This window comes from Glycine soja, chromosome 15 (genome assembly GCF_004193775.1).
Source record: "Glycine soja cultivar W05 chromosome 15, ASM419377v2, whole genome shotgun sequence".
Classification (NCBI taxonomy): Eukaryota; Viridiplantae; Streptophyta; class Magnoliopsida; order Fabales; family Fabaceae; genus Glycine; species Glycine soja.
In genome coordinates this window covers 43121079-43265257 of record NC_041016.1, presented here as the reverse complement: position 1 = coordinate 43265257, position 144179 = coordinate 43121079, and the positions used below count along the sequence as shown (strand labels likewise).

Below are 144179 nucleotides of genomic sequence, written 5' to 3'. Positions count from 1 at the left end.
TCATTATCTAAATTTGATGGATTCCTTCTTGATTAATCATTAATTTTACAAGTATTTAATCATATTCAATATTCATTCAAATAGTACTCTAAGACATTAGGTGTTCAAAATTAAAATATAATAAATAACTTGTTAATTAATTTGATAATCTCATATCAAAGAAAACTATTATATTTCTTCTTGAAAACTTCCTATTGACACATCAATGTAATATTAACTATTAAAAATTCTCAATTGAGTTAGTTCAATGATGACATCCACATATACATCATCTATATATGCAATTTAATCGACAAGATCTATTAATCTTTATCCAATAAAGACTAATACATATATATTGGATTATTGATGTTTTATTCAAAATAATCTTACGATAAAGAATAATTTAGATTAAAATTATAAAGGACTTGTTTCTTATTATCATAATCTCTATTATGATAACAAGTCTCTAATTTTAATCAAGGACTTGTCAAATTAATAATTTAATAAAACAATAAATATGATAATAAAATAAATTAAGAACAATTCTTTGATAACATGATGGATTAGATCTTGTACATACATATTTATCTCCAACACTCCCTACCAAAGATCACATGGAATTGGGATATTCTCCAATTATCAATGGCTCCATAAACCTATAATATAATATATAGAATTAACAAATATATTGAATTCTACATAAAAAAAACAAATATATTGAATTGTTTATTTGTAGATTAGTATATATACACATTTTATTACATTCCCTAGCTAGTTAAACTATTATGTCAAAAACATATTATGGCATTCACCATTGTCTAACAAGATTTTGAATCTTCTAGAATTAAGCAAAATATCATTGTACTGATGACAAAAAATGAAAAAAAAAAATAGGTACACTAGTTAATAATTAGGTCTCTTTTAATAAGGCTTGATGACTATGATACTATAGTTGAGTTCTACATAAGATTTTAGGTTCATAAAGTAGTTACCATCCAAATATAAAATCAAGGGCTCTTTCTGTAACATCCCATTTTTTCATAAATAAATTTTTTTTTAGTAAAAATAATAAAAATAAATAAATAGAGTAAATAATAGGTCGTAAATGCCCCTAGCTATAAATAGCAATATGCTAGGTTTTTCAGACTGATTCCTCAGCCTCCTCTGCATCTCATTTTCGTTTTTCCCCTTCTCCTCTCAAAACCCTTTCTTTTTCCCGCAGCTCACTAAACCTGTCTCAGAAAAACGACAATCTCGGACTCATTCACCGTTGGATTGTCGTGAAATTTAAACACAAGGTTCACAACCCAATTTAGAGCATTCTCACCATTGGAAATTTCAAAATCTTGTCTGAGCTTATAGGAAAACCCTTCGCATTGTAGCCTTTTAATTTTCCGCAGAAACCCAAAACTGTCTTGGTAAAACTATGATCCCGGTTTCGTTAACCGTTGGATTTTCATGAAATTGGATATGTTGTTCGAAATTCAATTGTACACACTTCCACCGTTGGGATTTGCGAGATAATATTCATGGAGGGAGAAAAAGGAATCGCATGAAAATAGTACAAGTGGAGGTTTCAATCTCTTCTCCGTCTCTCTGACGTTTGGGAATTCTATCGGAGCAGTCGGAGGAATAACTGAAGGAATCTCAGTGAACCGCTAGAGATGCTGCTATCGCTGGCTGAAGACACGTGAGTCCGCTCAGGGATGAGTTATTCACAATTGGAAATTAGTGAGAACATGTGTAGGGATCCTTAGAGATATCAATTGGAATGAGTTTTGGGGTGTTTTTGCAATTTTCATTTTATCCTTATCATTATTACAATGAATTATATATGTTTGATAGGCCAATTGTTGTGAAATTGATATGCTATTGTGTTGAATGTGAACCCTATAAATCGAGTACTTTTTCTAATTAATATGAATTGATGAAATAAAGGAGAAATTTAGAGAGAAATATTGATTTTGTATTTTCTCTTTTTCTTGCTGTTTAGGTTTTTATATATAATTAAAAAAAATTAATATCATAATTGAAATTGACCAAAGTGTTCATATAATTATTTAGAATTTGTGCATTGAAAGCTTACCTTGTAATTTGTGATTCAATATGATGTATGTTAGTTTATATATATATAGAGGTAGTTATTTATATTAATAATTTATGTAAATAATATTGTAGAGTGTTATAGTATGATTCCAAAAATTATTAAGTGTTGGAGTTTGAGAATATTATGGTTAAATTTGATGAACATGTGTATGTTATACCTTATGAATATCATTAGGAATGTTATGAGATGGTTGATATGATGTTATGAGATGTTAAAGTGTGGACATGATATTTGATTGTAAATAAGCGGATGTTATGAATTATACAATAACCCGACCAGTATTTATGCACAGTGTTAAAGAGAAAGTGTAGGTTCCTAGTTAGGAACCAGTGTTAAATTGTAGCGCTATTGTGTTAAACATGTTTGAAACATGAGTGCGAGGTCATGGTATTGTATAATTCATGAGCAGTGCTTATAAATGAAATATGTGATGAATTGTGGAGTAATATGTTGCCTTGAGATTATGATATTGTTATTGAGATTGAGTAAAAGTGTAAAGTAGAACAAATGTTGAATTGTGAGATACGTGAAAACATGTGATGGTGGATTGTGACATTATGAGATGTGAAATGGTGAATGAGTTTTGGTTGTGAATAAGTGTGTGATTAACTCTTGATGTGACATTATTTGTGTTGTAAGCTGTGAATTAATAGAGTGAATAGGTTGTACTCCTTCTGTTTTAATGAATATAAGCAATGTTTCCTGTGTTAATTCACCTCTTGTTCATGCTACTACATTTACTAATTCTCAATCTCCATAACACTCTATTGTTCCTAATATTATACCTACCAGCAAATATGCTTTGTGGCATACAAGGTTAGGCCATCCTCATTACCAAGCTCATGCAGAAGTGCTGAAAACTTGCAATATTCCTATACCCCCCAAGTCTCTAGTTGAATCTTGTACTGCCTACTGTTTAGGCAAATATCACAGACTGCCTACCTCTTTATCCATTACTGTGTATGCTCAACCTTTTGAGTTAGTAGTTTGTGACTTATGGGGACCAGCTCCTATCCAGTCTTTAGGAGGTTATACCTACTTCTTGACTTGTATAGATGCCTATTCCAGATTTGTTTGGGTCTTCCCTTTGAGACTTAAATCTGACACACTTACTCAATTTGTCCAATTCAAGACAATGGTTGAACTTCAATTCAACTGTAAAATTAAAGTTGTTCAAAGTGATGGAGGAGGTGAATTTAGGCCTTTCACCAAGTATCTCAATAACCTTGGCATTACTCATAGGTTTACATGTCCCCACACCCACCACCAAAATGGCATAGTTGAACGAAAGCATCGTCATATTGTTTAAACAGGCCTAGCTTTATTAGCTCACTCTAATTTACCTCTCAAAATGTGGGATCATGCTTTTGTCATAGCTGCTTACCTAATTAATAGGATGCCTAGTATGTCTCTTGCCAACCAGTCCCCTTATTTCAAGCTACTTCACAAAATACCTGACTATTCTCATCTTAGAGTCTTTGGCTGCGCTTGTTTTCCCTTCCTTCGTCCCTATAATGCTCATAAATTGGAATTTAGATCCCAAGAGTGCATATTCCTTGGTTATTCTACCATTCATAAGGGTTATAAATGCCTTGCAGCTATTGGCCGTATTTACATCTCTAGGGATGTTCTTTTTAATGAAACCAGATTTCCCTACTCCATCTTATTTCCCTCTTCTTCTTCTGCTACATCTACATCATCTCCTCATACTTCTTCTGCCTGGTCTATACCAGCAGTTCCTGTATCTGCTATTCCTCTTACTCAAGTCAGTTCTGTTCCTACTACACCCACTACCTCTGTTTCTCTTAGCAGCCCTATGTCTGCCCCTATTAACACTAATGAGGTTCCTACTACACCCATTGCCAATTATCCTATTATAACACCTTCCAATGATGCTTCCCCTGCTTCTGAAAATTCCTCTTTACACTCTCCCATCACTCCCTCTTCTCTCACCCCTATCACATCTGATATTGCAGAGGCCAGCACCATTTCTCCATCCTCTATTCCCGCCACCAGTTCTCTTCTCAACCCTGTACCAACCCCCCAACAACCCTCTATCCATCCTCATAACACTCATCCCATGCAAACTCGAGCCAAGAGTGGCATTACCAAGCCTAAAATTCATCCCATTCTTTTACTCACTCATATGGAGCCTACTTCAGTTGGTCAGGCCTTGTCTTCTCCCCATTGGTTTCAGGCCATGAAAGATGAGTATCATGCATTGTTAAAGAATCAGACTTGGACCTTGGTGTCGCCATCTGTTTCTAGGAAGCCAATTGGCTGCAAGTGGGTTTTTAGGGTGAAGGAGAACCTCGATGGCTCCATTAACAAATATAAAGCCAGGCTGGTAGCTAAAGGCTTCCATCAGCAAGCTGGCACTGATTTTACAGAGACATTTTCTCCTGCCGTGAAGCCTGTTACTGTCAGAACTGTCCTTACTCTTGCTGTTACTCACAAGTGGCCTATACAGCAGATTGATGTGAACAATGCCTTCTTAAATGGCACCCTTGAGGAGGAAGTTTTTATGCTGCAGCCTCCTGGGTTTGAAGCTGCTGACAAGACACTTGTATGTAAGTTGAACAAAGCAATTTATGGACTAAAGCAGGCCCCTAGAGCCTGGTTTGATAAACTTAAAGGATCCCTTATGAATCATGGTTTTCTTGCTAGCAAATGTGACCCTAGTCTATTTCTCCTTCACACTGCAAGCTTAACTATAATGGTGCCCGTATATGTTGATGATATCATCATAACTGGCAATTCTGCATCTTTTATTACTGCTTTAATCAAGAATCTGAATACTGATTTTTCCCTCAAACAGTTGGGTAAGTTGGATTCTTTTCTTGGCATAGAGGTAACACACTTGCCTAATGGCTCCCTCCTTCTCTCTCAAGCCAAATATCTGACAGATTTACTTGCTAAAATTAACATGCTCAATGCTAATGGCATGCCTACTCCTATGGTGTCCACAAGCAAATTGTCTAAAATTGGTTCGCCAGCTATTTCAAATCCCACTCAGTTCAGATCTGTTGTGGGGGCTCTTCAATATGCCACTTTCACCAGACCTAAAATCTCATTTTCTGTCAATAAGGTTTTCCAATTTTTATCTAATCCCTTGGAAGAGCATTGGAAGGCAGTTAAAAGGATATTGAGGTACCTTAGTGGCACTCTGCATCATGGCTTGCTAATTCAGCCTGCCTCACCTCACCAGCCTTTGTCTTTGCTTGGGTTCTGTGATGCTGACTGGGCATCAGACCCTGATGACAGAAGGTCCACCTCAGGAGCATGTGTGTTTCTTGGTCCAAACTTGATATCTTGGTGGTCTAAGAAACAACAGTTGGTTGCTAGGTCAAGTGCTGAGGCTGAGTACAGAAGTGTGGCTCAACTTGCTGCAGAAATTCTATGGGTGCAGTCTCTCCTTCAAGAACTTAAATGCAGACTTCTCACTCCCACAATTCTCTGTGACAACCTCAGTACCGTTACCCTTGCTCATAACCCTGTGCTGCACAATAGGACCAAGCACATGGAATTGGATATATTCTTTGTGAGGGACAAAGTGCTCTCCAAGAATCTCATAGTGAAGCATGTTCTAGCCCAAGATCAATGGGAAAACTTACTAACTAGGCCTCTCTCAGCAGTGAAATTTCTCCCTCTGCGTGACAAACTGCGTGTGATCAACAAACTCAGTCTGCTTGATGCACCCTCAGTTTCTAAGGGGGGATAATAGAGTGAATAGGGTAAATAGTTTGTTATGCTATTATGCAATATTAGTTTGTTATGCTGCTATGCTGTTATGCAATAGTTTGTTGCTGCTCTATATAAGAGCATTGTATTCATTATTTCAGATGTGATCAATATATGAGAAATAGACTTTACTCTCTCTCTTTCTCTTTTATGATATTCTATCATGAATTGTACAATAACCCGACTAGTGTTATCTTGAGAAAAGTGTAAATACGCAGTGTTAAAGAGAAAGTGTAGGTTTCCTATTTAGGAACCAGTGTTAAAGAGAAAGTGTAGGTTCCTATTTAGGAACCAGTGTTAAATTGTAGCGCAATATGTTGTACGTGTTTAAAACATGAGTGTGAGGTCGTGGGTATTGTATAATTCACTAGCAGTGTCTGTGTGCTAAAATGATTTTAGGGGTTGGACCTGAATCAAGAGGGACAGGCCCTGACGGACTCTTCGGAGTGTAGGCCTTGGAGGTCACCGGGTTTGAGTGCTCCTTTAAGCCTATGCTGATCCCATATGGTTGGAGCATTCTCGCAAAACATCGTGACCCTGACTGGTTTCCCTATGATCTTACTTAGTGAGAGTGACCTGACAAACCCATTGTGTGGTGTGTCTTGTTATGTACTCCTAAGCGCCCTAGGGTGATTTTTCACTGACATGGTACCACATTGCATATAGGCTTGAGTCTTAGCATAACTGTCTCATGCGCTTGCTAATTGTTTATTATGAAATTGATGTGTTATTATGTCTTGATCATAGCGTGTGATTCTTGTGTAATGTGATTGATGATTGAAAAGTGAACTTTGAATGACAAAGTGGTGGAATTACGTGAATTACGTGTAACTAAGTTTTATTTGGTTTATATGATATGTATATCTATTTGTCTTGTTTCTCTATTAGTTAGGAATGTGATAACTCACTCCCCGTGTGTTATTTGTGTTTGGATCCTGTGATGATCTTGAACTTTGTGTTTGGGGGAGCAGATAACTAGGTGAATTGCTTTAAGGAACCATGTGCTGAAGGACGTCGGGAGACAACGCTCTGATAAGACGTGGCATTGGGGTATAGGGTTTTATAGACGGCCTGGTTTGAGCCGAAGTGAATTTATTATTTATTTAGAAAAGTTTTATGATGATGTTAGAAAGGTGAATGTGAGCTTGCTACCCTCTTGAAAGGCTTGTATTTAAATATGTTTTAAAAACTTGAATTAAGTTTAATTTTTTTAAAATTATTTCTTTTATTATTAGTACATATATGTGTGGGGTAGAGGGTGTCACACTTTCTGCAACATCATGATCCAACTCTGTATCATAGGGTGGCACTATCTAATGACATGCTAGCGATATCCCTATGATACCCTTTTGAGATGCCTAAATGTACGTGAAGAAAAAAAGTTAAGTTTAATTAAATAAGAAAATCCATACACTTGGTACTTAGTCTTATAGATGTTGACAGCAACTCCATGAGCAAGTAACTAATTATGAGTTACTATATAGGGCTCAAAGGCTGAAAAACCTCCAATATAATCTTTGTTTTGCCAAGTTGAACATCTTCCCATGTGCTGAAATGCCATCAGCATAGCCATATTTGCTAAATGTCCATGAAAATGTGGAATTAATTAAAGAAATTTTATTCAATAAACACAAAAGAGTTCATGTAGGCACGTTAATCATCAAAATTAAAAACTTATCAAATAAGGGTATGAAAGCATTTCTAGTTCAAAATAAGGTTGTTCAAGTTTACAAAAGAAGTCAAGTTAAGTAGCAAAATAAAATAACCTAAAGTGACATGTTTGGAACATCATGCAATTAAAACACAAACCCATGTCCTAATGTCATATCCTATCAGAGCATTACATCCTGACGTCCTCTAGCACGAGGTTCTTTAAAGTAATTCATCTAGTCAACGCTCACACGAACACAAGGTTCGAGTTCATCATAGGATCCCAACACAAATAACACAAGGGAAGTGAGTTATCACATTCTTAAACAGACAGAGATAAAGAAAGACACACATATATATGGTATAAGTATAACAAGGTCAACTTAGCACAATTCACATCATTTTACCACTCATTTTGTAACATCACTTGTCCCAAGGATTTAATCACCGAATTAAATTTTACACCTTCACATTAATCACATATTTAGAACAACAAATCTCAAGTACAACACAACGTCTCACACTGAAAAAATTCATTACCCACCATCACGTAGTAAGTCACAATGATCATTACACAAGCGTTATGCAATAAATATACTAAAACTCAATCCTATATGAAATGTGGTACCATGTCAGTGAAAAATAACACTAGGACACCTAGGAGTACATAACAAGATACACCACACAATGAGTATGTCAGGTCACTCTTACTAAGTGAAATCATAAGGTGACCAGACATGATCACTCTGCTTTGCGAAAATGCTCTAACCTTATGAGATCAACGTAAGCTTAAAGGAGCAATCAAACTGAGTGTATTTACCTCCAAGGCCTAGACTCTGAAGAATCCATTAGGGTCTCACCTTTCTAATTCAGGTCCAACCCCTAAAACAACTTTTGCATGCTAACACTACTCATGAATTATACAATACACACGACCTCACACTTATTTTTCAATTACATTTAACACAATACACTACAATTTAACACCTCAGGTTCCTAACTTAGAACTCTGAACTTTCCTTTTAACACATCACACATTGCGGTACAATTTAACACCTCAGGTCCCTAACTTGGAATCCTACACTTTCCTTTTAACACCTCATTCATAAATATTTTTCTCAAGGTAAAGACCAGTTGTGTTATTATATAATCACAACTCACAACACAAGTAATATCACCTCAAGTATTAGCCACACACTTGTTCACAACCAAATTTCATGTCTATAATTTTAACATCTCATAATTTAACACATTCAATTTATCCCTTACACACAATTTCATGATCCCAATATAACAATTTTTCATGCTAATATAGTAAATTTTGTCCAAAATACAAACAAATTATACAAAAATGTTTCTCACAACATGCGAAGTAAAATCCCTTAAATAATTTCAAATAATCATATTAAAATCAAAGGAATCAAAATCATTTGTCAAAAACACGAAAACACTCAATTTTATCAACCAATTCGCATCAAGGCATCAATTGGTCCATCAAACACAACAATTTCGTAATTATAATTGTAAAGGAAGAATTACAATATAATAAACATTTTAAAATAAACCCAAATTTGATCATCTAAGGATCTCTACATATATCTATTCTAACCCCAATTGCGAAAAATTCATTCATTACCTCTAAGAGGCTCACGTGTGTAGTCTGATAACGATAGTGACGTCTCTAGTAGTTCTCTAAGATTCCTCAGGTTTTTCTTCAGGTTGCTTTGTTAGGGTTTTCAAGCGTTAGAGAAAAGGAGAAGAGATTGAAGCCTCACTTTCATTGATCTGCCTTGATGTCCGAACCTGGTGTATGCGGGATCATAGTTTTAATGAACAAGTTTGGGTGTATGCGTGAAAAAGAGAGAATTTTGGAAAAAGAAGAAGGGAAAATAAATTTGAGAGGAAGAGGGAGTCTAGGGATACTCTCAACCTATTATTTACTCTATTTTTCTTTATTTTATTATTTATAAAGAGAAACTTTATTTTACTCCCTATCAAATGAATAAATAAAACATCTTTTTATTTTTTAAGAATATATATTTATTTTATCTACCTTAAAATCATTATTTTAATTAATAATTTTTTTCCTTATTTTATTTATTTTAAAATAAAATTATTTTTAATTTATTTTAAAAAAAATGAGATATTACAATGAACAAAGTAGATCATATTAGTTAATTAAAGTATGTTCACCCAAATATATTTTGATTTTTAGCTATAAGAGATGTGAGCTACACTATATTATGACTTAAATAGCCACCATATTCGTCTTCTATGGCTTGAGGAAGGTCCCAATGATAAAAGGTCTCGAAGGATTTAAGACCTGCATTATTGATGTCAACTAATTAAGGTATGTAATTGTTTCTGTTTTAAAACTAATTGAATTAGTGAAAATTAAAATTAATAAAAAGAAGAAACATTTGCACCAATAGTACTAACTGAGCTGCCTATGTTTAATCTCAAATAAGAATTCATAAAAACAGATACGGTTCAAGATGGTTAGACACGGTTTCAATACGACTCAAGGTGTTTCAAATACAGCACCAATATGGCTTATGTCACTTTTGTTTTTTGTTTTTTTTTTAAATTTGATCGTTTTAACTTTAGGATATTTAAAATAAAAAATTCCAAACATGCACAAAACATAACTCGATTTCTCAAATCAAAACACAAATAAAAACACGATATACTCCGTCTCTCTTATCCAAGCATGGCAACTCGTTTTCGGTAGTCTTGAATGTTTGCTAAAACAAAATTTTCATATTTGCAGTGTTTTAACACCAACACTTTTATATTTTATTTTACATTCATATATAATTTTTTATTAACCTATCCAAGTATTGTATCCTTAATTTCAAAAAAACTTATCATATCCTCATGTCCGTGTCATATCGTACCGTGCAATCTGCCCAAATATACAATATCGGATTCTTATCACGTTTCATGCATATGATGCCTTGGGCAGTCTAAACTTGTACATATCTGTAAATATGTCAATTGTATTTTAAATCTATAATGAACAATTAAATTCGGATATAGGATTATTTTCAATTGTTGACAATTTCTTTAAAATAATTAATGAAATTGAACAGGAAATTTGCTTTTGACCGTTGTGATTTTCAACCGGGTGTGGAATATTGTATTGCAATACTCCCAAGAAATTTGTTATGTTGACAAGGTTGTCTCTCCCATTTATTTTTGTTTTTTTTTTTTTGTGGAAAATTCTCGATACTGTCATAAGTGGAAAATGATGATTTTCAAAACTGCTCAAGCTATCCCGTGCTCAGAATCAACCTATATGAATTTACCTTTTTTTGTATGGACACAATGTTGTGAAGTGTATTCCTCCCACTGCTTGTGGCCTCTCTAAACTCAGAATTACCGGTCTTATTGCTTTAGTGGCCACTACTCTATTCTTTCCGACTTGGATAACCTGTTTTGGCCATGTTTCCTTCTTCTCCTCAATCAATTGATTACAATTTTTTCAATTGATCGAACTTTGTTTCTGCGCCATCACTTTCAACATCTGCCATTTCTTCCTCAATTGTTGACCACAGTGTGGTTGTGTTTACCTTTTCAATCTCTAATGACTTTGAATTGTTCTACATTTTGTGACTTATATGTACCAATCCTTGTCTCTGATTTTCAGACTTGGTGAAAATTTGTTATCTCTCCCTGATGCATCATCCTAGCGAGCAAAAGCTGCAGCTATTGAATCTTATGTGACTTTGATTATTGCAAGATCATACATGGTCATAATCTGAAATTTCGCATTGATCTCCTTGTGGATCCAGTACTTTGGACTAATTGCTAGTGTATGAGTGTTATTTATTTCAAAATAATTGAGTGGTAGTTCTTACAAGAAGAAAATAGAAACAACCAGCGTAGAAACACCTTGACTCACTCTGCCAGAGATAACACTCCTCAAAGAAAAATCCCTGCCCAAAATATAGAAATATGTCGCACAAACACTGAATTCCCCTTGCTTGCCTCTCTTGCAATCTGTTTCGTTAAGCATCCAATCCTCTTGATTGCCTCTCTGCATTCTTTCCTATATAAAAATCAGTGATAGATAGGTTCCTAATATTGACTCCATTACTTGGTCCATGCCTTTGTTTTCTTTTTTTTGTTAATGATTAATATTTGAAGAAGGATTTAGGACCATCTTGGTCCCTAAACAGTTGTTACCATCTAGCAATGCCTTTTTTAAGGCATATTATGCTGTTTATAAAAAGAAAATGAATACTGACACTTTTGCCGAAACAAAATCTAGATATATATTTTTTTCTCTCCAAAATTCAGTGATGCATGCCATCTGTCTCTAAAATATTGTTCCACATGCATTACGAATTATTTTATGTTTTCTTATTTTCACATCACAATAGGCTGTTATTATGTAAAACACCACCTTTGCACTATGAAACAGAATGGATGAGGGGTGGAATCAAATCCCATTTAACCTGACTGATTTCACCAAGATAACTCATGAGAAGATATACTTCTCTGATTGACTCTACGTTGAAGAACTACCGCCGGCCAAAGTTCAAATTGCACCTTCCAATGCAAGTTACAAATCCTTTCATTTAAACTACTAGTTCTTATATGTTTATATTTTGGCTAAAATATATTTTTTTATTCCTGTAAAATAATCAAAGTTTGGATTTAGTATGCAAAAAAATTTGTTCATTTTTAGTTCTATACAAATTTAATGTGTTACTTTTTGATCCGAGCAAAGGATTGTGAGATTTCTCATCTATTGCTTATCCACTAAAAACCCAACACATGTAGTTCTATTATGACTTTCTCTTTCCCCGATTCTTTCTCCTTTCTTAATCTCCTCCTATCTTGCTTTCAGATTTGAGGGAGCAAAATGTGTCGCTTTTCCTCATAGCATGATGACATTCCTTCGAGAGAGAAAACACGACGTAGTAGTACGTGTGTGAGACCACTAGTTAATCTAATGCGTCCCTAACTACTGCTAAGATAAATCTATGAGTATCTGGAAAAGCTTCTCAATGATTTTATTCATTCATATGGCGGATACATATATAGTGGAATTACAGGGAACCAAATACTATTCTATTATAACGAATATAGCTTGTCTCGCTACCCCCAACACGCCTAACTAACTTAACACGTAATCACGAAGATGTGTGGGCCTCTAGTGGATTCGAGAAGTTCCACGTGCTTCCTTGGTTCCTGTGGCATTAATGGGCTGCATGGGTGTCTCATTGGGCTGCATGGTGGCCTCGTTGGTGCTTATCTCGCTATCATAATCCTCCATGTGACACCCTCTACCCCTCACATATATACTAATAAAGGAATAAAAATTCAAATATTAATTAAAAGTATTTTTAAAAAAATTTTAAATATTAGCCTTTCAAAGGGGTTAAAGGCTCAAATTTACTTTCTTCTGCATCATATTCAAATTTGTCCAAATAAATAATAAAGTCATCTCGGCTTAAACAATGTCGTCTAAGCTTCATACATTTAACATAGAACCTATATCCTAATGTCACATCCTATCAAAGTGTTGTGTTCCCGTGTCCTCTAGCATGAGATTTTTCATAGTCATCCACCTATTCATCTGCTCTCCCAAACACAAAGTTCAAAATCATCACAGGATCCAAACACAAACTACATACAAGGAGTGAGTTATCACATTCCTAACTAATAGAGAGAAACAAGATAACATGTAGGTATAAATATCATATAAACAAAATACAACTTACTTAAGCATCACTCACGTTATTTCACCACTTTGTCGCACAACATTACATCGCAACACCACACATTTCGTTCATTTTCAACACATTCATGTACTCAAGGATCAAAACACAATATCATCAAATCAATCAATATCGATCAATACACAAGCGTTATGCAACATATACACTAAGACTCAATCCTATATGCAATGTGGTACCATATTAGTAAAAAATCACGGCAGGCACCTAGGAGTACATGACAAGACAAACCACACACTAGTAGGTCAGGTCACTCTCACTAGGTAAGATCATAGGGAGACCAGTTAGGGTCACAATGTTTTGCAAGAATGCTCCAACCATATGGGATCAACATAGGCTTAAAGGAGTACTCAAATCGGGTGACCCCCAAGGCCTACACTCCGAAGAGTCCGTTAGGGTCTTTCCCTCTTGATTCAGGTCCAACCCAAAAAACATTTTAGCACACAGACTCTATCTATGAACTGTACAAAACACATGACTCCTCAATTGTTCTCAAATATTTTTAACTCGTCGCCTTAAAAGGGACTTAACATCAACTCGTCGCCCTTAAAGGGACTTAACATTAACTCATTGCCCAAAAAGGGACTTAACGTTAACTCGTCACCCTTAAAGAGACTTAGCATTAACTCATCGCCCTTAAAGGGACATATAGTCGTGTGATTGTACAATTCATAGTTCATACTCAATGCACACAACATCTCACTTGTGACACCCTCTACCCCGACATATATATAAATAAACAAAATATATAAAAATATCGGTAACCAAATTCACACGGTTAAAAGGTTTACATTCACTTCACTATTATCAATTAAAACATATTCGGCTCAAAATAAGGCCGTCAAAATTTACATAGATATTTTGTTAAATCAGTGAAATAAAATAAAATAGACTAACATCATGCAATTAATATAAAAACTTATATCCCACTATCACATCCTATCAGAGCGTTGTGTCTCGACGTCCTTCAGCACAATGTTCCTTAAAGCAATTCACCTAGTCATCTGTTCCCCCGAACACAAAGTTCAAGATCATCACAGGATCCAAACACAAACAACACACGGGGAGAGAGTTATCACATTCCTAACTAATAGAGAAACAAGACAACTAGATATACATATCATATAAACCAAATAAAACTTACTTACACGTAATTCACGTAATTTCACCACTTTGTCATTCACAATTCACTTTTCATCCATCAATCACACTTTTCAATCATCAATCACATTACACAAGAATCACACGCTCTGATCAAGACATAATAACACATCAATTTTATAATAAACAATTAGCAAGCACATGAGACAGTTATGCTAAGACTCAAGCCTATATGCAATGTGGTACCATGTCAGTGAAAAACCACCCTGGGACGCTTAGGAGTACATAACAAGACACACCACACAATGGGTTTGTCAGGTCATTCTCACTAAGTAAGATCATAGGGAGACCAGTCAGGGTCACGATGTTTTGCGAGAATGCTTCAACCATATGGGATCAGCATAGGCTTAAAGGAACACTCAAAGCCGGTGACCCCCAAGGCCTATACTCCGAAGAGTCCGTCAGGACCTCTCCCTCCTGATTCAGGTCCAATCCCTAAAATCTTTTTAGCACACAGACACTGCTCGTGAATTATACAATACACACGACCTCACACTCGTGTGTTAAACACGTACAACATATTGTGCTACAATTTGACATTGGTTCCTAAATAGGAAACCTACACTTTCTCTTTAACACTGATTCCTAAATAGGAAACCTACACTTTCTCTTTAACACCGATTCCTAAATAGGAAACCTACATTTTCTCTTTAACACTACGCATTTACACTTTTCTCAAGATAACACTAGTCGGGTTATTGTACAATTCACAACTTACAACACCAATAATGTCACATCAAGAGTTAATCACACACTTATTCACGACCAAAACTCATTCACAATTTCACATCTCATAATGTCACAATCCACCATCACATGTTTTCACGTATCTCACAATTCAACACTTGTTCTACTTTACACTTTTACTCAATCTCAATAACAATATTATAATCTCAAGGCAACATATTATTCCACAATTCATCACATATTTCATTTATAAGCACTGCTCATGAATTATACAATACCACGACCTCACACTCATGTTTCAAACATATTTAACACAATTGCGCTACAATTTAACACTGGTTCCTAACTAGCAACCTACACTTTCTCTTTAACATTGCGCATAAACACTGGTCGGGTTATTGTATAATTCATAGCTCACAATATAATTAATGTAACATCAAGTATTAAACACGTCCACTTATTCACAATCGAATATCATGTCCACACTTTAACATCTCATAACATCACATCAACCATCTCATAACATTCCTAATGATATTCATAAGGTACAACATACACATGCTCATCAAATTTAACCATAATATTCTCAAACTCCAACACTTAATAATTTTTGGAATCATACTATAACACTCTACAATATTATTTACATAAATTATTAATATAAATAACTACCTCTATATATATAAACTAGCATACATCATATTGAATCACAAATTTAAGTGAATAGGCAATTTCGTCCCTGAGATTGTTCCCATTTTGCATAGTAGTCCCTAACTTAATATTAAATTCAAAATAGTCCATATCTTTGCATAAGTGTTGCAAAATAGTCATTTTGTTAAATTTTAAAGTAACGTCGTTAGTGAGGTCAATTTTAGTGCCACATGGACTATTCAACATGGCACTAAAGGATGACGTGGCATGACACGTGGACGTGCCTCTTAAAAGATGCCACGTCATTCGATGATAACAAAACGAGTAAATAGGCAATTTAGTCCCTGACTTTGTACCCCTGTTGTATATTAGTCCCTAACTTAATGAAAAATTCAAAATAGTCCCTATCTTTTGCATAAGTATTGCAAAATAGTCTAATAATGGAGAAAGGAAGAGAGAGAGGAGACGCCACTTCAAGGAGAAGATGAGTCTAGAAGAAGCTCACCACCATAGGAGACCATGGATAAGAGCTTGGAGGAAGAAGGAGATGAATGAAGGGAGAGGGAGAGAAGAGCACGAAATTTTGTGCTCCAAATGAGCTTTGAAATCTGAAATTTAATATTCAAATGATCAAAGTTGAAAAAAATGCACACACATGACCTCTATTTATAGCCTAAGTGTCACACAAAATTGGAGGGAAATTCAAATTTCACTTGAATTTGAAATTTAATTTGTGGAGCCAAACTTTGGAGCCAAAATTTCACTAACTATGATTAGTGAATTTTAGTTATGGTTCAGCCCACTAATCCAAGATCAATTCCAAGATTCTCCACTAAGTGTGCTTAGGTGTCATGAGGCATGAAAAGCATGAAGGACATGCACAAAGTGTGACTATATGATGTGGCAATGGGGTGTAGTAAGCAAATGCTCACCTCCCCCTCTAAAATTTAATTGGATTGGGTTTCTACCAATTCAATTAAATTTATTTCCAACCACACACATCAAAAATCCAATTAGTGCATGTGAAATTACAAAACTACCCCTAATACAAAAACTAGTCTAGGTGCCCTAAAATACAAGGGCTAAAAAATCCTATATTTCTAGGGTACCCTAGCTACATTATGGAGCCCTAAATACAAGGCCCAAAAATAATGAAACCTTAATCTAATATTTACAAAGATAAATGGGCTCGTACTTAGCCCATGGGCCCGAAATCTACCCTAAGGCTCATAAGAACGCTAGAGCCTTCTCTTGCATCTCTGGCCCAATCTACTTAGAGTTTTCTATCCAATGCCCTTGCGGGGTAGGATTGTATCATAGTCCTTCCATTAAATTTTAAAGTAACGCTGTTAGTGAGGTCAATTTTAGTGCCACGTCATTTGATGATGATAGAATGAGTGGCTTTTTCAAATTTGATGGTTCTGAACCAATTGAGGCATATATATGAAAAAGAACCCACACACACTTGCACAAATAAAAAGAACCAAAACTCCACAACAACAACCATATCTCTATAGTCGTCAACACCAATGGGTGAGGCCTGCATAACCATTCTCTTTTCCTCTTTTTTTTTTCTCTTCAATTACCATCAATGTATCATTCCGGGTTTTGATTTTTTTTTGTGTGTGTTTTAAATAGGAAGAGAAAAAATCAGAGGAAAACAAAGTGGAGGAGAAAAAAGCAAATGAAGAAGAAAAGAAAGAAGAAGAGAAAAAATTAGAGGAATCAAAAGATAATAAGGAATCCAAGGAGGAATCTGCGCCGCCAGAAATCGTGCAAGGCACAACCTTTGCAATGCATGGATACTTTAAGCACGATTTCTAGCATCTTTTAAGTAAAAGACTATTTTGCAACACTTATGCAAAAGATATGGACTATTTTGAATTTTTCATTAAGTTAGGGACTAATATGCAACAGAGGTACAAAGTCAGGGACTAAATTGCCTATTTACTCATTTTGTTATCATCAAATGACGTGACATCTTTTAGGAGGCACGTCCACGTGTCATGCCACGTCATCCTTTAGTGCCACGTTGGATAGTCCATGTGACACCCTCTACCCTTACAATTTTAACTAACTAATTAAATAAATCATACAAAATTTATTTAAAAGATTATAAACACATAATAATAAAAGAAGGAAAAAAACATGCAAAATTAATTAATATTTTTTCTTTTTAAACACATTTAATTTAAATCAATTCAAAAGGATAAAGGTCCACATCCGCTTAGTGAAAACATAATAGAATTTTTTTATATATATAAATAAAAGGTAAGATTATTCCGGCTCAAAACAAGGTCGTCCACTCTAAATAAATAATAAAAGAAACAAAAGTAGAAAAGTATAACGTGATTGTATCATTCAGTAAATCATAACATATGAAAATCATAATATGCAAAGTAAAATCCTATGTCCCAATGTCACACTTATCAGAGCATATCCCTGTCACAGACTAATTCTCTCCATCTCTACCATGTGATTCATCATATGAAGGCTCACCTGAAACAAAGTGGCAATCAGCCCAAACACAAACACACACCGGGAGTGAGTTATCGCATTCGTATATAATAAAACATTAGAGCATGTGAAACATATAATACTTAAAGCTGAATTTATATAAATAACATTACTGCACAAAATCGCACACATTATTCACGTCCATTCAAGTTTACACACTCCATAAAATAACATCAACCACAATTGTTAACTCAATGAAATTCAAACACAAGCGTTATGCAACAATTATACTAAAACTCAAGCCTATATGCAATGTGGTACTCATGTCAGTGAAAAACAACACTGGGGCGCTTAGGAGTACATGACAAAGCACACCACACAATGGGTATACTCGGTCACTCTCACTAAGTAACATCATAAGGTGACCAGTCAAGGTTACTCTGTTTTGCGAGAATGCCCCAACCACATGGGATCAACATGGGCTTAAAGGAGCACTCAAACCGAGTATCTTTACCCCCAAGGCCTAGACTCCGAAGAATCTGTTTGGGCCTCACCTTCCTGATTCAGGTCCAACCCCTAAAATATATATTTTTTTCACACAGACACTGTTTATGAGTTACATAATACCCATGACCTCACTCTTATATTTCAAACATATTTAACAAATTGCGCTATAGTTTAACCCTTCAGGATCCTAACTAGGAATCCTACAATTTCCTTTAACACTGCGCATAAAAGTTCTCTCAAGGTAAACACTGGTCGGGTTACTGTATAACTCATAACTCACATGACAAGTAATATCACTACAAATATCAATTACACGCTTATTCACAACCATATTTCATGTCTAGAGTTTAATATTTCACACTTTAACTAATTACAAAATATACTCAACAATTAAATAACAATGTATCATAATAATAATAACATACAATATTTAACTTCAAGGCTTATAAACAAATAACTATAAAATACACGTAAAATATATATATAAGAATATTATATTCAATATATATGTATATATATATATATATAACATATAAAAAGTATTAAATATATATTAATATAAAATAATCACAATAATATCAAATATATCAGTAAGTATATACAAATTATATATAACAATAAAATATATACTCATATTGATTTCTATGAACAACATGTATACTTATATTCTACATATATTTCAACTAAGTTACCAACATCGAGAAAATGCCTAATTACAATGTGAATACAACTTAAGTTAATTTCTTTAAATGATTTTAGCCAATTCAATTATCCAATAATCCCTACACATACGAATTTCATGACGAGAAATCACCCACGTGAAATAAAATATAAAGTTTGTAAAAAAAATAGTATCAATATATATGTACACGTATACATTGCGGTGTGATAAAAAAAAAAAGAACAAGATTGAAAGGCCAACATATACGGTATAAACAAAATCACCACCACACAATTTTTATGCTAATTATAAAGAATTCTAATTCCTAAGGTACACACCTAACACAGGAACACATCAATTCTACAACAAACTCGCAACAGAACACCAATTGGTTCATCAAACACACTCAATCCGCGATTAAACATGAAAACATAATTAAATTCATAAACACCCCAAAATAACCCAAAAATTGATCCTCTAGGGATCTCTACACATGTTCATTCTAATCCCCAAGCGTGAGTAACTCATCCCTTACCTCGATGTAGTCGCTTAAATGTTCTCTGCTAGCAATGGTGGCGTCTCTGGTGCTCTCTAGAGCTCCTCCTCTGGTTGCTCTATTAGGGTTCTTGTGCGTCAGAAAAGAAGTAAGGAACAGAATGTGTTTTCTAAAAAGCTGCTCTAGGTTAACATTAGGCTTATATAGTGGGAATTTATGACCTAATAATTATTTTTTTTTTACTTATTTATTTATTTATTAATTTATTAATTTCTTAATTACTTATTGAAATTTACGGCTGTTACAGTCCACGTGGCACTAAAATTAACCTCACTAACGATGTTACTTTAAAATTTAACGGAAGGACTATTTTGCAACACTTATGTAAAGATAGGGACTATTTTGAATTTAATATTAAGTCAGGGACTAATATGCAAAATGGATACAATCTCAGGGACTAAATTGCCTATTCACTCTACAAATTTCAAAGTAAGCTTTCAATGCACAAATTCTAAAATAATTATATGAACACTTTGGTCAATTTCAATTATGATATTAATTTTTTAAAATTATATATAAAAACCTAAAAAGCAAGAAAAAGAGAAAATACAAAATCAATATCTCTCTCTAAATTTTTCCTTACTTTATTTCATCAATTCATATTAATTAGAAAATTGCTCGATTTATAGGGTTCACACTCAACACAATAGCATATCAATTTCACAACAATTGGTCTGTCAAACATATATAATTCACTGTAATAATTATAAGGATAAAATGAAAATTGCAAAAACACCCCAAAACTCATTCCAATTGATATTTCTAAGGATCCCTACACATGTTCTCACTAATCCTCAATTGTGAATAACTCATCCCTTACCTCTGAGCGGGCTAATGTGTCTTCAGCCAGCAATAGCAGCATCTCTAGCGGTTCCCTGAGATTCCTCCAGTTATTTTTCCGACTGTCCCGATAGAATTCCCAAACGTTAGAGAGACGGAGAAGAGATTGAAGCCTCCACTTATACGATCTTCATGCGATTCCTTTTTCTCCCTCCACGAATATTATCACGCAAATCCCAACGGTGAAAGTGTGCGCAATTGAATTTCGAACAACATATCCAAATTTTATGAAAATCTAATATTGAAACTGGGGTCGTAGTTTTACTGAGACTGTTTTGGGTTTCTGTGGGAAAAGAGAAAGCTACGGTGCGAAGGGTATTGCTCTTAGATATGACATGTTTTTACAATTCCCAATGGTGAGAATTCTCGGAATTGGGTTGCGAACGTGCTGCTAAAATTTCACGACGATCCAACGGTAAATGAGTCCGAGATTGTCATTTTTCTGAGACAAGTTTGGTGGACTACGGGAAAAAGAAAGGGTTTTGAGAAGAGAAAGGGAAAAACGAAAATGAGGCCAAGAGGAGGCACCTGACTTAACATAGCTATTTATACCTAGGGTACTCAGCCTATTATTTGCTCTATATTTATTTATTTATTTACTAAAAAGCTTTTTAAATTTATTTATAAAAAATTGGAATGTTACATCACATACATACACAATTTATCACATACATTTGATCTCAACCATAATGGTATAATATCAAAATAGCATGTTATCACATCTCATAAATCATATTCACTTTACCTATGAACTATGCAATACACTTAACTACTCAATTGTTTTCAAAATCATTTTAACTCGTCGGGTTTCCACAGTGGATCTCATCACAATACTCGTTGCCCTTAAAGGATCTTACAATTGTATGATTGTACAGTTCATAGTTCATAACTTAATACACACATATCATCTCAATACACATGTATTTTAGCATCCGTCACATGTTCAATTTATCACATACTCACAGTTTAAATCATCATTTCATAACCTCAACATAACAATTTCTACAAAAGATTTTATCACAACATGGGGTGTAAAACCCTTGAAATAGTTTCTCACAATTATATCAAAATCATGGGTTAAACACAAAGACATCAAGAGCATTCAAGTTTATCGATCAATTCTCATCAGGGCATCAATTGGTACATAGAACACAATAATATTGTATTTATAATCATAAAGGGAAAATTATAATTCAATAAATATCTCAAAATAAACACAAATTTAGTTCTCTAAGGATCTCAACACATGTTCATTCTAACTCTCAATTGCGATAAATTCATCCCTTACCTCTAAGCGGACTCACGTGTCTTTCGACAGTGATAGACACATCTCTAACAAGTTCCTGAGATTCCTCTGGTTACTCTCTGATAGGGTTCCCGAACGTTAGAGAGAATGAGAAGGGATTGAAGCCTCCATTTGTACTATCTTCATGCAATTCATTTTTCTCCCTCCACGAATATTATCTCGCAAATCCCAATGGTGAAAATGTGCACAATTGAATTTCAAACAGCATATACAAATTTTAATACAATCCAACGGTTAACGAATCCAGGATTGTAGTTTCACCGAGACAATTCTGGGTTTCTATGGAAAAATAAAAGGCTACAATGCGAAAGGTATTCCTCTAAGCCCAGACATGATTTTGAAATTTCCAATGGTGAGAATGCTCGGAATTGGGTTGCGAACCTATTGCTTAAATTTCAAGACGATCCAACGGTGAATGAGTCCGAGATCATCATTTTTCTGAGACATGTTTGGCGGTCTTTGGAAAAGAGAGGTTGAGAAGGGAAAACGAAATTGAGAGGCGGAGGAAGCGGCTGAGGAGTCAGTCTGAAAACTAACTTAACATTTTTCTATTTGTAGCTAAGGGTATTCACGACCTATTATTTACTCTATTTATTTATTTTTATTATTTTATGAAAAAATCTATTTTATTCTCCATCAAATGAATAATAAAATACCTTTTTTATTTTCTCTCAAATCATTATTTTAATTAATAAAGTTAATTTCCCTTATTTATTTAATTATAAAACCTCATCATTTTTTTTCTTAAACTCTATTTATTTACAAATAAAAAATCATTTTTAAATTAGTTTACGAAAATTGGGATATTACACTCCAGCTTGAACCTCAGGGTTCTCATGGTGAGGCCTGATTAGAGGTGGGTGGAAAGATAAACTGCACAAGCCACTACTTCCACACAAAATATCTTTTGGAAGTCTTTTGCTCTTAAGCATACTCCTCGCCATGTCTAAGATTGTCTATTCTTCCTTTCTGCCACTCCATTTTGCTTGCGGGAACCCATTAAGGGTCATCAAATTTCATGATCTTCAAAATACTTTTGAAATTCATTAATTGTAAATTCTCCTCCATGATCGAATCTCATGGCTTTTGTCTCAAGACCACTCTCTAGGAATTTCCCCAAGCTCAAGATATTAATTTTTATATTTGGCACATATATAATACATTTGAGATGAATTGATGGTCACCATTCTTCAAACGGATAAGAATATTACCTTCCTTTCACTTGTATCTTGGATTCTTCTCCAAAGATCATATTTTCGCTCACCAATTCACCTAGCTCCACCAACATGATCTTTTTCCGCACATATGATTGCTTGCACCGGTGTTCAGGTATCATCTATTGTATTTGCTTCTTTCAAAAATCGTGCAAGTCATCAATAAATGGTCACCTTCTTTACTTCTTTCTTCAATTTAGTTTTCCTTTTCTTTGACTCTATTGTTGCTATGAGCTCTACATTAAGAAGCATAATGACCAAATTTCTCACAATTGTAACATTTCACATTTGACTTGTTATACCTTGATCTTGAACTGCCCCTAGCTTTGTCCTTGTCCACGACCTTATCCTTTTCCTTGATCTCCACCACAACCTTGCCCTTGTTGACTTCTAATATTGTGACTACAATCTTTTATGGTTGAATAAAGTTTCATCTTGAGTAGCTGTTCCATGGTTCCCTTCTCCTTCTTTTTATTTTCCTTATAAGTTTGTAATGAGCCCAAAAGTTGCTCAGTGGTTACAACCTACAAGTCTTTTGTTTCTTTGACGATGGCAACAATATGTTTGAACTTTGGATCTCACGATCTAAGAATATTCTTCATAATTTTTACATCATTAATCATTTTGTCATTTCTCTTAAGTTGATTGGTGATTGCTAAAATTCTAGAGAAATAGTCGGAGATGACTTCACCTTATTTCATATGCAAAGTTTCAAACTTGGCTCCTAATGTTTGAAGACATACCTTCTCGACAAGATTTTCACCCGCGTGCAAGGTTTGAAGCTTCTCACATGCTTGTTTTGCCGACTTTGCTTTTGGAACCTTTTCGAAAGGATCATAATCTAATCCTTGATAGATTAGAGAGAGAGCCTTCTTGTCTCTCTTTCTTGAGTCTCTCAAATTATCCCTTTGAGTTTGAGAGAGACTAGCTTCATTCTCTGGCTAAGTGTGTCCTTTTTTTTTATATCTCTCAAACATCTTGTGTGCCAAGGAGAGTCTTCATCTTGATGCTCCTATTGTCATAGTTGCTCTTGTTGAGCATTGGAACTTGGAATGGAACCATGCCGCTACTTACCTTCTCCTTATAAAGGACCTTCTAGCTCTAATGCCTATTTGTTGGAATGAAATTTTAGAAGTGTAGGAAATATTTGAGAATGGGAGGGATTAGAAATTTTAGAGGAAGAGGCTGTTTGTATAAATGATTCTTGATTTTTTGCTTGATTTGATTTGATACAAACTCTAAGACATCACCCCTATTTATAATAGTGGCTTCTCATAAACCAATGGTTAAGAATTCGACAACACACACTTAATCTAATGACTACAAATGGCTTTCTAGAACTTTCTTCATAAATACAATCTTACTCATAAATTATAGATCATTCTATATGCCACTCTAGAATTTTCTTTTAAAATGGATTTCTCTAGAACATTCTTGTAGAATTTGACTTAAGGATGTTTCTAGAAATTGACCTTTTAGACTAATAAGGCTCAAAATCAAGTTTATATTTCAACATCTCATGGGTGAATGCATATACTAAATATTCTCCATCGGGGTTTGTCTAGGATGGAAACTTGAGAAGAAGCATTAGTGAGTTGGTTGGGTAATAGATGGATTTGCATTCTGTTTAAGATCATAGATTGGGTTGTGGAAGAGTTCGTATATATGGCATCGTAGAATATGGTGGGGAAGTCGTTTTTCTCAGAGATGCAAACGAGTTGGATAGGAGAGGAGTGTTTAGGGAGTTGAGTAGTGGTGATGTTATAAAGGAAAAGTGATTGTTGAAATTAATGGAGTGGCAATCGGGGAGTTGAAGTTCTTGATTAGGGGTGGGTGGTTGTTGCTGAATTGGGACTCAATGAAATAAATGTCGAAGGTGGCTCTACCAAGTGTGGTGAAGATTCATACTAAGAGTTATTCTTCATTGTTCAAACTTAAGATCCAATTAGTCCCTATTTTTTCTTTAAAATTCCCAAGCAATTGAAAATCTTTAACGATCTCCAATTTTTGAATTTGGGTTTGGGTTTGTTATAGTGTCTGATGGTGATGATACGATGTTATTAGGGAAAAGGGATTTAATTTTTATTATTTTTTATTTTTTTCTACATTGGGGGGGGGGGGGGGTTATTGTGTTTTGATTCTTATACTTTTTTTGGATTTTATGACAATTTTTAACCCCCATAAATTTATATTGCATTTTAAAATTTAAATTAAAAAATATCACATAGGTTCAGATAGATTCAGATTTATCCAAACTTAATTCCAAGCCAAAAAGTAGCACATTAAAGTTTATAAGGACAAAAAAAAGACAAATTTTTCCAAGGACTAAATCCGAACTATGTTAACTGTTTAGGAACGATAAATGTATTTTAATCATATATTTTCTTATCAAGTAGTACTCATGAAGTGTCATTTTGTTATACTTTCTCCTTTATATAAAATTACACCTTCTGGTTAACACGCTAAAATCATGAAATTGTAGTGGAAAAGATAAAATTGGAGTCATAAAAGAGTTGGATGTTAGTTATTTCATAAGCATACTACATGATGATGATATTTGGTGGATAAATCATGGTGATGATGATTGATTCATTACTCATGATGATGATGATTGAATCTTAATATGATTTTTAACAGAACATTGAAAGGGAAAAAATTTAAGTTTTTAAAGAAAATTAGTAACTAAACTTTTAGGAAAAATTATTGGATGACCCAGAAATTACACGTCAATTGTTAAAACAGGATTAAAAACATTAATATACCATTGGTTGTTATTAAAAAGGAATTAAATTTCATTTGTCTATAAATTTAAAGTTTTTTATTTCTATTGTTAAATATGAAAAATTTATTTAAAAACAAATATTTGTTTATAATTTTGTTATAATTTTTTTAATTAACAAGATATTAACCTCGATAATTCATATTTTTACCCATCCTTGCATAGGTAATCATATTATGACAAATTCATTTGAGTTATTTTTATAATCATTGATTTTTTTAATGTCAAGAGACTCTTAGATATTTATACTTAAATTAATGTATAAATTTTTTTATAAGAATGATGTTTATATTTCTCTTTATATTAAAACATCCTTCATATTTTTAATATGAATCTATAAAAATTTATACTTTTTAAACAATTATATATTATTTTTTTGTTGCATTAATTCATCTTTATATTCTTTATGCACTCGGGTAATCATACTAGAACAAATTCATTTTGATGATTACTTTTTTTAATAATCATTGTGTTTTTTTATATTAAGAAACTATAAAATATTTATATTTAAATTAATTCATACAACTTTTATATGAATGATGTCTAAAAAAAATTTTATATCAAAGCATCATTCTTTTTTTTTTAAATTTGAAATTATAAAAATTATATTTTATAAAATATTATATATTATATTTATGTTATCCTAATTGATATTTATATTTATGGGTATCATACAAAATCATTTGGGCTTTTTATTGCAACAGTCTTAGATATTTATCATATTTTAGTTTATGTTTATTTTTATATTAAAACACTTGTCATTTTCTTTTCAAATTGAAAGTATAAAAAATAATATTTTTAAAATTATTACATAATCTATTTATGTTACGTTAATTCATATTTGTATCAATCTATCACTGGGTAACCATATACTAAGACAAATCCATTGGGATGTTTAAACTTTTTTGTATCAAAACATTTTCTTGATTTGGTTATATAAAAAATTATATTTTTAAATTATTATTTATTTTAATTTTTATCACGTTAATCCATATTTATATTCGTGTATTACATAGGTAACCATATTAGAGTTTATGGATTTGAGTAAAAAAAAATTATAATCAAAGATCTATGGAAGTCAATATAATATTTCACTATATCCATAGATGAAAAAAATATATTTTAAAGAAGGTATTTGTTAAAATTCATAAGTTTAAAAAGTAATATTTTTAATTATAAAAATAGTAGTTATAAATGTAATTATAAGATAAGTATAATTTAATATACTCATTTTATTGACTAAAAATTTAGATAAACTCATTAGTGAATATTTAAAAATTAACAAATATTGAAACTATTTACAAATAAATTCTTATATATAAATTTTTTTTTGGATTTGACTATTAAGATAAATGACGTCATTGGTGAAAAATAATATTTATTGAGTATAGACTTTCCTGTTGTAAGAAATAAATTTCATATTACATAGATAACTATGTAAATATAAGAAAACAATTATTTATTAATTTGCTTGAAGCACAAATGGTGTAGAAGGTTCATGATAATTCAGATCAACTAAAAAAGAAAAAGTTTCATGATAATTCTTACAAATAATCATAAATATCATACGAACAATGCACCGTTGTAATGTGAGCAATCTTTGGCCAGTCTTTGCCTCCTGGGTTCTGGCAACGCTGCTTGAGGTCGGTGCAGCCTTGAATTTCAAGATATGAAATGGATTTGGGAAGACCCTCCTCTGGTAGCTGTTGGAGGTTGGGGCAGTCATCAAGAAACAATTCCTTGAGAGAGGAGAGCTGACAGAGCTGCCCCTTGTAGTCCAGTTTTTTTAGATTTAGACAATGACGGATGCATAGACAAGTAAGAGAGAGAGGCAGCAAACCTTCATCAGGAAAAGATTCCGCATCCAGCTTTCCTATCCCCAAGCTTTCCAGGGAGGGATTGTCTCCCAAAGTCCCTTTCAGTGAGGCCATGAGTCCGGACGAGCATTTATAGAGTTCCATCTCTTTTAGATTTGATGGCAAACCTCCTTCAGGGAACGACTCAACTCTTGGACAATTAGATATCGTTAGCTCCTTGAGAGATGGAAGCTGCATATGCATGCTTCCAGGCAATGGTTCTAACTGAGGGCAGTTACTGAATGCCAGAACTTCAAGATGATTATGGGAGTGATCCTGTGTAATCATCTGTAGATTACGAAAGTCAATGAGACGAAGGGTCCTGAGTGCTGGGAAGAAATCTAGCGGAAAAGTCTTTTGAGAGTCAAAGCCATTATCACTCATTTCACAATTGCAAAATATTCCATATTCCTGGCAACAATAAATATACAGTTCTTTCAAAGTATCAGACTTTTCCAGAGACGATGCTTCCATGCTGTGTCCGCCCATGATGAGATTTTTCGAATAAGCCCAGTCAAGTTGCATCTTTCCAAAGTCTTTCAGGTATAGTTCTAGACAACTTTCACTTTTCTTTATAGACAACTTTAATTAAATTCATATTCGGAAATACTCTTAAAAAATTGAGCAAATTATTAATTTTTTATACAAGATCCAAAGGAAAAAAAACTAAGTTTTTAAACAAAGTTAATAAATAAACTTTTAGAAAAAAATTAATGAATCACTAATAAATTACATGTTAATTGTTTTAACATGATTCAAAACATCAATACACCATTGGTTAATATTAAAAACGAATTAAATTTCATTTGTTTATAAAATTAAATTTTTTTGTTGTTATTACATATGAAAAATTTATTTAGAGACAAATATTTCATTTATAATTTTTTTATTAACAGGGTATTGATTTTGATCATTCATATTTTTATTCATCCGTTGCATGCCTAATCAGATTAGGGTAAATTTATTTGCGTGATGTTTTTAAAATCATCAAAATTTTAATATAAAGAGACTCTTAGATATTTATAATTAAATTAATGAATAATTTTTTTTATAAAAGTGATGTCTTTATTTCTTTTTATATCAAAACATCCTTCATATTTTTAATGAGTTTATAAAAAATTATACTTTTTATTCAATAATATATTCTTTTTTTGTTGCATTAATTCATCTTTATATTTATTTATGTCACCCGACTAATTATATTAGGACAAATTCATTTGGATGGTTAATTTTTTTAATAATCATTGGAGTTTTTATGTTTAGAGACTCTTAAATATTTATATTACCCTAATTCATATATTTATCATTGGATATCCATTCAAAATCAAATTTATTTGGATGATTATATATATATATATATATATATATATATATATATATATATATATATATATAATTGAGTTTTTTATTGCAAGAGTCTTGCATATTTCATATTTTAATTTATGTTTCTTTTTATATTAAAACATCTTTCATTTTTTTCAATTTAAAGTATAAAAAATTATATTTTTTGAATTATTATATAATCTATTTGTGGTACATTAATCCATATTTATATTCATCTATCTAGATAACCGTATACTAAGACAAATTCCTTGGGTCTCTTTTGTATTTCTTAATTTGATGATATAAAAAATTATATTTTTAAACTATTGTATATTTTATTTATGCCACGTTAATCCATATTTATATTCATGTATTACATGGGTGATCATATGAGAATTTATCGATTTGAGTAAATATTTTTTTGTATAATCAAAGATCCCTGGAAGTTAATACAATAATCCATTATATCCATGGATGAAAAAAAGTATCTTAAAGATGTTATTAGTTCAAATTCACAAGCCTAAGAAGTAATATTTTTAATTACAAAAGTAGTAGTTTTAATAGTAATTATAAGATAAGTATATTTAAATATACTTATTTTATTGACCCAATATTTTAGATGGCTCATTGGTGAATATTTCAAAACTAATAAAGATTGAAACTATTTACAACTAAACACATGTATAAATGCTTTTTTGATTTCAATATTAAGCTAAATTGCATCATTGGTGAAAAACAATATTTTTTGAGTATAGAATTTCATGTTGTAAAAAATAAATTCCATATTACACAAGTAAAACTTAAGAGATAACATCACTTTTAACTATAGTAAACTTTTATGATATAAGAAAAATAATTATCTCGTTAGGAGTAAATTCTTCATACTGTTAAACAATATATTTTTTGTGGGGTGGTTGGGAAGCTTATATTTTCTTTAAAGAAAACTTTAATTGAATACATTTTCCTAAAAACTCTTAAAAAATCGAGCAAATTGTTAATTCCTTAATAAAACATTGAAAGGGAAAAAATTTAAGTTTTTAAAGAAAGTTAGTAACTAAACTTTTAGGGAAAATTATTGGATGACTAAGAAATTACACGGCAATTGTCAAAACATGATTCAAAACATTGATATACCATTGGTTGTTATTAAAAAGGAATTAAATTCCATTTGTCTATAAATTTAAAGTTTTTTATTTCTATTGTTAAATATGAAAAAATTATAACAAGATATCGATCTTAATAATTCATATTTTTATTCATCTATTACATAGGTCATCATATTTGGACAACTTCATTTGAGTGATTTTGTTATAATCATTGATTTTTTTTAATATCAAGAGACTATTAGATATTTATACTTAAATTAATGTATAAATTGTTTATAAGAATGATGTTTATATTTCTTTTTTATATTAAAATATCCTTCATATTTTTAATATGAATCTATAAAAAGTTATACTTTTAAACAATTATATATTCTTCTTTTGTTGCATTAATTATTCTTTATATTCTTTATGCACCCGGGTAACCATACTAAAACAAACTCATTTTGATGATTAATTTTTTTAATAATCATTTGAGATTTTTATTACAAGAGTCTTACATATTTATCATATTTTAGTTTATGTTTATTTTTATATTAAAACACCTTTCATTTTCTTTTCAAATTGAAAGTATAAATTATATTTTTAAAATTATTATATAATCTATTTATGTTACCTTAATTCATATTTGTATCCATCTATGGGTAATCATATACTAAGACAAATTCGTTGGGATGTTTAAACTTTTTTGTATCAAAACATTTTCTTAATTTGGTTATATGAAATTATATTTTTAAATTATTATTTATTTTATTTTTATCATGTTAGTCCATATTTGTATTTGTGTATTACATAGGTAACCATGCTAAAGTTGATCGATTTGAGTAAAAAAAAATTATAATCAAAGATCTATGGAAGTCAATATAATATTTCATTATATCGATGGATGAAAAAAAAAATATATATCATAAGAAAGTTATTAGTTAAAATTCATAAGCCTAAAAAGTAATATTTTTAATTATAAAAGTAATAGTTATAAAAGTAATTATAAGATAAGTATATCTAAATATACTCATTTTATTGACCCAAAATTTTAGATGAACTCATTGGTGAATATTTTAAAATTAACAAAGATTGAAACTATTTACAAATAAATACTTATATATAAAAGCTTTTTGGATTTGACTATTAACCTAAATAATGTCATTTAAGAGATAACATCATTTTTAACTATAATACAACTTTATGATATAAGAAACACAATTATCTCTTTAGAAGTAATCTCTTCAGATTATTGCACAATATACCAAAAATTGTTATCAATAACATAATAAATTCTGATAAGAAATTATAAATAAATTTAAATATGAAATATTTTATCCCGTAATAAAAAAACTCGTCTGGCATATGCATATATAACTACGTAAGTGTAAGAAAACAATTATTTAGTAATTTTGCTTGAAGCACAAATCGTGTAGATAGTTCATGATAATTCAGATCAACTAAAAAAGAAAAAGTTTCATTATAATTCTTAAAAATCAGCATCACTGCCATATACAATAAAAAATATGCAAGGTTGGAATGTGAGCAATCAATCTTTGGCCAGTCTTCGCCTCCTGGGTTCTGGCAACGCTGCTCGAGTTTGGGGCAGCCACCAATAAAAAGATATGAAATGGATTTGGAAAGACCCTCCTCTGGTAGCTGTTGGAGGTTGGGGCAGTTTCCAAGAATCAATTTCTTGAGAGAGGAGAGCTGACAGAGCCCCTTGTAGTCCAGTTTTTTTAGATTTCGAAAATCACGGATGCGTAGACAAGTAAGAGAGAGAGGCAGCAAACCTTCATCAGGAAAAGATTCTGCATCCAGCTCTACTATCCCCAAGCTTTCCAGAGAGGGATTGCCTCCCAAAGCCCCTTTCAGTGAGGCCATGAGTCCGGAGGAGCATTTATAGAGTCCCATCTCTTTTAGATTTGATGGCAAACCTCCTTCAGGGAACGACTCAACTCTTGGACAATCATCTATTACTAGCTCCTTCAGAGATGGAAGCAGCATATGCATGCTTCCAGGCAATGATTCTAATTGAGGGCACTCTCTGATTTTCAGAAATTCAAGATGATTATGGGTGTGATCCTGTGTAATCATCTGTAGATTATGAAAGCCTCTGAGATGAAGGGTCCTGAGTGCAGGGAAGAAATCTAGCGGAAAAGTCTTTTGAGAGTCAAAGCCATTATCACTCATTTCACAATTGCATAATATTCCATATTTCGGGCAACAATAAATATACAGTTCTTTCAAAGTATCAGACTTTTCCTGCAACGACGTTTCCGCGCTGTGTCCGCCCATTCTGAGCTTTTTCAAAGAAGCCCGGTCAAGTTGCAGCTTTCCAAAGTCCTTCAGGTCTAGTTCTAGAGCCCTGGGAGCTGAAGCCTCTAGTTGTTTGCACTCACTAATTTGTAGCTTCTTTAAAGGAAGAAGTTGCTCTGGGAGGTCACCTTTCAGCTTGGGACATTTGCTTATAGAAAGATATTGAAGACATGGAAAAGCACCTATCACAGCTTCACATTCCCATTTTTCCCATGCTTTCATAGAGGAGAACTTCAATGTTTCCAACGATGGAAATGAAGAAGTGCCATTCCCATGAAAATCAGCACCAATGCTCACTATCCCATCAAGAGATGACTTGAAATCTCTAGGTTCTTGAGAAATGGAAAAAGTCCAAGGGAAGGCAAATGTTGGCAAGATTGACAGTTGTGCAACTTTAAGAACACCACATTTGATAGAGAATTATTGGATAACCAATTAGGGAATTGTTTACCACCATAGTTCCTGATTGACAACTTCTCCAAGTGTTTGGAAGGTTGTAGATTCTCGATTACGATTGCATCCCTTTCTTTGGCAGAATCATCAGGGTTCCGGTTCCAATTCCATTCTAACTCTAGTTCCACAAGGCGTGTTTTATTTTTCAAATCTGCAGCTAATGCATCTGAGGGGTTCTCAATATTCTGCAGCTCCCAAAATGATAGTCTTCCATGAAGATTGAGCTCTCCTAATTGCTGAATAGTGAACTCGCTAGTTTTACCAACATCAAATGAACTCATGGATACTTGAAGATTCTTCAGCTTTCCCAGATGTGGTGGCACCTTTATAATTTTAGTATTTACAAATTCAAGGCGATGCAAATTGGTGAGTTCATGCAAATTCGAGGGTTGCTCCTTCAAATATCTACAATAGTTCAGCTTCAGTATTTGCAAGTTGGAGAGTGAACATGTTGAATCAGGTAGTTTTTTTATGCTAGTATGTGAAAGGTCTAACGAACGAAGATGTTTAAGATTGCAAACAGAGTTAGGCAGCTCATTAATGTCAGAGCAATGAGAGAGATAAGACACGTAAGAACTTAAACTTGGAGAACAATTCAGGTATCGACATATTGCAATGCCAACTATTGTAATATTCATTCATGATCCTAATTGTTGGCATAAATGTACGTAGCCTTTTAGTATCACATAAAGTTCCAAACTCATCAAAATGTTGTTTGTTATTCATTGCAACTGAAAAATAGCGGGCTGTCTTCTGTGTACATTTTGCTTGATCAACTTCCAACCTGAAATAGATGTCCCCACAAACATATTTTCCCAAATCATTTAGAACGTCATGCATGACAAATACTTCTTTATTTTCGCTTGATTGTTGAAAGAAGGACCTTGATAGTAAATCATTGAAGTACTGCTGGCCAACTTCTTCTGGACTCTTACTGCCTTGATGGCAGTGTAGGAAATTTTCAGCCATCCACAACTGAATTAAACACTCCTTGTCAAACTCATAATCCTTGGGGAATAAAGTGTAGTAAGCAAAGCATGTCTTGAGATGGGGAGGAAGGTGGTGATAGCTCACTGCTAAAGCAGGAACAATATCACTGTCCTCTATTTCCCATATCTCACTTTTCAATATGTTTTCCCAATCTGAAACAAATGATTTGTTCTGTAATAGACTTCCTATTGACTTTAAGGCTAGAGGAAGTCCTCCACATTTTTCAACTATCTTCATACCAATCTCGTTGTACCCTGGATTTGGTTGAGGATTATCATCATGAAATGCATGTTTGGCAAACAGCTTCCAGCAATAATCTTCTTGTAATTGCTGCAGGTGGTGTTGTTCTGACCGCATGGTAGAAGCAACTTTCTGACTGCGTGTTGTGACAAGGATCCTACTTCCCTGAGCTCCACAAACAAGAGCATTCTGCACAACTTCCCATTTAGGCCTGCTTTCGTTCCAAACGTCATCCAAAACGAGAAGAAATCTGTTTCCTCTCAATTTGTCTTTCAGTTTTGTATGAACAATTTCTAGCCAATCACTATTTTCAGTTGATTTAGTAAATGTGTCAAGAATTGCTCTTGATACGTTCAAAACATCAAATTCCTCTGAGACACAGACCCAAGCTTTAACAATAAATTTGCCCTCTATCCTTGGGTCGTTGTATACAAGTTGAGCAAGCATGGTCTTACCCAGCCCACCCATGCCCACAATAGAAAGTATTGATAGCATGTTATCAGTGTCAGAAGTGAGCCAGTTAATGATCATTTTTTTATCAGCATCTCTGCCACAAATATCACTTTCTACCACTGAAGATGTTTGTTGAAATTGCTACAAATTTCTAGAATATTCTTAAATATAATATGTATGAAAATAGTAGAATATCCTAGAACTATAGAATATGGTAGAACAATCTAGAACTATAATGTGTATGTGGTAGAACAATCTAGAACTATAAGTGTATGTATAAGATAGAAGAATCTAGAACTATCATGATACTAATCTATCATGAAAACTTTAGAAAGACCTAAAGTAATGTAGAAACATTCACCACCATTGAGAGGTTGGTGACTTGAGCCTATAAATCGACAATTGGTATGTTGTAATTGATAATCCAAGAAATCAATGACATAGCCTTCTTTCTAAAACAATTCTCTAAAATTATCAACTATCAACTATCATCTAATCAACTACCAACAGTGGCATCAAAGCTACGTTCGGTCATACATTGGGCGTAGTTATATTACCTACCTACCATTCTAAAATCCTCCCAACTACTTCAAAAATTTCCTTTGTACTATTAACCCACTCTAATAATATTTTTTCTAAGCTATAGATAACACTACTCAATCGTCAACTATTTCTGTCCTTATCTTCAATGGTGAAAATTATGATTTCTGGCGTGTTAAAATGGAAACGTATTTTTCATCTCAAGATTTATGGGACATAGTAGAAGAAGGCTTCACCATTCCCGCGGATACTTCAGCTTTTAATGCATCTCAAGAAAAAGAGTTGAAGAAAAATAAACAAAAAAATTTAAAGGCGTTGTTCACCTTGCAACAAGCGGTGACTGATCCAATTTTCCCAAGAATTATGGGAGCTAAGACTGTCAAAGAAGCATGGAACACATTGCAGGAGGAGTTTCAAGGAAGTGTTATGGTACGTGCCGTTAAACTTCAATCTCTAAGAAGAGATTTTGAACTATTGAAGATGAAGGAGTCTGAGACAGTTAAAGATTAATATTCTAAAGTTAAAGAAATAGTTAATCAAATGAGAGCTTTTGGGGAAGATATTCTTAACAAGAAAATTGTTGAGAAAATTCTAATTACTATGTCCCAAAAGTTTGACCCAATCGTGACAACGATTGAGGAAACCAAAGATCTATCCACTCTATCAGAGATAGAACTTGTGGGCTCTCTTGAAGCATATGAGCAAAGACTGTATAGGCATAAAGAAGATATAATTGACAATGCCTTCCAGTCAAAGTTTAAATTTCAGCCCCAAAACAAAGAAAATGGAAGAAAGAAAAATTATGGAGAAACTTCCAGAAGAAGAGAAGGTTCTAGGAATTTCCTTAAGAACAAAATAGATAAAAATCTTCCATGCAATATATGCAAAAGGCAAGGCCACGCAGAGAAAAATTGTTGGTTCCGTAATATGCCACAATGCAACCATTGCAAGAAGTTCGGGCACGTAGAGAAAAATTGTCGCAACAAAAATAGGCATCAAGCCAATATTGCAGAGGAGCATGATCAAGAACAATGTACGTTCTACGCCACTCAAGACTCAATAAAAGAAAAGGGAGGAAGCTGGTACTTGGATAGTGGATGTAGCAATCACATGGCCAAGGATGAGACTATTTTCAAAAGTATTGATGAGTCTGTCAAAGTCAAAGTTCGACTGGGAAATGAAAGTGTGGTTGAATCAAAAGGCAAAGGCATTGTCATGGTGGAGACAGATAAAGGTACGTGACTCATCCATGATGTCTTACTAGTTCCCAGCCTAAAAGAAAATCTTCTAAGCATTGGCCAAATGATGGAGAGAGGCTACACACTTTACTTTGAAGGAGGTGTATGCAAAATCTTAGACAACAAAAATAAAAGGTCTGAGATAGCCTAAGTAAAGATGAATAAGACCAATAGAAGCTTTCCTCTAAATTTAAAATATGCAACAAACATTACCATGAAGGTACAAGTTGATGATTCATGGCTATGGCATCGAAGATTTGGCCACTTTAACACACATGCCTTGAAGTTGTTACATGAGAAGAACATGATGAGAGATCTTCCAAGCATAAAGGAGAACAATGAAGTGTGTGAAGGATGTCTCCTTGGTAAGCAACACCGATTTCCTTTCTCAACAAGCGGAGCATGGAGAGCGAAAGATCTATTGGAGCTGATACATACGGGCGTTTGTGGACCAATGAGGACACCATCACATGGGAACAACAGGTACTTCATACTCTTCATTAATGACTTCTCTAGAATGACATGGGTATATTTTCTAAAAGAAAAATCAGAAGTCTTTGGAGTATTCAAAAAGTTCAAGGCCCTTGCTAAAAATCAAAGTGGAAAACGGATAAAAGTACTAAGAAGTGATCGCGACAAAGAGTACACCTCTCGCGAGTTTGAAAGATTTTGTGAGGATGAAGGCATTGAGCGACAACTTGCAGTCGCATATTCTCCTCAACAAAATGGAGTGTCCGAGAGAAAGAATCACACAGTTATGGAGATTGCTAGATCGATGCTCAAGGAAAAAGGACTACCGAACACATTCTGGGCTGAAGCAGTCTACACTGTTGTTTACATACTCGAAAAATGTCCAACTAAGTCTATAAAAGACAAGACTCCAATTGAAGCTTGGAATGGGAAGAAGCCATCAGCAAAGCACCTAAGGGTCTTTGGATCTATATGCTACATTCATATCCCAGACATAAAGAGGCACAAGCTTGAAGACAAGACTATACGAGGTATCTTCCTTGGGTATAGCAATATCTCTAAGGGCTACCGTGTCTACAACTTGCAAACTAAGAAACTCGTCATCAGTCGAGATGTTGAAGTTGATGAATATGCTTCTTGGAATTGGGATGAAGAAAAAGTGGAGAAGAACGTTCTTATACCTGCTCAACTACCTCAAGAAGAAGCTGAGGAAGAAGACCGAGGTGAACCACCTTCACCTCCACCACAACAACAAGATCAAGAACTATCATCACCAGAGTCTACTCCAAGACGAGTAAGATCTTTGGTGGACATATATGAAACCTGTAACTTGGTCATACTTAAACCTGGAAGCTTTGAAGAAGCATTAAAGCAAGAAGTATGGGTCAAGGCAATGGAAGAAGAGATACAGATGATCGAGGAAAACAACACATGGGAGTTAGTAAATCGTCCCCATGGAAAAGATATCATTGGGGTTAAGTGGGTCTATAAGACAAAGCTCAACCCTGATGGCACCATACAGAAACACAAGGCGAGGCTAGTAGCTAAGGATTACTCACAGCAACCCGGAATTGACTACAATGAGACATTTGCACCAGTAGCTCGTCTTGATACCATGAGAGCTCTAATAGCTCTTGCGTCACGAAAAGGATGGAGTATCCATCAACTAGATGTCAAATCCGCCTTCCTTAACGGCGTACTTGAAGAAGAGATCTATGTGGAGCAGCCATATGGATTCGTGTCTGAAGGCAAAGAAAACAAAGTGTTAAGACTAAGAAAAGCACTCTACGGTTTGAAGCAAGCACCTCGAGCATGGTATAGCAGAATCGATCAGTATTTCATGGATCGAGGATTCAGGAGGAGTAAGAGTGAGCCTACACTTTACATCAAGTATCAAGGGCAGTACACTCTCTTACTCTCTCTATATGTAGATGATCTTATCTACATGGGAAACAATACTAAGATGATGATGGAGTTTAAAGAAGACATGATGAAGACCTTTGAGATGACCGACCTTGGTTTGATGAGTTACTTCCTCAGCATAGAGGTAAGTCAGAGAAATGAAGGGATATTCATCTTGCAAAAGAAATACACTTTGGAAATTCAAGATGTATGGTTGCAAACCTGTTGCTACTCCACTCATAACAAATGAGAAACTACAGAAGAATGATGGAGCACCAAAAGCTGATGCATCCAAATACCGAAGTCTAATTGGAAGCCTCCTATATTTGATAGCTACACGGCCTGACATAATATATGCTACAAGTCTTCTATCAAGATTCATGCAAAGCCCAAGTCAAATACACTTTGGAGCAGGAAAAAGAATTTTGAGGTATCTACAAGGAACAAAAGAGTTCGGTATATGGTATACTACCGAAACCAACTCATAATTACTTGGCTACACCGACAGTGATTGGGCAGGTTCAGCAGATGACATGAAGAGTACCTCTGGCTGTGCTTTCTCACTAGGATCGGGAATGTTCTCTTGGGCATCGAAGAAGCAAGCTACAGTAGCACAATCAACAGCAGAAGCAGAGTACGTGGCAGCTGCGGAAGCAACGAGTCAAGCTATATGGCTCCGTAGGATACTTGAAGACATGGGAGAAAAACAAGATGGGCCTACTAAAATCAACTGCGACAACAAATCAGCAATTGCAATGGCGAAGAATACAGTTCATCACAGCAGAACAAAACACATAGCAATCAAGTATCACTTTATCAGAGAAGTTGAAGCAACTAAAGAGATCAAACTCGACTACTGCAGAACAGAAGATTAAATTGCAGACATATTCACGAAGGCTTTGTCGAGACCAAGATTTGAAGAATTACGAGATATGCTCGGAGTCACAAAAATTTGCATCAAGGAGGAGTGTTGAAATTGCTACAAATTTCTAGAATATTCTTAAATATAATATGTATGAAAATAGTAGAATATCCTAGAACTATAGAATATGGTAGAACAATCTAGAACTATAATATGTATGCGGTAGAACAATCTAGAACTATAAGTGTATGTATAAGATAGAAGAATCTAGAACTATAAGTGTATGTATAAGATAGAAGAATCTAGAACTATCATGATACTAATCTATCATGAAAACTCTAGAAAGACCTAAAGTAATGTAGAAACATTCACCACCATTGAGAGGTTGGTGACTTGAGCCTATAAATAGGCAATTGGTATGTTGTAATTGATAATCCAAGAAATCAATGACATAGCCTTCTTTCTAAAACAATTCTCTAAAATTATTAATTATCAACTATCATCTAATCAACTACCAACAATGTTGATTGTGGCACTTTACCACCTGATCCTGATCCAGCTACAAGATCACTAGCCTTTTTCAAACCTAGATTATCCATCCGGCTTGCAAGATCATCTAGGTCATCAAGGATTTTTTTTCATGCTGGAATTAATTTCCTTGTTAATGGAACTAAAAGAGGAAGATTGGAAGAATTTGGGTACCTTGCAAGTACAGCCTGAACCAGTTTGAGATTCAGATTGAGGTTGAACTTGGAGTTTGGAGTGTTGTATTTCATCCAAGACATCTTCTACATCAAGCATGGCAACTTTGAGCTTAATAAGCCAGTCTCTCACTAGCACATTTCCAAACTGTTTTTGTTCAGCATCATCAAGCACAACTTGGATGGAGAGGAGCTTGCTTTTTAAGTCCTTCCGTAGCTTCTGATCGATCTTTGTTCCACGAAAGAAATCCAGAACTTGAGGAGAAGCCAGCTTCTGAAATAGAGCCCCGAGGAAAGAAGAAAGAACAACACCACCAACGCTTTCTAATGCCATTGTATGGTAGGAAAGGGAGCAGTGGAGTGGATGAATGGAAACCTAGATCTTTTTGTTTCAATGGCAGTCAACCCAACAACTCTTAGGGTTCCCGACAACACAAACTTTAGCAGCTGTATTCTATCAATGAATGATTTTAAGATTTGTGTTTTATGTATGATTTTTAATGAGTTATATATGTGAGGATGGCAAATCATGTTTTAATTATTAAATTTTATTCTGTTTTAATATATTTTTTAACCTTCAAACATCTTAGGCTTTTTTATTAATAAGGGGTAAAAAAATTTTAAATTTATCAATTCGAAGATATATTTTAAAAAATTATCCAAGAGGAGTAAGTCGTAATAGCTGTTACGACTTCTAATTCAGAAGTCGTAACACCTGTTATGACTTTTTTTTTTTAATTTTTTAACTAAAGTCGTAAAAATATTTACGACTTCATAGTATAAATCTAATTTTTTTACGACTTTAAAGTCATATTTTTTTAAATAACGAAAGTCGTAATATTTTACATGACTTTAAAGTCCTAAAGCGTATTTTATTTTATTTTTCTAAATTTTTAAAGGTTTACCACTTACTTCAAAGTAGTAAACTTATTTTTTTTTAAACTGCTGTTTTGTTATTTGCAGCCACATTTTTGTTTTGTTCACCTGTTTTCTTTTTGTAAATCTGTTTTTTTAATTTAATACTATTTACGGTTTTATTTTTATTTTAAATAAAAAATTTAAAAAATATATTTAAATATATAAGATAATATTAAGTTGATTTTATTAGTATATTTTTTGTGATTTTATTTGATATGTTATTATTTTATTTTAATATTTTCATTTTTTAAAACATGTTATATATATTTTTAATATAGTTTACTTTAAATGTTTTTTATTTAAAGTTTAAATAATCTATCAATAAAAATTAAAAACAACATAATTAATACATTAATATAAAAAGCACAATACAAATGAAAGAAAAACATAAAAATTACAAGTTATTTTGTCATGTATTTGTTTGTATGGACAGTTAGTCCGATTATGTCCTTTAGTTTTACATAATGAGCATTTTTTAGGTCTATTTGAAATTGGTTCATCCATCTCATTATGTATTCAAGTAGTAACCGGTCTGCCTGATGATGTCTGTCGCCGTTTTGAAGAATAAGACATAAAATGCAGACCTAAATATTGAGGCCATGTGGCTTCACTTCCAAGGGAATGAAAATGATGTTGATAAACTTTGAAAATGTTTTTCAACTTGTATACAGGTCAACAAAGTCATCATAATTTAAATTGGAAAAAGTACACGATGCAATTGCATGCGAGCAAGGTAGTCGAAGTGCTTGAAATTATCCACAATCACATGACCATTCATTCAATTTGACAGTGCATGTCATTGCTCGTAGACCAAGTCGAACTAGACGATATATATCATGTGAAGGAACAGTATCTACTGAGATTGTAAATCTACTTTACAATTTTAATCATTCTTTATATTATTATTCATAGTTATTTCTAACTTTGTAAATTTGAATCACAGTATTATCTTGCTCATCACCAACATCAATCATATGCAGAACCTAATGTACCTCCAGTGCATGTTCCTGGATTTATGTCCCAACATCATCCATCACAAGCACAATATCAATCAACAAGTTTTTCTGGTCATGCGTCTCAAGAATATCAACAAAGTTTTCAACCACTGGGGTTCTCATCGTATATACCTCAATACTCATTTCAAGTCCCTTGTACCTCAAATGTTTTTGATGGCTCCTCACAAATGTTTGCCACCACTTTCAAGACTCCACCATTTGCATATAATCTTGCACAAGTTTTTGTTATCGTTCATCATTACCTGCTCAAATAGGTGACATCAGTCATGAAGATGAGGATGAGAAGGATAACAACAATAACAACGATGACGATGACGATGATGATGATGATGGTGATGGTGATGGTGATAATGATGATGACAACGGTAGTCATTATGTTCCTCAACAATAACAGACAATTACGCATCCTAGAACAAGAGGAGGTAGAGGTCACAGACGACCAAGAGGACAACAAACACAGACAAATTCAGTCCAACAACATGAGAGACCCACGCATATCTAGAAGAACTCGTTGTGGGACATCGTCTCATTATTAATTTAACAAATATGTAATTTTTATTTAAATAGAATCAATTTTTAATTTAAACTCTTTCAATTTTTTTAATATATTTCTATTAATAGATTATTTAAACTTTAAATAAAAAACATTTAAAGTAAACCATATTAAAAATATATATAACATGTTTTAAATAATAAAAAATTAAAATAAAATAATAAAATATCAAATAAAATCACAAAAAATATACTAATAAAATCAACTTAATATTATTTATCATGTATTTAAATATATATATTTTTACTTTTTTATTTAAAACAAAAATAAAACCGTAAATACTATTATATTAAAAAAACAGATTTATGAAAAGAAAATAGGTGAACAAAACATAAACATGGCTGCAAATAGCAAAACAACAGTTTTTTTTTTTAAAAAAAAATAGGTTTACTGTCCTCAACCTTTAAAAAAATAAATTAAAATAAGCTTTACGACTTTAAAGTCGTGTAAAATATTACGACTTTCGTTGTTTTTTTTTAAAATACGACTTTAAAGTGGTAAAAAAAATTAGATTTACACTGAAGTTGTAAATATTTTTACAACTTTAGTTAAAAAATTTAAAAAAATAATAAGTCGTAACAGGTGTTATGACTTCTGAGTTAGAAGTCGTAACAACTATTACGACTTATCTTCTTTTGGGTAATTTTTTAAAATATACCCTTGATCGGTAAATTGATTTTTTTTTACCCTGGTTGGTAAAAAGGCCAACATCCTAACTATGGCATTTGTTTAAAGTTTAACAATTAAATTAAACCAATAATATAAAATAATCACATTAAATATTAATTACATGAACCAAGTAAAAAAATTTGTACTTTTCTTGAAGTATGTCAACAAACATACAAAATCAAAAGAAACCTTTCTTATATTGTATATTGAAGATATAAAATAAAAGTAAAATTATTATGATATAGTATTTATAATATAGTAGTAAAAGCACAAATATATGAATATATGTGAAAAACTTGTACAATGATTATACAAACATAAGATAAAATAACAATAAAATGACAAACATAAAAAACAAAAAAAATCATATTAAAACTAAGTAATTTATTATTTTCTTTATAATCAAATCAAAAGTGATTGATGTAATATAGTCAATTATCAAACTAGCTAGATGGGTGACATTGTTTTAACTTGGAACATTAACACCAAAAGTTTATATTTATTTTCTTAAAATCATGAAAATATAGTTTGTTGGTGTGATTATTTACTAATTTTCTTTCTCCAACAATAACGATCATCCCGCCTAATAAAAGAAACTAATATTTATTAAACGAAGGTTGTAGAAGAATGCTTGTTTTATATAAAATAGAAATAATATTATATTAGATTGTTTGAAAAAAATGATAAAAAATCTAGATGAAATCAAACCTAATAATTACAATTGAAAGAACACAAATTAATCAGTGAACAAAACAAAAACTAAATCATGAACAAAACACAAACCAAACCCAACAATTACAATTGAAAGAAAAAGAAAACTCACATAATAGTATCAATTATTATAACAAATTTTTGTATACACAGTGATTACAATAATTAATTTTTAATTTCTAAAAAATTAAGCAAAGTATTGAAAAATAGTTTTTATTATTTTATTTTAAAATTTCATTTTTTCTATTTTCATATTTGAACAGGGAAAGTCACATATTAAATATTAAAGTAATGAAGATTAAAATATTAAATTCAATATACAAAAAAATACTTATTCATGAGGCACATATAAGTAAATTTTTATGTAATTTTTTTCTACAGAATAGGATCCAACACTTTCCATTGCATCTCAATGAATAAGATTGACTGGATGAAAAAATAAAATGTTAACTAGTTACCTGGATTGATTCTTTATTTATAATAGAAATAAAAATATATATAAAAAGAAAATCTTATGTATTAATTATCTACTCAATGAAGAAAATCTTATGCCATTTACTTTTTTTCTTTCATTTACTCACCAAAAATATATTTTCAATATTGCTCACCGACTTCCTTTTATATATATAAAGATACATCATTCACATATTGTTAATGTTTTCTAATTTATATAAATAATATTATTTTGACAAATGTTAATTTTATAGTATAATTTCAACAAATATTTTTACATTTTTTACTCATATAATTTAATAAACTATTTATTTTTTAACACTTTTAACATCTTCAAATTATATCACATACAAATTAATATTAATTTACAAATAATTTATACAATGGATATATTTTATTCTAAATATTTTTTATGTATAATTCCAACAAACATTTTATATTGAATTACTTTTATAATTTAATGTAATATTTTAAAAATATTTAAATATATATCTCAAAATTATTTATAGTCTTAGATGTGTTTTTATTCATATTAAATACCTGATTATTTTTCATTTGTTCTTAAGTAAAATAACAATTTTATTTTTAGTCCTTGATATTTTATTTTAGTCATTGATGAACTAACAAATTTTATATTTATTCTTTGATAAATTAGCTCATTTTGTTTTAGTTCTGATAATTAACAAAAGAAAAAAATTATAAGAAAAAAACCACAATATTTACTAATTTATTAAGGACTAAAACAAAGTATCAAGTATGAAAAATAAAATTAGTTTATTAGGAATCCAATGCAAAGAAAAATATATTAGAGAGTAAATACAATTTTTTTGTATTTATTAGAAATTAAAAATATATTTTATAAGTATTTTTTTAAACCCATGCAACGCCTAGGCCAATACCTAATTTTAATAATTCTGACAAAAAATGACATATTGGCAGCAACGGATATTCACAGAAAGCTACCACCAAAATGAAAATTCTGCTGGTCCCTTTTGTTGTACTCATCCCTCGCTCTAAGCAGAAGAACTGGGTATTTTGTATTGTTTCTTCAGGAATTGAAAAGCTTCTGAGTCACTCCTGTTACATGATATTCTCAATAGAGTTTTGATATTGAACTGAGTATTTCCATGCCACTAGCAGATTTCAAGTCTTCGATCAACTTCCGTGTCTGCAAAATAATACAAATTATTTTACATGCTTTCTTAGACATAATTGTTGCAAGAAGATATTTTCTATCATTGACGAATTATAACTGATCCCTCCAAGCTCGGATAAAGGAGGAAGATTCCATTAGTCATCAGCAATCAACATAAAATTTCAAATATCAACGAGCAAAAACCAACAAAAACCAAGAAAAACTTGTCAGAAAACAAATATAAAACTCGAATATATATTAACAAGCACGAACATATTTTAGCCTAAATAAATCCAAGATATCTAACACATATTTAATGAAGACTTTAGTGTGTTTAGTCAATTTTAATGACTAATTTATCAATAAAGAAATTCAAGAAATCTAACATCATGCATATGTGTAGAGTTTAATGACAGTGGGTCTGTGCATTGCAATAATTTAAAATGTGTGTAAAAAAAAACTACAACTTAAATAGCTCAACAGAGCATAGCAAACTCTGATCAAACTAATTAAATAAATCAAATGTACACAATTAAGTTATATATTAGCAGTGGTCAGATTCAGTGCAGGGTTTATCTACTGATGAAATAAGTAATAAGCTATTTCTATGAACGATCATTACTAGCAAATACAGTAGCAAACATGTTACGATTGTCAGTGTGAGCTTTATTCCATGAATGAATGAGTTGCTATAATTCTACTGAGGGTAGCTTTTGGGATATTTTCAATAACTGTGTACTTACTGTGTGTCAGGCGTTTGTGTACGATTGCTTTAATTTGGGTTGTGAACATCTTTTTCTTTGCTGGCCCGTCAACCATAGTCTTCCCTAAAATACTGACATTAACAGCAGCTGCATTTTGCTCTCTGTCTTGGCTAGCTCTTGGGATATTTTCGGAAAACTATCAACCTACTATATTATAGAATTTAGGAGAAAGGTTCCATTAGAGCAAATAAGAGTATTGCATTTAATCACTACCAAAACCAGTATATCTAATCATTCAAGTACAATATATAGAAATAAAACTGCTTTATTAGGAAGTTAGGGAATAAATTCCACAATCAGTTGAAGTTTTCTAAATATGAAACAACTACCCTCGTAAAAAAGAATAGCAGCTTCATTAATTGAACTTACAATTACAGTATTCACATGGACGAAATTTTACAATGAAGATCAACAACATTGTAGTTAGATTAAAACCAAAACAAAGGAAAGGCAAAAACTCAATTATGCTCCCTAATTATACACTGAATGGACAATTTTAATAATTCCAACAAAAAAAGAAACATTTCCAGCAATGAATATTCACAGAAAGCTAACCCCAAAGTGAAAATTTTGCTGGTTCCCTTTTGTTGTAAACATTCCTCTAAGAAGAAGAACTGGGTATTTTGTATTGTTTCTTCAGAAATTGAGAGGCTTCTGAGTCGCTCCTGTGGCATAATATTCTTAATAGAGTTTTGGAATCAGTTCCCAGTTTGCTTTTGCCACCTTGCATTTCCATGCCACTAGCAGATTTCAAGTCTTCAATCAACTCTCGGGTCTGCAAAATACAGATTATTTACATGAATTCTTAAACACAGTTGTTGCAATAAGATATTTTCTATCATTAATAAATTATAGCAGGTCCCACCAAGCTCGGATAAATGAGAATGGTTGTATTAGGTGACAATAAGTTTAACATTAGGTTGTTAGCAACCAACGTAAAATTTGTTAATATAAGAGCACAATAGTGGGATAAGGCTTTTATTGCTGTAATTGTAATAAATTATAGGGTACATCAAACAGTGGAAACTAACATACAAGAGATTTTAAATATAATGATGAATTTGACAACAAAACAAAGCAATAAGAACACATAATTAATTAACACCAAACATGGCCTTAAGATATGGCTAAGGCCTAAGGCTATTAGGCACAGGCGGTTTCAAGGCCCGGCTACCCTGGGCAATTGCCCAGGCTCTGGCCCAAATTTCACAGATTTTGTTTCCAATTTTTTCCATACTCACCACAGCTTTTTTATTCTTAATTTGTTGTTGCCTATAGTTTATATAACATTCATTTCTCCAAAGTCAAGGAAGAGATATAAGGTTGGTCTTGGATGGAAAAAGAATATTTCTAATTGACATTTTTAATCAAACTAATAAATTAACATTTATGAGATAAAAAAAATCTCAAAGACATGGAAACAATTGGATCAGGTCATGGCCAAAATGGAGTGTATACCAATAATGCAAGGCAATGTACAGTACAATATTATTATTCTCCACAGAGAGAAAGGAGGGTGGGCAATGTGGATGAAACCTGGCCACACCGTCTCAATGAGGAAGTGAGTCCAAAAGCCGTTTCTTTCATAAAATTAAATAAAAAAAGAAATGCATAAAATAAAAATAGAGGGCCAGGTGATGGAAAGTGCGATGAAAACAACCACATGTCTTCCTTTTTTCTGCATCTTTGGCTTCCATTTGGGTGCATCACCCCCTAATGATTGCCAAGAATAAAAACAAATAAGTTTGGCCCCATTTCAGGAACCAATCAACAGACGCCAACTCCATTTCTCCATCCAATAGAACATTTTCATTCATCATCAATGCCTTCCAATTAAAGAATAAAGTTTTTTTTTTCATAGAATAATAAATCCATTACTTTATCAATTCATCTATACCTATTTTTCAAACCCCGTGGCCAAAAGATAGGGAAACTTATTTTTGTAACAATCACAAATTAATAAAAATTAAAGCATGAACAAGACATACACACATACATACAATCCTTGCAGCAGGTAAAGGTAAGAAACACAGTGAAATTTAACATTATCATAATACAGATTTTATGGCTTTTATCACATGCCAGGCATTTGTCATGGACTCATTAGGCCTGTCATTCATGCCCGGCCAAAAAAAGAAAAAATGAAAGAAAGAGAGAAAGCTTTATCATTTTTTGGTTCAAACTGAGAAACATTTGGTATTTTCATTGGTTTATAAACTTATTGAGCTAGTTTTGATATTGCCGGTGTCGACAGCATCCGTTGAAAGAGCTTTTTCAGCAATGAAGATTATCAAGTCTAAATTGCACAATAAGATCAACGATGTGTGGTTCAATGACTTGATGGTATGTTACACCGAGCGGGAGATATTCAAGTCACTTGATGATATTGATATTATTCGAACATTTACCGCAAAGAAGTCTCGGAGAGGACACTTGTCTCGTAATTTTATTTAACCCGCTATTGTATTGTAAGATTATGTTTATCTCTTTTATTTTAAACTATATTTTTGTTGACAAAATGACGAGTCTCTTTTATTTTGATTGATTACTATTTACATATTATATACAATGTGAATTTGCTATCTTTAAATTTTTGCCCAGGCTTTATAATTTTTCTGGCTCCGCCACGGCTATTAGGTAACTAGGCTAATCCAATACCAAACATGGCCGCAAGATATAGGTGAACTAACCTCATAGCCATGCAAGTTGATCACATGCCGAACACGTGCAACCTGATTTTCGACAACACCCTGAGGGAGGCCGTCACCTCCAGATATAAAGAATTCCTACAAGAAGCACATCATCATTCACTGACATTGAAATATTATTAACTTACTCAAACTCTCATTTTTATTGGGAAAAAAAGTACAAAAGTCCAAAGATCTGATTAGTCTGTTGAAAATTGTAGATTCCTCTAATAATTTTACATCACCGGGAAAGAAAACTCTTGATGGACCCCCATCTAAGATAACACGGAGTAAGCCATCCTGACATGCGGGATAGTGTTAAAATCACAATACTAGTAATGAATTCATCAAAAGAAAGGCTAAGCTACCAACCAATGATGCCTGAAGAAGACTTGTCACTATGCGATCCCTGAGAGGCTCCACAACAATATCACAAAGTTGGCTAAGTTCCTACAATAATTCAAAAGTGGTAATCAAATGATCAATTAAATTTGCTAAAAATTTTAGACTTTCATGTGAATCCAGATAAATTATGTGAGTGATGCTTGTTAACAGACATTTAAAAACGTTTTAGGTGAATCCACACTTAAATATTTCAAGTGGTATTTTAATTTCTATATTTAAAAACTAATACTGAAATTTAAATTTTTAAATTTTATTTTCTATAATTATGTTTATAAACATATTAAATATATTTTTTGGCCTTCACAAAAATGAAGCCCTCAACATCAGCATAGGCCATAGTGACCTATGTGGCTTTGTTTTTACTTTTTACTTTATTTTCATTTATCAAACATAAATAAAAATCTTGTGTACACAAATGCATATAACACTACATATTCATCATCAACATAGCATGACTTGGTTCATGCAAAGCATAACACTGCATACACATTAAATTTTTCAAAACTGTATGTTAGACTTCAGTGTGAATGAGAAAATGATAACTGCACTTGGTAACTGACTAAATGAATCCAGAAACTGAATTACAACAGAGAATAACTGGGCTCAGGTATTTACAGCTCCCCAAAGACAGAAAACAAATACAGAAGTTAAAGGTACCCTATCATTACATGAGTAACACTATAATACCCCCCAAGCTTGAGGGATGTGATGCAGAAGAATCACACAGCCCCGAGGAAAGAAGAAAGAAAAGCACCACCAACGCATTCTAATGCCATTGTATGATAGGAAAGGGAGCAGTGGAATCGATGAATGGAAATCTGTGTTTTCAACTGCAGCTTATGCCAATCACTCAGTGCAATGAAGTGTTCATCAAATCAAAGTAAAGATATTTTTGTTTCGAGGTCAGTCAACCAACAACTATTGAGTCTTGCCAACAACCCAAACCTTAACAGTATTCTATCAATGAGTGAGTTGCTATGATTGTGCAGAGGGTAGCTCTTATTCTCATAACAACTTATTCATTAATTGCCTTTCGTATATTTACTAGTGTAAAATCTAAAAAAATGTTTATATACATAAAGTGTGTAATTTTTAATTTATAATCTAATGAAAATTATATGGCCTAATCATAAAGTATACCTTTTAAAGGATAATTAGTATAATTAGAATTTAATTTTATTTTATTTATATATATATATATATATATATATATATATATATATAACAAATGTATAATTAGAATTTACTTTTCTTACATATATACTTATTATTATAAAGAATATCTTTTTCCTATACATGATTCTCTAATAAAAATCTGTGAGAACATTACAAATTGATAAAATAATTTATAAATCTTTATTTTTAATTTATTATTCCATCCAACAATATGATTTATCATAATAAAAAAAATTAATCAACATTCGACATTCTATATTAATTTAATTCTTATATCAAAATTACCTCTTTCTCTAATAAGAATATTCCAGAACATCACAAATTAGTGGAATACTTTATAATTTTTTATTTTTAATTCATACTTCAATCCAATAATATGATTTATCTTAATAAAAAAATAATATAACGTTTCACACTCTACACTAATTCAATTCTTAAATTAAATTTTGTAATAAATTAAGGTTATCTATAAATACCAATTAAAGTAGTAAATGAAACAATTGTCTTAAATATGATTTAATGATACGTTAATAAGCATTAAATATCAATCAAATGATACAATTTAAATTACATTAAATATCAATTTATCGTTACATTAAATTCTATTAAAAAAATTATTATTAATATCATCATTTCAATTTTTAAAATATTTATTATTGAAAATATAAAATTGATCCTAATTTAAACTTTTAATTAATTTATACTAATTGTATTTACGTCAGACTTAATTTATGATAATAAAAACCAATTAGAAAGGATTTTAATATTAAATTGAATTTGAATAAATGAATTTTAAAGAGTAATATTTTGTTTTTTCTAATGCTGAAAACTTTTAAATTTTATATTCTACAAATTAAAAATAAATATTTTTTCCGTTTAACACATTAAATTGAATTTGTAAAATATATTTTTTATATCTATTTTATTATATTTTTAAAAAAAATAGAAATCATGGTTATTTTTTAAGAAAATTGTGTATTGAGTTAGGATTTAATAAATTTTTACATGAACAAATGAGACATATCATAAATAATGCTAAATTTAAGTGCATTAGTGACACAAAATTAGACTAAAATTTTGCAATCAATAAAATATTTGAAATGCTTATAACTTATGTACCTAGAATTTTTAAAAAAAATTGGAATTTTTATCAAATAATTATTCTATTCCCAATTATTATTATTATTATTATTATTATTATTATTATTATTATTATTATTATTATTATTATTATTATTATTATTATTATTATTATTATTATTATTATTATTATTATAAAATTGAATTTTTTATGTTGTGATTTTGATTTAGTTATAATTTCTTATTAAAAGTATAAATATCTTCTATATTAAACATTATCATCAAAAATGTAACAAATAATCAATAATTCAAATATTTTATTGTTCACGATGCATTTTTTGTATTTTTAATTAAAATTTAAATTATAATCAGAATAATAGGTATAAAAAAATTATTGAAGATTTTAGCCCTTATATAAACTTATATAAAATTATTTTATAATAACTTAAAATGTGCAATTATCTAATTCAAAATTTAAACATGCTAAACAATAGAAAGTTAAATTTTAAAATATTTATTCATATAAATATAGAATTGATCTTAATTCAAACTTTCTAATGTAGTCAAAATTAATTTATCATTTAAATAATAAGAAACATATAAAGATGTTAAATGATTTAAATTAAAATTTTAAAAATATTTATTAATTCGATCAATTTAAATTGTTGTTACATACTTATGTACTTGGGTATCTTCTTGGATTCATGCCTAAAAGTTGTTATACATTCCAATTATGCGAATTATATGTGGGAAATGAAAAAGGCAAAATAATTGGAAATAAAATGAGGATATGTCTTATTTAAAATCGAAAATGAAATGATGATATAGTATGAACATATGTTTTTATATATTAAAAATTTGACAAATATAGATATATGTTAACCTTACATGAATCGATTTTGGTAAAAAAAAAAAAAATCTTTCTCTTCAAGTACCATTATTAGGTATTAAACTTCAAGACAACAGTAGAAAAACACTTTTCTTCTCATAGTTTTTATGAAAAAAAAAGTTTTGATTAAAGTTTTGTATAGGGTCTCCTTTGGATGAAAAAAATAGTGTAACATAACATAAAATTTTACACAATTAATCGAAAAAATCATTATTGATTCAAATGATATTTTTATGTCCACTAATTACTATTGATGTTAATGTTTTTGATATTTTGGTTTCATTCAATTTTTCTAATCAATTGTTTAATTTTTCTGTTGACCTTTTCAGTTCTCTGTGACATCCATTAACATATATCATATGTTATTTTTCATATTTTAATTAAGAAAACAACATAAAGAAAGAGAAGCGGTCTTATTTTTAAGAGTGTATTTAGATAGAGAATTTTAACTGAGGAAAGTAATTTATCCGAGAATTTGAATTTCTATAATTTAGAATTCATTGTTTGGACACTTTTTATGAAGAATTTAAAATTTTGGAATTTTAAAACAGAATTTTAAACAACAAAAAATTTGGAATTTCAATTTCCTTATAAAAGGTGAGAAATTGAAATTCTCTTCTGGGAGTCTTCTTCAAGAAACACCGTCTGACCTCTTAAAATATCGATCTGGGTGTGAGCATAGAGGAGCACGTATAACTAACACACCAATTATATCTTCTCTTTTTTTCATTCATTTTTTCATCTCATAATTTTAATTTTTTTTATCCAAACACAAAATTTTGAAAATAAAAGAATTTCAATTGAAGTATTTGAAATTCTTAAGATTTAAAATTTCTCATAATTTTAAATTTCTCCATCCAAACACACCCTAAATGTATTTCCCAAATTTCCAACTTCTTGGATCTTCTCTGACTTGATAGGATTTCTTAATCTGATATAATATATTTCATGCAAATTTGTTTGATATCCTTACTTTATTCACTTAGTGAAATATTTAATTAAGCAAGTTTAGCTCATTTAGTTAGTATGTTTAAATTTGATGATTTAATTATTATGTCCAAAGAATGGTATTAATTACTTGGTAGTTGCTAGCTCTAAGCCATAATAGCATGCCGTTATATATACTGTAACTCAACTGAGGATAGAAACTCTGATCGAATTAATTAAATAACTCAATAAAAAAAATTGAATAAATCATTTATTTGTTTTTCATTTCCCGACCATTTTTCTTTTGGCACATTTTGTTATTTTTAATTTTTTCCATTTTTTTCATTTTCTTAATTTTTTCATTCACTCTTATTAAGTTTATAGATTAGGGCTGGCCAGGCTCAGTGGAGGGTTAATGTACTGTTGAAACGTGTAAAAACTAACAAGCTATTTTATGAATGGACCTTCTAATAAGAGTAGCAAATAGCATGTTAGGATTGTCGGTTTGAATAGCATTCAATGAATGAATGACGACTATTGTTATGAGAGGGTAGCTTTTGGGATATTTTCCATGACTTGATTAGAAAGGGTTTTGTTTTTATCGTACTGTGTATCACACGTTTCTGTAGGATGGTCTGGGATTTTTTTTTATTTGTGGCTGTCAACCAAGTCTTCCCTAGAAAAAAGAAAATTTAACTGAAAGTTTGGGTAAAAATTAATCCTGCATTTTCAAGTTCTAAGAATTGTGGCAGGGTGAGACTGGGCAGAATAAGGACCTTTAACACTGATTTGCACTCCCTGAAGACCGAAGACCAAGCTCGTTCAGCCAGGCAATGAAAAAGGGCCAAACCACTAAATAATTGAACTTGTAAATAATGTGTTCCTTATAAATAATTAATTATATGTTAAATTCAATATTCAAAAATATTAATAAGTTAGATATAACTTGTCTGATAGGAAAATAAGTCTATTAGTGTATGTGTTTCTCTTTTAAGATTAACGTGAACGGCTAACCCATGTCTTGAGATGTCACTTAGAGTGTCATGTGTATTTTATGAACATTTGAGAGTATAATATATCATCATTTTGAGTTTTTATTGTAAGAATCTTAAATATTTATCATATTTGAATTTATATTTCTTTTTATATTAAAATTCTTTTTTTTCCGAATTGAAGGTATAAGAAAATATATTATTAAATTATCATACAATTTATTTATGTTACCTTAATCTATATTTGTATTCATCTATTATTAGATAATCATATATTAAGACAAATTTATTAGGATGTTTAATTTAAACTATTTTGTATCAAAATCTTTTCTTAATTTGATGATATAAAAAAAATTAAACTATTATATATTTTATTTATACCATGTTAACCCGTATTTATATTCCTGAATCCCATGAGTAACCATACTAGAGTTTATCAATTTTACTAAATATTTGTGTATAATCAGATATTTCTTGAAATCAATATAATATTCCATTATATTCATGAATAAAAAAAAGTATTTTAAAGAAGTTATTTGTTAAAATTCATAAGCTTAAAAGTAATATTTTTAATTATAAAATTAGTTTTTTTAAAGTAATTATAAAATAAGTATATTTAAATATATTCATTTTATTAACCTAAATTTTAGATGAGCTTATTAATAAATATTTCAAAACTAATAAAAATGAAAACTATTTACAACTAAACACTTATATATAAAAGTTACATCGATTTCAATATTACGATAAATGGCATCATGGATGAAAAGTAATATTTATTGAGCATAGACTTTCATGTTGTAACAAATAAATTTCATATTACATAAAAAAAGTTCAAGAGATAACATCACTTTTTATTATAATAATTTTTTATGATAGAAAAAAAACAATTATCTTCTCTGAAGTAAACTCTTCCGATCATTAAATAATATACCAAATATTTGTTATTAATAGCATAATAAAAAACAATGTAAGTGTAAGAAAACAATTATTTAGTAATTTCCTTGATTTACAAATGGTGTAGAAGTTTCATGATAATTCAGATAAAAAAAAGTCTCAAGATAAATACTTAAAAATCAACGTCACTACCATGTATTAATATCCACGGTTTGAATGTGAACAATCTTTGACCAGTCTTGGCCTCCTGAGTTCTGGCAACGCTGCTTCAGCAACGGACAATTGCCAGAAATTTTAAGATGTGAAATGGATTTGGGAAGACCCTCCTCTGGTAACTGTTGGAGGTTGGGGCAGTCATCAAGATTCAATCCCTTGAGAGAGGAGAGCTGACAGAGCCCCTTGTATTCCAGTTTTTCTAGATTTGGAAAATCATGGATCCATAGATAAGTAAGAGAGAGTGGAAGCAAACCTTCATCAGGAAAAGATTCCTCATCTAGGTTACTAATCAACAACCATTCCAGAGAGGGATTTTCTCCCAAAGCCCCTTTCAGAGAGGCCACAAGTCCAGAGGAGCATTTATAGAGATACATCTGTTTTAGATTTGATGGCAAACCTCCTTCAGGGAACGACTCAACTCTTGGACAATCATATATTCGTAGCTCCTTCAGAGATGGAAGCAGTATATGCATCTTTCCAGGCAATGATTCTAACTGAGGGCACTTACCGAATGCCAGAACTTCAAGATGATTATGGGTGTGATCCTGTGTAATCATCTGTAGATTACGAAAGCCACTGAGATCAAGGGTCCTGAGTGCTGGGAAGAAATCTAGCGGAAAAGTCTTTAGAGAGTCACAGCCATCATCACTCATTTCACAATCGCAAAACATTTCATATTTCGGGCAACAATAAATTTCCAGTTCTTTCAAAGTATCAGACTTTTCCAGCAACGATGCTTTCATGCTGTGTCCACCCATTCTGAGCTTTTTCAAAGTAGCCCAGTCAAGTTGCAGCTTTCCAAAGTCTTTTAGGCTTAGTTCTAGAGCCCTGGGAGCTGAAGCCTCAAGTTTGTTGCACTCACTAATTTCAAGTTTCTTTAAAGGAAGAAGTTGCTCTGGGAGGTGACCTTTCAGCTTTGGACATTTCTTAATAGAAAGATATTGAAGACACGGAAAAGCACCTTTCATAGCTTCACGTTCCCATTTTTCCCATGCTGCCATAGAGGAGAACTTCAATGTTTCCAACGATGGAAATGAAGAAGTGCTATCCCCATGAAAATCAGCACCAATGCTCACTATCCCATCAAGACTTGAAATCTCAAGGTTCTTGAGAAATGGAAAAAGTCCAAGGGAAGGCAAATGTTGGCAAGATTGACAGTTGTGCAACTCTAAGGACACCACATTTGATAAAGAATTAACGGATAACCAATTTGGGAATTGTTTACCACCATAGTTCCTGATTGACAACTTCTCCAAGTGTTTGGAAGGTTGTAGATTCTCAATTACATCCCTTTCTTTGGCAAAATCATCAGGGTTCCGGTGCGAATTCCATCCAAACTCTAGTTCCACAAGGCATGTTTTATTTTTCAAATCTGCAGCTAATGCATCTGAGGGGTTCTCAATATTCTGCAGCTCCCAAAATGATAGTCTTCCATGAAGATTGAGCTCTCCTAATTGCTGAATAGTGAACTCGCTACTTTTACCAACATCAAACGAACTCATCAAAACTTGAAGATTCTTCAGCTTTCCCAAATGTGGTGGCACCTTTATCAGTTCAGTATCTACAAATTCAAGGCGATGAAAATTGGTGAGTTGATGCAAATTTGAGGGAAGCTCCTTCAAATATCTACAATAGTTCAGCTTCAGTATTTGCAAGTTGGAGAGTGAACATGTTGAATCAGGTAGTTTTTTTATGCGAGTATGGGAAAGGTCTAATGAACGAAGATGTTTAAGATCACCTATAGAGTTGGGCACTTCTGTAAGCCCAGAACACTGAGACAAAGATAAAATGCACAAATTGGCGAGTTTATGTAAATTTGAGGGCAGCTTCTTCAAATGTCTACAATTGACCAGCTTCAGTATTTGCAAGTTGTAGAGTGAACATGTGGATTCAGGTAGTTTTTCAATGCCAGTTTTGGAGAGGTCTAATGAACGGAGATGTTTAAAATTGCAAACAGAGTCAGGCAGCTCTTTAATGTCAGAACAACAAGACAGAGATAAGACACGTAAGAACTTAAACTTGGAGAACAATTCATGTATCAACATATTGCAATGCCAATGATAGTAATATCCATTCATGATCCTGCTTGTTGGCATAAATGTACGTAACCTTTTAGTATCACATGAAGTTCCAAACACATCAAAATATTGTTTGGTAATGATTGAAACTGAAAAATGACGGGTTATTTTCTGTGTATTTTTAGCTTGATCAACTTCCAACCTGAAATAGATGTCCCCACAAACATATTTTGCCAAATCATTTAGAAGGTCATGCATGACAAATACTTCTTTATTTTCGCTTGATTGTTGAAAGAAGGACCTTGATAGTAGATCATTGAAGTACTGTTGGCCAACTTCTTCTGGACTCTTATTGCATTGATGGTGGTTTAGGAAATTTTCAGCCATCCACAACTGAATTAAACACTCCCTGTCAAACATATAATCCTTGGGGAATAAAGCACAGTAAGCAAAACATGTCTTGAGATGGGGAGGAAGTTGGTGATAGCTCAATGCTAAAGCAGGAACAATATCACTGTCCTTTAATTCCCATATTTCGCTTTGCAACACGCCTTCCCATTCCCAGGCAAATGGTTTGCTGTGTAATAGACTTCCCATTGACTTCAAGGCCAGAGGAAGCCCTTTACATTTTTTAACAATCTTCATACCAATCTCTGGGCATCCTGGATCTCGTGGAAGATTATCATCTCTGAATGCGTGTTTTGCGAACAATTTCCAGCAATAATCTTCTTGTAATAGCCTCAGCTTGTGTTCTTTTGACCCCATGGTAGAAGAAACTTTCCCACTGCGTGTTGTGACAAGGATCCTACTTCCCTGAGCTCCACAAACAAGAGCATTCTGCACAGCTTCCCATTTAGGCCTGCTTTCGTTCCAAACGTCATCCAAAACGAGGAGAAATTTTTTATCTGCCAATTTTTCTTTAAGTCTTCTCTGAACTATTTCTAGCTCTCTACCATGATCAGTCGAATCAGTAATCGTGTCAAGAATTGCTCTTGATACGTTGAAAACATCAAATTCCTCTGAAACACAGATCCAAGCTTTGACATCAAACTTACTCACTATTCTTGGGTCATTGTATACAAGTTGGGCAAGCGTGGTCTTACCCAACCCGCCCATGCCCACGATAGAAAGTATTGACAGCTTGTTATCAGTGTCAGAAGTGAGCCAGTTAATGATGATTTCTTTATCACCATCTCTGCCACAAATATCACTTTCAACCACTGAAGATGTTGATTGTGGCACTTTACCACCAGATCCTGATCCTGATCCTGATCCTGCTACAAGACCACTAGCCTTTTTCAAACCTAGATTATCCATCCGGCTTGCAAGATCATCTAGGTCATCAAGCACGTTTTTCATGCTGGAATTAATTTCCTTGTTAAAGGAACTAACAGGGGAAGATTTAAAGAAATTAGGTACCTTGCAAGTACAGGTTTGAGATTCAGATTGAGGTTGAACTTGAAGTCTGGAGTGTTGTATTTCATCCAAGACATCTTCAACGTCAAGCATGGCAACTTTGAGCTTAATAAGCCAGTCTCTCACTTGCATATTTCCAAACTGTTTTTGTTCAGCATCATCAAGCACAGCTTGGATGGAGAAGAGCTTGTTTTCTAAGTCCTTCCGCAGCTTCTGATCGATCTTTGTTCCACGAAAGAAATCCAGAACTTGAGGAGAAGCCAGCTTCTGAAATACAGTCCCGAGGAAAGAAGAAAGAAAAGCACCACCAACGCATTCTAATGCCATTGTATGGTAGGAAAGGGAGCAGTGGAATCGATGAATGGAAACCCAGATCTTTTTGTTTCGATGTCAGTAAACCTAACAACTGTTGAGGGTTGCCTACAACACAAACTTTAACAGCTGTATTCTATCAATGAATGGGCGGCTTTGATTTCAATTGCTTTGATCTTATTCTCATAACAACTTATTCATTAATTAATTGTTATAATTTTGATCAGCGGAGGATGATTGTTATTATTTTTTTTTAAGTGAATTTTAAGATTTATGTTTTATGTATGATTTTTAATATGTGTTATATATATATGATGATGATAAATCATGCTTTAATTATTAAATTTTATTCCATTTTAATATATGTTTTTAACCCTCAAACACCCTAATTATGTCATACATTTGTTTAAAGATTAACAATAAAATTAAACTAATAATATAAAATAATCACATTAAATATTAATTATATGAACTAAATAAAGATCCTTTGTAATTTTTGTTGAAGTATATAATGTCAACAAACATACAAAATCAAAAGAAACCTTTCATATTGTAAATTGAAGATAAGTAAAATTATTATAATATAGTATTTATAATATAGTTGTAAAAGTACAAATATAAGAATATATGTGAAAAACTTGTCCAATGATTATACAAACATAAGATAAAATAACAATAAAATGACAAACAAACAAAAAATCATATTAAAACTAAGTAATTTATTATTTTCTTTATAATCAAATCAAAAGTTATTGAAGTAATATAGTCAATTATTAAACTAGCTAGATGGGTGACATTGTTATAACTTGGAACATCAATACCAAAAGTTTATACTTATTTTCTTAAAATCATGAAAATATAGTTTGGTGGTCTGATTATTTATTAATATTCTTTCTCCAATAATAACCATCATCCTGTCGAATAAGCCAAATTAATATTTATTAAATGAAGGTTGTAGAAGAATGTTTGTCCTATATAAAATAGAAAATATTATATTAGATTGTTTGAAAAAAAAATGACAAAAAATCTACCCTAATTAAACAAAACAAAAACTAAATCATGAACAAAACACAAACCAAACCCAACAATTGCAATTTAAAGAAAAAGAAAACTCACATAATAATATCAATTATTACAACAAATTTTTGTATACATAGCGATTACAAACATTAATTTTGAATTTCTAAAAAATTAAGTAAAGTATTGAAAAATAGTTTTTATTATTTTATTTTAAAATTTCTTTTTTCTATTTTTATTTTAGAACAAGGAAAAATCACATATTGAATATTAAAGTAATGAAGATTAAAATATTAAATTCAATATACAAAAAAAAAAATACTTACTCATGAGGCACATATAAGTAAATTTTTATGTAATTTTTTACTACAGAATATGATCCAACACTTGTCATTGCATCTCAATGAATAAAATTGAGTGGATGAAAAAAATAGAATGTTGATTAGTTACATGGATTGATTCTCTATTTATAATATAAATAAAAATGTATATAAAAAGAAAATCTTATGTATTAATTATTTAATCAATGAAAAAAACTTAAATTTTTCAAATTTTTTAATTTAAATGACATTTTTTTATTTCATTTACTCACCAAAAATATATTTCCAATATTGCTAACCGACTTCCTTTTATATATATAAAGATACATTATTCACATAATGTTAATGTTTTCTAATTTATATAAATAATATTATTTTGACAAATGTTAATTTTATAGTATAATTTCAACAAATATTTTTACATTTTTTACTCATATAATTTAATAAACTATTTCTTTTTTTAACACTTAACATCTTCAAATTATATCACATACAAATTAATATTAATTTACAAATAATTTATACATTGGATATATTTTATTTTAAATATTTTTTTGTATAATTCCAACAAACATTTTATATTGAATTACTTTTATAATTTAATATAATATTTTTTAAATATTTAAAAACATATCTCAAAATTATTTATAGTCTTAATGTGTTTTTATTCCTATTAAATACCTGATTATTTTTTCATTTGTTCCATAGTAAAATAACAATTTTGTTTTTAGTCCTTCTTGATATTTTATTTTAGTCATTGATGAATTAACAAATTTTGTATTTATTCTCTCATAAATTAACTAATTTTGTGTTAGTTATGACAATTAACAAACGAAAAAAAAATTATAAGAAAAAAACTTAAGATCCAATTAGTCCCAATTTTGTATTTATTCTCTCATAAATTAACTAATTTTGTGTTAGTTCTGACAATTAACAATGGAATAAATGTCGAAGGTGGCTCTATCAAGTGTGGTGAAGATTCATACTAAGATTTATTTTTCATTGTTCAAACTTAAGATCCAATTAGTCCCAATTTTTTCTTTAAAATTCCCAAGCAATTGAAAATATTTAATGATCTCCAATTTTTGGATTTGGGTTTGGATTTGTTATGGTGTTTGATGATGATGATACAATGTTATTAGGGAAAAGGGATTTAATTTTTATTTTTCTGCATTTGGGGGGGGGGGGGGGGGGGGTGTTATTCTGTTTTGATTCTTGTACTTTTTTTTGGAGTTTATGACAATTTTTAACCCCCATAAATTCCATTTTCAAATTTAAATTAAAAAATGTTACCTAGGTTCAAATAGATTCAGATTTATCCAAACTCAATTCCAAGCCAAAAAATAGCACATTAAAGTTTATACAAACAAAAAAAGACATTTTTTCAATGACTATATCTAAACTATGGTAACTTTTTAGGGACGATAAATATATTTTAACCATATATTTTCTTATCAAGTAGTGCTCATGAAGTGTCATTTTGTTATACTTTCTCCTTTATATAAAATCACACCTTCTAGTTAACATGCTGAAATCATGAAATTATAGTGGGAAGATAAAATTGGAGTCATAAGAGAGTTGGATGTTAGTAATTTCATACGCATAATACATGATGATGATATTTGGTGGATAAATCATGGTGATGATGATTGATTCACTAGTGATGATGATGATGATGATGATTGTTATGATTCACTATTGATGATGATGATGATGATTGAATCTTGATATGATGATATTGATAAGTTGATGATTGTTATGATTTTCGTTGTTATGTGGATTCTAAAACTTATGCTTTATGTATCATTTTTACATATTATGTTATATATGTGATGATGGTAGATTATGCTTTAATTGTTAAGTTTTATCTTATTTTAATATACTCATTTAGCCTTCATACACACCAGCTATGATATTTAAAGTGAAAATGGATGATAGATATAGCAAACTGAAAGACTTATTTTTAATTCTTTAATTAAATTGTTTATTTGTTTTAAGTAAGATTTTAAACATATACATATTTTTTTAGTATTAATACACTAGTGATATATTATTTTTATTCCAATTTTTTTGGGGGTGATTGGGAAGTTTATCTTTTCTTTAAAGAAAACTTTAATTAGATACATTTTTTGATAAGATGTTAAAAAATCGAGCAATTTGTTAATTTTTTAATAGAACACGGAAATTTTTAAGTTTTTCAAGAAAGATAGTAACTAAAATTTTAGGAAAAATTATTCACGACAATTGTTAAAATATGATTCAAAACATCGATTTACCATTGGTTGTTATCAAAAAGGAATTAAATTCCATTTGTCTATAAATTTAAAGTTTTTTATTTCTATTGTTAAATATGAAAAATTTATTTAAAGACATATTTATTTATAATTTTTTGTTATAATTTTTTAAAATTAACAATATATTCATCTCGATAATTCATATTTTTATCCATCCGTTGCATAGGGGATCATATTAGGAAAAATTCATATGAGTGATTTTTTTATAATCATTGATTTTTTTAATGTCAAGAGACTCTTAGATATTTATACTTGAATTAATGTATAAATTGTTTATAAGAACGATGCTTATATTTCTTTTTATATTAAAACATCCTTCGTATTTTTAATATGAATCTATAAAAAATTATACTTTTAAACAATTATATATTCTTCTTTTGTTGCATTAATTCATCTTTATATTTTTTATGCACCTCGGTAATCATACTAGAACAAACTCATTTAATGATTATTTTTTTTAATAATCATTGTGTTTTTTTTTTTATATTAAGAAACTATAAAATATTTATATTTAAATTAATTCATACAATTTTTATATGAATGATGACTAAATTTTTTTTATATCAAAGCATCATTCTTTTTTAATTTGAAATTATAAAAAAAATATTTTATAAACTATTATATATTATATTTTTGTTATCCTAATTCATATTTATAGTTATCTATCACACGAGTATCATACAAAATCATTTGGGTTTTTTATTGCAAGAGTCTTAGATATTTATCATATTTTAGTTTATGTTTATTTTTATATTAAAACCCCTTTCATTTTCTTTTCAGATTAAAAGTATAAAAAATTATATTTTTAAAATTATTATATAATTTATTTATCTTATGTTAATCCATATTTATTAATTCATATTTATATCCATGTATAACTAGGTAACCATATATTAAGACAAATCGATTGAAATGTTTAAACTTTTGTATCAAAACATTTTCTTAATTTGATTATATAAAAAATTATATTTTTAAACTATTATTTATTTTATTTTTATCATATTAATTCATATTTGTATTCGTGTATTACGTAGTAACCATATTAGAATTTTTTTATTTGAGTAATAAAAAAATTTATAATCAAAGATCTATGGAAGTCAATATGATATTTTATTATATCTATGGATGAAAAAAAATATCGTAAAGAAGTTATTAGTTAAAATTCACAAACCTAAAAAGTAATATTTTTTAATTATAAAAGTAGTAGTTATTAAAGTAATTATAAAATGAGTCTATTTAAATATACTGATTTTATTGACCCAAAATTTTAGATGAATGGTGAATATTTCAAAATTAACAAAGATTGAAACTATTTACAAATAAACACTTATATATAATAATTTTTTGGATTTAACTATTAAGATAAATAACGTCATTGGTAAAAAATAATATTTCTTGAGTATAGAACAAATAAATTCTATATTGTTCAAGTAAAACTTAAAAGATAGCATAGCTTTTAACTATAATAAACCTTTGATATAAGAAACATGATTATCTCTTTAGAAGTAAACTCTTTATATTATTAAAGAATATACCAACAATTTATCGTCATTAACATAATAAATTCTGGTAAGAAATTATAAATAAATTTAAATGTGAAATATTTTATCCAGTAATAAAAAAAAAGTCATAAAAAAAACTCCTCGCACACAATGCATATATAACTATGTAAGTGTAAGAAAACAATTATTCAGTAATTTCCATGAAGCACAAATCATGTAGAAGGTTCATGATAATTCAGATCAACTAAAAAAGAAAAAGTTTGGTGATAATTCTTAAAAATCAGCATCACTACCATATACTACCAAATATCCACGGTTGGAGTGTGAGCAATCTTTGGCCAGTCTTCGCCTCCTGGGTTCTGGCAACGCTGGTTGAGGTTGGGGCAGCCACTAATCATAAGATGTGAAATGGATTTGGGAAGACCCTCCTCTGGTAGCTGTTGGAGGTTGGGGCAGTTTCCAAGAATCAATTTCTTGAGAGAGGAGAGCTGAGAGAGCCCCTTGTAGTCCAGTTTTTTTAGATTTGGAAAATCACGGATGCGTAGACAAGTAAGAGAGAGTGGCAGCAAACCTTCATCAGGACAAGATTCCGCATCCAGCTTTCCTATCTCCAAGTTTTCCAGAGAGGGATTGCCTCCCAAAGCCCCTTTCAGTGAGGCCATGAGTCCGGAGGAACATTTATAGAGTCGCATCTGTTTTAGATTTGATGGTAAACCTCCTTCAGGGAACGACTCAACTCTTGGACAATCATATATTCGTAGTTCCTTCAGAGATGGAAGCAGCATATGCATGCTTCCAGGCAACGATTCTAATTGAGGGCACTCTTTGATTGTCAGAAATTCAAGATGATTATGGGTGTGATCCTGTGTAATCATCTGTAGATTACGAAAGCCTCTGAGATCAAGGGTCCTGAGTGCTGGGAAGAAATCTAGCGGAAAAGTCTTTAGAGAGTCACAGCCATCATCACTCATTTCACAATCGCAAAACATTCCATATTTCGGGCAACCATAAATTTCCAGTTCTTTCAAAGTATCAGATTTTTCCAGCAACGATGCTTCCATGCTGTGTCCGCCCATTCTGAGCTCTTTCAAAGAAGCCCAGTCAAGTTGCAGCTTTCCAAAGTCTTCTAGGTCTAGTTCTAGAGCCCTGGGAGCTGAAGCCTCAAGTTGTTTGCACTCACTAATTTCTAGCTCCTTTAAAGGAAGAAGTTGCTCTGGGAGATCACCTTTCAGCTTGGGACATTTGCTTATAGTAAGATATTGAAGACATGGAAAAGCACCTATCAAAGCTTCACATTCCCATTTTTCCCATGCTTTCATAGAGGAGAACTTCAATGTTTCCAACGATGGAAATGAAGAAGTGCTATTCCCATGAAAATCAGCACCAATGCTCACTATCCCATCAAGACTTGAAATCTCAAGCTTCTTGAGAAATGGAAAAAGTCCAAGGGAAGGCAAATGTTGGCAAGATTGACAGTTGTCCAACTCTAAGGACACCACATTTGATAAAGAATTAACGGATAACCAATTTGGGAATTGTTTACCACCATAGTTCCTGATTGACAACTTCTCCAAGTGTTTGGAAGGTTGTAGATTCTCAATTACAATTACATCCCTTTCTTTGGCAAAATCATCAGGGTTCCGGTGCGAATTCCATCCAAACTCTAGTTCCACAAGGCATGTTTTATTTTTCAAATCTGCAGCTAATGCATCTGAGGGGTTCTCAATATTCTGCAGCTCCCAAAATGATAGTCTTCCATGAAGATTGAGCTCTCCTAATTGCTGAATAGTGAACTCGCTACTTTTACCAACATCAAACGAACTCATCAAAACTTGAAGATTCTTCAGCTTTCCCATATGCCGTGGCACCTTTATAATTTCAGTATTTACAAATTCAAGGCGATGCAAATTGGTGAGTTCATGCAAATTCGAGGGCAGCTCCTTCAAATATCTACAATAGTTCAGCTTCAGTATTTGCAAGTTGGAGAGTGAACATGTTGAATCAGGTAGTTTTTTTATGCGAGTATGGGAAAGGTCTAATGAACGAAGATGTTTAAGATTGCAAACAGAGTCAGGCAGCTCATAAATGTTAGAGCAATGAGACAGAGATAAGACGCGTAAAAACTTAAACTTGGAGAACAATTCATGTATGGACATATTGCAATTCCAACTATAGTGATATTCATTCATTCTCCACCATGTTGGCATAAATGTACGTAACTTTTTAGTATCACATGAAGTTCCAAACTCATCAAAATATGGTTCGGTAATGATTGAAACTGAAAAATGACGGGTTGTTTTCTGTGTACCTTTTGCTTGATCAACTCCCAACCTGAAATAGATGTTCCCACAAACATATTTTGCCAAATCATTTAGAAGGTCATGCATGACAAATCCTTCTTTATATTCACTTGATTGTTGAAAGAAGGACCTTGATAGTAGATCATTGAAGTACTGTTGGCCAACTTCCTCTGGACTCGTACTGCATTGATGGCAGTTTAGGAAATTTTCAGCCATCCACAACTGAATTAAACACTCTCTGTCAAACATATAATCCTTGGGGAATAAAGCACAGTAAGCAAAACATGTCTTGAGATGGGGAGGAAGGTGGTGATAGCTCAATGCTAAAGCAGGAACAATATCACTGTCCTTTAATGCCCATATTTCACTTTGCAACACGCTTTCCCATTCCCAGGCAAATGGTTTGTTGTGTAATAGACTTCCCATTGACTTCAAGGCCAGAGGAAGTCCTTTACATTTTTTAACAATCTTCATACCAATCTCTGGGCATACTGGATCTCGTGGAAGATTATCATCTCTGAATGCATGTTTTGTGAACAATTTCCAGCAATAATCTTCTTGTAATTGCCCCAGCCTGTGTTCTTTTGACCGCATGGTAGAAGCAACTTCCTCACTGCGTGTTGTGACAAGGATCCTACTTCCCTGAGCTCCACAAACAAGAGCATTCTGCACAGCTTCCCATTTAGGCCTGCTTTCGTTCCAAACGTCATCCAAAACGAGAAGAAATCTGTTTCCTCTCAATTTGTCTTTCAGTTTTGTATGAACAATTTCTAGCCGATCACTATTTTCAGTTGATTTAGTAAATGTGTCAAGAATTGCTCTTGATACGTTCAAAACATCAAATTCCTGTGAGACACAGACCCAAGCTTTAACAATAAATTTGCCCTCGATCCTTGGGTCGTTGTATACAAGTTGAGCAAGCGTGGTCTTACCCAGTCCACCCATGCCCACAATAGAAAGTATTGATAACATGTTATCAGTGTCAGAAGTGAGCCAGTTAATGATCATTTCTTTATCACCATCTCTGCCACAAATATCACTTTCAACCACTGAAGATGTTGATTGTGGCACTTTACTACCTGATCCTGATCCAGCTACAAGATCAGCAGCCTTTTTCAAACCTAGATTATCCATCCGGCTTGCAAGATCATCTAGGTCATCAAGGACTTTTTTCATGCTGGAATTAATTTCCTTGTTAATGGAACTAAAAGAGGAAGATTTGAAGAATTTGGGTACCTTGCAAGTACAGCCTGAACCAGTTTGAGATTCAAATTGAGGTTGAACTTGGAGTCTGGAGTGTTGTATTTCGTCCAAGACATCTTCAACGTCAAGCATGGCAACTTTGAGCTTAATAAGCCAGTCTCTCACTTGCATATTTCCAAACTGTTTTTGTTCAGCATCATCAAGCACAGCTTGGATGGAGATGAGCTTGTTTTCTAAGTCCTTCCGCAGCTTCTGATTGATCTTTGTTCCACGAAAGAAATCCAGAACTTGAGGAGAAGTCAGCTTCTGAAATACAGCCCCAAGGAAAGAAGAAAGAAAAGCACCACCAACGCATTCTAATGCCATTGTATGGTAGGAAAGGGAGCAGAGGAGTGGATGAATGGAAGCCTAGATCTTTTTGTTTTAATGTCAGTCAACCCAACAATTGTTGAGGGTTGCCGAAAACACAAACTTTAACAGCTGTATTCTATCAATGAATGAGCGGCTTTGATTTTGCTGAGGGGAGCTCTTGTTCTCATAACAACTTATTCATTAATTCAATTGTTATAATTTTGATCAGCTGAGGATGATTGTTATCATTTTTTTAAAGAGGATTTTAGGATTTATGTTTTATGTATTATGTATGATTTTTAATATGTGTTATATATGTCATGATGATTAGGGGTAAGAATAAGTCAGGCCAGTCTATAGGAGTCTACAATCTGTCTTACATAAAGTCTGGTCAGAACTAGTCTATTTAATTAAAAGGTTAGGCTCAGATTTTTTTAAAAACCTATTAAATTAAATAGACCAGACTTACGCTTATTAAAAAATCTTAAAAGCATGATATGTCGGCCTATATATATATATATAATATTATTTTTTGGATACAATTAATTTTTTTTTAAACTATCAGACTTTGATTGCCTTCATAACTTCTATTCCTATAATTAAGTAAAAATGTAATTACAAGTATGAGTCATGTGTCCTTTTATATTCCTTATTATTTTTATTTACTTTCTTTTTTCTTTAACTTTCCTACTACGTGCCTACTTTATCCATAACATATTTTTTAGTATGAAGAAGGCTTTTAAAGAGGTTATCAGGTCAGACTCTTAAAAAGGTCAGACCGAGCAAAAATAAAAGTCTTTGATAGGCTATAGATCAGGCTCAGGTCTCAAAGATTTATCGTAAGTTAGGCTCAGGCCTTTCAAAGTCTGACCTGGCCTATTCCCACCCTTAATGATGATAAATCATGCTTTAATTATTAAATTTTATTTTGTTTTAATATATGTTTTTAACCTTCAAACACTCTAACTATGACATTTGTTTAAAGTTTAACAATTAAATTAAATCAATAATATAAAATAATCAAATTAAATATTAATTACATGAAACAAATAAAAATCAATCCTTGGTACTTTTCTTGAAGTATGTCAACAAACATACAAAATCAAAAGAAACCTTTAATATTATAAATTGAAGATATAAAATAAAAGTAAAATTATTATAAAATAGTATTTATAATATAGTTGTAAAAGTACAAATATAAGAATATATGTGAAAAACTTGTACAATGATTATACAAACATAAGATAAAATAACAATAAAATGACAAACATAAAAAACAAAAAAAATCATAACTAAGTAATTTATTATTTTCTTTATAATCAAATCAAAAGTTATTGAAGTAATATAGTCAATTATCAAACTAGCTAGATGGGTGACATTGTTATAACTTGGAACATCCATACCAAAAGTCTATATTTATTTTCTTAAAATCATGAAAATATAGTTTGGTGGTCTGATTATTTATTAATATTCTTTCTCCAACAATAACCATCATCTTGCCGAATAAGAGAAACTAATATTTATTAAATGAAGGTTGTAGAAGAATGTTTGTCCTATATAAAATAGAAATAATATTATATTAGATTGTTTGAAAAAAATGACGAAAAATCTACCCTAATTAAACAAAACAAAAACTAAATCATGAACAAAACACAAACCAAACCCAACAATTGCAATTGAAAGAAAAAGAAAACTCACATAATAATATCAATTATTACAACAAATTTTTGTATACATAGCGATTACAATCATTAATTTTGAATTTCTAAAAAATTAAGTAAAGTATTGAAAAATAGTTTTTATTATTTTATTTTAAAATTTCATTTTTTCTATTTTTATTTTAGAACAGGAAAAATCACATATTAAATATTAAAGTAATGAAGATTAAAATATTAAATTCAATATAGAAAAAATACTTACTCATGAGGCACATATAAGTAAATTTTTATGTAATTTTTTACTACAGAATATGATCCAACACTTGTCATTGCATCTCAATGAATAAAATTGAGTGGATGAAAAAAATAGAATGTTGATTGATTACATGGATTGATTCTCTATTTATAATATAAATAAAAATGTATATAAAAAGAAAATCTTATGTATTAATTATTTAATCAACGAAGAAAACTTAAATTTTTCAAATTTTTTAATTTAAATGACATTTTTTTATTTCATTTACTCACCAAAAATATATTTTCAATATTGCTAACGACTTTCTTATATATATATAAAGATACATCATTCACATAATGTTAATTTTTTTAATTTATATAAATAATATTATTTTGACAAATGTTAATTTTATAGTATAATTTCAACAAATATTTTTACATTTTTTACTCATATAATTTAATAAACTATTTCTTTTTTTAACACTTTTAACATCTTCAAATTATATCACATACAAATTAATATTAATTTACAAATAATTTATACATTGGATATATTTTATTTTAAATATTTTTTGTATAATTCCAACAAACATTTTATATTGAATTACTTTTATAATTTAATGTAATATTTTTTAAATATTTAAATACATATCTCAAAATTATTTATAGTCTTAATGTGTTTTTATTCCTATTAAATACCTGATTATTTTTTCATTTGTTCCATAGTAAAACAACAATTTTGTTTTTAGTCCTTCTTGATATTTTATTTTAGTCATTGATGAATTAACAAATTTTATATTTATCCTCTCATAAATTAACTAATTTTATTTTAGTTCTGAAAATTAACAAACAAAAAAAAATATTATAAGAAAAAAGTACAAAATTTACTAATTTATTATGAACTAAAACAAAATATCAAGAATAAAAAATAAAATTAGTTTATTAAGAACCCAATGCAAAGAAAAATTTATTAGGGAGTAAATAGGATTCTTTTGTATTTATTAGAAATTAGAAATATATTTAAGTTTTTTTTTTTAAACCCATGGAACGCCTAGGCCCATACCTAATTTTAATGATTCTGACAAAAAATGACATATTGGCAGCAACGGATATTCACAGAAAGCTACCACCAAGATGAAAATTCCGCTGGTCCCTTTTGTTGTACTCATTCCTCGCTCTAAGCCGAAGAACTGGGTATTTTGTATTGTTTCTTCAGGAATTGAAAGGCTTTTGAGTCACTCTTGTGGCATGATATTCTCAATAGAGTTTTGACATTGAACTGAGTATTTTCATGCCACTAGCAGATTTCAAGTCTTCGATCAACTCCCGTGTCTGCAAAATAATACAAATTATTTTACATGCTTTCTTAGACATAATTGTTGCAAGAAGATATTTTCTATCATTGACAAATTATAACTGATCCCTCCAAGCTCGGATAAAGGAAGAAGATTCCATTAGTCATCAGCAATCAACATAAAATTTCAAATATCAACGAACAAAAACCAAGAAAAACTTGTCAGAAAACAAATATAAAACTCGAATATATATTAACAAGCACGAACACATTTTAGCCTAAATAAATCCAAGATATCTAACACATATTTAATGAAGACTTTAGTGTGCTTAGTCAATTTTAGTGATTAATTTATCAATAAATAAATTCAAGAAACCTAACATCATGCATATGTGTAGAGTTTAATGACAGTGCGTCTGTGCATAGCAATAATTTAAAATGTGTGTAAAACAAACTACAACTTAAATAGCTCAACAGAGCATAGCAAACTCTGATCAAACTAATTAAATAACTCAAATGTATACAATTAAGTTTATATATAAGGGGTGGCCAGATTCAGTGCAGGGTTTATGTACTGATGAAATAAGTAATAGGCTATTTCTATGAACGATCTTTACTAGCAAATACAGTAGCAAACATGTTACGATTGTCAATGTGAGCTTTATTCCATGAATGAATGAGTTGCTATAATTCTAGAGGGTAGCTTTTGGGATATTTTCAATGACTATGTGTACTTACTGTGTGTCAGGCGTTTGTGTACGATTGTTTTAATTTGGGTTGGTGAACATATTTTTCTTTCCTGGCCCGTCCACCATAGTCTTCCCTACAATACTGACATTAACAGCAGCTGTATTTTGCTCTCTGTCTTGGCTCTTGGGATATTTTCGGAAAATCATCAACCTACTATATTATAGAATTTAGGAGAAAGGTTCCTTTAGAGCAAATAAGAGTATTGTATTTAATCACTACCGAAACCAGTATATCTAATCATTCAATTACAATATATAGAAATAAAACTGCTTTATTAGGAAGTTAGGGAATAAATTGCACAATCAGTTGAAGTTTTCTAAATATGAAACAACTACCCTCGTAAAAAAGAATAGCAGCTTCATTAATTGAACTTACAATTACAGTATTCACATGGACGAAATTTTACAATGAAGATCAACAACATTGTAGTTAGATTAAAACCAAAACAAAGGAAAGGCAAAAACTCCTCTAAGCAATGAATATTCACAGAAAGCTAACACCAAAATGAAAATTTTGCTGGTTCCCTTTTATTGTAAACATTCCTCTAAGCAGAAGAACTGGGTATTTTGTATTGTTTCTTCAGAAATTGAGAGGCTTCTGAGTCGCTCCTGTGGCATAATATTCTTAATAGAGTTTTGGAATCAGTTCCCAGTTTGCTTTTGCCACCTTGCATTTCCATGCCACTAGCAGATTTCAAGTCTTCAATCAACTCTCGGGTCTGCAAAATAATACAGATTATTTACATGAATTCTTAGACACAATTGTTGCAATAAGATATTTTCTATCATTAATAAATTATAGCGGGTCCCACCAAGCTCGGATAAATGAGAATGGTTGTATTAGGTTGTTCGGATAAATGAGAATGGTTGTATTAGGTTGTTAGCAACCAACGTAAAATTTGTCAATATAAGAGCACAATAGTGGGATAAGGCTTTTATTGTTGTAATTGTAATAAATTATAGGGTACATCAAACAGTGGAAACTAGCATACAAGAGATTTTAAATATAATGATGAATTTGACAACAAAACAAAGCAATAAGAACACATAATTAATTAACACCAAACATGGCCTAAAGATATGGCTAAGGCCTAAGGCTATTAGGTAACTAGGCTAATCCAATACCAAACATGGCCGCAAGATATAGGTGAACTAACCTCATAGCCATGCAAGTTGATCACATTCCGAACACGTGCAACCTGATTTTCGACAACACCCCGAGGGAGGCCGTCACCTCCAGATATAAAGAATTCCTACAAGAAGCACAACATCATTCACTGACTTTGAAACATTATTAACCTTCTCAAACTCTCATTTTTATTGGGAAAAAAAAGTACAAAAGTCCAAAGATCTGATTAGTCTGTTGAAAATTGTAGATGGCATTGAATTAACTAGAGTAAGATAATCTACCTTTAAGACCTCCAGATCTTCCTCTAATAATTTTACATCACCGGGAAAGAAAACTCTTGATGGACCCCCATCTAAGATAACACGGAGTAAGCCATCCTGACATGCGGGATAGTGTTAAAATCACAATACTAGTAATGAATTCATCAAAAGAAAGGCTAAGCTACCAACCAATGATGCCTGAAGAAGACTTGTCACTATGCGATCCCTGAGAGGCTCCACAACAATATCACAAAGTTGGCTAAGTTCCTACAATAATTCAAAAGTGGTAATCAAATGATCAATTAAATTTGCTAAAAATTTCAGACTTTCATGTGAATCCAGATAAATTATGTGAGTGATGCTTGTTAACAGACATTTAAAAACGTTTTAGGTGAATCCACACTTAAATATTTCAAGTGGTATTTTAATTTCTATATTTAAAAACTAATACTGAAATTTAAATTTTTAAATTTTATTTTCTATAATTATGTTTATAAACATATTAAATATATTTTTTGGCCTTCACAAAAATGAAGCCCTCAACATCAGCATAGGCCATAGTGACCTATGTGGCTTTGTTTTTACTTTTTACTTTATTTTCATTTATCAAACATAAATAAAAATCTTGTGTACACAAATGCATATAACACTACATATTCATCATCAACATAGCATGACTTGGTTCATGCAAAGCATAACACTGCATACACATTAAATTTTTCAAAACTGTATGTTAGACTTCAGTGTGAATGAGAAAATGATAACTGCACTTGGTAACTGACTAAATGAATCCAGAAACTGAATTACAACAGAGAATAACTGGGCTCAGGTATTTACAGCTCCCCAAAGACAGAAAACAAATACAGAAGTTAAAGGTACCCTATCATTACATGAGTAACACTATAATACCCCCCAAGCTTGAGGGATGTGATGCAGAAGAATCACACAGCTGAACTTGCTCAGAGCAACAAAACTAGTGGGAGAGAGAGCTTTATTTAGGACACCAGCACAATGACCAGAAGCTAGAAGGTGGATTTTAGTCTGCCCAACCAGGCCTGGGGAGGCTGTTTAAACCCTGTGAATAAATAGTTTTTAAGTCAATGTGAGGATGAGCCAAAAAGTGACAGATTTAATCACTGGAGAAAGTGTCTCTCTATTTTCACAACCAAATTGTTCATGAAACCCCTTGGCTACAAGTCAGCTTCTTCACCCTAAATACCCACTTGCAGCCAATCGTTACCCTGCCATAGATTTGACTATGCCAAACTTAACTCTCTGCATAGGGTTAGTATTTTGTGGTCTAGAGGGTTCAGAAACAGGTGAGACCCAAAAAAGTATGCCCATGGGCATAAGCCTTAGTTTCCTTTCCTATACCTACAGCCATTTCTTTACAGTTAAATTTGAATCACAAATTCAGAATATCATCTCATAATTAAATGAGATTGATGCAATCTAAGATTTTTCTTTTGACAGCATACAATACTCACAATGTATTTACAATTAAAAGCAATCTAACAAGTATAATATAAAATAAAGACAATTTTCTAATAAGAAAAACGTTACCATATCAAGTGGTTCTATAAGTGCATCCAACCTACAGCCACTGACACTGGGTTTATATAAGTTGTCCATAAATGGAACTCTCAGATCACAGAAGACAATTTTAGTTCCTGTAATAATTAACCCAATAAAGACTTAGAAAACTTTAATTTGCAAGAAAACAACAAAATGAGACAAAGCTCCGTATTCTCACCTGTGTACTCACAAATGCGGTCCATGGCAGCATTTATAACTTTTCTACTTCCCTCAAAGGTATCTTTTTGGGAAAAACTTTTGGACTTGTCATCTAAGGATTTCTCTATTGACAAAAGGATTGAAGGAAATGTGTCAGAAATCAAACAATTTTCTGATCAATTATTATTATCATTACCATTTTGAGAAAGCAAGACATAAAGGGAGAAAACAAATGGAATATTGGCATGTTCTCATGTACATGGCAACAATAGAAAGATCAAAATCGGTATTAATAACAAACTTGTTACTAATAATCATGGTTCTATCAATGTATTGCAGAAATCACATGTTTCATTGATAGGTTGAAATGTTAAAACATATCTAGCATTGCATTTCTGAATCTCTTACAATAACAGAAATTTCATTTTAGACACAAAAAAGTACCCATTGGATAATTTTGCAAGGATACTGATAAAACCTTGGGAGAACCACACCACATAAGGTAGTTATTGTAGTTGGAGAGTCCAAAGCCTTATAAACCCCACACTAGAATTCCATACTTCTAATGTGGGACTCAAGTCCCATACCTTGCAGTTGGCTCCTAACAGCCCATTCAATTGGATCCTATATTTGCTTTAAATTATCCCATGCAAAGAGCGTATAAACACAAAAGAAGCCACAATTACAATACACTTCCCAACAAACTGGATTATAGCCCTGTTAGGATAAACTTGTCAATAAGCATTTATAATATCTCAATAAGCATTTATAGGAGAAGAAAATAAAATAAGTTTCTTCCATAAGTTAAAATTATCTTATGCATAAGCTAACTTGTAGAGGCTCTCTCATTTGACTTCTTATGGGAGAAGTTTAATTCATTTACCTAATGATTTTCTTTTTCTATAGGTACTTATTGAAGTTTATTAAAACAGGGCCTATATATCTCTTGGTAACCCCCACTCCCCACCGAAAATGGGGTCAAAATTTTATCAACTTCGTATTAATGCAGATGAATAAAGAGATTCACATTCCTTTTTTTCTAATAAAAGAATAAAATTTATTAAAGATGTAAGGCACATGTGAGTGGAGGATAAGAAATCCTCCTAAAACGGGGTGAGGGGGCAGGAAAAAAAAATCTGCAAGCCAAACAGGTGTACAAATGCAACACAGCAATTCAATCTTTCTGCATTTCAGTAATGTAAATTCCCTTTAAACAATTAAGAGAAAGAACCACAGGGATAGCATGAACATGATTTAACACAATAAAATTATAACAGCAAAGAGACAACCTCTAGAATTTCATCTTTAAATAAGTGCAGCGTAGAATCATAAAAAATAAATCCTTTATTTGTATAAATTAGAATAACTATCTTGAAGAGAGTATTTTTAAGAATTATTCTTCAATGAGAGCATTTTACGAGTTTTTTCTTCAACAGGAGTGTTTATAGGGATTTTTGTTAACCTGTTATTTCTTTCAATCTATATCCTTTTCATCTTTATTTCTAAATTGAATTTCAATATTTGTTAAAAGAAATTATCAATAGTTCAAAATAACCTTGTATCACAATATTAATTGTTTATCATAAATCTCAAATATAATTTATATCTTAACAATATTTATTACAAATTTTAATTACAATATAATTTATATTTTCAAGGTTATTTATTTATTATATCTAAAAAATATTATCATATCTAAGATTATCTTCAAGGATTAATTTCCATATTTCCCCATTATCTCTTAGGATTAGTTTTTATATTTCCTCGTAACGATTTGTTTCCCTAATTAGTTAAGATTACGATTAGCATAAACAAGGTTTAGTGCTCTAGCTAGGTTTTACAAACATATCAAACACATCAACACATTGTAATACATATCAGTGAACATTAATTCTGGGTTTCATTCTCTTTCATCTCTATTCTCCCCCTCTATACCTAAAAGCACCATAATTTGAATAGTAGTCATACAAAACAAATACAGATATAACAGTTCAGCACATACTTATGAGTTTTTCTTGGGACCTTTTACTTGTCCATCGCTCCCAGATGTTATCTTCCAATTTATTCAGATGATTAATCGCATACTGTAAGTGACAGAAAAAACTTAAATTAATGTCACAGCATGATGAAAGAAGATTCAGCATATGCAGCACAAGTATAAAGAGAGGTATTAAAACAACAAAATTATAAGACCTAGTAAAAATTATAAGAAATAACAAATAACCTTTAACCCTTAATGCTGGAATAGAATATGGCAATTCCAAAATAATATGATAAGGAACAACGGCTGATTAAAAAGGTAGCTTGAAATGAGAAAACGAAGAGATATACTTAACCACATAAACAAGAGGGAAAATAATCAAGGTACAATCAAGTTTGCATGAACTCACGTATAATGTATTTAATTGAACACAAAGTGTTGGAGTTGCAAGGACACTAATTTGGCTGGGCCTTGTTTCATCAGGCTCAGGCACACGAGCATCAAACAGTTCCTTCTTTACAAATGCCTTTAATCCAGCTTCCTTTTTGTATCGTGTAAGAATAGGCACAGGTGGTATTAGTTCCTCCTTGCTTGCTGTGTAATTGAAGGGACGTTGTAAGATTCATAATAGAATATGCATAATCTCAACACAGGATGAAAAATTGATATATAAGAAAATATTTTGAGAAAACATTAGAAACGCATGTTGAAAGAAATGCGAGGATTACGCCATCTACGAATGAAGGTATAGTTATGAAAATGGTAGTAGTAAGAATGTAGGCATTACATTAACACGAGGTAAAATATTGTAACTTATCACCAAACAAAAACTTCATCACATCAGCTTCATATAGTTATAATGCTAATAAGACACTACATCAGGTGAACATGATTAAAACTTTGAAATCATGATAACACAGCATAATAATTCAAAGTTTTTTTTTTTTTTGTGTGTGTGTGTGAACTATAGTTAACTTTATTTATAACCAAGACTAAAATGAGAACGTGTACAATCAGACAGTTAATTTGCGAGAAAGGGATGCAGAGAAAATTCTTCACAAAAACATTATATAGCATGAGTTGAGCCAGATCCCTCTAGAGGAAACAATTATCTGAATTTCATGGAGAACAAGATCCCTAATCCATCATAAAATTATGTCCTATGAGAACTGCCAGGCAAACCATAAATATGAAGTATCTACTTACCCAAGTCATTAACAACATTATTTGCATACACTTGAAGAGCATTGTCAATGCCACGAAACAAGCTGTTCAATTCTGTAAACCTCATTGGAACTTTAAGACCAAAAAATTGATCAACTGTCTGCACCCAATAGATATCAAATTAATAAAATTAGTGTTAAAATTATATTTATAATTATAATAAAAATAAAAATAAGCTAATAAGTAATAGGCTCTGCTACAAAATCTGTAACCAAAAGAAAACACTATTTTATATGCTACTATTTCTCGTCAGCACATTGAACAGACAACCAGTTAGAACTGCTCTGAAGTGACAACTCAAATCATAGTTGGGAAAATTCCACATACTTCCACACAAGCATTAAGGACACGAAAAGGGTCTAAATTTGATCTCTTGTACTTTTACAGGTGGAAAAATTGAAAGTGAAAATATGTCACATTTCTATAATTTTAGATGTCATTTAAGAAGGAAGCATCCATTTATAATTTATTTAACTAAGTTTCCTACATACGTTGCAGAATCAAGGTTCCAAATGATGTAAAAGAAACAAAAGAAAACAATATCCATTTTCCCTGGAGGAGCAACTCGAGTACTTGAACTTTTCCATTGTTAATCAGGCTACATTTTCTAACTTTTTTCTCTTTGAGGTATACAGAATTACAGCTTTTTGTCTTATTACGTGTAATACCAAAAGGAAAAGTGATGCAGAAATGGAAAAATACATGATCCACACACAGACCAAGTTAGTGACTGCTCAAGTTAGTAGATCATGAAAAACTATTTTGTTGCACAACCTTGTAATAAATCCCAGAAAGACCATCACATTCTTACCTCCTCAACAATCCTGTAAACTTCCACAATAGAACCGGCATGTCGTTGTTGAGGAGATATCGGGTCCCAATGCTGTGAAAGTATATTAACAAATTATTAAAACATTTGTTCAGTGAAGAAGCTTAGTAGAACTGTAGAACCAACATAGAAAATGAAGAAAACTGAAAGTTACACTATAGCAAAAGGAAAAAATATTATTTTAACAATACATTCATATCTTGATTAGTTGATTTTATTTTTAAAACTTTCTTAACAAGTAAAAAAGTAAATTATTTTAATTATATATATATATGGAGAGAGAGAGAATTAGATTAAATTAACTCAATCCTACACAAATGAATTTTTCGTAGTGAATCCTAATCCTTCATAGCATCAGAAGGATTTTAGGATTTAAAACCCATCTCACTCAATAAACCCACCTGGTTTGAGCTTCACAGAAAACCCCCCTTTCACTCACTTACTCTGGTTCACTCTTCATTCACAGTTGTGTTTCACTCTCCCTCATCCGTGAGCATTCTGCAGGTTTGTGCTGTATCCTCACCCCTTTTCTTTTCTATTTTTGTTGTAACTTCTTTCTTTTGTTCTCACTTCATTCCTCTGTGCTGTGCTGCCTCTACATTCTGTTTATGCTCCTTGAGTCTTGTTAATAATTCATTAATCAGATTAATAATAATTGTGTGTATAAACTACAAGTTTGGATTATTAATGATGAATATATTTCTATTTTTAGTAATTCCTTTCTACTATTTTTGACAACTTATATGTGTGCACTATAAATTATTTGCATTGAATCCATTATATTTAGTAAATTGGTCATCCCATCATCTGCTACTTCATTATACCAGGTTTTGGGTCAGTCACTCCGTGCCACTATCCACGATTAACTAGTCTGATGCTAAGTTGAACATGCAATAGATATTACCAAAAAAAAACTTCTAAAACTGAACAATGAAACTAGACCTTAAGAAAAGCCTGTGTCCCATATTGTCACAAATAGACATTCAAAAGGCCAGCCATTTGACAGTATAGCACTGTTGAAAAGGGGATTTACCTCCTGTTGAATAACCCGCTCTACCCAACCTAAAATTCTTCCAAGCTGTGAATTGACCCAACGTAACACCAATGTTCCAGATTTTGTCTCAATCTATAACAAGAAAAAGGGGCAGGGACCAAAGTTTAGAATAAATAAAATAGGACTATATGAGGAGAGATGACAAAAAAAACTATAAGCTAAATTTGCCTAAGAGTGGACAAATGTAAAACTATTTGAAACATAAATGTGATGGAACTAAATGACATTAGAAGAAAACACATGTCAATAGATAATCAGAATTATGCCCTCCAACAGTCAATCGCAACATGACGTTTGACCAATAAGTCATGATTGATCTAAACATCCTTTTATCTCTGTTGACCTATTTAAATGAGTACAATACAAGAATCAAGTATATGGCACATGTGAACAGGTTCCAATGTAAAAGTCAAAACAAGATATATCTGATCAAATGTATAATTTTGCGTACTCTAAAAGCAATTTATCCACCTAACCTGGTAAGGATTTAATTTCTTCAACAAGATCTCAGCATTTTCTTCATGGCATACAGATGTAATAAGTGCCATTATGAACTGCTCTAGACTTTCAGCTGCAGGAAATACAGAAATGACATCCTCACTTAAATGTTCTGCACTATCCAGAAAGGGTTTCTGAAAATACAAAAATAAATTTTCAGTCACTTTGAAGATATATTCCATAATGTGATCAGAAAAAATAGAAACAAACCATATACACACTCACCAGTCTGTGGCCATAAAGTTTGTGAACTAATGATGCAGATGCAACAGTTGCTTGAGGATGCCTCTGTGATAAAACAGGCAAGAAAGTTGCTGAATCCTTTTTTAGGAGCTTCTTGAGTTCTTCTGCAAGCAATGCCAAGGGATGCTCATTCGACATATCCACTCTTTCAACAACTTGCACCATCTGCAGAAAGTAAAGAGATTCATTAAATATAAAGATAGGCATAAAATAAAAATGGAAACAAAAACAAGGACATCTGCCCAGTAGTTTGCAATTAAAACCGATAGAGGTAAAAGAAAATGTTCCCATGCACATTCAAATCAAGTGGCAGAATCAAGAAAAAGACATAAAACAATTTTAGGTACACATTTGCTTTGAAATTTTATGATATATATTTAAGCTAAAGATAAATTCTGTCAAAATGTAAATATATAATTATAATTATGCCATGCTTAAATTTCACTTAAACATGTATATAATCAATAACAACGAATGTGAAGATTTGTGAGTTGGTTGTCATTTATCAGTCAAGTGGAAGATAATACTGACTACCAAATTAGGATTTCAATTAACATAGAACTTGAACTATAGGTATTCAAACATCTTTGCAAATTAATACTCACCCTTGAAAATGCATTCTTAATTGATGATGATATATATATCTCTATCTGATCACGATCACTAATTGGCAAGGACTGTGTGGTCTGCAGGAAAAATGGTAAAAGAAACTTCTAATAACTGAAGTTTATACCTACCATAATATTTTTTACAAAATGAACTATCTAAAAGCAAAAGATGTCAACAAACTGAATTACACACAGTTTCTGGTTCTTCCAGTAGAAGCCTCCTCGTAATCATTGCAACTGCTACAATCTTTTCCATAGTTGCTGAACCCTAAAAAGTATGAGAAGTTTTTCAAAACAAAATTAAAGGTGCAACACAAGATATTAGAATTCATTGGTATAAAATCAAAACAAAGTTTGGAAGAGAAAAGAAGAGGGGAGAAGACTTCAAGAGTATTCCTTTTGAAAAGAAAAACAAGGAAGAGCGTGCAATCATGAGTTACAACAGCTAGTAATGAGTTGGAACATCTAAATACATGATGAAATGATGTGTTAGCAACAGATGCAACACATCTCAATTTCTCTTTCGTATACTAAATTCAATGTTTGTTCTTGATGGTTTGAATTGACCAGAATCCCCCAAGTCTTCTTACAGGAACACTCAACAAATTCTGGTGGCTTAGTACTTTCACAAATGAAGACATAGATTTCAACTTAAAAATATTATTAGCTCTTCAACAATCAGACACAAACATATCCAAGTATCAGATCCAGTAATACCTATTGAGAAAAACTCAAGTCTCACATCGGCCAGAGATAGTGCCAAAATGAAGTATATATAGTGGGAGGCAACCCTTACCCCATGAGCTAGCTTTTGGGGTTGAGTTAGACCCAAACCCACATTCTAAGAATATCTAACAACCTAACAGTTGAACAAACCTCATTGAAGTGCAGATGGTAATCTCCAAGTTGCTTGTCAGTCCATCTCTGAATTGGTGTTAAGAAAGACTGTAAGAAAGACATATCTCTTTCACCTTCAACCTTGGAACGCAAGCTTTTCAAGTGCAACCTCTCTTGTTGGCCTCTTTGTTCCATCAGTGGTATTTTATTTAATTGCTCGAGTGCATGCAGCAAAACCCTGTGCTCCCTTGTGATAACATACTGCATCCTCATAATAAAATAATGTAATTTATATTAAATAATGATTAAAGAAAGGGTTGTGTCACATTATTCAACAAATATTAGTTAATCAGATATTACAGTAATCACAAAATGAAAGAAAAATAAAACAGCCAAAGAGCAACAGAAATTAAGCTGAATAGCACGTAGTCAGCATATCCCGATGAGTCAAATTTTAACCAAGCAACCTTAATCTTGATTACCAGCAAATTAAAGACTTATTGGTCTTGATTAAATCAAGACAATGAAAGAGACGCAGGTGTATTAAAAATTAAAGAGGCAAAAGTCCAAGGAAAATAGATTTATAGATTATGAGAAATTCAAATGTTTATTTGAAATATATATCAGTTTGTAAACATTCTGAAGTTCAATATTTTTCATGCTCATTTTGAAGTTTTCAGAAATAATGTAAATAGGGTAACAGCAGTACATTGTAAAGTATTTATAGTAATTAGGGCAACTATACATGGATTCACTCATACATCTCTCACTTTTCTACTATTCAACAAAAGCCTTATGTCACCGTCCATAGGGATTACTACCATAGTCAAGGAGAATAATAATTCATATTCAATGTCCCTAATGGTGATCATCTACAAGGTTGGATTGGGGCATAAAGCAATACAAATCAAACTGCTTGCATTTCAGTAGAGAAAATGGAGAAGGAAAACTTAGGAGAAATGAATCATTATGTATCTATGGAGAGTGAAACATGAAAGAAAAAACACAGAAAAAACAGGCCACAAAGTGATAATAGGCAATTAGTTTTACATGAGACACACAAGTGCATCTTTCAGGGTGATTTTTTTATTGTAATTACTAATAAGATGAGGCAATCAACAACAGCACAGTAAGCAGTCCAACTCCAATTATAAAATTGACAGTGGTTCTCAAAAATGACATTAAAAGAAAATTTGATGTGATACCTGACGAAACAAAACCCATGCATAGCAGGTGTGATGGATTGTCTCCGTGATTCCTAAAACTCTCCAAGTCGACTTCAAAAGTTCCAGAATTTCTTCTACTTCCTAGAAATTAGGTGACCCACAGATGACAATTCAGAATCTACAAAAGTGGTGCAATCTAATTTCTATTTTTCAAATAAAAGTTTCATTATAATTATTCCTTCTTGAATAGAATCTTAGCTGCAGATTGCAACTAAATACATGTTACACAATAACCCTCTGATTCTTTTCCCTTCCACAACAGCCCATGTACTCAGGAACCACAGACCACATCACAATTCACTTCTTGAAAAACTATTAATACTCAGCAAATAAAAAAACCAGGAAGCATAGCTTAGGAATAACAATTTGAAGGATGTAATGGCTCAACTCATGCAATAATATGGACTTGGAAAGTAAAAGACACCAACCTCTGTCAGCTTTCCTTCATCTAGCATGTCAAATACACTTAAAAGCAATTTCTCATATAGTCTAACATTTAAGTGGTAACCATCTGCCCAATGGCATATTTCACCAGTTAAGTCACCCCGAGCTGGCCTCTCAGCAAGTGGAATGGCAATCTCCCTTAGGGATCTCAAGCATTCTGTCCTTTGAAGTTCACCAGTTGAAGATGGGAGAAACTTGAAAAAACAAAAATAAAATAAGAAGAGTAAAATAAACAAGCAGTCAAGAATGACTATTAAAATCATGTTAGCCACAGCCAATCAGACATGATACAAAGGAAAGCCATTTCTTATGACCTAATCCTAACAGAGGATATGGTAAAAATATGAACATCCAAATGGAGAATCACACACCTCTGCTTCTTCAATCTTGGCCAACAGAATCCTCAACTCATTTGTCTTGCGTCCAGATTCACCAAATCCAACGGCAGGGTGATTAACAAGCCCCTCCTCTAAAACTTTTAACTGTACCGACACAAATTTGGAAATGTTCAACAACAAAAAATATTATTATGGTGCCAACATATTTACAAGCTAATAGAGTATATGAAGGAGAGCAAAGAATATTCTATAATGGATTTTACTACCTGCCTCTTTTGCCAACGTATAAAAGCCTTCTTATCAGAAAATTCTGAACGTGAAATACAGCAAAGCAACTCCAAAGGAATCAATAGAGTATCCATCCTTTTCCCCACCTTTCCCACCAGAGCATTTAGCAAGCCTTGTCTTGTTCTGATATCCATTGACTCAGATATCTGCATAAAATTATCTATAAATATGGGTGAAGGATGCAGAAAACATAAGCAAACACAAATTTAAGCTTTTGTTGATTTGCATGGTTTCTAAACATTAGCTATCTCATTATAGCTAAATAATAATAAGCTTGCTAAAACATGCATGTGTAGAGAATAAGTATTAACAAAGTTTTAAGCAAGATCAGTAGAAGTCCAAATAAAGAGAGTAGATCAGATGGAGGGTAGCCATAGCGATAACACTAGAGATAGAGGGAGACCAAGAAAAACTATATGCAAAACTATTAAGATTTAAGAAGGATTTAGAGGTCAATGGTTTGTCCAAAGACATGATTCACAAAAGAACATTAGGCATCATTCAATCTATGTGGCCAACCACACCAAGTTGGGAAAGGGATTGGTTACTATATAGTTTTGGAGATAAATTTGTAGGCAAAGAGCTCACACTTATGAGTATGAATCCAGAATAAGAAAAACTAGGCAGAATCCCGAATATATATTGAACTGTTCACAAATTCAAAACGTATCAAATTCCAAGGAGCCTTAGCTCAAGCAAGCAACACAGTATCTCTAGCGATTGACTCCCAGTGAATTCACTTTACCTCCACTGTAGCTACTAAAACTTAGACCTTCTTTAACCAAACAAAAAAAGGAACAAACAAAAAAGAGATTTTATCACCCTATGATGATTAATTTTCTATAACAACAACAGACAACCCTCCAGAGTCCAGCCTCAAAACCACCTACCTCAGTGAAAAGAGGAAGCCACAGTATTACAAAGGTTTTACTAAATATGATATTCATTAGAGAAACCAAAGGCCCTTGCACATTATAACAGTGCACTACAGTATGTTGCAAAAATAAAAAAATAGAAACATAATGGTGGAAAAAATCAGTGGAAGGACCAAAGGATCAAAGTATAAGTAAATGGAACCTGGACCCTTATATACCTCCATTTGAACACGCATGGTTTCTAACAAGCCAACTAATCCAGGAGCATTCTGAGACTGGGATACAACACTTCCACTTTTGCTGCGCCCAAGCTTCCTGATCAAGCTGGATTTTTTATCCTTCTTTTTTTCTTTTGATGGGACAATCAGACCCCTGATAAACAAGAAACAGATCACAAACAGACCCCTGCTAAAACCCCTATATACAGGTTTTCACACATAGAATGGAATACACATAAAAATCATTCACAAGGAAAAGAGATCCTCTAAAATTAAACATCTATTAGTAACATACCCTGTAGCTCCAGCACAACCCAAGATGATCTCATATGCTGTTTCACGAAGATCATCATCTGAGATGCCTAGAATCAGTAAAACCAAAAATTAGGAAAGTTCATGATAGCTTCGGTAAACCTTTCAATTCAAATTTGAGGCATAAAACATCCAAAGTTATATCTTAGTACTTTTCTATAAAAGAAGAAATTATTGCAGGAAACTATGAAGGATGAGAAGTAAAAAGAAGGAGGATGAGAAGTCCTGCTAGAGCTACAAAACCATCATCACAAAAGAAACCTCCAATCTATATGGATATCTATAATAGAAACACACCCTAAAACAACCATGGGCTGTCACCAGATAAAACCCATGAAAACTACTCTGTCCCAAAAATAATATGAGAAGGGAGAATTTGCTAGTTAAGGCATGTCCTTGACCCATACAAAGGCACAGGGGAAATCATAGAAATGTTGGATGCCTCAATTATACAGGTTTCCACCTTAGCAATGACTTCTATGACTCAGCAATCAACAAATAGTGACTTCACGTACGACAATTTACCTTACAACTATTTCTAACACTGTTTGGTTCATTCAATTTTCTTAATCATATGTCTCCCTATTTCCATGATATTGCACATGCTTCAAATCAAAATATTGTTCATCTGATAATATTTAGACAGATTAGGAGTTGTGAGGATGAAAGAACTAATCCAACAGATAAGTTTTCAAGAACAATAACCTGTGGAGAAAGAAGGCAATTTCACTGCAAGATCAGAAGCATCATTAAGAGTCCTTTTAGCTCTGAAGCCTTCAACCACCGCAACATCATCATCATCCTCAAAGTCTTCAATGTCATCCACTGTTAGCTCCTTTTCTTGAGTAGAGTCAAAAGACTCCGATCTCGATACATTAGAAACAATTGGGGATGGTGGAAAAACAGGAGGAGGAGTGGAAACAGCGACAGGAGGCACTGCAGGAATAGGAACAGTTGGTGGTGGCCTCCTGGGAGGTGAACCTGAAGACTCAGGATCAGTGACCAAATAAAATTCACCGACTGAACCTGTATCACTCTGTTAAAGCCAGAAGCATTTAAAATCCAAACATGATTCTCACAAACAATTTAACGTAAGCTTTGAATGAAATGTGGGAAAATGAAAACTTAGAAAGCATGTCATGACAGTAAATAAAATAGCTCAATAGTTTTAAAGATGCATCATATTCTGAAAGGGCAGATTTGGTAGACTAGTCACAACATGTTTAAAAAGGCAAAATGCAGCAATGACATCTCAACATATAAGAAACTAAGAATTATTTCAGTATAAATTTGTCATCAGAAAGTGAACAAGCCAAATCAGTACTTCATTCATAATATTAATAATTAAAAATGTGTATAAATGGACATACATACACAAATACACAATTGACAAAAATAAATCAACACAAAAAGACCATATCATAACATACCATTTGGGGCAATCCAGTATGATCATGATAATCTCTAATTGCTTCTGAAAGCTCAAGCAATGTGCCTGCATTGAAGAAATTTCCAATTAAGAAAAGGTAAGCAAAAAAAACAAAAGAGAAGGATGATAACTGATAAGCATGGCAAAGGCCCAAATTCAACTCACTCTTTTTGGCACAGTTGAGGACATAATCAACACTGACTTGATCTAGATCCACATCATCCAGTGTAACTGCACCAGGTGGCATTACAACTTTCTTGATTAAGCTCCCTGAGAGTATAAAATCAAGAAGCACTCTCCGGTCCCTCCGGTATCTCTGGAGAAGCTCTATGGCATTCTCTCTGAAATTCATCAAATCACCTCAAGTATAAGGGTCACATCACATGATGACTCCACTTAGCAGAATTTGGGTACCAGAAATCTAACAAGCAATGAAGGAACAAGGAGACACTTACTCTTCCATTGCTAATAAAGCTACAATTATATTGAACTTCAACCAACTTTAACAATTGTGCTATTTCTGCAACACAAAATGCTGAAAACAGTTAAAACACTGAAAGTTAAAAGATATTATGAAGCATACAAAACCAAATGTCAAACTTTAAAAACTAAAATCATGCATTCCCGATATAAATCAAAGTAATTAAAAAAAAAGTTGAAGAAGAAAATTGATGTTAAACAAAATACGAGATCAGATTCGACCCAGTTCAGATTGTTCAAGCATTTCATCAAAAAGCAAGTGTAAGACTATGAACTTTCATAAATAAATAAAAAAAAAAAACAAGAACACTATTTTTTTTCCCTGTGGGGTGGTGAAACACTTGACAAGAACCCATTTTGATTTTGAAGCAGTAGTTGCCCTTTCTTTTCAACCGAACCAGAGAGAGAGAGACAGGGTTACCTGAATGGATCTTGAAAATGCGAAGAATGGAGAAGAGGGAAAGAAGAAAAGTCAAATGGGTATGCGAATTGGATGCGAAAATTGAAGCTTTTTTGGTCACTTGAGTTGAGCTGTGATGATGACTCGCTCTTGTTTGTGAGTGAAAGCAGAGCTAATTTTAAGTTGTCAATTTTGGCTTTGGATCCAATCCATGTTTTAATTTTTTGGTTTTCAGAAAATGCAAAATTTTATGTCTGTACGTGTTTGATCTATTATTATTATTATTAGAAATAGAGCCGGTAGTTGGTTAAGATTCTTGTTTTTATTTTGCAAATCATTTTCTTGTTTTGCATGAGAGAATTTAAAAAAAATTTAAATTACTAATGTAAGGTGGAAGAAAATGAATGTGAAAAAAAAAATATATGGTTAGTTTACTTTATATTAATACGATGTGGCATAGGAGAGATAGCAAGGAATTGGGATATGACGATGGCTTATACCATTCCATGATAGATGGTGACTATGACTGTTCTACTATACTAGATCGATGCTCCATGAGTTTAGACGATATTTATCGAAGAAGAAGATTATCCACATTTGGAAAGAGTTGCAAGGAATCTTAGATCGAATTTTAGTTATTTAAAATACTAATTTAAAATTACAAAATTTTAAAATTCTGTATCCAAACTTATTAATTTGCTCACTTTAAATTTTAAATTTATTGTATGTTTCTTTCATATTGAATTATTTCTTTTCAGCTTCCCTCATCCTTTTGAATTAAATCATTTAATTAGTATAATAATTATTTTTTTAATGGTAACTACTCTTCCATCTTATCTATTATAGAAATTAGTTTAGAGGTCTGATTTTTAGTGAACATATACGACAGATTTATAATTTGTGCAGTTAGATAGAATAGGATGTAAACAATAACCTTCCTGGGTCTTCTCCCAACGTAGAATTCTCTAGTTGATAGATTATTTTACTTTCTTCATCTATTTCATCCTCATTGGAAGTGTCTTTTATGTCAGAATTTATTAATACATTTAGTAGAACTTTTCCTTAAATTTTGATGTAGCTCTAACTTCCTTTATTTTTGGTTGAACTCTACAATTTTTTGCATAACGACCTATTCTTCAACATTTCCAACAAGCATTATTCCTTTTCTTTGATTTTATGTTTTCGGGTTTTTGATTTTGAAAATATTAAGTTATATTTTTTGTAGATTTTCTCTTGTAAAGTTCTCTGTAAGTATTTATTGGTTTAGAGTGTTTTCTCATTTTTCTTTTCTACATAGTACTGGGAGCTTTAATAGTTTCTATCCCATATTGTTAACAAAAGATTTCCAGCTCTTGCTTTACTTGTCATCTTTTCTTTTTGAATTTTATTTTGTAATTTAAATTTTTTTTATAAACCTATATCCCAGTATCCATTATTATATTATGTATTTGACCATAAGTTATGGGATTATCATGTAAGTTCATTTTAATCTTTTCAGAAAATAATTTTGGAAGTCCGGTTATAAATCTTTTTTTTTATTTTGAGATTTGAAAATTGAATTTTCTTTCGCATACATTTCCATGGGCTCATTGATATACTAAGATAATGCAGGTGTACAACTTCCGTGGTTCTCTTTCAGCTCCGGTAAATCAATATTATCACTGTTTGGCTTACTATCAAGAGCAGTAAATGTGCCCTTATTTACATAGAAGTCTGTTACTTCAGTTTTGATTATTTTCTCTATTAAAAAAAATAAAGAACAGCAATAAAGATAACTAATTTTAATTTTGTTTATTTTTACTCATTCTTTTCATTTACTGAAATTTAAAACATCCATTTTATTGCTGAAAAAAAACTTTCAATTTATTTGAATTTAAAAAACCTATCTATTTTATTTATTAAAACTACCCATTTTTTAATTTAAAAAACATAACAATTCATTAACTTAGACAGACTTTTTTTTTAATTTCAAAAACTCTACCATTATGTTAATTGAAACTGTTCGTTTTTTAACAAAAATTAAAAACTACTAATTTATTAATTAAAACTGCTCAGTTTTTTAATTTAATTTAAGAATCTATCTTTTTTAAAAATAAAAGTATTCATTTTTCTATTTTTAAAATTTTAGTAATTTGTTAACTAAAATTGTTCATTTTAAAAGTTTTACAACCCTACCAATTTGTTAATGGAACTTCCTAGGCTCTTTTTATTATACTATCTTTTGAAAATATATCAATTTATTTTGTATGTGTTGTTTGTACTATTTGTTTAATAGAGGAGTGCTAGCGACACTCTTTGTGACACTCTCGTTTAGATACTATTAGTTAGAATTTTTATTATACTCCAAATTTTAATAAATTCTAACAAATCACATATAGAGTATCTAGAAGAAAGTGTCATTAACACTCCTTTATTTCAATATTTTAACTAATGTTTAAGATTCTTTAGCTTTTTTTCAATATTTGTGGTACACAAAAAGAGAATGTAATAGGATATGCACACTAAAAACTATAAACATAGTCTAATTTAATAATCAAAGTGTTGAGTCCAAAATCTTTTATTTTAATTATGACAAACCTTCTAAACACAAATCATAAGTCTTCTAAGTTTATGTTTATTGATGAGTTTCTTAAGTGTATTCAGAAAAGACAAGTTATGTAGAAAACAATAATTAAACTAAACTCTAAGTTATCATAAGTCACTCGGAAAGGATGATGGGCTTGAAAGCACTAAAGAAGACTCAAAGTCTGAAGAAAGATCTTCAACTTTCATGAACAAATTAATCGTGGTCTAATACAACCTATATCATGGACAAAATTGAGCCTAAAGTTGCAGACATTGATATGTTTGGATAGCATGGTATGTGTGTAGTAATTTGAAAACTGTTTGAGCTACAAAAGTGAATTTGAGATGATCAAAGTGTTTATGGAAAGCTAAGATACATACATACATACATATATATATATATATATATATATATATATATATATATATATATATATATATATATATATAAAGAAGTTGTGAACTAATATGGCTTTTTCGTGGAGGAAATTGATGATCAAGATAAAGATGTCATTCGATTCTTATAATATAACACAATTGCAATGCTTTGAAGATTGCTTATATTGTAGTGGTCCAAATGACATGAGATCAATGCCTGAATGTCAGGGATAGAATTCTCTATAATTCTCATGAAGACATCAAAAGTCAGTTTGGGCATTCAAATTGTCAAAGAAATAAAAAAATAGTAGCAAGCATAACATGTTGCAACAAGCTCACACCAAAATGTTTTTGTTGAACGTGTGTATTAGCAGTTACCTGTTAATTTGTTTTCTGCTAGTTGTTTGACCGAGTCTTTAGGACTGTTTATTTTATTTTTTTGCAAGTGTATTTTGGAGATTTAAGCAGTGGATTGAAAAGCAAAGTGGATGCATGATTCAAGCTTTGAGGTCTAATAACAACAAGGAGTACACTTCAATACAATTCACCATGTTTTGTGAGGAAGCAGACATTGAGCATCAATTAATAGCTCCTTACACCCCTCAACAAAATGGGGTTAGTGAAAGAAAGAATCGGAAGATAATGGAAATGGTCAGATATATGCTTCATGAGAAAGGGTTACCTAAGGAATATTGAGCAGAAGCTGCAAACACTACAATATTCTTGCTAAATCGACTTCCCACCAAAGCAGTAAACGGGAAGACTCCTTTTGAAACTTGGTATGGTTATAAACCTTTCTTAAAAAATTTTAAAGTATATTGGATGCTTGTGTTTTACTTATGTGCCACAGATTAAGAGAGACAAGCTAAACAAGAAAGCTGAACCTGGTATCTTTGTGGGATATAGTTCAATATCTAAAGCTTATAGAGTTTTCCAACCTCACACAAGGAAAATTCTGATAAGCAGAGATGTATACTTCATGGAGAATGAGAAATGGAGCTGGAATGATACTGAAAAGATGTTGATAGTTGATCCTTTGCAAAATCAAGATGAGTTAATTGATGATGCACCTGTGAGAGGCATTAGATTGCTTTCAGATATTTATGAAAGATGCAATGTAGTAGTTCTAGAACCTGCAGGATATTGGGATGCAAAGAAGGATCCAAAATGGAGTGCTGCAATGCAGGAGGAGCTTGTCATGATTGATAAAAATCAGACTTGGGAACTCGTTGAAAGGCCTGAACACAAAAAAGTCATAGGTGTGAAGTGGGTGTTTAGAACAAAGCTGAATGCAGATGACTCAATCAACAAACATAAAGCAAGCTTGGTAGTAAAGGGGTATGCTCAAATTTTTGGAGTAGATTTCTTTGATACTTTTGCTCCGGTTGCAAGGCAGGATACCATTAGGATATTGCTAGCTATTGCAGCACAGAAGGGATGGAAAATCTGCCAACTTGATGTCAAAAGTCAACTTTCTTAAATGGATTTCTGGAGGAAGAAATCTATGTTGAGCAACCTAAAGGTTTCCTTGTGAAAGGACTTGAGGACAAAGTCTATCTATTAAAGAAGACTTTGTATGGTTTGAAATAGACCCCAAGAGCTTAGTACAACAGGATTGATGAGTACTTATCAAAACTAGGCTTTGTTAAAAGTCTTAGTGAATCCACTTTATACATCAAAGGTGATCAAGCTAACTTCATTGTGATCTCTTTGTATGTTGATGATCTCTTAGTCACTGGCAGCAATGTAGAACTTATTCAGCATTTCAAGGATGATATGATGCAAGTCTTTGAGATGACAAACCTAGGAGAAATGTCCTATTTCCTTGGTATGGAGGTTAAGCAGAATGAAGGGGATATCTTCATCTGTCAGAGAAAGTATGCAAAAGAGATCCTAAAGAAATTCAACATGGAGAACTGTAAAGGCATGAACACTCCTATGTGTCAAAAGGAGAAGTTATGCAAGGATGATGGTTCAGAACAAGTGGAAGAAGCACTCTACAAAAGCTTAATTGGTTGCTTAATGTATCTCACAGCATCAAGACCAGATATCTTGTATGTTGTAAGTGTACCTTCAAGTGTGCTAAAGAATCTCACTTTAAAGTAACAAAAAAAGTGTTGAGGTATGTCAAGGAGACTTTAAATTATGGAATGAAGTTCAATCAATCACAAGATTTCAAGTTGCAAGGCTATTCTGATAGTGATTGGGCAAGGTCTTTAGATGACATGAAAAGCTCCTCAGGTTACTGTTTTAGTTTTGGATCAGGGATGTTTTCTTGGTGTTCCAAAAAACAAGAAATAGTCACACAGTCGACCGCTAAAGCAGAATTTATAGCAGCCACAACAGCTATTAATCAAGCCTTATGGCTAAGGAAAATGCTAACTGATTTGCACTTGGAGCAAGATACAACTACTGAAGTAATGGTGGACAATCAGGCAGCCATAGCCATCTCTAAAAATCCAATTTTTCATGGAAAAAGAAAGCATTTTAGCATCAAATTATTTTTTCTTAGAGATGTACAGAAGGATGATGCAGTGTGCTTGAAGTACTGCAAGACTGAAGACCAACTGTCAGATATCTTCACCAAAGCACTTCTAAAAAGCAAATTTGAGTTACTGAGAGAGAAACTTGGACTTGTCAAACACTGATACAAGGAGGAGTGTTGAACGTGTGTATCAGCAGTTGCCTATTAATTTATTTTCTGCTAGTTGTTTGACCGAGTCATTAGGACTGTTTATTTTATTTTTTTGTTACTTAGTAGTTGTTATGTTAGTGGCTATTGTTTAGGAAGTCAATTATTGCTTTTATGATTTCTTTCAATTACAAAAATCTCTATTTAAACAGATTATTATTCAATAAAATGTGTGCATTCATCTCCCTTCATTATGTGAGTTATGTTTATTATCCTATAGTTTTTAATACAAGTATGTCATCTCGTCTCATCAAAGTATTCCTATAAGAAGAACATTCCATGGTTTTTCATCTACATCAAAGAGCTCTCTCAAAGCAAAACATCATATGCAAGAAAGTTATGCAAGCCAACATATCTTCAAATGATACATATACAAAGATCATAACATAGCAAGTGTTCTCATGAGTTCAAAACAAGCTAAGAATGAATGTCTCAACTATGCTTTCAAGTGAGAAGCTTTAGAAGATTTGAATGAAACCCATCTGTGTGATGAAGTTAGTGCTTCCATCTAAACATCCCAATCTTATAATGTAGCAAAGACTTCAAGAATACCTTACTTTGAAGATCTATCAAAGGTTACATTGAGCATACTGCATCAGAATGAAGTTGTACTAGAATCAACATCAAAATGGTGTAATTGATGACTTTGAGATTGAGAACATTAGAATGATACTCTGGCAACAAAATAGAATCAAGATAAGAGAAATTTTAAGATAACTACATCAAAATAATGTATTGAATTCAAGATAATGCAATATCTATGCATCAGAATGAAGTTGCATGAAAGTATACATCAAAGTTTTGAAGATCTTGACTTTGAAGACTAAACTTCAAAATGGAGTTTAGAAATGTTCATATTACACCTCAAAGATAACACCACCTCTTTCATATGTTGCAACACATACAAAGAGCACATCAAAAGATTGAGGTTGATAGCATCTCACTTTCCATATGATGCCACACACATGGAGGACACATTAAAAAGTCAATGCTAATTGCATTAGAATATTCACAAGTGGAAAGTTGAGAATTTTCTTGAGAAGATCTGGTGTGCAACATTAGAATGAAGACTGAAGATACTTTGTGAAGTTTGAACCAAAGATAGAACACTAACACAACGATAACAACAACAACTTTCACATGTTACCTATATTGAAGTATTCTACTTCAGAATGATTTGTGTTGTGATGAGAATTTGGATTGATGGAGTTAAGTTATCTATAATGTCATATCATGTTATCTTCATCATAAGGAACATGCCTTAGAATAGGTCCTTTCTCAACAATATTATAATACAGTTCTGATATACCATTAGAAAGCTACTCAAAATTTGATCATTATAATGACAACATCAGTTTGTCTACTTCAAAAAGAAGTTACTTAACTATCATAACAACTAGATAATGGCTAGTTTAACGTGTGAGACTTATAAAAGCATAGAGGACATGTGCAAAACATAAAAGAAAAGGTAAAAGACCACCTACATTGTGCATAAACGAGATTCATCTCCTTTCTCCACTCTAGATGTGTTCTGAGTTCAGAATCGTTACAATAAGAGTGCATAAGACTTAGAACTTCAAAGAAGATTCACCCAAATAAGTGTTGTAAAGCTGTAAAAACCCCCCTCAAACACCTTTTCCTAGTTTGTAATATGTGTGTATCCTAAATTAATCATATGAGTTAAGTTTGGTGGTGAGAGAAGTGATAGGGAGAAGCCATGGAATGTGGGTAGCTTTGAGAGAGTCTCTAAGATAGCAACCTAAAGAGGTTAGAGTGAAATAATACTTGGGTAGCCTTGAGAGGTGAAAAAAAATACTTGTATTGTCTCTCTCATGACCAGGTGAGTGTCGTGATTGAGTGGGTTTTGCTTCCCAAGAGTGACGTGAAAGAAAAAATGTGTTCTAAAAACACACATTGCGAAATAAAAGGATCTATTTTGTATTTAAATTATATTATAAACAAATGGCATATTAAAAATGTACCTGTTGATGAGCTCTTGAAGCATAAAAATTCTTCAATAGTGTGAAGACTCTACATACTGACTTCTATTCATCAACAACTTTGACAAGTGGAAAAATAAGAATAGAGAAGTGATATTGGATTTTTTTTTAACGTGCAGTCCAAGGCTCTATTTATAACACGCTAAGGATACCAAATTTATGATCAAATCAAAATCATTATTGATAGTATTTCTTTTTTAAGCTATATTATTTCTTGTTACCTTTTTATTGCTAACCATTTAGCAATTAAAATTAAAATAATAATTGACCAAGTCAAACTTGTATCTAGCCGTCTTTTCAACCCAAATTCCAAATACAAAATCATACATGTTTGTTTTTCTTCTTTCATCAAATCTTTCATATTATTTATATTTTCAGTGCTAGCAAAAATATAATAATATTTCACCTTTTTTAAATCAATTAATCATTTGATCATATTAAATTCTCTAATTTAATTAATCATCAAATATTAAAATAATTTCTTCAACAAAGATTAGAATACTCGTTTGTGTGTGACCTCATAGGTTCAATACTAAGTTGGTAATATATTAATCAAATTAATATACTAATCAAGGTAGGCATCTAGCAATACTCTTTAACGTCCGGATAGCATGAAGTAACATTTTACTTTCAAGAACCATTAGAAGAGTAGGATAATAATTTCTTCCATCTTTACAGTTCTGGGTTAACTCTAGAGTATGGTATTATTGTCAAACCCTTTTGAGTTAACACATAATGACTTAAGAAACTCATTTCTTCTTTCATTTAATTTTCCTGACCAGGATATAATTTTATTCATAGAGCTCAAACTCATTACCAAGAGTTGATGGATTCCTTCTTGATTAATCATTAATTCTACAGGTATTTAATCATATTCAATATCCATTCAGCAAGTGCTCTAAAACATTAGGTGTCCGGAATCAAAATACAACAAATAATCTGTTAATTATTATGACAATCTCAGGTCAAAGAAAGCTATTATACATCTTCTTGAGAATTTTCTATTGACAGTTTATGGTAAATTTTAACCATTAGAAAATTTCAATTGAGTCAGTTCAATTATCACATCAACATGTGACTCATATATATATGCAAATTAATAAATGAGATCTATTAATATTTATCCAATAAATATTATCACATATATATTAATCTATCCGGATTATTGATATCCTATTTACAATAATCCTATGATCAAGAACGATTTAGATTAAAATTAGAACAAACTTGTTTCTCATTATCATAATCTCTATTATAATAACAAGTCTTTAATTTTAATCAAGGACATTATCAAATGAACCATTTAATCAAATAGCGAAATATGACAATGAAAATAAAATAATACTTTATTATTAAAATTAGAATTGACTACATGATGACTTGGATCGTGGGCATACAAATTTATTCCCAATATAAGGAGCATCATTATGTGGGTTAAGCCCACCTAAAGAGGTGAAGAATAGTTGGATAGCCTCTCCAATGGTGTTGTGGTTAAGACAGGTTATCCCCAAGCCTTGACCAGATGCGGTATTACAGTGGGGGAGATGTTCTGAAGTCCAACGAGTGGTTGGTAATTGTAAAACTCCAATAGGTTGTTGGTTGTGTTAGTGGAAAATCTCATCTTGAAGGATGAGGATTGGACATAGCCCAAGGTTGGGGTGAACTAACACAAAAATACCTGTTTTGAATCCTTTCTTTCCTTCCTCTTTACATTATGTTATTTGTTGTCGTATATAATATTGCATCTGCATTAGAACATTCTGAGCATCAGAATGACAAATATCATAATGCATACACAAGAAAATTTTCATAACAGGCTTAATTGTTTTGTAAAATGATATTTATAACTAAATCATGCTCTTAATAACAAGTTTTGTTTTAAACCAATTCTATTATATGCATCAAAGTATGAAAACTGTCATAAAAATGAAAACAGTTTTGTGCATAAAAAAAAACTAGAAACAACATCTTAAACAATAACTTTTTGAACACATCAAAGGTGGTAATTTGCTAATTATTTAGGGTCAAAAACCTCCAAATAAATGTGGACACCAAATAAGGGGAATTGTCATTATATATTGTCATAGTTTTTATCAATTTGTATCTTTTAACAATTTAATATAATTAATTTTATATGAGAGTATGGAAGAAAATAGTGGGTGATTTAGAAAATAGTTAAAGGGTAATAACTAAGGTAAATTAAAATTTGAGAGAGATGCTTATAGAAATGAGTTAGGATGAAAATCTTCGACACCGCAAACACATTTGGTGATCTTGGAAGCAGAACCATTGCAAAGAACAACATGAAAATAAACTAAAGAAGGATTCAAATGACATGTTGGAGAAGAACACGTTTGAGCAAAAAGAGAGATGGAAAGCAAGAAAGTGATATGTGGTAGCAATTGAGATTTTAATGTTGGAGGTGGTTTTGAGAGAGATGCCAAGCAAGAAAGAGGCAATCTTAAGGGAAGCAGTTAGGGAAAAATCCTAACCATTTAATTGGTTTTGTTTGAATCGTCAAGTTGATTTAAACCAATGGACACCCTTATATAAATTCAGATATCCATATGTGTTTCATGTAATTGAGAGAGATATATTATTACATGCATGCAAAGATGGCACACCTTTAGGGAATGTGTGACTAACTCTATGTGATTGATGTTGTGAATTCTATTGCCATGTGCTTGAGTATACATGTCATGTGATTAATGCATATGTTGTTTAAATTTAAGATGTTGCAATTAATATATGTAATGTTGGGCCTTAGTTTGTGATATAGAGTAGCATTTGGATTGGTTTGTAATTTGATTGTGTTGCATTTCTCTTTATTGTTTCTATATGTTACCACAACCCTATTTTATTTTTATTCTTTTATTCTCAAGATAGAGTAAAATGAATTTTATTCTTTTATTTTATTTTATTATACATATTTTGTAACATTCAACAAACAAAGTCGTTAATTTATTCTAATGTTTTTATTGATGTATCTAAAAAATTATAAATTTTATTTTAAATAACTACATTGTAGAAAAAAATAGAGTAACATCAAATAAAAGAACTATCTTCTTCAAGTTTTGTCAACATTGATCTTAACAAGAGAATGTCCAAAAATACAAGATCTTTGCAAGGTATAATGTGCATGAGATGGGTATCTCAATCACATGTATGCTAACCTACCATGACCTTCACATTCATAATATTCAATAATACTTTATTTTTTCTTAGTTTTAACATGTATAAAATAATAGGATAATATGTTCACAATTCATGCAACAATCAATGAGTTCCATGGTTCAATTGGAATTTTGAATTATGTTGCATGTGAGAGATGCCAAAAGAGGAAATCAATACACTTGTAGAGAATGCAAACAACTAGTATCCAACAAGGTTTAATGTTTTGTATATAATGAATTACTTTTATAACATAATTAAATAAATATTAAAAACTTAAAAACCTTTTTTAGGTTCAAGATATAATCGAAAGTCTCTGATGATACCAGTGTAGTAACATTCACAATGTTCAATCGAGATGTGTAACAAATTCTAAACACAGCAACATTTGAATTCCTTCACGCCCAAAATACAAGTAAGGCTGACATACCCCAATATTAAATACCCTTTGCAAACGCACTTTCATCCACTAATTAATATTAAAAAAAAGGAGTCCGCTTCACCATGACAAATATCATTCCAGTGAAGAACTACTTATAAGTTAAGCCTAAAACTACAAGCATCCAACAAGTCAAAAGGCGCATCTTCATCATCTAATGAAGAAGTTTGTCAAATCTCACAAAGTCCATTAAGAAAAAAAGGCAAATAAACAAATTTTCACAAGTCAAAGTCCAAAGCTACAACTATCCATAATTCAAAAGATGCATCTTCATCATCAAAAGAAGAAGAAAGTCTATTAAAGAAAAGTGTGAAAAAACAATCTATTATAAGTAAAAGCTCAAAACTACAAGCATCCAATAAGTCAAAAGATGATTCTTCATCATCAAATGAAGTTAATTCAATCTCTGAAAGTCCATTAAGGATAAAGGCGAATAAACAAGTTGTTATGACATTCTCTAATGAAGAGTCAATCTTACTTTAAAGTTTAAAAAGGAGCACACCAAAGAAAACAAAATTCAACAACAGGTCACCGACAAACGAAAATAAATACAAAAATTCTATTTAAATGAACAGTTTTCGATGTTTTATTTGCATCATTTTTATGTTTTTTACCATTATGATTGACTATTTTTTCTTTCATTAAGTATATTTCTTTGACTGCTTTATTATGTCAATTTCACTTTAGTCTTATATCAAATTTATACATAACACTTATCTTCACCTTAATTAACTTTAGTTGAGTGATCGGTCTCTAATTATAGAATATTTTCTTAATTCTAAATATATTGACAAATAAAAAAATCTCAATTTATACGTAATTTTTTTTATTTCTTTTGATAAAAAATAATATAAAATATCATTAACAAATTATATTTTTAAATTTAATTTATCAAACAAATAATTTATTTAAATATTTCTTTAATTATTTATCAACCCGCGTAACGTGCGACCTCTATCTTAGAAGTTTGTGAATCTTTCCCTTTTATTTGTTTGAGACTAGCATGGTTGAGAGTTGTGACTTTACATTGTTTATATTTATGTGATAGAAATCTTTATAGCCCTGTTGTCATGTGGCTTCTATACCATCTATTTTATCTTTTGAAGTTATACAAATTAGAAGTTTAAACCTTATGTTTAACTAATATGCACTAGACCTTTTTTCTTATCGGTCTTTATTTTTCATTTTTATTTATTGAACTTCAATTATAATTTTTAAACAGCTACATGAGAATCATAAAATTGATAATATATGGGTATTTTATTTTAATTGCTAAATTATTTAATTATCATAATTTAGAACATATATGTGAATATATAATTTCATTCTTCTTTATTAGGTACATGTAACATTCTACCTATTTCACATTTTACGTTGTAGAGTAGACACTTTATCATAAGTTTTTAGAGGTTTTTTTTTGTTATTTGAATTTTGAAACTCATTTACAAGAACTGCATTTTGAGTAGTTTTAAAGATAAACATCTTTATTATTGAAAAAAAATTCTCATTATTTTCTTTAGGTTGTTCAGAATAATTAATTTCAATTTCTAAAAATGATTTCTAGTTTCGACATAACAAATCCTTACACTTATCACTCACATAATCTCTATCACAATACTTGCATTTAGCCTTCATTTTCTTGTCACTTCCTAAAATAAGTTTTTGAAAAAAAGGTTTACACAAAAGATGAAAGACTCAAACATTTTATTCAACATTATAGATTAAATTGGTTTATCTTCTTTAGCTAAAATGTTATTTTGGTCCACATCAACATCAATGTTAACACTTTCATCTAAACCAATGTCAAAAGCATCCATATTTGAATAATCAAATCTAAAATAATTAAACTAAAATAAAGTAAGATCAAATGAATTACAACAAACACATACAATGCCAACACAAATGAACAAAGACTAATTTCCTTATCTTATATTCAGATGTAGAATTATATTGCAACTTAGAAAATTCAAAATAATCTAATTACAATTTTTTTATTACAAATCTATTATTTTTTTACACTATCAACAAAATAAATATTGGCAAACAAGTAATAAAAAGTTGGAGAAAATATGAAAAAAAATCAATTTAAGATAGTTCAAATTTTCATCCCTACTATACATTTTATTGTTTTTATCATTATCATTCAAGTACCCAATCAAGTGAAGATCAAAGACAATGAGTCGTACAAAGAAGAAACCAAAAGGATTTGCAACATATACTAGAGATTTTGAAAGAATAAGAGATTTGTTCAAAAACTTTTATTGTGTTGTGTGATTAAGGAACCCTCTGGATTGTGACTAGAGTAGGCTGTAATCAACCTACGTTCTCACCAGCGATGATGACTGAGCAATGTTGTGGAAGTAGCAGATGATGGTGACAATAAGGGCAAAAAAGAGGGGTAATAGATGTAGCCTCGACTAGGACAGATTCAAAACATACAATAAAATCATGTTTGTAGGTGTGTCTCTCTATCTATGTCTACAAAAGTGATGTCTCTTCTCTACCCCTTCAAAAAATATAACACATTGTATAACTTTCAAAATTATGAGTCAGCCTACAAGGGTTCACGAACCAAGTCTACTTAGTTCATGGACTACACATGTTTGACTAAATATCTAATACAAATGATTTTTTTTATTTGTTGATTGTTTGAGTTACGTGCTAAAAAAGTCGATTTGTTAGTATAAACCCATATGCCCACCCTTACAAATAAGTTGAAATTGGTAAGATTTGTGGAACCCTTGACTCCAATGCAACAATCAAGGTTGGATAAGGAGAAGTGTTAACTGGAGCCTTATAAGTAGTAAAATTATACTTTATTTGTTAATCTATGTTGGTTTATTATTATTCATGTTAGTTATTATCTTAATTATAGAGACTTATGGAAGGACCAATGCATGAAGACATCGTGACAATGACTAAGATTATATCTCGTCTCTTGTTTTTAGAGATTCTTGGTGGAGGGAGGCTCTTTGATAGTTTTCTCTTTTATTATATTTTGGGATTAAGTCTATGGCCAACATAGAGTGTGTGATGCATCCCTCTCCTCTTCATGATATATTTTTTGCATATAGGTATACTTATGAATAGATATACACTACTTGTGAGATATTTAGATGTTCTTACTTCTGGGTTGTAATGTCATAGGGTACAATGTTGTATTGCAATTGTTCATACTATTTATGTGCATTATACAAAATGTTTTATGTTTATATGTTGAAACATTTAATTACTTTCATATTGAAAATTGAGAATTAAATTGTAAAAAAATTACACACATGTTCATTAGTTAAGAAGAGGTTTTTAACTTTAGAATTTACATGTGGTATTAGAATATATGTTATCAAATTTATGTTTTTTCATTATGATGATTTTTTTTTTCAAATTTTATGAACTCTAACAGTTAAATATATAAGAATTTTGTTTCTACTTCATGTACTATTTATTTTTTTATGGTATGTTTTGATTATGTTTTTTTTTCTTATTATTGATTTATAATGTTAATAATGTTTTGATTTATTTATTGGCTCTTAAAATTAATATTGAGAGTATGGATGTAAAAATCATTATTTAAGCTTTAATTAAATAATATTGCTTATATTGATACAATACTATTATGTATTACGCATATTTTGATTGAAACTCATTTTGGAATAAATTTTCAAGCATGAATGTCAAATCCGTGCATATATACATACCTTAAGTTTATATGTATAAGTCGGATATAAATTCCATGATCAAATTGATTAAACGTAAATTTAAAAGGTATGCAACCATAATTGTGAAACTCGGTTTGGTCTGGCAGGTTCGAACGACCCAACCGGGACTCAATGGTCTAACTAGGCATATAATTGATTTGGGACGACATGACCAGTTAGGTATCGAATCTTGGTTGGACTAGTCCAATTCTATCGATTTTACAAAAAAAATGAATCACCTCTACAACGTCATTTTGATGTCTCATTGTTATTAATTGTTATTTTTGGATTTTGGAGTATAAATGAATTTTTCTTACTCAAATAATGTTAGTTATAAACTTATATATAATAGATAGATACATAATTTTGAATTTTTAATATATAGCAAACCAATTACTAGCCTACCAGTTGGACCACTGACCCATTATCTCGATCGGGTTAATGATCGGACCAGGTTTCACAACTATGTACATAACTGATAGTTATTCTTCAACTTGCATTTTTTAAATTCTAATTATTATAGATTGTTATTGACTTTTGGAATTGACATCAAAAAGCCGTGAACATGAAGCAATTGTGAATATTTAATTTGAAATCCAACTTTTTGGCCTTAAAGTTTGGTATTAATAAAAAAAAGAGTTTAATGAATTTATAGTGACACTATAAAACATTTTTATAGAATCATCCAATTATAAATCACTATTTGTATAAGTTTCAAGGTAATTATTATAAATGTCAACATACTTATAACACATGGTATGTTATGATTGGATGATAGATTTGTTAGTCACCCAAGTGGTCAAATCTTTAAGTTTATTTAATTTTGAATTAATGATATTCTTTTCAATAACACAAAATAATGAATATTGAAATATATAATTATTGGTTTATGGGTAGATTGAAATTTATTATTATTGACATTAATGGATTACCCAAAAGTTGATTAATTGTCTGTGTAATCAATAAATATAATTGTAGATGATTTGTGTGTGCATTAATTTTATTTATGTACCCCAACATTATTCTAATGGGTTCATTTTTAGTTGTCGTATGACGTTAAAATTTTATAAGCATCATTATGTTATATGTTGTGTTGATGCATCACCCAAAGAAAGCACCAATATGCATTGATCGTTGTTTGAATATATTATATATGTAGCATGTGTTTTATGTCTCAAAATACTTGTGTGAAATTTGATTATACGACGCTAGTTATCATTTGACCCAATTTTCATGTATCATCGGTGCAGATTTTTATTGGACTTAACATTTCTGATTGAAATAAACAAGTCAAATTTCACATCGGTGTTATGGATCTTGATTTTTCTATATTGGAAGAGAAATATGCTACTATTATTCATTTTAGTATTAATGAAGACAAAACTCATCATAAAGCTTGAGAAAAATCTAATAGATTCAAACAAATGTTTATGAAAATGACTATCACATACAACATTACGACAACTCTCCTCAAGACCAAAAGTTTCAAAGAATTTATGGGATTAGTGGTAGAGTGCTCCCAAACAATTCATGAATCTTTTGCTGAGACATTAGTAAGTACATTGACCATTGTGAAGTTTGATGACTTACATACTATGCATGAGTATGTTATTGATGTAATAAACATTGTGCAAGGCTTAAGACCTTTTGAGTGGTCGTCAATAAAAACTTCCTTGTACAATTTATTCTTAACTTATTGCCGGTTGAGTATGGTTCGCTTCAAATGAGATATAATGCAATGAAAGATAAATCAAGTGTGATTGAGTTGCACAATATGTTGGTTCAGGAGGAATTAAGGCTTAAAAATTAAGGAAGTCACCGAGTCCATTGTGTAAGCTGCTAAGAGAATTAAGCAGCTAGAAAGAAATTTACAAAGATACTTGATAAGAATGAAAGGTCATTAAAGATTAATAAAACATTTGTGCATATTCAAAAGAAAGCATAAAAAGGTAACAATTGCCATTAGTATAAAAAAAAACTTGGACATTTCCAAAAGATTTGTGCAAACCCCAAGGCTTGGCTGCCCAAAATTTAATTGAAGTATCCATAATATATGATTGATTGATTTTGGATGTATGACTCACATTTCTAATATGATGCAAATATTTCTTACAATAGAAACCATGAACCTAAATGTGGAATTTAATTTCATTCTATAAATGTTATTGGAAACTCTTTTAATTTTAGTAATGGGTGTTTTAGTTTTTTTTTAAAAATATAATCATATATCTCATTGGTATTATTATTCTTTGTGATGGTTTACATAAATTGAATTTAGATGGTTTCTATGTTGAAACACTTTTGATTTTACATCATAATGTTGCCACTAAACGTAGTTTAGTGAATGAATGATCTACTATAATTTAACAAATGTTTGTCATACATTTCTAGAGAAAGAATGAAAAGATTCATAAATAATGAAATTCCTCTAATGAAATCGCATCATTCGAAAAAGCAATGAAATTGAAAGATTCATATTCATATGCAATTGTTAAGGGATGGCCACACACAAAACAAAATATCTTATGAGAGTTATCTATTTCAGTTCAATAATCTCACTATAACACCCCTTTGCATGCTCAACACGTGTCCCCTTCCACATAAACAATTCCCTTAATAATTTTTCAATAATAATAATAATAATAAATTTAATTTAAGGAAAACTTTAATAATAAATTCAATTAATATTTTTCATTTAAATTTTAATATAAAATGATCTCTTTATGCTAATTGTTAACATAATACCTATATTGAATGAGAATATTTTTACAGACAAAAGACTTAACAGTATAAAATAATCACAAACAATAATGTATGATAAGTTTGATAATTTTTATAATAATTATTTTTAAAATTATAACAAAACCCTTATTTTTAAAATTATAACACCCCCTATTAGAAATGAGAGTTTTGTTCTCAACTGAAAACAACCAAACCAAACACCCCCTAAAATAGGAAACCAAAATTGTGATAAAAAATATGGTGATAAAAATGACGGATTAAAAATTATAGGGGTACTAAAATTGTAATTTAGACCAATTAAGAACATTTTATTAAAATAAAACTCTTTAAAAAATTTAAAGAAATAGTTCTTCTAAATATGAGTTTAATGCTCCTACCATCACAATTTACCTTGTTTTACACTATCTCCCCATTAGAAATTATTGTTGTTATAATTTTAAAAATAATTATTATAAAAATTATGATAAAAAACAAATCAGGAAACAACCAAACCAAACACCCCCTAGAATAGAAAACAGGAAACAACCAGACAAATGAAAACAATACATTCTCATTTTCAGTTGAGAACAAAACCCTCATTTCGGGTAAAATGAAATTGTGGTGACAATTAATGTAATTTTAAACAAATCTAAAAATACAAAAAGATATGAAGTCAATATATCATAAATTTTCAGTATTTTTATTTCATGAAAACAGAAAACAAGAAGTCAAACCAAACATATTTTCAAAATTCTAATCTTTTGAAAATGAAAACATTTTTTCAGAAAATGAAAACAGTAAATGAAAACAGAAAATGAAAATGCAAACCAAACACACCCTTAAAAATTCATAATTTTGGTTCAGTTCTCTATTTTGCATACATTTATTTCTATTATTTTTTATATCTTAATTATTTAAATTATTTTTTATTGTATCTCAAGTGAATATGTTAAGTATAGGATTCAATTCAATCAAAATAAAAGAAAAAATGTATGCAAAATTGAGGATTAAATCAAAATTGTTAATTTTTTAGAACAGTGGTACCCAAATCTTGAAAAAAAACATGGAATTCAAATTTGTGAATTAAAAGTTGTTGCGAAACCAAGATTATAATTTAGCTGCTTAATTTATAATTTTTTATTTATTTGAAAAGTTATCAATAATTAAAAATAATCTTATATCAAGCTATAAAATTCTTGTTGTTGGTGTCGAAGAGGCCTAAAGCCCAAGGTTATTTATCATAAATTTAAAATATAATGTGAATATTAAAAATATTTATTATAATTTTAACTATAGCATAATTCATTAAATATTTATTTACTATTGAATTATTAATTATCTAAAAAAATATTTACCATATGCATTGCACATATCAAAATACTAGTTATTAATTTAATTGACATACATTCTTAATGCAAAACTTTTTACATGTTTGCTAACTTTTAAAACAAATGTTCTATAAAATACATCTCATTTTGTTATTGAATAATATGTATTTCTTATTTTAAATTATTTCTAATCATTGATAATTTTTCATTAACTAATATATGTATTGACAATGTAAATATTCTTTATATTGTCATTTAATTATAATATTTTTTTTCTTACTTTAGTATTGATGTGAAGCAATCCTGATTAGGAGTAGTGACTAATTTTGATTGACTATAATTGATCATAAGTACACAAAAGATATATATTTTCCACCTAACATGCATAATTTTGACTTTTATAATAATATTTTAAAATTCAAATTAAAGATAATTTTTTTATTAATTACGAGATAAAAAAGGATATTTATAATATAACTGAAATAATAATTTAATAATAACAATAATAATAATAATTAAATTCACAAATGGAAAAGATTCATAACTTTTTTTTGGCTGAATGAAAACCCATTATATACTTCTTTTTTTATTTATTTGAAAAACAGATTAACTAAGATTTTAAGCTTCTCAATTATACTCAATGTATTCTCAAAAACTTTAATTTTTGAGAATGATTATAAGATTAATTCTCTATTGGGACTTAGTCACACTCAAATCCAGATTTTCTCCCACAAAATACAAGTTTGTTGCCAACCGATATATACCAGTTAAGTATTCATTATATTTTCTAATTTAATTTAAAATATATAAGTATAATATTTCTTATTTAGTTTTAGTTTTAAATATAATAATAATATTTTTTTTTTATTTTTACTGTTGCGTGGGTCCCACTCTTCTACCTAGAATGCTTAACTCACTCTCCTACGAAAGAGAAGAGAAAAGAAGACAGTTTTTCGTGTTAGTGTGTATATAAAATCCGATAGGTAATTTCACTCTAAGAGACCCCCCTCTCTCTCTACAATCAGGTTCTCTCTACGTTCTCTCTGATTTATTTTTTCTTCTGCCTCTATTTTTTCTCGCGTTTTCTCACCCGTTTTCCCAACGCTTAATTTTCTCTGCCAACAAACAACTCCGTGATTATGCTCTCGATTCTGATCCTTTTTTGCGTTTTCGATGCAGCGGTGATTTTTGTTTATAATAGGAGGATCTGATGTACTCGCTCGTGGATCTCAGCTATATTCACGATCATGATGGCCCTTGAAAATTCTGGTTTGTCTCTCATTCGTATCCCAATTCGCAATTTTTGTTTCGAAATTCTAATTCAATTCTGTTTTTTGACTTCGATTGATGCCAATTTTGTTTTTTTTGTTTAATTTTCGGTTTTTGTTTTTTTGGTGTGTTCTAGTGTTTGATTGTGGAATTTTTGTTGTTGTGGAGAGTACTGTGTCATTGTGTGTTTGCTTTGTGGTGTTTTCTATTTGGTTTGATCGGTGGTTTGGTGCGGTTGGGAGTAATGTGTGTGAGAACTGGGCTTGGATTGAGCGGTTTTTACTTGTTTTGGGTCTAAATTTACTTGTTGAACTGCAAGGAAAGGTATATTTTGCGGTTATGCAACTTAGGTGTTGAGATTTGGAATGCTTGGTATGTAGGAGTGAGGATGGGAAGTGGGTGGCATGTATGAGTGTGTGTGGGGTTTGAGTTTGATGGATTCGGTGGAGCTGACATGTGAAGAGTTTAGACTTTAGTGTTAAAGGCATGTGTGCTGGAGTGAATACCGGTGGGATACCGGCATGGGTAGTAGAATTTTGGAACTTAGTTCATTAAACTAAATTATAAATCTTGTTTGATTAGTTGCGGATAGCAGAGTATGAGCAAGACTTATTTTATTGTGAGGGATCTTTTGATTCATGATTGTGCATTAAGTACTGGAAAACTTAATGATTTGTCAGTTGTCATCTCATAAGAAATGGATACATAGAGATGTCTATTATCTATTTCTTTTGAGAAAGCTGAATATCTTAGTGTTCTCTTTGTGCAAATAGTATTTTTAGTCTCGGAACTTGTAGTTTTAAGATTTTTTCTAGATTTTCCAGATTTATGCTTGGGCCCATTGTGATCTTTTTTTCTTTCTTTTTATGCAGAAAATATGCAAATAAACTGTGAGGCATCTTTAAAATGCCTCCAGGGCAAGGGATTTCCTTGCAATTTTCAAAGTAATGGGAATTCTATGGAAGGCTTTACAGAGCTTAAAAATGAGCCTGGTACTCACCCTGCTGGGGATGTTGCTGACCCTAACTGTCACTTAGGAAGTGAGTTTCTTGAGCCTTCCAATGAATTCCACACAAAACCTACTTATCACCAAAATTACAGCACCTGGACGCCCTGCCATTTTAACTCTCACAAGGTGCAGCAATGCCAAATGAATGCTTTTGAGAGCCATTATTATCCTTATCCTGTTGAGAACCCACTTCAGTATGTTCCTATTAATATGGTTGCACAGGGTTACCCGCGTGAGCAATATCAGGAATTTCAGTATTTTGTGGTGATAGACTTTGAGGCTACTTGTGACAAAGATAAAAACCCCCACCCTCAAGAAATAATTGAGTTTCCATCTGTTATAGTGAGTAGCATCACTGGCCAGCTGGAAGCGTGTTTTCAAACATATGTGAGGCCCACCTGCAATCAGCTTCTGACTGATTTCTGCAAGGATCTGACTGGTATCCAGCAAATTCAGGTGTGTGAAGGCAAATCTTACACTTATGAGAATGAAACGATAACAAAAATAGCTGGACAAACCGTTGTATGCACTTTTTTTTGTGATTTTTAACTCTTCATTTTTTTTTTCTTATTATTGAACTAGCAATTACATTACTGTGTGCATTGTCTTGATGTCTATAATGTTTGTATATGGTAACTCCCTTGGCACAATATATCCAGCTCATACTCCTCTTGTTGACCAGTAATGTCTGCTTGAGAGTGGTTGTAGAACAGAAAGATTTTCGTGGTGTAGAATTTAATTGATGATTTTGTTGAATTAGAAAAATGTTTAAGGCTAAATTACTTCTAAATATCTAATCAATCTACACGGGCAACTATGTATACAAGGTACAATACTAAAAAATGTGTTACATGAGGAATCATTTCCTAGACTATAGCTAACCAACAATAATTGCTCAAGAGTAATGACAGCTAAACTAACACTACTCATGATACATATGCTTAAATCTAACATTTAATTCTAACACTATACCTCTAAGTTGGAGCATATATGTGACAACCTTTCTACAAATAAAGTCAACCTGAGCCCCTCTAAGCCTAAGAGATTTAGTAAATATGTAAGTTATTGTTGGAGTTGACCGAACCAATAGTGATCTCAGGTGCAAGAACCTTTTTTTTCCCTGAAAAATGGTAGTCAATATCAATGTCCAATGCACAGCTCGGAGTAAAAAAATGGTAGTCAATATCAATATCAATGTCCAATGCTGAAGGCTGAAGCAATTCCTTAAGTTGGTTATTACTGCCTAAGCTACTCGACCTTTGCAATAGCAATATGTTCTGTTTAGGACTTATCAATGAGATTATGTAACCTTCAATGACAACACAATACCTTGAAGTTGATCTTGTAGTTGATGATAAACCTGCTCAACCAGTATCAAAATAGCCAATAATTTGAACATTTCCTTTGTTTCCATAAAGCAACCCTTTATCTAGTGCTCTCTTGATGTATCTAAGAATGCAAACCACAGCTTCTCATCGATTTTCACAAGGAGCATTCAAAAATTGGCTTACCACACTCAAAGCAGAAGTAATGCCCCATAGTTAATGTTAGGTAAAGTAGTTGAGTTTACTGGCATGACATCTATATCCAGTATAGGGTATGTGAGTGGCTCCCCCTAACCTGGTAGGAGTTTGACAACGGGATCCGTCAGAATATCAGTCAGTCTACAATCCAGCATGTTTGTTCCCGAAAGTATGTTTAATAGCATACTTTCATCTTGAGTGATGGCAGCACCTCCATTAGATTTAACAACATGATATGGATTTTTTTTTTTGTTGGTAAAATTGTTGGAAAGCTGCCTTACTTTGGTTACCTGTAGCCTGCAAGATAGAAAGGGGTACCTATGTAGTGGCTGGCCAGAAAAGCTAAGTGAAACATCATAGTGTGGAGTCACTAGGATACTGGCTCCTACTAGTGAGTTGAGAGCCTACATCAACTAGAGATATGACCAATCTAGTCCATATAAAGCTTGGGCAATCCTCACCTTAGAAGCCAGTTTTATTGAGCTAGGTCCTAAAGCCCAAATTCTAAGAGAAATGATGTTTAAGTAAATGCAATGGCTAGATGAAGAATGGTCGAACAATATAGAAAGGTCAGCCTCATGTTGTTATGCCAACTTGCTAGATGATAGAATTAAACTTTACTGGGCAAGCATACAGAGGGAGCAGTGTAGTTGGCATACTAGAGTCATGTGCCCTGACGCTGTAAAACTCTGGTTATTGCATATATATCTCTTTGTATAACTTACTATGTAACAAGACATCCTTAATGCATAACATGATACAGTGGCCATTAATGAATATTGATTAGCAGCCATGGCTGGAGGTGAAGTAAAGCAATTTTGGGCCATAGGAGAATAGGTATCTCTAGAATTGTGCCAGAATATCTATGTATATCCTTTTCCCACTAGATAGGATTTAAGGCAATTAACTTTTCCTACCTAGACAGTAGAGTATAGAACCAGCAACAACCGGCAACTGTTTTGCCAAGAGATAAGGGGATCAGTTTTCAATTACCGATTCTATTGACATGAAGACCAAAGGGGACACAGACATAACAGGAAGAAGATAATTGAATTGACAAGCATAAGAGGATTAGAGTTTAGAGCTGATGTGATACCTTTGTGTTATGCTATGGGAAGTTCCAATGAAGGAGGCAAAGTTGGAGAATTTGATGGAGTAGGAGATGAAAATAATGGACCAGAAGGGTCTTGATGCAGTGTGTTTATTTTGTGTGTGTGGTTATTTTTAGAAAAATAGAGAGGGTTGAAGCAGCGAGTGGGGGTGTTTGGAAAGTAGCACACACACACATAGTAACTGGACAACACAGGCAAGGAAAAAAAGGGAGGCTTGGATGGAGATGGGTAGACTGGGGTCGAGCCAGTTGGGGTACTCTGTTGTTGATCTAAGGTTGACAACAGTGATTGCAGCAATTGGAAGGTGGTGGCAGCTAGAGGTTGGCACCCCTGAGAGTGGCGGAAGAAGTGCCATAGGTTAGGGCTCAGTGCCTTGAGGGAGGGAGGGCTCAAGACGTGGTGGCAAATTTTATCAATGGAGAATGGTGAATTTTTGGATGGTGGTGGGTCATGACCATAAGCCAGAATCTAAAATATTAATATATAAATGTTGAGAAAAGCTATTAACATGCTGTAGGAGATGAAAACATATTCTAGGAAATAAAATTTACCAAAAGTATCGCAAACTCAAGGGATAATATCATAAATTTTGTAACGCCACTGACTGAGAACAAACAAAAAAGTGAGAAGCAATGAACAGAGCATCAAAACAGAAAGGAATAGGTAGATACACCAAATGCAGAGAGGAATAAAACCAAGAATAATAGAAAGGAGGGAAATAGAGAAAGAGACTCAGCACAGATACGATCAGAGAGAACAGCAAAGGAAATGGTGAGGAAACAGTAGAGAGACTCAGAGGAACATAGGTTAGCATAAAAAATCACATGGATCATGTGCTGGAGATGGTAGAGGTTTTCAGTTTTGCAAATGTTGAGGAGTTCCGGTGTCAGTTTTATAGTCTTGGTTTCTGGTGCTTAATTAAAACGCATCAGATGGTATCTGAACAGTCAGAACTCTTTGTTTTTCATTTAAAGAAAATGCTTAACTGCCACCTTTTCTGGCACAAGAACATGCAAAAATGCCCATCATAGGTAGGCTATAATGCCAAACCTGGAATGCTATTGACATAATATGGCATTTTGCTGAAAATCAACTATACCTTAGCACCCTGGTACCACCCTGACCACTATTTGACAACACTGCACACTGGGTGACTCCTAATATATAGAATGAGAATCTTTGAGGTGAAATTGTGTCTCTAATCAGTTCTTGCAGATAACTAATTAAATTATGTGCAGTATTAATTCAATAGGCATCATTATTTAGATTAGAGCTAATAATTTCTGATTAGTAATTACTCAAGAGTTAGGGACAACTTATATTACTCATTATTCATGAGCTTAATTTAATTCTAAAAGTAGTTATTCTATGTGCTGTTGTATTAGCTACAAGTGGAGTCATTTCCTATATTAGAACTAACCAGCGCCAATTACCTAAGTGTTAATGTTAGCAAATGCTACTCATTAAACCTAACATTTAATAGTAACAAATTGAATTCCTCTATGGTAGGGTTGATATATGCTATGCAGCACAAAACTGAAGTATGTTAGACAGAAGTCCATATTTAATGGGTCCATAATTGGAGAAATGCAGAATATCTTTAGTTGACGCTCTTGATCCCCTCCGTTTTATTCACTAGGTTTTGTTTGTGAGTATGGACATATGGTGCGGTTATTGCTTCTAATGCAATTTTGCATCCCTTCATCTTCAGCGTCAACTGTGTGCATGTGTGTGTTAGGCAAGAAAGTCAACCACAATCTGAGCCAAGGGTCTTACGAGTCTACTATAGTAGGGAAGAAAAGGCCCATTAAATGTATTTAAAACATTTAGAAGGGTTAGTGGGCAGTGAGAGAAAAGCTTATAAATAGACCATTAGTGGGTAATAGGGGGTTCATGGATACATGGAGTTTTGTTAGTTTGACAGGGCCATTTCCTTGTGAGAAAGGAGAGTGCTCCTTTGTATAGTGCTGTATGATTCTTACGCAGTAAAGAACCCAGAGCCATATTCTGTTTTTTTTCCTGTCTCTTTCCTCCTTCATCCTAGCTATAGTCTCTTCACTTCCAATCAAACAGATTCCTAACAGTGTGTATCTCTGATTGGATGATTAATAATATCCATTTCGAGGTATACCCATTAAATTCATGTTGGTAAATGAAGAAGCTCTATTTAGGACGGGCTCAATAGATTTTATATCCTCAAATTACCTTTTTAAACTTATCAGTTGTGTCCCAAACTGACCTTGAATGGTATAAATACTCCAAGGCTTTATAAAGTTTATATACTTCTTTTTTACTGACCTGTCTGTTGCTCCTCAACTTTTACATTCACTCACCTATTGTTTGTTGGATTTCTTACTGTATGGTTCAGGTGGACAGAGGTGTTACATTGAGTGAGGCTCTACTTAGGCATGACAAATGGCTTGAGAAGAAGGGAATAAAGAATTCCAACTTTGCTGTGGTTACATGGTCCAACTGGGATTGTCGGGTGATGCTTGAATCTGAGTGCCGATTCAAGAAGATACGGAAGCCTCCTTACTTCAACCGGTAAATGCTGCAGCATAGAAATGATGACCTATGTTTACCAGGATTTCATGTCATCTGACTTTTGTTTATCTGCTTAACTTATGTTAGCTGGATCAACTTGAGGATTCCTTTCCGTGAGGTATTTGGTGCTGTGAGGTGCAATCTAAAGGAAGCTGTTGAGATAGCCGGCTTGGCCTGGCAGGGACGTGCACATTGCGGCCTTGATGATGCCAAAAATACTGCTCACCTATTGGCACTTCTCATGCACCGGGGTTTTAAATTTTCCATTACCAATTCCATAATGTGGCAGACAGCTGATCGACCACTGATGTGGAAACAGTCACCAGAACAACCAATTGTTTTCCCGCATTCCCCCTATAAAGCAAAGGATATCACTATCCCCGTGGTTCAGTATCACCCTTTCTGCTTTTGTGGGGTGAAAAGCAGCAGGGGCATGGTGAGGAAGCCGTGTCCCAAGCAAGGGAGCCTCTTCTTTGGATGTGGAAATTGGACTGCGACTAGAGGTGCTCACTGCCGTTACTTCGAATGGGCTTCTAACTGAATGCAACTTTTGATCTACTATGATCAAAATCCTAAGTTTGGGTTATGATAAGTTCTATGTAAAAAAAATGAAAAAAAAAATAAGAAAAAAAGAAAGAAAGAAAGAAAAAGGAAGAGGAAGTGTGGGTTATGATAAGTAGTGTTGTCTCTAGTGGAAGCATGTATTCCTGGCTGCGTGGTAAGGTTTCTGCTTCTTGATGAAGTGTAGAGAAATTAGTTGCCTCAAATTGCTATATTCTGTGACTGCTAAACATCAATAGTAGTCTGTCTTTGACTAAAGAGAGAGGGAGCTTCAACCTGTAAAGTTGACTTGTTGACTGGAGAACCATTGGGGGAATATGTGAGGAATGGGTAGTAGTTAGGATTGATGCTTTTACATGCCAAGGCATGGTAAGTTATCTTTTAAATAATCCGTGAAAATAGGACTCGGTGTTTTCTTGCTCTGAATGGGAATCGCTATAGTTTCCTGTGCCCCCTTTTGCTGCATGTCACTCGTGATCACATTCTAACTTAAGACCTTGTTAACTCTACATGCTACGGGTTACGTTTAGGCAAAATTGGGGATGAATTTACCTTAAAAAAACTTAAAATTGGTAGCCACCAAAAAGAAAACAAGAGAGGAATTAAAGTTGAAGGATGCATTAGCAGAGTTTGTACGTTTCCTCTGGCACGTAATATTTTCTCAGTAGTTGTTAATAACATTTATAACCCAAACGAGAGATAAGAGTTAAAGCCTAAAATGTAAACTCATGCCCAAAAATATTTATTCGTAGGGTCTCAATGGCCTAAAGCTCAATACAGTTTGAAAGCAAACAAATGCAAACTAGTAGGGAATGGGTGGCATCACGGTCGTGGCAATTTCCACTGTTAGGGCGTGGTCTTCTTTGCCAGAAGACAAAGCTACCTTCGATTCCACAATTGGTCGTGGTTTTCTTTGCAACAGAATTGTTTAGTCCTTATTGCTGTTTTTGTCGCCTCCGTTCCTCATAGTGTTTGACTACTTTACTCCTGAAAAAAAAAAATCTTAATACGGTAACAAGTTCCTAAAGAAAAAAAATCAATCAAATAACGATAAAATGGTACTGCTTAAATTTAATAAGAAAAACATCATACTAATGGCACCTCAAGTACATTTTTCATCCTTGTTTTCTAATTAAAAAAAACTTGCAAATTGTCTTGGGTGTGGCAAGTTAAAGAATAAATGCTACAAAATTCATGATATTTTGTATAATGGCAGATTGCATGACTTTGGAGGTAAAAATGCAATTAAACTTATTATAATTAATGATAAGTCTTATTAGAAGCTTTGGTCTCATAAAACTAATCTTTAAGCATAATTTTTCCGTATCAACAAAACAATTTGTATGTCAATCTTTTTTTCTTATCTGTAGGAATCGAAAATAATATTAGAGGATTTACAATACTTACATACCCTATTTACAATCAATTAAATTAGACCTCCTTAAAAACTTATATATTATAAAAGTGAGCACATTCTGTGTCTTTAAAATCTTTTTATGTTTTTAATTTTAATATCATTCATTAAGCATGAAATGCACATTAGTCACACATGATTACATCATTTTGTAAATTTGTTGATTCTTGATTTATAGTTTTCTCACTACCCTAACCAATTATGAGAAACAGTACGAGAGAGAATTAAAACCCAACAGTAACAAGTTTGATGACAGGAAAAAATGTCTCCTTGTAATCAAAACCTAACTGATGAAAATCCTTAGCAACAAACCTGGCTTTATACTTGTTGACTAAGCCATTCGGATTCTAAACACCCAATTACACCTAATTGCTGTCCTATTATCTGGAGGTTCAAATTGCATAGCTGAAAACCAAGAGGGATCAACTAAAACAGCTTTGGTTGATTTTGGTTGAAGATGAGCTAGTAAAATAGTAGGATCGATTCTAGGTTTAACAATACTAGACTTGTCCCGAGTACATATAGGATGGGTATTAAGAGGTGCTTGTGGGACAGTATCAGTAGGAGAAAGGGTGGGATTTTGGTTTTGTGGTATAGTGCTATTGTTTTGGTATTGAGAAATGGGACTGTGGTCTTGAGGTAAGGCAATATCACTCTCATTCAAGGGTTGTGAATGAGAAGTGTTATGATGTTGTTCACTATGAGAGGATGGATAAGATGAAGGAGGTAAGAATAAGTTGTTATTTGTGCGATGAGATGATACAACAGGCTGAGAGGAAGATAAAACAGTAAGGGGGGATGTAGTATCTGGAACTTCAGAAGTTATTAAAGATGGCTCAGGGAATAGGGTAGGATAAGGGAAGTTATGTTCATTGAAAATGACATCCTTTGAAATATATAATCTTCCACCAGCAACTAAACACTTGTAGCCTTTGTGTGAAGGAGAATACCCCAAGAATACACACTCTTGAGACCGAAATTGAAGCTTGTGCTTGTTTTATGGCCTTAGCAAAGGAAAACAAGAGCAACCAAACACTCTCAGAAAGGAGTAATTAGGCTGTTTGCTAAACAGTTTTTGATAAGGAACTTCATTATTTATAGTAGATGAGGGCAATCTGTTGATGAGACAAAGGCATGATCCTAATAATGAAGAGGTAACTTGGCTTGAGATAGAAGAGTGAGACCGAGCTCACTACATGTCTGTGCTTGCATTCTACTACTCCATTTTGGTAATGAGTATGAGGACATATTAGTCTGTGCTGAATGCCATGGTCTGGCAAGAATTTTGCAGAGGGTCTGAACAATCCTCCCTAATCAGATTGAACAGGCTTGATAGACATAATAAACTGATTTGAAACCATAGTTTTAAATAGTTTAAAGATTTCTAAAGTGTCAGATTTATTCTTAAGTAAGTACATCCAAGTGAACCTGGTATTAGCATCAACAAAAGTAACGTACTACTGAAAACCAGACGGGGATGGGGCAGGTCCCCAAAGATCAATAAGGATAAGATCAACAGGTTATGCATAGACACTATGAGAAAGAGAAGAGGGAAAGTCTGTGACTTTCCAATACTTTCCAATACAATAGTGATTACAAAAATATGTTGGTTCTTTATTAATACTAGAGACTGGCGCGTTAGGTGAGTTTATAAATAATTAAAGAAATATTTAAATAAATTATTTGTTTGATAAATTAAATTTAAAAATATAATTGTCAATGATATTTTATATCATTTTCTATTAAAGGAGATAAAAAATTATGTATAAATTAAGAAATTTTTATTTATCAATATATTTATAAGGGAATCTTTTAAAATTGAAGATTGACCACTTGACTAAAGTTGATTAAGGCGAAGATAAAAGTAAGTGTTATGTATAAATTTTATAAGAGCAATATAAGAATAAATTAAAATTGACATGCATAATAAAATAGACAAAGAAATCTTTAATGAAAGAAAAATAGTCAACCATAATGGTAAAAAACATAAAAATGATGCGAATAAAACACCAAAAATTATTTATTTAAATAAACTTTTTGTATTTATTTTCCTTTGCTGGTGACTTGTTGTTGAATTTTATTTTTTTTGGTGTGCTCCTTTTTAAACTTTGAAGTAAGATTGACTCTTCACTAGAGGATGTTAGAACATTTTGTTTATTCACCTTTCTCTTTAATGGATTGTGAACACATTATCCTATAATTTGATATATGTTAAAACTAAGAAAAAATAAAATATTATTGAATATTATGAATATGAAGGTCATGGTATAGGTTAACATAATTGTTATTCCCATACCCATTTCATGGACATTATATCTTGCAAAGATCTTTTATTTTTTGACATTCTCTTGTCAGGATCAATGTTTGCAGAACTTGCTCTATTTTTTTCTACAAATTAATTATTTAGAATAAAATTTATAATTTTTTTAACTACATCAATCAAACAATTAGAATAAACTAGCGATTTTGTTTGTTGATAAAATGAAAGAAGGAAATTCATTTTACCCTATCTTGAACTTTGCAAGATTAGGATTGTCTAGGTTAATATAGATCCTTGTACTTGAAGTTGAGTTGATTGAATACTCATATGAAAAAATTATTAAAATATAATTGTTAGTAAATTAAAATTATTATAATAAATAAAATATAAAAAAATTATTGTAAGCAAAAAGTATGATACATACTTAATTGAATTAAAATTATTTATTTATTAAATAAGTTGAATTGAAAACAATACTTAAGATAGTAAAGAAAAATCTCAAATAAATAAATAAATATTAAATTAAATAAACATGCTAATATAAAAATAAAGGGATGAAAAATTATGGATCAATTTTTATTTAAATATTAAAAATATTAAAATTAAATAAACATGCTATTATATATATATATATATAAATTAATATAAAAATTAAATTTAGAAAAATAATTTCAATTTTCATAGTGAAATGACATATGAAAATCACTTAATGTAAACATTAAGTACAATTTAACCATCTATTTATTTAATTATCCATATTTTTTTGGCTGAATTATCTATATATAAAAAGAAAAGAAAAGAGATTAAGTAGTAACCTATATAAAGTGTATAATATAAATTTTGTTAAGGATTTTAAATGTGTGAAAGTAATCAAATCTTTGAGTTTCTTAACCATGATAGAAGTGATTGCAACTATCTTTGAGCTTTCTTCTTGGATGTTGATTGCTTTTTCAAATTGAATGATATATAAAATGTAAATGAAAATGGTTATAGAATGTAATATAGAACAGTGAAGAATGAGGGCCGTGAACATGAGAAGCATTTGGAGGTCAGTAAGATTGAATTGAAATGTTTTAATATATGTTTTCTTATTATGTAAGTAATATTGAAGAAAGAAGAAGAAAAAGAGAAGTGATAGTAACAAAAGTAGAATGTTCTTCTTTCTCCATCATTGCTAATGTGGCAGCGTAATAGGGAGAAACTCAACTTTTATATATTATCATTTGAATGTTTCTTTCACAGGTTTGTATGCATAATTTGTTGAGACAATTCTTAAATTATATATGGTGTATAAGTTCCCCTCTTGTAAAATATATTTGAATTTTGAAATCATATTTTTCCGTATCAATACATGTAGTGAAGTTTCCTATTGCAATATATTTAAAAGTGCAAATCGGATTAAAATTAAAAAAATTAAATAAAGTTAATCAATATAAAATTTGTTTAAAGTAATTTAATGTAATTTTTTTTTTGCATTTTGTGATATGTAATATTAGAGATAGTAAATAAAGTTATATTTGTAATAGTTAAAGTTGATGTGAAATATATTTTTTACAAACTGATGTGAAAAAAAAATAAATTTTAACTTTATTTAACCAACATATTTTTTTTATAGATTAGTTTGAAGACTAATTTTAGATCATGGATTTTGTTGATGTAAAATATTTATATTTATTTATACTTATAGAGCATAAAATATATTAGAATTTAGAAATTATTAATATGAAAAAATTGAATGACGTATAAAATGTAAAAGAAAATGGTTATAGATTGTAATATAGAACATTGAAGAATGAGAGTCATGAACATGAAAAACATTTGGATGTTAGTAAGATTGAATAGAAATGTTTTGATATATATTTTGTTATGTTATAAGTAACATTGAAGAAGAAAGAAAAAAAGAAGAAGTGATAGACACAAAAGGAGAATGCTCTCCTTTCTCTAGATCATTAGTCGAAACACAATTTTTATAGTAGCAACACTAGGGTGAACAAGCCTAGAGTGTCATGTTGCAAAAGAAGTAGTACTACTAGTAGCTATATTTACAACATTCTTATCTACAACAACTTTATTTGATAAAACATTGAAAATCAGAGTCTCTAGTGACTGTACTTACAACAGGAATTTGTACAAAACCTTTGACAGATTTGCAAACATTTGAAGAAAGATTGCACTTGAGCATAAAAGCAAGAAGTTGAGGGAAATGATAAAGGTCATCTCTTCCTACAAATCCTTTAAGCAGAACAAGTTTAGAAACTTGTGATTTAACAAGACAGAATGAAGAGTGAAACTCAAAAAACACATCATTATCCTTGCAAAATTGACTGGCACTAATGAGATTCTTGGTAATAGAAGGAACAAATAATAAATTACTAAGAGTAAGGGAAAATTCATTACCAATGGTGATTTGGTCAGGTCGCTCAAAAGGTGTCACTTGCTGAATGTTTTGTGACATATTAGTCACATGATGGGAAGCACTAGAATCAGGATACTAAGACTGAGTTTTAGTGGGAGCAGAAGATGAACTAGCCAGATAAATCTGAGGACTAGATTGCTTTTTAGAAGACTGTTGAGTGGTCTGTTGTGGCTGTAGAACAACATACTAAAGTTGAGCAAAAGACATGATCAGTGACTGCTGAGGATTGGCACTTTCTGAGAAGACTGAGGTTGGGCAAAAGACATGCTGAATTGGTTAAGCGAATTGGACTTGCTGAGAAGTCTGACCACTTTGAGCTGAATTAGTTTGAACTGAAGTAGATTGAGTAATGGCAAATGAAGTTGGTGGAGGAAGGGTATAGACATAACCTCCTCTAATCTGTGATACCGGTAAGCAGCTTCATGTCCAAACTTATAACAAATCTGACATTGAACATTAGCAAACCTACCTCTATCACCACCACGATGATCAGAACCACGACCACCACGACTGTTTCCACCAAAGTTCCTACCACTGTGACCACTGAAAAATAGATTGCCACTGTACTCATTGGAAGAATTTTCCCTAGAAGAGGTTTGAGTGGTCAAATTAACTTGACCTTGTGAATTAGAATTCATAGACAGAGCAAATTAGGATTAACAGACTCATCAAGAAATGAATTTCCAAAGTTGAGATTAACAGATCCTAAACCTTGAGTAAGGTTAATAGAACCTAAAGATCTATTTTGAGATCATTCAATACTCACTTTCTGCAGGAGCAGTAACGTCTCAACTTCATCAACAGTAAACAGATCAAACTGACTAGTGATCATAGCAATAGATGGCTCATACTCATCAGGAAGACCATCGGAAATTAGGTCAAAATGTTCAGAATTGGAAACAATTTCACCAATAGAGGTAAGCTCATTAATAAGCATTTGAACATGTAGAAGACAATAGGAAATAGAACAATCATCAAGAGAAAGATTGCACAGTTCATTACAAACTTGGCAAACCTTCGCTCGCGTAAGAGACTAAAAATGTGATTGAATGTGATCCCAGAGTTGCCACGACGAACAACAACCAATGACAAGCGGAAGAAAGTCACCAGAAATGGTAGACTACAACCATGCAAGGAGAAACAGATCTTGTTCATACCAAACACCATACTCGTTGGTGACTTGATTTGCATCCTGATCTTCAATTGAAGCATATTTTTGTGGAATTTGTGGATTAACGATGTAGCCTTCAAGATGATGACTATGAATAACTGGTTCAACCTGTTGAATCCAAAGAAGATAATTCTTCGCGTGCAACTTCTGAGAGACGGAATGCACCAAGGACTTCGAAGAAGCATTCGTCGACAAAGATGGTTGTGGTGGTGGGGAGGAAGAAAGAGAAACCGAAGGTGGAGTCGATGCAGAAGCCATGAGCAGAAAAAAAAAATCAACCTAAGCTCTGGATTCCATAAAAGGATTGAGATAATTTGAGAGGAAAAAAGAAAGAAAGAGAGAAGTTTGAGATTGAGAAACTGATGTTATTCAACCCAATCATAGATTGATTACAAGGATGAATATATAATTGGATAACTACCAACTAACTTAGACTCTCAATTGATAACCGTCTAACTACTAACTTCAGTGGTTAGAATATCAGTTAACTAACAGAAAGCAAAAAAAGAAAGCACGGCAAGTAATGAATACTCCCTTATATGTTGGACATTTTAGTGTAATTGATCTCTTTATTATGTTAAAATAAGAGTGCAAGCTTGTTTTAATGTAATAACGAGATGTTCGGTTTAGGAAAATTTTGGAAGTTACATGGAAGTTACTAAAACTTCCATCAACGGTTGGAAGTTACATGGAAGTTACTAAAACTTCCATCAACGGCAGTTTTTAAAAAGAAATAACTTCCATCAACCGCCAAAAATCACCTGTTCTTTGATCATAAATAATCATTCTGGTTCAGAAAGCATAACGGGTGAAAAAAACATACAAGACCAAAACAAAACTCTTGAATTATAATCTTCTGATTTTATCCGATTGAACAATTTTGGTTGAACCCCGAAATTTGATTCAATCTGAAAGTGTTATACACGACTTCAGATTTATCCAGTATCATCTCGATTTTTCAAATTAACCAACAAAAGATTGAATCAAATCTTTCGAGATGACGAACGATAGTTCGAAGATGACAAGCAAGTTTGCGAAGTTGGACAAGTTTGAAGGGCAGGATTTCAGAAGATGGCAGAAGAAGATGCACTTTCTCTTGACAACATTGAATGTGATGTATGTGCTGAGTACACCGATGCCGGTGTTTATGGAAGACGAAACTCTGGATCAAACAGGGAAGCGTTCGAAATGGGAGAACGACGATTACATTTGTCGTGGACACATTCTGAACGGTATGTCTTACTCTCTCTTTGATATTTATCAAAATGTTGAGTCTGCTAAGGAATTATGGGACTCTCTTGAATCCAAGTATATGGCAGAAGATGCCTCAAATAACAAATTCTTAGTTAGTAATTTCTTTAATTACAAAATGATTGATTCGAGGCCTATTATGGAACAATATAATGAACTGCTACGGATTTTGGGTCAGTTTACTCAACATGATTTGAAAATGGATGAATCCATTGCAGTTTCATCTATAATTGATGAACTGCCTTCTTCTTGGAAAGACTTCAAGCATACCTTGAAACATAAGAAGGAAGAGTTGACTCTGGTTCAACTCGGTAGTCATTTCATGATTGAGGAGTCGCTGAGGGCTCAGGAAATTGACAAAGTCAATGATAAAAACGTAGCAGGTTCCTCTTCCGTTAATATGGTAGAGGAAAGTGGAACAGTTAAGCAAAATTACAATGCTAAAGGTAACAAACAAAATTTTCAAGGAAATAAGAACAAAGGTCCAAACAAACAGACAAAATTGTCATGTTGGAAGTGTGGGAAACCTGGTCATTTAAAGAGGGATTGCCGGGTGTTCAAAGGAAAGAACAAGACTGGTCCAAGTGGGTCTAATGATCCTGAAAAGCAACAAGGTCAAATTATAGTGAATAATTTTAATTCGAATACGAATTCAAATTATGTATCACTAATATCTGATGCATTCTATGTGCAGGATGATGACGTTGCTTGGTGGTTTGATTCGGGAGCAACAAGCCATGTGTGCAAAGATCGTCGTTGGTTCAAGGAATTTAGACCAATCGATGATGACTCTATTGTGAAGATGGGCAATGTTGCAACTGAACCAATCCTAGGATTAGGTTGTGTGAATTTAGTTTTTACTTCCGGAAAAAGTTTGTATTTGGATAATGTCTTATTTGTACCTGGTATTCGTAAGAACTTATTATCTGGTATGGTTTTAAATAATTGTGGTTTCAAGCAAGTACTTGAAAGTGACAAGTACATCTTGTCAAGACATGGTTCGTTTGTTGGATTTGGTTATCGTTGTAATGGAATGTTTAAATTAAACATTGTTGTTCCTTTTGTTCATGAATCTGTTTGTATGGCCTCGTGTAGTTCTATAACTAATATGACAAAATCAGAAATTTGGCATGCTAGATTAGGACATGTTCATTACAAAAGATTAAAAGATATGTAAAAAACAAGTATGATTCCTCCTTTTGATATGAACATTGAAAAATGCAAAACTTGCATGTTGACCAAGATCACTAGGAAACCTTTTAAGGATGTTAAAAGTGAGACTAAAGTCTTAGACCTTATTCATAGTGATTTGTGTGATTTGCATGCTACTCCATCATTAGGTCATAAAAAATATCTTGTTACTTTTATTGATGATGCATCAAGGTATTGTTATGTATATTTATTAAATACAAAAGATGAAGCTCTTGATAAATTTAAAATTTATAAGAAAGAGGTAGAACTTCATCAAAATGGGCTAATCAAAACTCTTCGTACGGATAAGGGAGGTGAGTATTATGATCCGGTTTATTTTCAATCTACTGGAATAATACATCAAACTACAGCTCCCTATACACCACAACAGAATGGTGTAGCCGAAAGGAAGAATAGAACCTTGAAAGAAATGGTGAATTCCATGTTATCCTATTCGGGTTTAAGTGAAGGATTTTGGGGTGAGGCTATGTTGACAGCCTGTTACTTGTTGAACCGAATTCCTAACAAAAGGAATAAGGTTACCCCATATGAACTTTGACACAAAAAGACACCAAATTTGAGTTATCTCAAAATTTGGGGATGTAGGGCTGTAGTCAGGCTTACAAAACCTAAAAGGAAAACCTTAGGTGAAAGAGGTATAGATTGCATATTTATTGGATATGCTGAACATTCTAAAGCATATAGATTCTATGTGCTAGAATCTAATGATTCTGTTGCTGTGAACTCGGTTATAGAGTCACGGGATGCTATCTTTGATGAACAAAGGTTTACATCTATACCTAGGCCAAAGGACATGAATTCCATGTCGAAAGTCTCAATTAATATTGAGGATATACCTTCAACTAGTACTGAAACTAGGAAGAGTACGAGAGTAAGAAAGGCTAAGTCATTTGGTGATGACTTTCAACTCTATTTGGTTGAAGGGTCAAGGAATGATATTGAATTTCAATATCAATATTGCCTTAATGTTGAGGAAGACCCAAAGACTTTTAGTGAAGCAATGGCTTCAAGGGATGTTGTATTCTGGAAAGAAGCAATCCAAAGTGAGATGGATTCCATCATGCAAAATAATACCTGGAAATTGGTTGACTTACCTCATGGATGTAAGCCATTAGGATGTAAGATGATCTTTAGGAGAAAGATGAAAGTGGATGGTACTGTTGACAAGTACAAAGCCAGATTGGTTATCCAAGGCTTTAGGCAAAAGGAGGGTATTGATTTTTTCGATACATATGCTCCTGTTGCTAGGATATCCACTATTAGACTGTTGTTAGCACTTGCTGCTATCCACAATCTGGTGATTCACCGAATGGATGTGAAAACTGCATTCTTAAATGGTGAATTGGATGAAGAGATATACATGAAACAACCTGAAGGGTTTGTTATGCCAGGAAATGAAAATAAGGTGTGTAAACTGATGAAATCTCTTTATGGCTTGAAACAAGCGCCTAAACAATGGCATCAAAAATTTGATGAGGTTGTGTTGTCTAGTGGTTTTGTTCTAAACCAGGCAGATAAATGTCTATACAGCAAGTTTGATACTCATGGCAAATGAGTTATCATTTGTTTGTATGTAGACGACATGTTGATCTTTGGTACCGACCAAGATCAAGTTGATGAAACTAAGGCATTTTTGTCTTCTAAGTTTGATATGAAAGATATGGGGGAGGCGGATGTGATCTTAGGAATAAAGATCAAACGTGGAAACAATGGCATTTCCATCTCTCAATCACATTATATTGAGAAGATATTAGAGAAATTTAATTTTAAAGATTGTTCTCCGGTAAGTACTTCCATTGATCCTAACCTAAAGCTATTACCTAATAAAGGTGTAGCAGTGTCTCAACTTGAATACTCAAGGGCGATAGGATCACTCATGTATGCAATGATTAGTACTAGGCCTGATATAGCTTATGCTATTGCTAAACTTAGTAGGTTTACAAGTAATCCCAGTTCTCATCATTGGCAAGCTATGAATAGAGTATTCAAGTACTTAAAGGGAACCATTGACTATGGTTTGACATATACTGGATTTCCTTCGGTTATTGAAGGTTACTCTGATGCAAGTTGGATAACCAATATGGAAGATTATTCATCCACAAGTGGTTGGGTATTCCTCCTTGGAGGAGGTGCTATCTCTTGGGCATCCAAGAAATAGACCTGCATTACAAATTCAACAATGGAATATGAATTTGTAGCTTTAGCAGCAGCTGGTAAAGAAGCTGAGTGGCTAAGAAATTTGATCTATGAGATTCCATTGTGGCCCAAACCTATACCTCCCATGTCTATCAGGTGCGATAGTCAGGCTACTTTGGCTAAGGCATATAGTCAAGTGTATAATGGGAAGTCTAGACACTTGGGTGTTAGACACAACATGGGTCGGGAGTTAATCATGCATGGTGTGATATCAGTGGAGTTTGTGAGAACTCAGCATAATTTGGCCGATCATTTAACCAAAGGGTTAAGTAGAGATCTTGTGAAAAGGTCGGCTGTGGGATTAGGATTAAAGTCCATCTGAAATCTCTTATGTTAAGATACCCAATTCCCATCTAATATGACATTAGGTGCTGAATTCAATGTGGAAAGCTTAACATGTAGAGATTGGAACACATCATCGAAAGTATCCCAAAAGGTATGTGTTCGGTTCTGTAAGTTAAGGAGGTTGAAGTATAACTTCTCAATGGTTCTTTTGAAAAATTGCATTTGCAGGTGCAAGAAAGAAAAGGACTACCTATATAAGCATGAAGTTTAGCCGCTTCAAGAAGCTGGGACTTGGCTTTGATATGCTTATGAAGGATAGGGACACAGGCTAGTAAATTAGTGTCGAGCAAGAGTAATGTTATAAACTATTGTGCAAATTATCTTCATGTATTCATTATGAATAGAAAGGGTTCAATCCTTAGTGACACCCTGATATTCGAATATTTGAAACGTGTAATTTGCTAAGATGAAATTCAATCGTCACGATATTTCATCTATGCAGTAGTTTGTTGTATGTTATGACTTTGGTGATTTGATCGGTAATTACACTAAAATGGGGGAGGTTTGTTGGACATTTTAGTGTAATTGATCTCTTTATTATGTTAAAATAAGAGTGCACGCTTGTTTTAATGTTATAACGAGATGTTCGATTTAGGCAAATTTTGGAAGTTACATGGAAGTTACTAAAACTTTCATCAACGGTTGGAAGTTACATGGAAGTTACTAAAACTTCCATCAACGGCAGTTTTTAAAAAGAAATAATTTCCATCAACCGCCAAAAATCACCTGTTCTTTGATCATAAATAATCATTCTGGTTCAGAAAGCATAACGGGTGAAAAAAACATACAAGACCAAAACAAAACTCTTGAATTATAATCTTCTGATTTTATCCGATTGAACAATTTTGGTTGAACCCCGAAATTTGATTCAATCTGAAAGTGTTATACACGACTTCAGATTTATCCAGTATCATATCGATTTTTCAAATTAACCAACATTATACTTTATTAAGAGAAAAATTATTGATTAAATGTCATATATAGAGAACAATTCTAGCGATGACAATTATGTGAGAACACAAGAATAACTAATAACATACACACACAGGAAACAACTCTAGTGAGGAGGCTTATGTGAAAATACAAGAACAACTAATAGCAAGGTGAAAACACTTATATGATAATTGAGATTTTTATATAGATTTGATTTTTGTTTTGTGAATCGTTAAGAAAAGTGATGGTTACATGAGATTTTAATTCAAGTTTTTAAGTATTTTAATTTTGATGGTCTATTTTATACTCTTGATATGATGATTGTTATAATGTATGCCTATTTGACTGTGGAAATGTTCACATGTCTAGTAGCATTGTCTTAATGCCACAGACTGACTTCAATTCTCGCTTGGGAATGGGAAGGGTGGCAATGGCTAAAACAGAAAAAAGGTGAAGAAAATGTAGGCTCAAAAGTATATTCGAAGGTAGAATGTCTTCAGGCTGCACATGGTAACTTGTATGAGTTTTTTTTTTTTTTTTCAATACATGTTTAGAAGAATTATACCAATCAGACAACAATTTCACAATCCTTCCTGAATGCATAAAAAACTTCAATTTTTAAGGATGCTTGACGTGCATGGTTGTAAGCATCTTTGGGAAATTAGAGGGATTCCATTCCACCAAACTTGCACCATTTTTACGTTTTGGTCAGTATACCTAAGAATTAGACGTTTTAGTTCCTACACATGTACTTTCAATTACGTTTTGGTTCCTACCATTAAGTCTGTCTCAACTTTCTTAGGTAAAATTGCTACAAATTCTCTAGTGGTTGTTATTTTACATTGCCAATTCTTATTTTGTTATAGTTTTACCTATGACACACTTAACATCGTTAAAAGTGCATCTATAGGACTTAAACCTCTAGTTTCTATGTATAGAGAACAAAATGTAAAAATATATAAATATACGTGTAAATGAGTAATTAAACCTTAATAATACATAATATACTTAACACTTATTTTATCAGTCAATTAATTTTTGTTAAAATGTTAGTAGAGAGATTAGAAATCAGGATATCTCTCTCCTTTTAATTTCAACCACCAAGTTAACCTTAAAACTGAGTCTACTTACCGATGAGTTCTTTATGACTAACTGGAACTGCATGAGGCAGGAAACACATCGTTTTATTTGCCAGGAGCAAGGATTATATAGAGTGGTTCGATCACCAAAGCCGAGAACCTTCAATTTCTTTATGGTTTCGATCGTTATAAGTTCCCGACAAAGTTCTTTAATTTGTCTTCTTATTGCACGTATGCATGACACATATTTTTGTCCCATGTTGTTCATCAATGGCAATAAATGTTCCTTTTATAAAAAAAACATTTCAAGATGGGAATCATATTTATCTTTCTGATCTCCGTGAGATACAGTCACAAATAGTCCATACGAGGTGCCTTTCAAAAACGAGTGGTACCATGTAGAGGTTACATTTCCTCATTGTTTAAACCACACCTCAATTTGTACACCGGGAATCCATATATTCAAACAGGAAAGTTGCATGGAGGATATTCAATTTGTTGATCCTAATAGAAAGTAAAAACTAGATGATGATCTCAACTGTTCTAAATCACAAAACTGCCAGTTGCTAAAAAAGCATAGGTTTGTGGACATGGAACTTTCATCAACACAATTTGTGAAACAACTAGCAGAAATGTATAGTTTCATGGTCAAGTCCATTGAACTCAGCATGTAGCTATTTTCACTTCTTCCTACTCAAGCAGTCCAGTCATTATATAATAATGTGAACTCGGATTCAAATTCAATGGAGTCAAAGCCATAAGGGGCACCATTAGTATCAAAAGTAAATTATCTTTTGGCGTTTTATGCTGTAAAGTAACTGGGTTTATTTGCCCTCTTCTTATTTTAATCTATATGAGTGAAACAACAGAAAAAGTACTAGGACTAGACTGATCACGTCTACTTTTTTTTTTTTCCTGAATATTATATGTAGGAATTCAATTTGTTGTTTAAGTAGTGAAAAAAAACTGCATGCAGCAGAGAAACTGCATGCTTTATATTGTGAATTGGTAGTAAGGAAATACTATATATTAATTATGAATTTGGATTTATTTAGTATGTTAGGAAATTATTCTGACCTCATAATTAATTTGAAAAGACCTAGCTTAAAAATAATCCCAACTAGATTTGTGACCCGTGAAACTAGATTTTTCGACTAGCTACTACACAATATGTTATATTTCATGCAATCACCATAGAGCACGAAGTATATCTTTAACCTTTTTTTCAATTCATCTTCCTTGAATCAATGAGCAATGTTAAAAACACTATTCGATATCTCTTGTTCGTCCAATGCACCAAAACTCAGTATCTTTAGGATTTGATTATTAAGAAGTCTTTTATGTATTGTTTGATAGCAAATTTCTATCTTTCTATCCTTTTTCCTAACAAGTTGTAAAATTTGACAAATATTATTTTCTATTTGTAGTTTACAGACAGTTTAACTAGTATATTAAATTTTGAAAACTATTAATATAAAATAATTTGTATAATTATTTATTTAGTATATGTTTTTAAATATAATTTCAACAAATATTTTACAATTGTTTATTTTTATAATTTAATGTAACATTTTTTAACATATTTCTAATATCTCCATCATATACGAATATTAGTTTCAAAGCAATTTGTATAATTAATATAATTTTGAAAAATATTTACTTACATAAAATTTCAACAAATATTTTATAATCACTTAAATTACAACTCAACGTAATATTTTTCTAAATGTTTCTAATATCTTCAAATGTTATCATATGTAATTATTTGTTATTCTCATACACTGCAAGGAAGATTAGTACCTGACTTAGTTGAAAACATCTATGATCTTTGACCTACAACAAAAAAATACAATTTTTTTATAAATCCGCACATTCTGTGGGTCGACATCTATTTAAGAAATAAATAGCAATGCATTCACAAACAAGCAGAGTTGCAGATAATGAAGAAAAAGCAATTCAGAGATGCACGTGTGAGAGATTGGCTTCTTAAGGCCAAAGATGTCGTGTTTGAAGCAGAGGATCTCTGGGAAGATATGGACAATGAACTGTAAAAATGCCAAGTGGAAGCTGAAGCTCAGACTGCTGCTAACTAGGTGTGGAATTCCCTAAAATCTTTTGTCAGTTTCATTGAAAATGAAATTGAATCTAGGATGAAACAAGTCCTTGAGGACCTATAATATCTTGCAAGTCAAAGCGATCATCTAGGTTTGAAAAAGGCTAGTGGTGTTGTGGTTGGATCAGGATCGGGTAGTAAAGTGTCAGAGAAATTGTCATCAACATCTTTGTTAAGTGAAAGTATTATTTATGGCAGAGATGATGACAAAGAAATTATCTTTAACTGGCTCATATCTGACATTGACAACAAGCTATCTATACTTTCTATTGTGGGCATGGGCAGGTTGGGTATGACCATGGTTGCCCAACACGTATACAATGACCCAAGGATGGATGATAAATTTGATATTAAAGCTTGGGTCTGTGTTTCAGAAGATTTTGATGTCTTCAATGTATCAAGAGCAATTCTTGACACAATTAGTGGTTCAACTGATCGTAGTAGAGAGCTAGAAATGGTTCAGACAAGACTGAAAGAAAAATTGACTAGTAAAAGATTTCTTCTCGTTTTGGACAACATTAAATGGTGCTCATGGAAGTAGGATTCTATTCATGACGTGCAGTAATAAGGTTGCTTTACCATGCGGTCAGAAGAGCTCCACCTGGAGGAATTACAAGAAGATTATTGCTGGCATTGTTCGCAAAACATGCATTCCAAAGTTCTAATCCTCAGGCAAATATAGACTTCAAGGAGATTGATATGAAGATAGTTGAAAAATGTAAAGGACTTCCTCTAGCCTTGAAAACAATGGGAAGCCTATTACACAATAAATCATCTGTTAGGGAATGGGAAAACATATTCAAAAGTGAGATATGGGAATTTTCAGAAATGATAGCGATATTCTCCCTGCTTTAAGACCAAGCTATCACCACCTTCCTTCTCATCTCAAGAAATGCTTTGCTTATTGTGTCTTATTTCCCAAAGGTTATGAGTTTGATAAGGAGTGTTTAATTCAGTTGTGGATGGCTGAAAATTTTCTACAAAGTACTCAACAAAGAAAGACTCCAGAAGAAGTTGGTGAACAATATTTCAATGATCTATTATCTTGATCATTTTTTCAACAATAAAGCAACACAGGGAATGTGTTTTGTCATGCATGACCTTCTAAATGATTTGGCAAAATATGTTTCTGAGGACATGTGTATTAGGTTGGGAGTTGATAAAGCAAAAGGTTTACCCAAAACAACCGATCATTTATCATTTGCAACAAATTATGTTGAATATTTTGATGGGTTTGGGGGTTTGCATGATACTCAAAGGTTAATACATTTATACAAACAGATTGGAGAATGAATCATCCTTTTGGTTATCATTGGCATTGCAAGATGTCAATAGATGACTTGTTCTCCAAGTTTAAGTTCTTGTGTGTCTTATCTTTGTTTTGTTGTAGTAACCTTACAAAGGTGCCAAATTCTGTAGGCAATCTTACATATCTCTGTTGATTAAAACTTTCCTATACCAGCATAGAAAAACTACCTGATTCAACGTGTTCACTCTCCAACTTGCAAATACTAAAGCTGAACCATTGTCTGAATTTAAAAGAGCTGCCCACGAATTTGCATCAACTCACCAATTTGCATTGCCTTGAATTTATAAATACTAATATAAGAAAGGTACCAGCACATTTGGGAAAACTGAAGAATCTTCAAGTATTGAGTTCGTTTTATGTTGACAAAATTACGGAGTTTGGTATTCAACAATTTTGAGAACTCAATCTTCATGGAAGTTTAACAATTGGGGAGCTGCAGAATATTGAGAATCCCTCAGATGCATTAGAAGCAGACTTGAAGAATAAAACACACCTTGTGGAGCTAGATTTACAACGGGGTTGCAATTGGGGATTGTGCTGGTGCAATAGGAAACCTGTTGATTCAACAAACGCATGAGATGTAATTGGGAATCTACGACCTTCTAAACACTTAAAGAAGTTGTCAATCAGGAACTTTGTTGGTAAACAATTTCCAAACTGGTTACTCAATAATTCATTATCGAATGTGGTTACCTTAGTGTTGCACAAATGTGAATCTTCCTAGACAATTCAATGACGTTGATGCGCCTTTGTAGGATAATGCTGATTCGAACGAGATGAGATTGTCGTTAGAATTAGTGGATCATTCGTACAACTCCATTGCCGGAAGTTGTTGGAGTTGCTTCAGGAATTGAACTGCTAAAATCCGTATAGAAAAGTTGCTGCATCTGCTGTGAAGCCGCATAAAATTGTTTTCGATTCCTTGTGCTCACCATGATCGAGATATCCTTCTTCAATTGAAAGAAATCGTTGAGAATTCGAATTGATTCCCCACAGACGGCGCCAATGTTGTGTTAGTGATAGGAGGAGATAGCTGAAAACGAGTTCTAGCGACGGAGTACGGTGACTTGAATGGTGGTTTTTGGCGGTAATAAGCTTTGGAATAGAGAGAATCAAAGTGATCCCCTTTCAATAGTGTAGTATTGTTAGTTAAGTTTCTTCATCCAGCTCAAGCCCCTTTTATATATGTGCCTCAGCTCTCTTTCTTGGGTTTGGAGTGTCTAGGCCTAGTCTCCCACGTGGCCACTTTGGTCCAATTAACGGAAGTGTACTCCGTAAGATTGTCTAATGATGCTTATGGTTGTTATAAAAAAATTAAAATTAATTTAATTTATAATATTATTTAGTAATCAATTTAAAACTATTTTTTCATAAAAAAATTTTGTTAAATTAATTTTTGTATATGTATCATATATTCTTGAATCTTTAAAATACAACTATGTTAAATATTACTAGAAAAACTTTGTTATTCATAATGATGTTGAATAGAATTACTTTTCGTGAATGATATTTATAATTATTTAAAAAAAACTTAACATTAATTTAGTCTATGATATTATTGAGAGTAAGTAACTTAAAATTATTTTATCATAAAACTATGGTTGCAAAAAAAAAAATTGAAAATATTTTTTAATAGAAAGATGTATATTCCTTACAAATTATTAGCTAATCACTTATTCACAAATCTTGCGGGACAAATAATTTTCATTTTCCATCTCATGAAAAATATTTTTTGTTTAAAACTTATTTCTCATGTTAGTTTAAAAATAAATTATCCTATTGAAGATATCTTATCAAAAAATATTTATTTGAATCTAAAAATATTGTTACATAATAATTTGATTTATATTCTTTGCAGATTATTAACTAATTACTTATTTACAAACGTTGCGGGGGAAACTAGTTTTCATTTTCTATCTCATGGAAAATCCTCTTTATTTAAAATTTATTTTACTCATGTTAGTTTAAAAAAAATACCTTCTTGAAAATATTATGTGAGAAGATATTTTATTGAAAGTTATGAATTTGTATTTAAAAGTATTCTTAAATAATAAGTTGATGTTTATTTTTGAAGTTATTGGCTAATTACTTGTTCACAAAACTTACAGGGCCAAATATTTTTCGTTTTTCATCTCATGGAAAATCCTTTTTGTTTAAAATTTATTTTACTCATGTTAGTTTAAAAATAAAATATATTATTGGAAATATTATGTGAGAGGGTATCTTATTAAAAAATTATGTGTATTTGAATCTAAAAATGTTCTTAAATAATAATTTGATGCGATGAACCCCGCTTTTGTACGAGGTCGTGCCGCAACCGCAACTATTTAAGGATAAGGGAATCCAAAATGGGTTTGTTGAAATGGAGAAAAGGCATACTCTTTGTAAATTATTAACAAATTACTTATTCACAAACTTGTCGGTGCAAATAGTTTTCATTTTACATCTCATGGAAAATCTTCTTTATTTAAAATTATTTTACTCTAGTTTAAAAAAAATATCTTATTAAAAGTATTATAATTGAAGATATCTTATTAAAAATTGTGAATTTGAAATTTAAAAATATTCTTAAATATTAATTTAACCTATATTCATTGCAAATTATTGGCTGTTTACTTATTCACAGACCCTACGGGAGCAAATAATTTTCATTTTCCATCTCATGGAAAATCCTTTTTGTTTAAAATTTATTTTACTCATGTTAGTTTAAAAATAAAATATCATACTGATAATATTATGTGAAGAAGATATCTTATTAAAAATTGTGTATTTGAATTTGAAATATTCCTAAATAATAATTTTTAATAATGAAAAAATGTAAAAAAAAAGAAAATAGTATAAATATGAAAACTTGTTAATAACAATCAACAAAACTTGTTAATATATATTGAACATTTTATAATAAAAACCTAACAAATTTTTATCCATTTCAAATCAAACATATCTTAAAAAAATCAAATGAAAAAAAAAATCAATACACATTACATAAATTTTATATACAAAATGTTGTGAAACTCAGGTGATATAAAAAAAACACAACACTAAAATACAATATAAGTGTTACGTTTGATTCGATCTTAGAAAGACCAACTGCAATCTTAACCAAACCGAATGATTTGATCGCAATCATCCAAACAAATCCAAAAATCAGACTTAACCTAATGACAATTTTTTAAATGCCAAATTTTGACAATACCACTTATAACTTAACTTTGGTTTTTTTTTAAGGCTTAATCTAACCTTTTTAAAAGTATGACCTAACATTGAAAGGCCTAACTCGTTAAAGATTTCAGATATGCATGACATATCCCTAAATAGACAGACAAATCAGCTATCGTGGAAACAAACAAATTACAAACTATGATAATTAAAATCAAATTGAACTAGGACGGACATAAAACTATTATTAATTACCTAATGAGAGACCTACATTCTGCATTCAATTTAATAATACCTAACAAATACACAGAAGTACAAGGGGGCAGTGGCGGCATTCTACAATCTCACCGCTCATAACAATACCCCCCCCTTCTCATAAAGCACGGACACAAGAAAGAATATACACAACATTGAATCCTAGGAGTCAGGCTGCTCTGATTTCAATGGTGCACCTGATGATGATGCACAGCTTCCATTCTGCAGATAGAGGCTGTTTGCAACCATAGAATCACTCACCAACCCCACATCAACATCATCAAAGTTGAGGGGACCTCTCACCTTCCGGTTGCTAAAAAACATAGAATCAGACACAAATAAATAAGGTTGTCCCTTTTCAATGATGTAAATAAATATGTTTCACAATGTTTAAGGCATGAAGAAAAATCATACCCATTTAAACGGTTATTGATGGCTGTCAGGTCTTTTGAAGGGCTCTGATATGCATGAGTGCTTTCCCCAACACATGCATAATAGCTTTTTGAGCTGTGTGATATTAGGGCTTCCATCTGTGCAGATAACCAATGAATACACTTGTGTTCCATAAAAGAAAATGGAGTTTTTGTTTTTTTAACAGTTTTCTAGATACAAATTTATATCACCTAGATATGACATGAGTTTGCAAACTACAAAACAGTCATCTGCGAAAAAATGAACAAATTGAACACTACAGTCCTTACATGCTTCTTCCTTGTCCAGCATAATGTCAGATGATTGTTATGCAATAACTAGCAATAGAAACTGGGAAATCATCTAGTCCGAAGAAGAAATCCAAACAAATATATTAGTACCTTGGATGATCGTAATGGAGAGACATATACATTGTGTGTGGCTGACACTTTTTTTGGAGACATATCAGGAAGGGTTGGGAAAGGTGATATTTTAGGAGATCCTGGACATTGAGCTAAATGGCCTGGAAAGAGAAGACCACAGAAGTCAATTGATCACAGGATTGGCATAGTAATGGAAGTCAGGAAAGCAATTGAAAGTGACTTCACAAATAAGCAAGTACCATCATTTTTATTATTAACTTCAGGTATGCGATCACTTTTCGTGGTTGGTCCAGCAGGGCCAAGTTCAACCAGCAGTGGCTTTACAGAAGGAATGAATATTTCATTGTAAAAGGTAATGATGTCAACATGATCCTGTCCTGTTCTCTGTTTTCATTCAGATCAGTTGTGAGTAACAATTCTCAGAAAAGTTAAACATAAGCATTGAATTTTGACCTTCAGTTGCATACCCCATTTCGGCGGGCCAATGACCAATCAACAAATACACTACGAAAAACTTGTGTTTTGCAATGTGGTTGCTTTCTGTAGTTGTATACAATCTCCTTAAAAGTTAGGTTCAGTTGTGAAATCTGCAAAACAGAATAGAATGAGAATAAGGTAATAATATAAAAGCACATCACATTCTAAAGTTTCTAAACCAAAAGCGAAACCTTTGCAACTCCATAGAAACAACACAAGATGATTTGGTCAATATGATGGTTGAAAAAGAGAGATGTCCATTGATTTAGGATCCGCTGGAAAAGACAGTATACATTCTCCCTAATCTGCTGAGATAATTGTAGCCTTTCAACCATGCCACTTATTCTGACTGCTCCCAACTTAATGATCTAGCAAACAAAGAAAGTGTACACAAGCTGAAATGCTTAAAACTGATATAGTGAAGAAACAAAATCATTCAATCAAAGTAAGTTTTCAATATCAAAGTCAAACATCTAGATCCAGTTGTTCCTGAAAACACAAAATGGTCACAAATAGTTAACATGGTATAACAGTGTTATATAATACCTTGCCAAAAAAGATGTTGATCCCAGTTTCTGCACATGTTTCCCCTCCACCTCCTGGATTTGGCTTTGTGGGGCTGCATTGAACAAACATTCAAAACAAAGCACCAAAAGAAAAACAACAGTAAAGTGGTTAAAAATTTAAATAATGAAAATTTACATATATAAGTACTACCAGATCATTCTTGTTATACCTGGCAAATGCTGACTGCAAAGGAGGTGGGGGTAGTTTTGACTTAAGGCTGTTGAAGGGAAGAAGGCGATCTTTCACTGGTGAAGTGAAAGAATTTCTTTCCATTAAAACATTTCGCTTTGGTGATCTGATATCCCCATTCTGAGCTGAAATTGATTAATTAAAAGATGTTACTCAAGCTGAAAAGTACGCATTTTCATCTTGGGATCTTAGAGGAAGAGGTATGTAGGAAGGACAGAGGAGAAACAATTTTATGTATCATATAGATAACCATGACAATAACTGTATGGAATGAAGCACACAGAAATATATGAAAACTTAGAAACATGACTTAAAAGTCTTCAAGTTTGAACTAAAAGGAGAGAACCATTACTTGGAGAACTTTCAAGCTTGGGCAAGGTAGGCACTGGTGGCAGTCCTCCACAAGAGAAGTTAATATGCATTGCAATTTCATCCAATGATGGCATTGGTTCAGCTAACAGTCCAAGACGATTTATCTCTGCAGAAAGGGAAGGTCTGGCAACTGCCAAAGAGTTATACATTGAAGAACCCTTTTCCCATACCATGCTCTCCAAAAGTCGTTCTTCCAATGAATTCAGATGTCGCCTCAATTCTCTTGGGAGAGATTCTTCATGTCTAATGAAACTTTCAATCACCTTGCTAAGATCAAAGGCTGTAATTCCAGTCCTCTCTAGTACTGCAGGGAACAACATTGTTACAGTCTTGTGAGTTGCCAGGACTAATTCTGCAGAACACGCAAGCATACACCGATGGAACCTCTCATTGGTAAGTAGAGAGGTTAAATTAGTTGCATGAAATACTTGGGCTTCTGCTCTGCACATTGCTTCCAATACCCTGTAGTATAACTTCAGTGCTTCCAATCTTCGTTGTTCAGCCCATATATTGTCCATAAGGTTTGCACTTTGCAGGCTTCCGGTTACACATCGTTCTCCAAGAGGACTACTAGGAAATATAGCCTGCAATATAATCTGTGCTCTGCGAACCACATCACTCGTAACATCCCTATCACATGATGTCAAAAATCGTTCCAGCTCTGGCGAGGGCTTCGATGGAAGTGGAGAAATGACAGTTCGAAGCCACTTTGCAGTAGTCATTGCTGTGCTTACAGGGGTGGCTGCCATCTTTGAGTTTGCACTACCCGGGATGCCATTAGTATGTGATGTGGGGGAGCGGTGAGGTGAGAGTGGACTTGTAATGGTTTTAGCAGGCGATGCCATCGAATCAAATTTCCTCTATAAAGTACAATAACAGACAATTTTAGGTGTTATCTTACACAAGATAGAACAAAATTTTAGAACAAATTTTCCATTCAACATACCTTTACACCACCTACTGAAACAGAACCTCCAGACAAGCTTACTGAAGCTAATAGGCTGTCATCCTCATTAATGAATAACCTCTCATCCAATTCACTCTTATTTCGAATCATGTAATCATAGTCCTTTTCTAGCATATTTAAACTAGAAGGTAGAGAAGATTCTTCCATCAAGTCTTTAAAATAGGTCAAACCATCTACAAACAACGGGATAATAAACATCAGTTACAGAGATCAAGTATTCCTGATGCATAAATAATAATAACACAAGGAAAATGAACCTTTATCGATATTTTCTAGGTTTTCGGTTTCGCATTCAGATGCCAAGCAAGGCTGCTTCTTCAATATATCTGCTATTACATTATTGGCTTTCTCCATGGTTTTCCTCAACTCATCTTCAGAAGTGTTGTATATGTTGCAAAGTGATGCAAGGAGGTCCACACCTTTGTTACTTTTCTTAACTGAATGAAAATTTGATAATATTAGTGCTAACGTCCTTTAGGCTGTCACAATTACTATTTATTTAGGCATTACAATTGTATACAGACAAATCAGTCTTTTAGGTTTTCATTACTACTCAATTAGACATTACAATTCCGTCATTACTATTTAATTAAGCATTACAATTTCCTGTAGAACTGTAAATATCCGTAACATCTAAGATTTCTCTATTTTAAAGATCCTAATGGCTATTTATGAGAATGACCCCCAGAGGGCAGATCAGTTTTTTCCAAACAGTATTCCTAATTATTTCTTATATGGTTCTTGTGATTTACTGACATGATAACAGAGCCTCATCAGAAAACCATAATCCGACATGGTATTTTCAATTCACTTAGCCTCATTTTTCTAATAATTAGAACAAATTCACTTTCAAGACAATCTCCAAAATAGCCTACAAGTAAATGGATGTTTGAGCACAAGAAAGAGCACGCATGCAGTATTGCAGAATGCATTTCAAAGTACAGCCCACATAAAACAGAAACAATTTTAAAAAAATGCAGGAAAGAGGGGAGAACAAAGGATTACCAAAGCGTGAGGAGTCATGGATGTTGAAATTCCGAAAACGAGTAGGAACATGGATAATTAAGATGGCCTGTAACAGATACAGCCAGAAATTAAGAAACTTTCTTTCATTCCCCCCACAAAAACAAAAACTAAAATATTACAACTTTAAAGAAATGGAATATAACAGGCATATCCTGAAAATAGTCAAACAAGTATTTTATTTAAGAAATTCAAGTATTCAAAATTTCAATAATTCTCTTCTCTATGATCAAAAGGAGAAAAAGAACAAAAACTCTTAACAGGCATGTTAACAAAAAAGAGTGCTATGAGAATGTTAACTGACCAATATTGAAATCAAACCATTAGTGCAAGTCACTAAGTCTTTGAAACGGCTGAAAGCATGTACACGAAGTGCCAAGAAAAGCAGCCATCCAAATCGATGATATTCAGATGCATGAACAGTAATAGATGAGTTTTTTTCAGCATTTGTGTCAGTTGACACGAAGAACTCTCCAAACACACGTTTATAGTACCTGGCACCATCAAACATACAAGATGTCATGTCATCTCATGTAGGCATGTTGCACTGCACATGATAATTAAAGCAAACAACTGCATACAGCTAGAATAGGATTGCTAAGCATATAGCATTGCAAAGTCTGAGAGATGACTAAATGATACAAACATGCATCTAATTTCTTGGATAGTTGAAAAATAACAGTAGTATGAAACATTGACTATAGCATATTTGTAGTTCCAGACAAAGCATTGGGTCTATGATAGGTTAACTACAAATTTTTAACTGTCCTGCATTTCATATTCCGTTAACTGTTATTACCACTTCATAATACATGTACCACCTTAAGTAGACTACCTCTATAATAAATGTATGTTCGTTAAGTTTTTTGTGACAAAATACATTTTCATTAATGATGTATTATCATATTAATAAAAATACAATAGTAGCAAATAACAAAACTCATAAGGCAATGTGAACTTCACTACCAACAAACAGCAACAGCTACCTTAAGTCCTTAAGTCCTTAAGAAAGGAATATGACATTTAAGCTATGACTACCTCTAATCTCTGGATGCAAGGACTTAAATGAGTAAATAACTATCCATGGAAAACTATGCTTCCTAGAATTAGCATATGTCAGGTTAGCTTAATTATTATACAAAACAGGAAATAATACATAGTGAAAGAAATTTCAGAGTTAATCAATAATAATGAGCAACTTCAGACAAATCAGAATCTTAATGAATAATAATGAATACCATAAATTAATGAATAATAATGAACAATAATGTATGCAAAAGGTGGGTACTCACTTGCTAAGAATCTTCAAGTGAATAGCATTGGCATGCATCTCTTTCGCCTAGTATAGAAATAGCAACATAAAGAATGGCTTAATAGAAAATTATTCCAATGATTAAATAAATAAACAAACCACCACACAAGAACATAAATTTTGCAAATGCAGTCATGGTTCTCTGCTCAGTCAATACCTCAAGCCTGTTTTCCCAATCTGTGCCATATAGATTACTTAAAGTTGGACCAGCTTTAACAACAAACTGTGGAAGTTCTTTAAAAAAATCTGCAATGCTGTTGAATAGAAGATAAGTATAACAGTAACTACTAGAACAACCTACAAAATACAAAAGAATATGCTAGCCAAAAGGTCAGTAAAATACTTAAGCTTAGCTGCTCTCAATATACGGCACAAACTAAGCCCAGTGTTCTCGGCGTCTTCCTTCCCACCCTCCTCATTTTTCTGGATCAATTTCTTGACAGAGTACAAAATGAAAGCAAACCAATACCTCTCTGCTTCTTCAGACTGAAAAAGAATTATATAAACTCATTTAGTTAAAATAAAAAATTTCATAAGATATGCGTTAAACCAAAAAGAATAATGTTCTTCTGTACCGTTCCATTCCCCATTGACGAAAAATTTGACAGTAGAATATGCTTGGTTTCACCAAACAGATTCTTTGCTTTTTTACAGCTTTTCTCTTCCAATGCTAGCCCATTCTGTCATAAAAAGAGCACATTAATGTAGGATTTAATGAGTAAAAGATCTCACAATTTAAACCCTACTCAATCTACCTAAATGCATACAAAATATATATGGACATTTCTTGTATTCCGAGTCTCACTTATTAACCCAATCTCAACCTGATAGGGATTCAAGTATCATAATGATCCACACACACACACATCTTGGCAAACTATCCCAATTTTTGGTGCATATCAGCCAACAACAAAAATAAAAAGGCAACAGGTAGAAAAGAAGACAGAGAGACAAAACAAAAGCAGGATGTGAGTGTACTGGTATTACAAGATAACACAAGTGAACAACAAATTTTAAAAAATAGAAACACTAGAAGATGGATGATGTACAAGAGTAGCACAATAAATATCTTCCCAAGTGAAATGCCATAATCCCACTCAACTCTGTCAAATACAGCAAAAGACATTTAAACACACTGCATCACATCACAACAATCATAAAAATCATAACAAATCGAACAGCTCATTTACTGAGAAAATTCTATTAATTATTTTTCTTCCTTTCCTTTAAAGCAACAAACTCAGCTGGGTTGGTGTATTCATTACTCCCTGTGTCTTCTTCATGCTTCGCTCAACTCATTTTCCTTATCCATGTCACTCATTTCCAAAACATTTATCCTAGCCTTACCCCGCTCAGTAAAAAAAATCAAAAAATAAAATTCAAATAAAAATTAAGCATTGTCTCCTTCTTCATCACTCATCAGGATGAGTAACATGCCACAGTTAACAAATGAATTTTGTTATTGATCAATTAAATATTTTCAGGTGCATCTTCCTATCCTTAACTCAAAAAATGGAAACTTAACTTAGACAAAATACTCAACAAAAAATAAATTAACACACGGAACTTTCTTACCTACTAACCTAAAACCTTAAAAGATCTTAACGTTCTGCATACCGACCACTCCCACTGAAACCCCACACGCAATTACAACACAAAACACCAAAAACAAAACATAAAAATTCATTTCACCAAACTAAAAAAAATATTGACCCACCAGAAATAAAAAAACAAAGAACACGAGACAAACGGGAAAATAAAGAACCTTGCAGAACTCGACGAAGCGAGACTCGACTTGGTCGCCGCCATTC

At 32.0% G+C, this 144179-nt stretch overlaps 5 protein-coding genes, 1 long non-coding RNA gene and 2 pseudogenes across 11 annotated transcripts in view; 2 read left to right on the top strand and 6 right to left on the bottom strand.

The window, feature by feature from the left end:
• Nucleotides 1-27525: 27525 nt before the first annotated feature.
• Nucleotides 27526-40332, bottom strand: LOC114388627 (annotated as a pseudogene).
• Nucleotides 40333-45177: 4845 nt separating this feature from the next.
• On the bottom strand, nucleotides 45178-50239 carry LOC114388628. Of its 3 annotated transcripts, none has more exons than XR_003661512.1 (6): nucleotides 49947-50238; nucleotides 49257-49334; nucleotides 48888-49184; nucleotides 46753-46972; nucleotides 46177-46344; nucleotides 45178-45466 (listed from the first exon to the last, which is right to left on the bottom strand). It is a non-coding gene; the product is annotated as an uncharacterized LOC114388628 (long non-coding RNA). The 3 variants fall into 3 exon arrangements; XR_003661510.1 differs by having other exon boundaries at nucleotides 49958-50237; XR_003661511.1 differs by lacking the exons at nucleotides 45178-45466; nucleotides 46177-46344 and having other exon boundaries at nucleotides 46513-46972; nucleotides 49958-50239.
• A 5035-nt stretch (nucleotides 50240-55274) lies between these two features.
• On the bottom strand, nucleotides 55275-68342 carry LOC114388625 (putative disease resistance protein At3g14460). Of its 2 annotated transcripts, XM_028349208.1 has the most exons (2): nucleotides 66396-68342; nucleotides 55275-57192 (listed from the first exon to the last, which is right to left on the bottom strand). In XM_028349208.1, the coding sequence occupies exons 1-2, from the start codon at nucleotides 68212-68214 to the stop codon at nucleotides 55439-55441; spliced, it is 3573 nt and encodes a 1190-aa protein (XP_028205009.1). In that variant the 5' UTR covers nucleotides 68215-68342; the 3' UTR covers nucleotides 55275-55438. The 2 variants fall into 2 exon arrangements, with proteins under 2 accessions (XP_028205009.1, XP_028205008.1); XM_028349207.1 differs by lacking the exon at nucleotides 66396-68342 and having other exon boundaries at nucleotides 55275-59364.
• On the bottom strand, nucleotides 64428-66763 carry LOC114388626 (putative disease resistance protein At3g14460). The gene is made up of 2 exons (XM_028349209.1): nucleotides 66654-66763; nucleotides 64428-66295 (listed from the first exon to the last, which is right to left on the bottom strand). Exon 2 carries the CDS (start codon nucleotides 66199-66201, stop codon nucleotides 64645-64647), a length of 1557 nt encoding a protein of 518 aa, XP_028205010.1. The 5' UTR covers nucleotides 66202-66295; nucleotides 66654-66763; the 3' UTR covers nucleotides 64428-64644.
• Nucleotides 68343-72393: 4051 nt separating the features above from the next.
• Nucleotides 72394-88753, bottom strand: LOC114387994 (protein unc-13 homolog). 3 transcript variants are annotated; one of them, XM_028348311.1, is made up of 27 exons: nucleotides 88566-88750; nucleotides 88120-88199; nucleotides 87830-88005; nucleotides 87666-87730; nucleotides 86941-87271; nucleotides 86219-86285; nucleotides 85924-86077; nucleotides 84809-84976; nucleotides 84576-84686; nucleotides 84189-84398; nucleotides 83740-83841; nucleotides 82574-82795; nucleotides 81891-81965; nucleotides 81695-81775; nucleotides 81072-81254; nucleotides 80825-80980; nucleotides 80328-80420; nucleotides 79277-79348; nucleotides 78448-78565; nucleotides 77651-77835; nucleotides 77263-77344; nucleotides 75280-75384; nucleotides 75090-75196; nucleotides 73716-73793; nucleotides 73548-73643; nucleotides 73295-73390; nucleotides 72394-72856 (listed from the first exon to the last, which is right to left on the bottom strand). In XM_028348311.1, exons 2-27 carry the CDS (start codon nucleotides 88125-88127, stop codon nucleotides 72683-72685), a joined length of 3315 nt encoding a protein of 1104 aa, XP_028204112.1. In that variant the 5' UTR covers nucleotides 88128-88199; nucleotides 88566-88750; the 3' UTR covers nucleotides 72394-72682. The 3 variants fall into 3 exon arrangements, 2 of the variants coding, with proteins under 2 accessions (XP_028204112.1, XP_028204111.1); XM_028348310.1 differs by having other exon boundaries at nucleotides 88120-88184; XR_003661443.1 differs by lacking the exons at nucleotides 72394-72856; nucleotides 73295-73390 and adding an exon at nucleotides 74417-74601 and having other exon boundaries at nucleotides 73625-73643; nucleotides 88120-88184; nucleotides 88566-88753.
• A 19719-nt stretch (nucleotides 88754-108472) lies between these two features.
• On the top strand, nucleotides 108473-116007 carry LOC114387819. Its single transcript, XM_028348021.1, has 5 exons — nucleotides 108473-108561; nucleotides 108716-108805; nucleotides 109678-110270; nucleotides 114818-114993; nucleotides 115081-116007. The coding sequence occupies exons 2-5, from the start codon at nucleotides 108784-108786 to the stop codon at nucleotides 115532-115534; spliced, it is 1245 nt and encodes a 414-aa protein (XP_028203822.1). The 5' UTR covers nucleotides 108473-108561; nucleotides 108716-108783; the 3' UTR covers nucleotides 115535-116007.
• A 15990-nt stretch (nucleotides 116008-131997) lies between these two features.
• LOC114386179 lies at nucleotides 131998-132799 on the top strand (annotated as a pseudogene).
• A 3788-nt stretch (nucleotides 132800-136587) lies between these two features.
• The window catches only part of LOC114387974 (retinoblastoma-related protein 1), a 7875-nt gene continuing 283 nt past the window's right edge, over nucleotides 136588-144179 (bottom strand). Inside the window, exons 1-18 of the mRNA XM_028348281.1 lie at nucleotides 144134-144179; nucleotides 142944-143048; nucleotides 142712-142854; nucleotides 142526-142622; nucleotides 142349-142395; nucleotides 141361-141550; nucleotides 141039-141105; nucleotides 140291-140470; nucleotides 140013-140206; nucleotides 139047-139926; nucleotides 138675-138819; nucleotides 138485-138557; nucleotides 138130-138306; nucleotides 137929-138048; nucleotides 137701-137845; nucleotides 137480-137601; nucleotides 137082-137197; nucleotides 136588-136980 (exon numbers count right to left, since the gene is read on the bottom strand). The exon at nucleotides 144134-144179 is cut by the window's right edge and continues 283 nt beyond it. Of these exons, the coding sequence (XP_028204082.1) occupies nucleotides 136830-136980; nucleotides 137082-137197; nucleotides 137480-137601; nucleotides 137701-137845; nucleotides 137929-138048; nucleotides 138130-138306; nucleotides 138485-138557; nucleotides 138675-138819; nucleotides 139047-139926; nucleotides 140013-140206; nucleotides 140291-140470; nucleotides 141039-141105; nucleotides 141361-141550; nucleotides 142349-142395; nucleotides 142526-142622; nucleotides 142712-142854; nucleotides 142944-143048; nucleotides 144134-144179 (2998 nt within the window). The 3' untranslated portion in view covers nucleotides 136588-136829. The remainder of the gene's footprint in view (nucleotides 136981-137081; nucleotides 137198-137479; nucleotides 137602-137700; nucleotides 137846-137928; nucleotides 138049-138129; nucleotides 138307-138484; nucleotides 138558-138674; nucleotides 138820-139046; nucleotides 139927-140012; nucleotides 140207-140290; nucleotides 140471-141038; nucleotides 141106-141360; nucleotides 141551-142348; nucleotides 142396-142525; nucleotides 142623-142711; nucleotides 142855-142943; nucleotides 143049-144133) is intronic.

What these genes read in the sequence shown, in the direction of transcription:
- LOC114387994 (XM_028348311.1), bottom strand. An exon ending in CCATGCGTGTTCAAATGGAG is followed by an intron (nt 84,977 to 85,923) that starts GTATATAAGGGT and finishes AATTTTATGCAG; the next exon opens with ATATCTGAGTCAATGGATAT. An exon ending in AAGATCTGGAGGTCTTAAAG is followed by an intron (nt 73,391 to 73,547) that starts GTAGATTATCTT and finishes TGCTTCTTGTAG; the next exon opens with GAATTCTTTATATCTGGAGG.
- LOC114387819 (XM_028348021.1), top strand. Translation starts at nt 108,784, where the DNA reads ATGATGGCCCTTGAAAATTCTG. An exon ending in CTGGTATCCAGCAAATTCAG is followed by an intron (nt 110,271 to 114,817) that starts GTGTGTGAAGGC and finishes TGTATGGTTCAG; the next exon opens with GTGGACAGAGGTGTTACATT. An exon ending in AAGCCTCCTTACTTCAACCG is followed by an intron (nt 114,994 to 115,080) that starts GTAAATGCTGCA and finishes AACTTATGTTAG; the next exon opens with CTGGATCAACTTGAGGATTC.
- LOC114388625 (XM_028349207.1), bottom strand. Translation starts at nt 59,227, where the DNA reads ATGGCATTAGAATGCGTTGGTGGTGCTTTTCTTTCTTCTTTCCTCGGG.
- LOC114388626 (XM_028349209.1), bottom strand. Translation starts at nt 66,201, where the DNA reads ATGGGAAAGCTGAAGAATCTTCAAGTTTTGATGAGTTCGTTTGATGTT.